Source organism: Furipterus horrens, unplaced genomic scaffold, assembly GCF_987537825.1.
Source record: "Furipterus horrens unplaced genomic scaffold, mFurHor1.1.pri manual_scaffold_2, whole genome shotgun sequence".
NCBI lineage: Eukaryota > Metazoa > Chordata > Mammalia > Chiroptera > Furipteridae > Furipterus > Furipterus horrens.
The window spans coordinates 191,332-313,227 of record NW_028327172.1 but is presented as its reverse complement, the minus strand read 5'-3'; the positions used below and the strand labels follow the sequence as shown (position 1 = coordinate 313,227).

The 121,896-nt window shown below is 63.2% G+C and overlaps 9 protein-coding genes across 14 annotated transcripts; 5 read left to right on the top strand and 4 right to left on the bottom strand.

Annotated features, from left to right (window-relative positions):
• Positions 1-622: 622 nt before the first annotated feature.
• RASSF7 (Ras association domain family member 7) lies at positions 623-4,011 on the bottom strand. Of its 2 annotated transcripts, none has more exons than XM_090292158.1 (6): positions 3,876-4,011; positions 2,202-2,329; positions 1,307-2,019; positions 1,077-1,172; positions 917-998; positions 623-836 (listed from the first exon to the last, which is right to left on the bottom strand). In XM_090292158.1, the coding sequence occupies exons 1-6, from the start codon at positions 3,908-3,910 to the stop codon at positions 808-810; spliced, it is 1,083 nt and encodes a 360-aa protein (XP_090148284.1). In that variant the 5' UTR covers positions 3,911-4,011; the 3' UTR covers positions 623-807. The 2 variants fall into 2 exon arrangements, with proteins under 2 accessions (XP_090148284.1, XP_090148290.1); XM_090292164.1 differs by lacking the exon at positions 3,876-4,011 and adding an exon at positions 2,990-3,126.
• A 1,068-nt stretch (positions 4,012-5,079) lies between these two features.
• LMNTD2 (lamin tail domain containing 2) lies at positions 5,080-9,507 on the top strand. The gene is given in 15 exon segments (XM_090291635.1): positions 5,080-5,411; positions 5,502-5,654; positions 6,030-6,117; positions 6,207-6,362; positions 6,660-6,731; positions 6,808-6,896; positions 7,107-7,168; positions 7,264-7,499; positions 7,722-7,942; positions 8,041-8,254; positions 8,257-8,427; positions 8,504-8,697; positions 8,866-9,086; positions 9,089-9,189; positions 9,313-9,507. Coding segments are annotated over 15 exon segments (2,274 nt in total). The 5' UTR covers positions 5,080-5,247; the 3' UTR covers positions 9,445-9,507.
• Positions 9,508-9,705: 198 nt separating this feature from the next.
• LRRC56 (leucine rich repeat containing 56) lies at positions 9,706-27,297 on the bottom strand. Its single transcript, XM_090292508.1, has 13 exons — positions 27,017-27,297; positions 21,898-21,971; positions 21,423-21,610; positions 20,131-20,218; positions 19,463-19,523; positions 13,929-14,025; positions 13,665-13,859; positions 12,880-13,063; positions 12,316-12,486; positions 12,172-12,236; positions 11,795-11,940; positions 11,452-11,585; positions 9,706-10,333 (listed from the first exon to the last, which is right to left on the bottom strand). Exons 3-13 carry the CDS (start codon positions 21,597-21,599, stop codon positions 10,008-10,010), a joined length of 1,644 nt encoding a protein of 547 aa, XP_090148634.1. The 5' UTR covers positions 21,600-21,610; positions 21,898-21,971; positions 27,017-27,297; the 3' UTR covers positions 9,706-10,007.
• HRAS (HRas proto-oncogene, GTPase) lies at positions 24,981-29,373 on the top strand. 2 transcript variants are annotated; one of them, XM_090292354.1, is made up of 5 exons: positions 24,981-25,002; positions 27,631-27,792; positions 27,970-28,148; positions 28,251-28,410; positions 29,026-29,373. In XM_090292354.1, exons 2-5 carry the CDS (start codon positions 27,682-27,684, stop codon positions 29,143-29,145), a joined length of 570 nt encoding a protein of 189 aa, XP_090148480.1. In that variant the 5' UTR covers positions 24,981-25,002; positions 27,631-27,681; the 3' UTR covers positions 29,146-29,373. The 2 variants fall into 2 exon arrangements, with proteins under 2 accessions (XP_090148480.1, XP_090148485.1); XM_090292359.1 differs by lacking the exon at positions 24,981-25,002 and adding an exon at positions 25,467-25,580.
• Positions 29,374-36,581: 7,208 nt separating this feature from the next.
• On the top strand, positions 36,582-47,576 carry RNH1 (ribonuclease/angiogenin inhibitor 1). 3 transcript variants are annotated; one of them, XM_090292074.1, is made up of 10 exons: positions 36,582-36,718; positions 42,291-42,395; positions 44,027-44,197; positions 44,363-44,533; positions 44,891-45,061; positions 45,139-45,309; positions 45,486-45,656; positions 45,932-46,102; positions 47,032-47,202; positions 47,313-47,576. In XM_090292074.1, the coding sequence occupies exons 2-10, from the start codon at positions 42,310-42,312 to the stop codon at positions 47,398-47,400; spliced, it is 1,371 nt and encodes a 456-aa protein (XP_090148200.1). In that variant the 5' UTR covers positions 36,582-36,718; positions 42,291-42,309; the 3' UTR covers positions 47,401-47,576. The 3 variants fall into 3 exon arrangements, with proteins under 3 accessions (XP_090148200.1, XP_090148192.1, XP_090148208.1); XM_090292066.1 differs by lacking the exon at positions 36,582-36,718 and adding an exon at positions 36,994-37,555; XM_090292082.1 differs by lacking the exon at positions 36,582-36,718 and adding an exon at positions 40,112-40,180.
• Positions 47,577-48,727: 1,151 nt separating this feature from the next.
• On the bottom strand, positions 48,728-74,641 carry PTDSS2 (phosphatidylserine synthase 2). Its single transcript, XM_090292094.1, has 12 exons — positions 74,153-74,641; positions 68,750-68,851; positions 59,708-59,790; positions 56,464-56,531; positions 51,642-51,776; positions 51,245-51,295; positions 50,803-50,916; positions 50,588-50,706; positions 50,101-50,215; positions 49,855-50,000; positions 49,587-49,772; positions 48,728-49,449 (listed from the first exon to the last, which is right to left on the bottom strand). The coding sequence occupies exons 1-12, from the start codon at positions 74,308-74,310 to the stop codon at positions 49,308-49,310; spliced, it is 1,419 nt and encodes a 472-aa protein (XP_090148220.1). The 5' UTR covers positions 74,311-74,641; the 3' UTR covers positions 48,728-49,307.
• Positions 74,642-81,151: 6,510 nt separating this feature from the next.
• On the top strand, positions 81,152-98,466 carry ANO9 (anoctamin 9). 2 transcript variants are annotated; one of them, XM_090292049.1, is made up of 24 exons: positions 81,153-81,269; positions 85,954-86,025; positions 86,113-86,238; positions 86,409-86,554; positions 87,727-87,773; positions 87,895-87,953; positions 88,038-88,111; positions 88,729-88,881; positions 88,985-89,081; positions 89,240-89,300; positions 89,391-89,473; positions 89,819-89,923; positions 90,007-90,171; positions 90,252-90,288; positions 90,517-90,628; positions 95,390-95,447; positions 95,530-95,627; positions 95,746-95,876; positions 96,053-96,205; positions 96,788-96,935; positions 97,481-97,582; positions 97,656-97,749; positions 97,833-97,945; positions 98,021-98,466. In XM_090292049.1, the coding sequence occupies exons 1-24, from the start codon at positions 81,264-81,266 to the stop codon at positions 98,040-98,042; spliced, it is 2,262 nt and encodes a 753-aa protein (XP_090148175.1). In that variant the 5' UTR covers positions 81,153-81,263; the 3' UTR covers positions 98,043-98,466. The 2 variants fall into 2 exon arrangements, with proteins under 2 accessions (XP_090148183.1, XP_090148175.1); XM_090292057.1 differs by lacking the exon at positions 98,021-98,466 and having other exon boundaries at positions 81,152-81,269; positions 88,747-88,881; positions 97,833-97,979.
• A 2,020-nt stretch (positions 98,467-100,486) lies between these two features.
• SIGIRR (single Ig and TIR domain containing) lies at positions 100,487-105,592 on the top strand. The gene is given in 11 exon segments (XM_090292040.1): positions 100,487-101,264; positions 101,837-102,001; positions 102,556-102,754; positions 103,213-103,346; positions 103,436-103,624; positions 103,660-103,884; positions 103,887-104,060; positions 104,410-104,512; positions 104,576-104,726; positions 104,839-105,028; positions 105,295-105,592. Coding segments are annotated over 10 exon segments (1,536 nt in total). The 5' UTR covers positions 100,487-101,264; positions 101,837-101,994; the 3' UTR covers positions 105,459-105,592.
• A 757-nt stretch (positions 105,593-106,349) lies between these two features.
• On the bottom strand, positions 106,350-115,275 carry PKP3 (plakophilin 3). The gene is given in 15 exon segments (XM_090292031.1): positions 106,350-106,738; positions 106,936-107,023; positions 107,098-107,290; positions 107,423-107,576; positions 108,104-108,289; positions 108,403-108,462; positions 108,464-108,574; positions 108,645-108,762; positions 109,253-109,427; positions 109,709-109,913; positions 110,289-110,412; positions 110,502-111,139; positions 111,274-111,353; positions 113,577-113,772; positions 115,118-115,275. Coding segments are annotated over 15 exon segments (2,448 nt in total). The 5' UTR covers positions 115,202-115,275; the 3' UTR covers positions 106,350-106,702.
• Between the last annotated feature and the right edge of the window lie 6,621 nt (positions 115,276-121,896).

Below are 121,896 nucleotides of genomic sequence, written 5' to 3'. Positions count from 1 at the left end.
GTCCTCACATCCAGGAGCCACCCCCGAGTGGGTGGCAGTTCCTGCTGCTGGTGAGGAGCAGGCCAGGTACAACCTAGGTCAGGGCAGAGGCTTCTTCAGGGTCCAGACTGTCCAACTCCCAACACCAGGCTGCAGAGGGGAGCCCCCGAGGGCGGGTGGGCATGGCAGCCTGGAACGTGAGGCCCAGGGAACACCAGCCTCGGACCCAAGTGCCCACTGACTGTGGGCGACTCCTTAAGAGCCCTGGCTGTGGCCAGCTCCTGGCAGCCTGGCGTGCCACCGCCCTCGGGGCCCTGGGTGGAGTCTCAAGTGTCAGACCCCACAGACCCTGCCTATTGCCACCTCAGGACACTCAAGCCACTTCAGGCAGTTTATTGAGGTTTTAGTGTTGCGGTAGGGGAGACAGCATGCACACACGCATGTACACACACACACATACTAAAGGACACCTCCCACACACAAGCACATACCCACAGACTGAACACAGGATCCAGGCATCTCCCGTCCCCAACAAGGAGCTATGGCCTTTGGGGCCTCGCACGCTCTAAGCTGGCTGTGCCCCGAGCTTCTCCAGGGGTCTTGGCAGACTTGGCAAGCACCCGGGTGTGAGTCCTCAGCCTCCCCCTGCCCCTGCAGCAGAAACCCCAGGATTCCACGGTGTTCTGTCTCGGGCCCCGGGCACGGGTCCACTCTGACCGCAGCTCTTCTGCTGTCCAGGCCGGGCTGACCTTGGCTGCCCCCGCGCATGTCCTCAGAGCGCAGGACTGGGCTGGTGGTGGGCATTCACTCAGTCTGGGGCAGATGCTGCTACCTCCAGTCCTGCCTCACCAGGGCGGCTGTGGAGAGGACACAGGCTGAGGGGCTGAGGGGCCTCAGCAGGACCGCATGCCACCCAAAGTCCGGGAGACGGACATACCCTCTGGGCTCAGACTGGACACCAGGGCAGGGCTCCGGGGCGCTCGCGCGAGGGGCTTTCCTTTGGCTGGAGGCATGAGGTCCTGTGGGGAGAGCAGGTGAGCTTGGAGCCGGGCTGGGCCCCCCACGACGCCACCGCCTGCCGCGGGAACCGCTCTGACCTGCGCGCCAGGGGCGGCGCCCGCCTGCTGGATGAACTGCTGCAGGTTGCACTGCCGCAGCTCCCGGTTCAGCTCCTCCAGCTCCTGGGCCTGGGCCTGGGGCACAGCGGACTCTCAGGGCGCGCAGTCACGGGGCTCCAGGGCCTGGTGCGCTCTCCGCAGCCTGACCCTGAGACCAACCCTCAACCCCCACCCCCCACCCCCCAGCGCTGCCAGGGCCGTGAGCTCACCTGCAGGGCACGCTCCGCGGCCTCCAGGGCCTTGCTCACCAGGGCCAGGCTGCCCTGCACCTCCGCGCTCTGCCGCTCCTGGGCAGCCAGGTCCTGGCGCAGGCGCTCGGCGGCAGACGCTGTGGGCGAAGGGGGCCCAGGGGCCTCTGTGGCCAGTTGTAGCTTGGCCTCCAGGGCACGAGCCTGGGCATCCAGGGCCTGCAGCCGGGCGGCGTGCTCCGCAGTGGCCGCGCTCAGCGCCTGCAGCCGCGCCTGCCCCTCCCGCTCCCGCGCCTGCTCCCTCCGCAGCTCCTGCTCCCAGAAGGCCTCCTGGCCCAGCTCGGCCGCGTTCCTCTGCACCCTCTGCTCCAGGCCCTGCAGGTCTTCGCAGCAGCCGGGCATGGGGGCCACAGAGGCCACCGGCTCGGGCAGCGCCACGCTGGAGGCCAGCCTGGGGCCCCCCAGGCTGCAGGTCAGTGCTCTGTGGGACTCCCGGCCCAGTGCTGGTCTTGGCTTTGAGGGGAGGCTGGCGCGGACTGGGCAGCGCTCAGGGGGTGGGCAGCTGTCTGAGGAGGGCCTCCCAGTGAGGCTGGGCCCTGTCCGCCTGAGGACAAACTGGACATCACTGGCAAACTGTCCACAGGTAGCCTGAGCACCCACGGGACACTCCTGGGGCAGCAGCTGCCGTTCCTTCTCTCTGAGACGCTGCACAAGCACGAAACGGCCCGTCTGGCCTGGGGTGGGGGACAGGGGTCAGCCCACATTCCCTCCACCCCGTGTCCACCTAGACTGAGGGGCTGGCGGAAGGCACGAGGTGTCAGCCACCAGCCCCACCCTCCTGGGGGAAGACAGGGCCAGAGGGCCAGGACCCACCCCAGGGCCACCTCTGGTCCTGTCTGTCACCGCGGGGACTCACCTATAGCTTGAGCTAGTGCGATGACCACTTCCTGACAGGTGGTCTGCTCCGAAACCCCACAGACCACTCGCTGGATGCCGTCCACCCAAACCTTCAGCTCCATGGCCGCAGGCCCAGAGAGCATATCCCTGTCGCGCAGGTGAAGGCCACAGGGTCAAGCCCTGCTTGGCCCGCCTCTGCTGCTCCGCCTGGCCTGCCTCTCACCCCCAGAACTGGTTTAGGGCTGCCGCCCTGCGCTCCTGTGCCCAGCCCTACCCGCAGGCCACACATTCCTGGGGTGGGGGTAGCCAGGACCAGCCCCCCAAAGGGGGAAGCAATCCGCCTTCCAGGAGCACTCGGAGGCTTCCCCACCCCACTTCCCAGCCTCCTCTCGCCCCGCCCCACTCCCGGAGAATCATTAACCAGATGCAGTACTTCCTGCACCGCCCCCCCCACCGTCCCCGCCAGTCACCTGGCGCGGAGAGTACTGCTCCTCCCGCGGGGCGCCGTCCCCAGTCACCCAAGGGCGCCGTACACAAACTCGGCAACTCGCTGCCATGGGAACGCACCCTCCCCCGCGACTCACACCGCGGCCCTCCGAACCCACTGAGCCTGGCGCGCAGGCAGCCCCCTCCCACTCCCGCCGATCTCAGCGCCCGCCCGGGAGGCAGCAGTGCCCGCAGCGAAGCGGGTGCAGGTGCGGTGCGACCGCCCACGCACGAACCGGTTCCTGCGCCTCCAAGTTGCCGCTCGTGCCTGCCAGAGGCCGCGCTCGCACTCGGGCGGCTCCGGGACTCGGCGCTGCTCACCTGGGCGCCCGTCGGCTTCCGAGACCGGGACTCGAACCGGTTTCCTCCCAGCGCCTGGACCCTCCACAACCTGCCGCCTCCAGCACGGCGGGAGCGACCCTGTCCACCACCCATTGGCCCGCAGCCCGTGCGCCCAGCCCCGCCCCTAGCACCCCCATTGGCTTCTCGGCGCGCCCAGCCCACCTCGCGCACACGTCCATTGGCCACCTTCTCTGAGCCCCGCCTCTCTCCATTGGCTCCCCATCGCCCCGCCCCCCGGCGGCGCCCAGGTGTGGGCGGGGCTTCGCTGCGCGGAGGGGCGGGTAGTGCTCCGGTGCACTCACGCCAGAAGCCCGCGAACTACGCGGAAGCGCATCCAACCTGGCTGCCCACGGGCGGCGCGTGGGGCAGGTGTCTGACCCCATTCCCGGGCCCACTTCCTCAGAAGTCACCCAGTCTGTTGGGTCTCCCAGTAGGGACGGGGCGCCGGCCTGAGACCCCAGGAGCCCACCAGAGCCCAGAGAGAACCCTGTCCGGTGCGCCCCCAGGTCCCCCGACCCCACTCGTTCAGGGCCCGCGGCGGCAGTCGTCGCCCCCGAGGTCGCCGGGGACTAAGGCCCTGGCCTCTTCGGCGGAGGCTTATTCCCACCACTTCTGTGCCTAGCGGGGCCCAGTGCCCTCCTGAACTGTGCGCTCTGCTCTGCCTGGCCGCTGCGGCTGTCCACGGGAGAACGCAGGCCTCGGGCCCTCAGCCTCAGGGCTCCCTGTGGGGGGCAGAGAGTCGGTGCTGCCCCAGTCAGACTGGGCCAGGGACGATGCCGTGTCCTGCCCATCACAGGAGGCCCCGCAAGAGCGGGGGCTGAAAGTCTGGCCGGGGCTGGTGTGGCTCAGCGGATTGAGTGCAGACCTGAGAACGGGAAGGTCGCCGGTTTGATTCCCCATCAGGGCACCTGCCTGGGTGGGCCAGGCCCCCGGTTGGGGGGGAGGCGCGAGAGGCAACCACACATTGATGTTTCTCTCCTCTTTCTCCCTCCCTTCTCTCTCTAAAAATAAGTAAAATAAAGTGTGAGTCAATGAATGATGAAGAACTGACTGAAGGTAGGATGGGGGGGCAAAGGTTGGAGGGCACTTGTTTGTGGATCAAGTCTGGGGCCTTCCTTTTGCTCCAGGGCAGAGGGAACAGTTGTCATAGTGATGGAAATGTGGGGGGCGGGTGTCCCTGTGGTGGCCCAGGTGGAGGAGATGGGCCGGGGAAGGCAAGGTTTCTGGCTCAGGGTTAGGTAAGTAGGCACTGGGCACTGAGGGCAGAGGCTGTGGAAGGCAGCCAGGTGGGGGTGGGGGTCAGCAAGCCCCTCCCCCATTTCTCAGGGCTCCCCTCTGCTTTCTCTTCCCCCACCTGCCAGCTCAGCCCGGGGGTGGGGAGGGGTCCAGATTCTCAGGAGTGTGGGGTCCTGCTGGCTTGTGGACATACTCACGGGGCAGCAGTGCCCCCAACACCCACTGACCTGTCTCCATGATCAGGCTGGGTGGGGACATGGGAGCCGCCCCCCGCTGGTAGGAATGCTGGGCTGACTGATGGCCATAGCAGGCCCTGCCAGTCACTCTGTGGGCCCCGTGCCTCCAGGGCTTAGCTGGGCAGGAGTTCAACATCTCAGTTTCTCCTTCAGGCTGGATGCACCCCTGGCAGAGGAAGAAGGCAGGCCTGGGGCTCACTCTGAGCCATGCTCTGGGGTCTCCCTGCAGGTTCCTGGTAACAAACAGCCCCTCCCTTTCTGGGTGCTGGTAACCATGGCAATGCTATAGAGCCTTTCTCCCCCCAGGCCTGCCTGAGTTTCAGGTCTGAGGTGAGTGTTGGAGGTAGGGCTGGGGGGACATGGGTATCGTGGGTGAAGGACCAGCACCTCTGGGGACCCTTGCTGTAGGCAGGGGGGCGTACCTCAGATCCTGGAGGGCAAGGATGATGGGGAGGCCACAGGGAATGTACGAAAACCCAGTGACGTGTTATGTGGGGGTGTGGCCTGCTGCTCTGGCCTGCTCAGAAACACACAGATGTGGACACCCATGTGTCCCATAGTCTGGTGTCCTGGGGAGTAGACACACATACGCACACGCATGCGCGTATGTGGGACTCCTTGGAGAGCCAGCTCAGGGGTGCTGTCTGGTCTGTCAGACACATGCACGTGTGAGGGGCCATGTAAGGGGGGCCCGCAGGGTGCCCACACACGGGACACAAGGCAGACAGCCCACCACCCTTCTCAGCTCCTCCAAGAACATCAAATATGGCCCCCAAGCCTTGCCGGAAAGCTGGAGAGGCCAAGGAAGAGGTTCTCTCATCTCTGGGGAACAAAGAGCTGGCCGGTGGCCCCCTGAGTCCTCCAGCTGACCCGGTGGCTCCCAAATGCCTGAAGGACACCAAGGCCAGCTCCACAAGAGTGGACCTGCAGTAAGGAGGGGAGGGAGAGGTGATCAGCCACTTACGCTGGGCCAGTGGGGGGCCGGGCCTGATCGGGAGGCTGGGGCGCTGACCTTGCAGGTCGGCCCCTGAGTCCCTGGACCCTCGCACCCTGCGGCTGCTGTTGGGGCAGCGGGAGCTGGAGATCCAAGCTCTACGGTGTGCCGTCCAGAAGCAGCGGGACGGCCGGCTCCGCTACATCCTGCAGGAGGTGGCTGGGTTTCCATGCCAGAGGTCAGCAGCCAAGAGCTAGTCCCCCAGCCCAACCCAGCCCTGGCCCTGACCGCTGGTTTCTGTGTGACCCCAACCTCAACCACTGAATCCAACCAGACCCCCCGCCCTGACTCTGACCCTGACCTTTGCCTCCAGCCCTAGTCTTTACCTGACTAACCCCTCATCCAGACCGTGAAAGAGCTGATATACTGTAGACCCGCCTGGACCCTAAGCCGGAACGTGGCGCTGAGCTCCACCCGGGTCCCGCTTCCAGCCCAGGCCTCTCAGGGCTTAACTGGCCTGGCCCAGCAGTGCTGTTGGCCCCTGGGCCCCTCCTTCTCCCCTCCTTGCTGCTGACCCAGAGGCAGGGGCCCCTGAGGTCACGCCTTCTCCCAGGGGCTCCCGCAGTCAGGAAAAGCTCCTGCAGACCCAGGTCCAGAAGCTGACTGTGGAGTTGAAAGCGCAGAAGGAACAGGCCCAGCAGGTATGGGGACCTCTGAGTTGGGCAGGGGGTTGGCCCTGGGGGGGGGGTCTTCTCAGACCCCACCCCACCTGTGGGCCCTCCTGGAGCAGGAGAAGGCGCACCTGGAGGAGCAGCTCCTGCGGACCAACGCCTTGCTGCAGCAGCTGAAGGCCGAGCTGCAGGCTTTGCAACGGGCCTGCCTCCAGCGGCTGGCCCGCTCCTCCTGGGCGGGCCGCGTGCTGAGGTCGTCCACTGGTAGCGTGGAGGTGAGCCTGCACCCTGGGCCCACCCTCCTGCCTCCCATGGCCGCTCCCCAGCCCTCCTCAGACTCTCCCACAGCCAGCCAGCGTGCCCAGTCCAGATCTGTGCTTCTGCCGGGGGCTCTGGCGTGCCCCCCCCAGACTACCTCTGGGCCGTGGCCTGGCACAGCGAGGAGCCAGGAGCCCTGGCATCTGGCCCACCTGACAGCCAGCAGGTGTCCGCCTCAGGTGCTGGTGAGGTTGTAGGGCAGAGACGCCCTTCCTCCCCTGTACCTGCCCGCTGGTCCCTGGTCCCTCTTGCAGGTGGTGACTGCAGAGACCCTGATGGACTTCAGTGACTCCTCTGAGAATGACGAGGCCCCACCTGCTCAGGAGGTGAGCACGGACGGGCATTCGTGGCCCTGTAGGTCTGTGGGAGGGGAGGGCCACATGCCCGTTGCTTCCTGGACAGGGTTTCTGCCTGGAGGATGTGGACTGGAACACCATCGCCCACCAGTACCCCAGCGTCTTCGCCAACATCAAGTTGAACTCGGATTACAAGTGATTGCACTGGGAAGGGACTCCCCCGGGACTGCGGGAGGGAAGGCCTGCCTTGGCAGATGTGGGCCAGGGCCCAGTTTCCACCCTCAGGCTCCCCGGACAAGTCCCTTGAACCTTGCCAGCAAGAGTCAGTTCTCTGATCTCTAATAGGGCGGGGCTGCAGGGCAGGGCCCAGGGCCATCGCTGTCCTGCCATGAGCCCTTTTCCCAGCCTGGGTCCCAGGGTCCTGTATCACAGCCTGGGGTGCCTGCCTACCTTGGAGCGGAAGTCGAGTGGCCAGTGAGCAGACGGTGGCCTGCAGGCACCCCTCGGCCAATCAGCCCCACAGGTCCCACTAGACTTGCTGCCTGATGAGTGTGGCTCTGAGTTTCACAGGAGGGAGCAGGGCCTCTGGAGTGCGGAGTGGCGCTCCCAGCCCTTTGTGGGCCCCAGCAACCCTGGGGCGCCAATTCTGACTCTGGCAGCCGCCGACTGGATGAGCGTCTTGGAGAGCAGAAGGTGGCAGGGCACCCGTCGGGGGCGGCAGGCCACATTTCTTTCCAGGACACAGAGTCGCCCTCCAGGAGCTTCAGCGGGGACTTGGAGGCAGAGCCTGAAGGTGGGGTGGGGTGGGTCTCCCTGGTGCTCCCTCCTGCCCCATGGGGCTGTCACACATGCCCAGTGTCCTGAAGGGGGTCCCCCGAGTGCCTGGAGTCCTTGTGGCCCCAAGGAAGGCTGCTGGGGCCTCTCCAGCCTCATCTGTAGGGAGTAGGGCGGTCTTGGAGGCCTCTCTGCTCTGGCTTGAAGCCCTCCAAGTACTATGAGCCACCCCTCCGCTCCCCTTAGCCCTCAGAGTCCAGGATGGGACCCCTGATGCTGTGCCTCTCCCACATGAACCCCCAACTGGTCTCAGAGGTGATGTTCCCAGTTCTCAGGGGTGTATGGGGCTCCCCCTCCCCAGCAGGCCCTCTGGAACAGGACATCTCCCTGGATCTCAGGGAAACTCACTCAGAGGGGCCGGACAAGATGCCAGATTATGACCCCTGGCACTGGGCGCACCCTTGGAGGTTAGGAGGCCTTGAGGAGCGCAGCGCAGTGCGGAGGAGCACAGGGGTTGGCGGGTCTCCCAGCGGGAGGGGACCCTGACCAGCCACTCCCGCCCCAGCAAGGCCAGCTCCTGCCTGAAGATCGTGGCCGTGAACCGCAGCCAGAGGTTCGTCCGCATCCTCAACCAGTCGATGGAGGAGACGGCTGACCTGGGCGGCTTCATTCTGCAGCAGCTGGAGCACAGCTTCCCCGTGTGCATGTACCGCTTCCCTCCCGACACACTGCTGGAGCCGCAGCACCACGTCACGGTGCGCCCCACGCCCCGCAAGCCTGCGCCCCCCGCCCCTCGCCCACGCCCCTCACCTGCGCCCGACGCCCTCCCCAGGTGTGGGGCGAGGGGCCTGGTAGCACCAAGAAGCAGCTGCCCTCGTCCCTGCGCCGGGAGTCTGTCCGCTTCCACTCCAGCCCGAGCTTCGTGACTCTTCTCCTAAACCCCCAGGGCGAGGTCAGTGCGTGTCCCAACCGGGGGGGATGGGGAGGCCTCCCATGGACAGGTGACCGCGCGCCCCTTCCGCCCGCAGGTTTTCAGCAAGTACCAGGCCCCGCACTGCGTGATCCCCACCTCGAGGATCTTTGACAACACCAACTTGTCCATGGACCGCTTCCCGCTCTCAAAGGCACAGCCCGGGACAGACACTCACGGGCAGCAGCGCTCACCGCAACCCCAGCACAACCGTCTCGGGCAAGAGGCCAGAGCCCGGAGCCGGCGGCCGGGGTGGGGACCACGCGCCCCTCGGTCTCTGCCTCCTCCCCAGGTCCCGCTCCTCCCCTGAGAAAACCATCCCTCAGACCGGACAGGACCGTCCCCCACTTCCGCAGGTCCCGCCCTCGCCAGCGCCCCCGGGGTTATTTAGGACTCCCCTCGGACCCCCGACTTCTGCAGGCTCCTCCCCACCAGGCCGCCCCTCTATCGCGGGCTGGCTCAAGCCCTCAGGACCCCTCGCCCCACCAGGACACGGGCCCTGCTGCCGCGCCTGACCACCAGACAGCCCTTTCGCCTGCGAGAGGCGCCCACGCCGCCCGAGCGCTCGGAGACCGACACGCGGGAGCCCCTGCCCGCCATCCCCCGTGAGCGTGCGTGGGGGCGCAGAGGGATGGGGGGACCCGCGGTGTGGGGAGGCCGGCCCGACACCCCGCATCCTTGTCCCACGCAGAGGACGGGCTGGGTCTCCCGGACCGCCGGGTTAGGAGGGAGCACAGGATCCGGGTGAGTGCGCTCGTGGGGGCGCCCGGGGGACGCCCCGCCCCGCCCCTCTTCGCGAGTGCCTCCCCGCCGGCCCTGCCCCTCCCCTGCCCGCCCCGCCCGCCTCTCAGGTCCCGTGCCCCCCAGGTGTGCCGGAAGGCCGTGGACCGGGGCTGCCCGATGGTGGCGCTGTCCGTGCAGAGCATGGCCGAGGGCAAATTCGGTTTCCGCGTCCCCAGCCGCCCGCCCATCACCGCGGACACGTGCAGGCCGGTGTAGGCCCCGCAATAAATACAGGCGCCTGCACTCACTGCCCGGCTCCGGGACGGGGCGCTGGGGGCCGCGCGGCACGAGGAGCAAGTGCTGGAGGCGGGCGGTGTCCGCTGCGGGATTTATTGAACCAACGGCGCCTACGAAGTAAACTGCATTTCTGCACACCCGAGAGCCGAAAATGGTTCTCGTGGTTTCTGGGTACCCTGCCCCAGGTGTTGGTAGGCCAGCCCCCCACCCCCTTCCAGGAGCAAGCGCGGGGCGGGGTCCACGGCGCCCCAGCGGTGGCTGGAGGGCGGCCAGCAAGTGGGCGGGGCCCGCTCAGCCACCCGGCCTGCGCCCCACGGGAGAGGTGGGCAGCTGGGCCCTTGGGCTGACCTGGGCTCTGGCCTGGGTGTCCTCTCTGGTGGCCCCAACCCCCCACTTCTCTGCAGCAACAGGGGCCTCTCCTGTGACAGGCCCACTTCCTACCCCCACAGCAGCCCCAGGGAGCTCTGGGTTCCATGAGGCTGCACAGCCGAGCGGAGTCTGCCCGGAGTCCCAGCCAGGCTGGCAGTGGGTGGGGGCTGACGCTAGGGGTGGGACTGGGCTGGGGTGACAGGCTTCAGGTGCGGCAGGCGCCTCAGGGCTGGGGGTCTGGCTGCCGGGTCTGGTGATGGCTTTGGGCCTGGACATCCTTGGGCTCGAGGACTTGGTCCTGAGGCCAGCTCCAGGGCCCTCAGAGCGGCCACTGCAGCCAGCCCCTGCCCAAGGCCAGGCCCCGAGCCGCTCGGGGCTCGGAGCCGGCGCCCCCAGAGCTGCAGGTTTTTGGACAGCCAGCGGCTGCTGCTTGCATCAGGTGGCATGGGGGCCTTTGGGGGAGAGGGGAGCAGGTTATAGCCTGAGGTCCCAGGAGGCCCTGGAAAGCAAAGAAAGAGCGGGTCACACAAGGGTCCCTCAAGGAATCATCAGGTCGGGGGTCACCACAGGCAGAGCTGCGGCGTCTGCTAGGGCTCCTCCCTTTGCGCCTCACCCCCCAAAGCTGTACCTCTCTGCCCCCTCCCTGTGCTCCCCAGGGAAGCTGTGGCCCCTCAGCATCATCACCTCTGACCCTTGTTTGAGCTGGACCCCCCTCCAGGGAGGCAGAGGCCACAGGGCCTGGGCTCCAGGCTGCGGCGCTGGTCCCATTCCTAACCCTCCGCTACAGGCAAGGCCCGGCACCCACCGCAGGGCTGACCAGGCAGGTGTGGCTGGGTCACCCAGTACCCACCTGGACCCAGCCTGGAATGGGCTGAGTGCCCATTCCATGGTGCCCCTTTTCCCCTCAGTCCCCACCGTCAGTCACCACTCCAGCCACCCCTCCACTAGGTGGCTGGCCTCTGACCCCTCTTGACAAGCCTATTTCAGGGTCTGCCCTCTCTCGCCCCTCCCCCTAGGCACTTGGCCCTGTCCCTTGGTGGGGCGGGCACGGGAGGGTCACTTGGCCAGCCTTCAGCCTATGCTCCTGCTGCTCTTGCCTACCATGCACCCTCCCCAGGCGCACCCCCTCCACCAGCCAAATCAGACTCTTCCTCCAGGAAGCCTCCCTGGGCTTGATCCACTCAGCCGCTGTCCCTCTGAGCCTGTGTCCTGGAGGAGGGCCTCATGGGGCTGGATTCTGTGGCCTGAGCCTGCACAGCCTGTCTGCAGGACAAAGGGTGGCCCCCTCCCTGCCTGGGGCTCCTGCCTGCCACATGGGTCCTGTCCCTCACCAGCATCTTGCTCTGCACCCTGAGAACTGCCCCTGGGCCTGTCCTGCTCCTTGGTCCTGGCCTCTCACTGCCCCTGCCCCTGGCCCTTTGCTGGGCTGCTCTCTGTCACTCGTCCAGCCCTGGTGGCCTCGTGGTCCCATGGGCTCAGGGGAGGGGCACCTGGGATTGTCCCCTCTGTTGTGAGCCCCCCACCCCCAGGAGAGGACCTCTGGTGTCACAGCCCCGCTCAGAGCCCAGGGAGGTGAGGACCCCCTCCCGACCCAGAGTGCAGGGTCTCTCTCAGTACCTGGGGCCAGGCCTGGGGAGCTGGGGGAAGTCTTGCGCTCCGGCCCATCCTCTTGTTCTTCTGGGCCCCTCTGTGAGTCCCAGGTGGCTGCTGCTCCTTCCTGCCCGGAACCCAGGTGCCTGTGGGGGAGGGGCCTGAGAGAGGGGATGGGGAGAGGCTGCAGCCCTGCCCCCCACCTTGGAGCCAATACCAAATGCGTGTGGCTCTGGGATGGTGCCCCAGCCTCAGGTTCCCATGACCAGCTCCTTGGGCCACCTGGGGAGCGGTGACACCTCGGCCAGGGCCCCCTGCCAGACAGGACACACACAGCAGGGCAGGGCTCAGTGTGGGGACAGGCACTCACCACAGAGGCAGCTCCCTCTGCGCATGAGATCTAGCAAATGCCGCTGATAGGTCAAGGCTGTCTGCAGGGTCGGACCCAGGGGTGGAGGCCCTGGCGGCCAGATCTTCCGGCCTATGTGGGGGCAGCTGCTCTGGGGGCACCCTGGCCTGAGGAGAGAAAGGGCTGGTGTAGTGGCGTGGCCTTGGAGGGGGCCGGGTGGGCAGCAGGCTGGGAGGAGAAGGCTTATTCAGCCGTGGAGGGTGTCGGGGAGGGGGTGTGGGGGCTGGCCCACAATGGCTACAGCACAGGACCCGGACGCTGTCCACTTCGGAGGAGAGCCCAGGACGCAGGCGCACTGGCCCGCACTGGGTCCCAGCCCCCGGAAGGGCAGAGCGTACCTGGCACCGGCGCTGCCGCTCCCGCAGGCCTCTAGTGGGGTTTCCGCAGAGGACTTGGCCTGCGCCTGCAGAAGAAGTGGTGGCTGGGCCTGGTGGGGGCTGAGGGGCTGCAGGGCCAGCTTCCTGCTGAGGTGGGTCAGTTACCGTGGGTGAGGTTGCTGGCATCATCCTCTCGTGCTGGGTCCTTGGGAAGCAGACCTTCAGGCAGGGGACCCCCCGGGATCAGGAGGGAGGAGGGCCCAGGCCGGGGAGCCCTGGGCTCAAGCAGGGACAGCTCAGGGCCGAGTCTCCGAACGGGGTCTCCGTGGGGACGCTCTGCCCGAAGGTCAAAATCAGAGGTCACCAAGGACCATGCCAGTTGGCCTGCCCAGGAGCCCCCTAGGACTCTTCCACAGACCAGGGACCCCTGCCACCCAGGTTTCTGACATCCTCTTCCTTTTGGGTGGGGGGTGCCCCAACCAGGAGCAGCTTGCAGGAGGTCCGCCGGCTGGGGCAGGTGTGCAGGTCTTGGGATGCATGCTTAGGGTCGGGAAGGGGCATAACGTGACGCTGACCCTTTCTGCGAGGCCTGGGGGTCAGGGGGGCTGGTGGGAGAGAGCTTTGGTCCTGTGGGGCCATGGGGTAGAGACCGCTCCTGGGGCTCAGAGGGCGAGATAGCCAGGCCAGGGGGGCAGCCCTTGCCAGAGGCCGGGTGGGCGGCTGCCATACCCAGGCTGGGGCGCAGGCCGTGCAGGATGCGGCCCTCTTTGATGGCCTCCTTCACCATGAGCCAGTCCTGGTCCAGCTTCCGGGAGGCTGGCAGGTCAGTTTGCGTGGCTGGCATCTCATCCAGGACCTGCAGCTGGGGGATGAGCTTCCGCACCTCTGTCCTGTAGTTGTAGCCCTGGGGCACCTGCGGGGCAGGGAGGGGTGGCAGGCGTGGGGCTGTGGGCCCTTCAGCCGGCTCTGTTCTGGGGCCCTTTGCCAGACATGCTGTGGGGCACAGCCGGGGAACTGGGTTTGGTGAGGCCGCCCCGCCCTGCCAGGCTGCCTAGGTCCATCCTGGGCACCAGGGACTTCAGGGACGCTGGGCTCTCACCACGTGATCTCACTATCCAGGTTCATGGCCAGGGTACAGCAGTGCCCTCTGGCCTCTGGAGCTGCCCTGAGCTCAGAGCTCCAGCCCAGGTGGCCAGAGGGCCAGAGCAGCAGCTGGCAGGGCAGGTGGTGTGACCATCCGCGTGCAGGGCAGAGCGGGGGGGGGGGGGGTGCGCGCACAGGCCTGTGGGGCTGCGTGGCTCTGGACAGGGCCTGTGTGTGCATGTGTGTGTGAGTGCATGCGTGGTTCCATGTGGCCCTGCGGGGTTTGGTCCTGGCCCGCAGGACGCGGGCACAGCTGCCAGGCCCCCAGGGACACGAGCCGACTAGGTGTGCCGCCGGCCATGGGGGGGCCCGGGGGCCGCAGCCACAGAGCGCCCACCCCCCGCCCGCGGCTGGCTGCGCTCCCCACGCACCTTGTCGGAGGGGCCCGGGCGCAGGCACACCAGGTTGCCCTCCAGGGTGAGCGCCGCCAGCCGCGGGCACAGCTGCAGGTAGCGCACCTGCCCCAGCTCCTCCACGCTGTTGCCCTCCAGGTCCAGCACCTCCAGCCGCTCCAGCAGGCACAGCGGGCTGAGGTCCGTGACGCTGTTGTAGGACACGTACAGCTCCTGGGCGGCACGGGGGCGTCAGCCGGCGTCTGGCGTGGGGCCCCCACGCCCCGGGCGCCAGGGACTCACCTTCAGGGCCGGGAAGGAGCCGATGCCGTCCAGGTCCGCCAGGCCACAGCGCGCCAGCCACAGCACCTGCAGGCGGCCCAGGGAGGTGCCCAGGTCCCTGCAGAGGGCAGGGTGGGGCTCAGTGTGGCCCTGGGGTGGGGGCCGTGTCTGTGGCCCCCGAGGCCCCGCGCCACGCATGGGCCCAGCCACCGCGCACGTCCGGCTGTCGCCCGGTGCAGGAGCAGGCGTGAGTGTGGCTCTCGGCAGCCTCTGGGCTAAGGAGGGAGCTCCCTGCCTTCCCGCTCTGTGCAGCCCCTCCTCCCACCCCTGGAGGGCGAGGGCCTGGCCCAGGAGGTCACCGCACCTGCTGCCGCTGCCGTAGGGGCGGGCCACACAGCCCCTCTGCCAGTGGGCTCAGCCCAGGGTGCTCTCCTTCCCTCTCTGTGCCCAGATGACAACCCACCCCCGGCCCAGCTGCCCCACCCCTGCCAGCAGTCCCTGCCACCGTCCCTCTGCCAGCAGCTCGCCTGCACACCGGCAGGTCGGGGCACTCCATGTTAGGACAAAGATGGGGGGCAGACCTCTGTCCCCGCCCTCTCTGCACCCCCCTCTGCCTGTGGGGTCCTCTAGGCCCGGCTCCCCACGTTTGCTGGGGGGTCAGGGGCTCACGCTGCGTGTCCTTTGATCAGCTTACTGGATGTTACTTGTTGTTTTTATTTTTAATTTTTTAAAAAGATTTTATTTATACATTTTCAGAGAGAGGGGGAGGGAGGGAGAAAGAGAGGGAGAGAAGCATCGACCAAACCTGCCACCCAGGCACGTCCCCTGCCCAGGAATCAAACCGGTGACCTTTCCTCCCGGGATGGTGCCCAGCCCGCTGAGCCACGCAGGCCCAGGCTGGGTGTTACTTCCTTTGCGTTTCCTCGCCTCGCACATTGGCGCTCCTGCTCCCACCCCCCCAGAGGCCCTTCCGTTCTCCCCTTCTCTCTTCTTCTCCCAAGCTCAGCTTGCCTTGGTGGGCTTCCTGGGAGAGGCCCTCCTCTTCCAGTGCTGCCGCTGACGTTTTCCTGTCAGCCCCCAGGTCTAACCCGTGAGGGCGCCACACTGCGCCCTGACCTTTCGTCACAGAACGCCCTGGTGTCGGAGCTGCAGAGAAGGCGCGCGGGCCCTGCGCCTCCTGCGTCATCGTCATCGGGGAGGACTCTCAAAGGTTCCCTGCCCTCCTTGCATGCCTCCGTTTCCTCGGGAATCCTTCACTTCCTCTGTGCTCCCCTCCTTCCCGCTGTGGCTCTCTGATGCTTAAATCGTACTATGACTAGCTTTTGGACTTTCAGATTGGGGGTGAGGGTCTGAAGTGCTGCTTGGAAACACTGAGCTACTTGGGACACCGAGGTGGGGGCTCCCCCTGGGCTTGCTGGGGGCACCCGTGGCTGGAGGTGGCAGCAGACTGTGGGCGACCCCCTGACTGTGCGGCTGGCTGCCGTGTCCCCGTGTGGGAAACGCGTCCCCAGCCTCCAGCCTCAGGACGTGGCGCTGGCTCTCCCCAGGTGAGATGCTGTCTCCTCGCCTCCGCCCGGTGACCCTGGCACCTGGCCTCCACGGCCCCACAGCCTTGCGTTCTGCCTCATTCAGCTCACGGGGGCCCTTGGTGAACCTGCCCCTCGGCCCTCCGGTCTCGGCCGTGGTCCTTGTCTCCCCTCTTAGCCTTCGTCCTCTGGTGCCACGGACGCCATGTTGATCCCGTCTGCGGCCTTAAATGGCTTTCCAGTCACCTCGGAATTGGCTGAAAGGTGCAGCCAGGGGCTCCCTCCAGATTTTGATGTCCCGGACCTGGGATGCACTCACTCGGAGAAGCTGCTGCCTCTGTACTTGCCGCCGTGGGCTGGGCACGAGGCTCTGGCCGTCTCCCCACGGACTGCGCAGGCACCACGTGCCGCAGGCTGAGCGTCCGTGAGACGGGGCGGAGGAAGATGTCGTTTCTTCCCCCTGCGCCCGCTGTCCCCACGTTTCCCTCTGTCTGGACGTCCAGGGACTGTGTCGGGACGTTTTCAGGGCTGGCCATCCGGTGTCATTGTTTTCTTTCTCTCTGCAGATGAAGGTCGTCTTTCGTGTCTGACGAGCTCTCTTTAATCTGCACCCATTCATCCTGTCGTTACTTCAGCTTGTTTCTGCAGAGATGACAACCAGGCCCATGGCAGGCCTCCACTGTCTGCCCTCCGTCCCCGGGCGCCTTTGTAACTCGGCAGGGACACTTTGACCTTGACCTCTGGCTCCCAGCACTGGAGAAAATCAGTCTGCGCTGTTCAAGCCACCAGGGGCGTGGAGCTTTGCTGGCGGCCCCAGGGAAGGAACATGCTCCTTCGGCCCGCCAGTGCTGAGGTGCACTGTGAGGGGGCATGCGCGGGGCCACAAGGTCACCAGGGACACTGGCTGAGTGAGCCCCTCGTGGAAGAGCTAGCAGTGGTGTCTGGGCTGTTCACTGATGCCCACAGCGCACACCAGGGAGCAGACGATTCCCGTGGTTGAGACCAGTCGGATGCAGGTTTCTGTGACTAGTGATGAAATCATTCTGATGACAAACTGTACAGAGGACATTTAAAGACTATTAAAAATAGGAAAGAACACACAGGTGGAGAGCTATACCACAGTCACGGATGTGAGTCCCTTAGCAAATACACTCCCGTTAGCACGTGCATCTTTGTAATTCCAAAACCTCGCGTCATGTGTGGGAGACCCAGCCAACGGGCGGTGAGTATCAAATGCAAGAGCGAGAGTTCCGGGGTGGCCAGATCCGCTTGGGAAAAGAGACAGCAAGATGAGGGAGCCAGACAGTGACAACTGACAGAAAGCCACGCCACTAAATGTGGCGTGGGCGCGGGAGCCGGCCAGCAGGGAGGGACAGCTTGCCAGCATGTGTGCCCGGACACGAGGGCCGGCAGAAAGGCAGGTGACGGTCATCACTGGGCAGGTTGTGCTACCAAACCCAACTCGCTAAACGGCAGAAAATAAAACTGGGTCCCATCCTGGCTGGTGCGGCTCAGTGGACTGAGTGCTGGCCTGCAAACCAAAAGGTCGCAGGTTTGATTCCCAGTCAGGGCACCTGCCTGGGTTGCGGGCCGGGTCCCTAGTTGAGGGCATGTGAGAGGCAACTGATCGATGTTTCTCTTGTGCATTGACGTTTCTCTCCTTCTCTTCCTCCCTTCCTCTCTCTCGAAAAGTAAATAAATAAAATATTAGGAAAAACAGTTTAGAAAGACAAAAACAAAAAACTGGGTCCCGACCTCATGCCATCATCGAAGCTGACCTTGCAGGTAAATTGGATTAAAGACCTGAAATTGAGGGCCCTGTCCAGGTAGCTCAGTTGGTTAGAGCGTCGTCCCAATATGTCAAAGTTGTGGGTTTGGTCCCCGGGCAGGGCACACACAAGAAGCCAGCAGTGAATGCATGAATAGGCAGAACAACAAATTGATGTCTCTCTCTCTCTCTCTTTTTCTGGAAAAATAAAAATAAAAAAGATAAAAGGACTTAAAAAAAATAAAAGACTTGAAATTAAAAACTGAAACCTAAATGAGAGCAGACCTCCCAAATGGCACCCAAAGTACCTGCCAGAATGGACGGATTGGGAGAAAGCAGGACAGAGCGTTACCTGTGAGAGAGGCCGCACAGGCAGAGATAGTGGGAGGAGGAGGGAGAGAGTCAGGCAAAGTCTGAACCACACCAGGCCCTACACAGCACTAGGAACGAACCCGGAGAGGGCAGAGCCCGAGTGGGGAGTGCGGACCCTGCAAGGAGGCCTCCGCCCTCAGTGGGGGAGAAGGGAACGCGACACTGCCATCATGAAAACCGTTGTTATTTTCATCAGCTCCCAAGTTGCTGCCTTAGAGATTGTTGGCGTGGTTTTCCCCACACGCGAGTGCTGGGGCGAGGGGACAGGTCCGGCTGCCGGGCTCTCCCCAGGCCCGGGCTGTTGGGAAAGCAGCCCCTGCGTGCGGGACACTGGCCTGCACACCAGCGCCGTCTGGGGCTGAGTTCTCTCTCTCTCAGCGGCAGCTGGGCCGGCGCCGTGGGTGCCGATCACCGCGGGTGCCGATCGCCGCAGGGCCCTTCCAGTGCCGCCCAAGGCGTTAATGCCGCCTCTCTCACCCGCTGATCGACCAGTGCAATTACTTTCCTTTGACACATTTTTGCTCATGTCATTTGCAAACACCGTCTGCCAGAGCATCGGGACCCAGTAGCAGAAGTTTCCTGAGAGTTCGCTCCGCTTTTGTCAAGGAGCAAAACACGTTTTAACGGCATTTACGGTCTGGTCCGTTTCTCTTGGAGTTGCTGCTTTTTGTTTCTTTTTTTGGAATTGAGGTTTTTGGGGTTTTTTGTTACAAATGGTATAGCATATTTCTTAATTTTATAATATCTTTTACTTCTAGTTTTCACCCTTTCTTTGATGTGCCCTGTATGTTCTTTGGTTGGTCTTTCGGCTGACGTGTGAGCTTCCCGATGACGGAGGGAATGACTTGTGTCTGCGGATAAAACACGGGTCAGAGCGTGGCTTTCGCACGCACTGAAGGCGCGTTTCTGACGCCGTTTTCCAGACGCTTCCTCGCAGGACTTGGTGTCTCGTGGGGCCTGCAGGCCCGGCTCTCGTCCTGTGGCTGCCACGGAGGCCACCAGGCTTCCATCCAGATCTGCACGTGTTTCACTGAATCCGTCTGGACGCGAGTCTGACAAACACCGGTGTCCATGGAAAACCAACAGCCGTGTAAAGGAGGCCGGGCGTGAGCACCTGAGCCGCCTGACACGGCGGTCACTGGGAAGGGCGCGTGGGCGCATCTGGACCCTGGGTTGGCGCCGCCCCGCACGGCCCGCAGCACCAGCAGGACTTCCCTGAAACCCACCTGCTCAGACACCTGAGATGAGTCTGGCGTGACCTCAGCTCTGTTCTTCGCAGCCCCCAGCCCCTCCAGGGAATCAGAAACCACTCGCCTGTCCTGGGCCTTGGATTAGTCTTTTCACTCAGGGAGGTGCTGGTTTGTGTCAGTCCATCACCTCTGTCCCTCAAGGTCATGCCATCTGCTCCACTCACGGCACACCATGGCCACCCGCGTAACCCCCAGTTCCCGCCCTCTTGCTGCAGGGACACCCAAACCCTGAGGCCTTGCTTGGTGTTAGGGCGGCCACCAGAACCCCCACTGCAGGTCGGGGACCCTTTGCTGAAGGTCTGTGGGTGCCTTTTGGCACAAAATGGCAGAGCCTCGGGGACCGCGTCAGCCACACGATCTGGCGTCATGGGCCTGAGCCTGAACACAGACGTCACTGTTACCCCCGGTAGGTGCCTCCCACCCGTCAGGGTGGGTGACATGGGCCAAGTGTGCCGGAACCAGGCAGGAAGGGTGCATCGGGGCCAGCAGCAGACAGCAGGACAGCTGGGGTCTCTCCGGGCTGACCCACCCAGGGGAGACCTCGCCCTGACTGAGCTCGCCCTTCAAGCCCTGCAGGACCCTACCCCTTGTGGGACAGGTCGGCCCTTCCCCACCCCTGCGGTCCCAGAGGGCACTCACCGCACAGAGCCCAGGCGGCTGTCATTCAACTTCAGCTGGCTGAGGCTGGGCAGGTGCGCCCCTGCAGGGCCACAGGGAGGAGGTGGGAGACAGGCCTGCCACTCGCAGCCCCTGCCCCCACCCCCCCGGCCCTTGGCCCCTGCTGCCTGGTGGCCGCTCTGAGGCCCAGAGCGACGTTTCCTTCTGCGCCAGGCGCGAATGAAATGTGCAGGGCAGGGCGCACACCGTGCCCCAAACCAGCAGGGCCACACCAGAGCCCCCGGGCCAACTCCAGGAGTTGTCTTGGAGGAGGGGAGCCAGCTGGCATGGGAGGGGCCCATGAAGCCCGGTCCTGCCCCCAGCCGCCCCCCAAGGCTTGCCAAGGTCACCCAGGGAGCCCAGACCATAACCCCCATCAGTGTAGCACTGGGTACTGGAGCATGGGACTCCCTCCCTGTGTCCCCAGGGCAGGGTTCGGGGCTACAGGCTTCTACGACCACAGGGCACTGGCCTGTGGGGCAGAGTCCCCAATCCTGGAAAGGGGAGTGCAACGTGGGCCTGGGGGGTGCAGAGCAGGCCTGTGAGGTGCAGTGGGCCAAAGGGCAGAGCCTGGCAGGCAGGGCCGGGCCAGCAGACCCCCGCGGTGTGGTCAGGCCCTGCCCGTGCTGGGTGGAAAGCGAGAGGCTCACCAAAGCTGCCCAGGCTGTGCTCACGGGTGTCGACACGCATCTCCAGCACACTCACCAGCCGCAGGTCGGCCGTCTGGGCCAGGGCCCGCTGCCGAGACCAGTGGGGAGTCATCCCAGGGCATGGGACCGTGGCCACCCCCTCCCAGTAACCCTCCGTGTGGCCATTCTTGGTCTGTCCCAGTGTGGCCTGGTGTGGGAGGCCCCTGCTGTGTGGTGCTGGGCAGGTAATGAGCTGCCATGGGGGGGGTCACTGCCCTGCCGGACGCAGCTCTGGATTCTCCCTGGGAGTGACCAAGCTGGACCCAGTCCCACCCTTTCCTGCGGTCTGCGGTGGGGGGCTGCGAAGGACAGGAGCTGAGCCGGTGGGCGGGCCCACTCTGATATGACAGCTCACGCTGACAGCCGCATGCTGGAGGGGGCCCTGGGGAGGTGCAGGCACACAGGCGTGGATGGAGGCCCACGTAAGTGTCACTGAGGGGCCAGTAGGAGGCATGGGAGGGGGCATGGTGGGAGTGCCCGGCCCGCTGCGATGACCAGAGAGCTCAGACCCTTGTCCAAGTTGGTCAGGAAGGTAGGCGGGGACCTCAGGCAGCCCCGTGGGCGTAAGCGTGGGTGCAGCCAGGGAGGGCCTGGGCAGTGGTGGGGTCTGCCCTCACTGCGGCCATTGGTGGACAAGAAGCTGGCCCAGAAGGGAGGTGGGGGGGGCATGCTGGGAGGTGCAGGGCTGCCCAGTGGGGTCGTGGGGGGGGGAACCTGTAGTCTGAAGGCTTTATGGGACACGCTGGCTGAGGGTGGGGGGGGTGACAGTGAAACCGTGTGCTGCTCCTCCCACCCCAGGTTTGGGACAAAGCCTTCACCAGCCGCCCAGAGATGGTCAGGGTGACCCTAGCAGGTCGGGGTTCCATTTATTCCCCACACTGGGCACCTTGCAGGCTGTGTGCCTGGAGGATCTGTCCCCGTCTCCCACTGGAACATCTGCTGCTGGGTAAGGGGCCTCCTCCTGGTTCACAGAGGGGCCCCGAGAGCCCAGCGCACAGTGGGTGCTCAGGGAATGCTTGTGGAATTCCTGCCTAGCCCAGCCCCTCCTGTGGCCTTCTGAATGTCTGGGGGACACCTGTGTCACCAAGCACCTGGGGTCGCCCCGGAGATGGAGCACACACCTGGGACACATCTGTCAAATAGGCAAGGCCAGCAGGGCGGGTCAGAGGGCAGGCTGGACTCCAGCCCAGAACATGACCCCCCATGCAGGCCCCTGCAGCCTGGGTGCCAGCCCCCAGCGTCCCAGCACTCACCAGTCGTGCAGGTGACAGGTGCTCCTCCACCAGCCGCTTGCCCAGGCCTTCCCCATGGCTGTCTGGGTCCTTGCTCTGCGGGCAGGGGTTGTGTAGGCCTTGCCAGCTCAGCTCCCGCACGTGGACCCTGGCTGTGCCCGGCCGAGGGCCCCGGGCCCTGTCCCGGGCCTGGTCCATTCACACCCAGCCTGCTGGGACAGGCAGAGAGCTGCTCCACGGAGCCCTCGACACGTCCCTGCAGTCCTGGGCCGGAGAAGGCTCAGCGGTGCCCTCACCTGCTTCGCTGCCTGGAGGCCTCACTGGCTCACACCCCCGGCCTGGGCAGGGACCCGCCCTGTGTTCCTCCAGGGTCTATGTGAGAGGCGCTGGCTCCAGAGTGCGTTTGCTTAGCTGCCTGCTGTGACCAGCCAGGCCCAGGGTCTCAGACATAAGCTGCCCCCCCCCCCCCCCCCCCCCGTCCACTCAGGCCCCTCACCTGCAGGCAGAAGCCTTTTTCCTCAGTAGGTCAAACATCCGGGCAAGGGGGAGGCATGTAGCCTCAGGCGGTACCTGCAAGAGGAAGTAGGGTTGGCCAGGTCCTGGCCCAGGTCACTGAGCCCGGGGCAGTCAGGCGAGGCCAAGGCCACAGGACCCAGACTCGAGCAGGAGTACAGGTGGCAGGGTCTGGCAGCCTGGGTCCTTTCCACCATCCTGGTGCGAGACTGGCCCAGCTGATGCAGGAGACAGCCAGGGGGTGAGAAGTGCTGGGGCCTGGTTCTCATTCCAGTTCCCGACCCTGGACTCATCTGGGATCTGGGCGGCAGCACCACAAGCCTGCCTGGAATGTCCCGGCCACCGCCATGCATCTTGGGCGGAGGGTCCCTGAGCCCCCGTCCTCCCCCCCGCACTCCCTCACACCCGTCCTGGATTGACCTCCCTAAATGAGACGGGCTGGTCCATAGCCCTCTGTGTTTTATGCCTCACTGTGGAGAGAGCTCCTCACTCCAAGACAGGGGGGCCTTGTGTGGGCAGGATGGCTACCTGCCCAGCCCCGCTGCGCACAGAGGGGCTCCCAGGCACTGGCTCCAGGACCCGGGGTGCCGCATGCCTGCCTGTCCGCCCCTGTGGGCACTCCAGATTCACTGTGGCCACAGACCCCCAGCCTGGCCACGGGAGAGGTCAGCTCGGTTTGACAGGCAGTGGGAGTGCTGGGCCCTGGGACCCGCTGCACAGGTCCCAGGGCCTCAGGACCTTTTCTGGAAGGTGACGGACCCATGGAAGACCCACGAGGTTAAGGCTACACAGCTGAGCCCTGATGTAGTCTCATGAAGTTTCTGGCCGGATTCCTTCTTAAAACTTCCCTCTGTTCCCTGCCCTTCCCCAGCTGCCCTGCCCCACCACTCTGCCCCCGGGAAGATGCTGCCTACCCCACCCAGGCCTGCCAAGTTCAGGCTTTGGGGAGGGCATGGGCTGACCAGGCTCCGTTCCCAGGTGCCTGTGGGCGGCCCTGAGGGAAGAGCAGGAGGTCCCGCCCTGGACGACACCCAGAGCATCTGTCCAGTCTAGTCCAAAAGCCTCGGGGTCCAAGGAGCAGGGTTGTGGCTCCCATCTAGACTCTGCCCTCTCACGTGATGCAGTGGCCCAACGCAGTCCACACTGTTCACGGCCCGGTGTCCACCCTGCCCTGCCTCTCCGTGAGCCCCGAGTGCTGGAAACCTGCAGGCTGCTCCGTCTCCACAGCCCAGGCTCGCGCCGGCCCCGGGCCTAACCCTTCGGTTCTCTGGGTCCCCTCCGCCGCTCCATCCTTCACCACGCGGGGAGAGCCTCTGAAGTTAGGGCCTACTCCCCTCTAAGTTGCCACCATGGAGACCCCCACCCCCACCCCTCGAGTCTGTTTCCTGCCTCCACCTGTCCCCCAGGGGCGGGGTTGGGCGCCCCTCCAGTCCCAGTGACCCGGAGCCTCTTACATCACGGCCAGGGGGTGCAGGCAGGGTCCTCAGGGGACCAGATCTCACACCTGGGGACATCACTGAGTCCTCGCGTCGGGCCCCGGGCCTCGGTTTCCCCTCTGGCACCAGTGAGATCACGAAGCCTGAGGGCGGGGACTCGAAGGCGCACTGGGCTCTCACCTGAGGGCTCCGCCCCAGTGCCCCGGCCCTGCGGGCTCGGCTCTGGGCACCCTCCGCCGCCCGGCGCTCTCCCCCATTCGGGGCTGTTCTTCCGGCCGCGGGGTTGCTGGGCCTGGGCGCCGTGGCAACGGGGGGCAGGCCCTCATTTGAATAATCAAATATTCATAAGCCGCGGAATCGCCGGGCTCCCCCGGGCCGAGCCACACCTCTTAGCAACGGTTGCTATGGCAGGCCGGCGCGCACGGGCCCCCAGCAGGTACAGCCGGGGACGCGCGTGGGCGACACTCGAGCTGGAGTGGAGAGGAGACGCCGTCAGGCCGGCGGGTGGGGCGCAGACCCGCCAGGTGTCAGCACCCTGCGAAGGCGATCCGTGGTGGAGACTCGCACTCGCCTTTCCCGGGTGTGAGGCGCCCGTGAGGGTCGTCCCGCGGGCGGGATTTACCTCCGCCTGCCAGTGTGGCCGATGCCACGTCCGCCGGAAGCGTCGTGGGAAAGGACCCCTTGAGGACAAGGGGGGCGAAGACCTGGATACGTGGAAGGGAGGCCCGATCTGCGCCCACAAGGGACGCCGCCCCTCGCTTTCATTTGTCAGCTTTTACTTAGCGGCCACGCACGTCCGGAGCTATCGGGAGCGACAGGGACCGGTTCCGGCTGCGGCACAGCGCCTGGCGTCGGTGCGCGCGGAGGTCACGGCCTGCAGCAGGGCCAGCTCAGGGGAAGAGCACCGAGCCGTCGCGGGAGGGGGCCTGGTGGCAGCAGCGGGGTGGGGGGCGCTGCGTGAACCTTGAAGTGTACCCAACCTTTCTTGTTAAATAGGATGTTTACGCGTTACTTGGAAATTTTTAAAAATGTTAGAAACATGTCTTGTTGAGGGTTGAAAGGCGCCAGTTTAGTGCACGCTTGTGCTTTGGATGGGGGAGGCTCCACACGCCGATGACAACTTTCAGGTTGGATTTGTGGGGCACCGTTCGTTACTTGGGCCACACGGCGCGCTTCTGCGGGGCCGGACCTCCGGGTCTGGGGGAAGCCGGGCGGGCCGCCAGTCTGTAGGGTCTGCCCAAGCGGCGAGAGGCTGGCGGTAGGGGGTGCGGGGCTGTGCGCCACGTGAGGAGCAAGATCCCAACGTGACTCCCGCGTCCTCGGACTCAGATGCCCCGGCTCAGCCCAGGCGCTCCAGCACCGCCTGCCCCTGGATGCACGGCCGTGCCCCGCCCAGGCGTCCTGGAGCCACCTGCGCGGAAGCGGATGCAGGGCAGCCGGGCCCCCTGCCACTGAGGATCCCAGGCTCCCGGCGCCCGACCCTCGCTCCGGGGGCTCCCTCCGGCCAGAATCCCGGGGAGCACCCGGGTGCCGACCCTGCGTGCTCCGTCCTCCCTGAGGGCTGGTTCTTCCGCTCCGGGCCCAGCGGTGGGCCGGGCGGCGCAGTGACCTCGGAGGCCGCGGACGCGGCAGCAGCTGCGCACGCCGTCGAGGTACCGAAGGGCCCGGCGCCGGGCTCCCGAGCAGCTCTGGGGTCTCGAGTGGGACCTCCAGGATCCGCCCCAGGCCACACCCGGCCGCCGATTCGCTTCTCCGCACGGTCGCTATCTCCCCGGGAGTCCGGCCTGTTTCTGGGAAAGTCCGGGCCCTCCTTCCCGGAGCTGTCGCTCTGCGACGCTTGGCGCGGTGGCCGCACCTCTCCTCCCGCGCCCGCGGCGACAGCCGCCCCCCCCCCCCCCATGGCGGCCCACGCCCTCCTCGCCCTCCACTCCCGGAAGCCCCGCCCCCCGCGGCCTCTGACGGGCCGGCGCTCGGCCAGCCGGAGCGGGGATAGGCGGCCCTTGGACCGGGTCCGGGGCGCACGACCAATGGAAGGCCGCGCCCGGCTAGGGAACGGGCGCGGGGCGGTGCGTGCGCGGGCCCGGGGCAGAGTCCGCCGCCCGCGCTCGCGCCCGCCGCCCGCAGCCGGAGCCGCACCCGCCGCGGACGGAGCCCATGCACCCGGGGAGCCGTGCGCCCCGGCCCCCTCCCCCGCCCGCCCCGGCTCCGGGGACAGTCGCGCCACTGAGCGGTGAGTGAGGCGGGGGGCGGCCGCAGCGGGCGGGGGGCGTTGGAGTCGGGGCGGCGGGGCCGAGCGGTCCGAGGCGGGGAGCCCCAGTCCTCGCGGGGCGCGCGGGGGCGCAGGTGAGCCGCAGGCGGGGCGCTGCGGCTGGGGGCCGGGGGCGCGGGCGGCGGGGGCCCTGGATGTGCCTCGCCCTGGCCAGCTCCGCGGGTTCCGTGTCCCTGGCCCTCTGCTCCTCGGGGTCCCCAAGAGCTCAGGCTGTGTGCGGTGTCCCCTGCGCCGAGGCCCGCCTGTGGCCATGCTCTAGGCGGGGTCTCCCACTCTCCACAGCCCCAGGGACCCCTTCCAAGAGCGCGGGCACGGCGGGCGAGTCTGAGGTTCGGGAAGCCCGCTGTCCTCCCCAGGGCACCCCCTCGTTAAACATCAGAAATTGCAGACACCGCAGCGGGGGCCTTGGCCTCAGGCCCCTTTCCTTTTCCCCACCTGTTCAGGTCTATTTTTATATCATTTTGTTGCAAATAAACAGAATGGTTACCAAGATTGCTATGGTCTCCCTCAAGATTAATTAATAAAACACATCATGTCGGAACAAGTTGGGTATACTTTAAGCTCTTTAATAACTTCCATACTTCTACTGTGTAAAAAGAATGTTTGAATGTTTTCATATGGCTTATTGATCAATTAAGTGCCCACTAACTATAAATAATTAAAATAAACAATAGAGCATGCGATCTGGGCTCAGAGCTTCTCCAACTCTCTTGTGTGTACAGATGTGTAGACACGACTCCCTTGGGGCTCTTGTTAAAAAGCTGAGTATGACGCAGGAGATCTGGGCTGGTCATTCTTTGTGTGCTCCCAGATGATGCTGTTGTCACCGGTGTAGAAACAGTAAAAATGGATCTTGTTTTTCTAGAGCAAAGTTATTTATGAAAGGTTCATGACCCTAAACCCTGGCTGGTTTGGCTCAGTGGATTGAGCGTCGGCCTGCGAGCTAAGTGTCGCTGGTTCGATCTTCCAGTCAGGGCACATCAGAGAAGGAAAACTCTGACTCCAAAAAACCTCCGCTGCCTTGCGGCATACCTCTTCAGGGGAAAGGCTAAGGGAGTAAACCCCGACAGAAAATCCGGAGCCGGAGTCCCTAAGGCGGTTTGACGTTGTAGTCAACACCGGCAACTCCTGCGGCGCACCTGAAGCCAAGCTGTATTGACTCCGTCTTTCCCTTGGACCCTTCAGCTGCGAAGAGAGGGGGGGTCTGCTGCATGGGCAACAGCAGACCCTCCATATCACCCTGCCCAGGCTCTGTAGCTTCAGTAGAAGCTACACCATCGTCTCTCGAGACGGACGGATGCCGACGACGACGACTTCCCGCTCCCACGCCTCCTTCGGGTCCTTTCCTGTTGCTCAGCCTGTAGCTCTGGAACCCTTGGCGCCCCCCGTTTCCTCACCTGCCGTGTTTTCTCCCAACTTCCCATGGCAGGAGACCACGCGCGTTTCCTCTTATTTTAACTCTGTGGGTCTCCTCCCCGCAGCCATGCTGACCCCGCCGTCAGGGGGTTGGGCTCTTCCTCTGCCCGTCACTCTGTGCCGGGAACGGCTCCCGGCGTGCAGTGGGCGCGCAGCAGTACCTGTGAAGCGCACCCACATGCCCGGTGGGGCCTGGAACCGGTTGCGGGCTGACTCCAGCCTGCCTGGGCACGCTGCTCGGCACTCCGCTGTGGCAGGACCTGTTCTCGTGACGGTGGGGGGGGCGGGGGGGCACACTGGCAGCCTCAGCCCCAGGCACCTCCGGTTCAGGCTTTCTGCCTACCCAGCAACTTCTAATTTGAGTGCGTGGTAGAGCGATGCTCTCAGCTGTCAGCCCTGCCTTGGGGGCAGCTTCCTGCCTCCCCTACAGTCGCTAAGTGCAGCTGCAGGTGGGGCCTCTGTCCCACCCCTGAGCTGGGGGTGCCACAGGGGGGCCGTCACGCCGGCCGCCAGCCCTGTTACCCAGTGTTGGGGCCCAGAGCTCAACAGGTCGCCCTGCGCGGCGTGCGCATGGCTGATGGGGCTCCCTCTGCAGGTGGGCCAGGAGACCACCACAGTGCCTGGTGCCGCAGCGCCTTCGGAAGCGATGACGGAGTATAAGCTGGTGGTGGTGGGGGCTGGAGGCGTGGGGAAGAGCGCCCTGACCATCCAGCTCATCCAGAACCACTTCGTGGACGAGTACGACCCCACCATTGAGGTGAGCGGGCGGCTCCTCGTCCCAGCCCCACCTCACAGTGGGCGCGCCTTTTGCCTGCTCTGTGGGAGGGGTTCCCTCCGCGGAGGGCCTGGGAGACTCATGAGGCGCAGGGAGGGGCTGGGGTGCCGACGCCGCGTCCCCGGAGGGCGGGGGTCCCTGAGCAGTGTCCTTCCACAGGACTCCTACCGGAAGCAGGTGGTTATTGACGGGGAGACGTGCCTGCTGGACATCCTGGACACGGCGGGCCAGGAGGAGTACAGCGCCATGCGGGACCAGTACATGCGCACCGGGGAGGGCTTCCTCTGCGTGTTTGCCATCAACAGCACCAAGTCCTTCGAGGACATTCACCAGTACCGGTGAGCTGCCCGCCCCTGCGGGAGCCACGGGTCCTGCCTCCGTGCGCCTGGGGGCGGCCTTGCCTGTAGCGCTCCGGCGGGCTCACAGCTCCCCCCTTGCAGGGAGCAGATCAAGCGGGTGAAGGACTCGGACGACGTGCCCATGGTGCTGGTGGGGAACAAGTGTGACCTGGCTGCGCGCACCGTGGAGTCCCGGCAGGCGCAGGACCTCGCCCGCAGCTATGGCACCCCGTACATCGAGACGTCAGCGAAGACACGCCAGGTGAGCTGGCTGCCGCCCCACAGCGAGCCAGGGCCCCCCCGCCCCCGCCCCCACCAGGGAGCCTCACTCACTGCCCTCTCCCCTGACGCAGGGTAGCCGCTCTGGCTCTGGCTCTGGCTCCAGCTCCGGGACCCCTGGGACCCCGCGGCCCTGTGCACTGTAAGTCTCCCGGGATGGCAGGGCAGCCAGGGAGGCCAGGTCCGGGTGGAACAGCTCTAGGGGGAGGTGGAGGTCCCTGGAGAGAGCTTTCTTGAGCCAGGCCAGAGCGGTGACCCTGGGGCCCCAGGCCCCCTGCCCCCAGAGTGTCCCCCACCCCTTAGTGGGCTTTTGGGGACAAGGGCAGCAGCTAAGAAGGGAGCTGGGCACAGGGTGGTCAAGCTCCGAGCCAGACCTGGGGCTGCCCTACCCTGTGGGGAGCTGCCGAGGAGCAGGAGGCTAAGGGGGGGGACCCCGGGGCAGCGAGGGGAACGAAGCATGGCTCCTTGTTTGTGGATGAGCGTGGGAAAGGGGCTGGGATTTTGCTGGAGCCAGGGGTGGGGGGCCCTAGGTCTCCAGGTCTCCTCCCCTGCTGGGCCCTCAGGCCGAGTCCCCATCTGAGCGGCCCCTTGTTCCCAGGGCGTGGAGGACGCATTCTACACACTGGTGCGCGAGATCCGGCAGCACAAGGTGCGCAAGCTGAGCCCGCCGGACGAGGGCGGCCCTGGCTGCATGAGCTGCAAGTGCCTGCTCTCCTGACGCCCGCAGGCCCTGGAGGTGCCGGACGCTGGGAGGAGGGAGAGGAAGGAAGGAAGTGCCGCCAGAGCCCAGCCAGCCCCGGGCCGGTGGACAGAGCGACCACGGACCTCCCGGGACGCTTTGCACAGACTGTGGTGACCGGAGGCACCCCGGCTGCGCCTCTGCTCACAGCCCCGGCCCGGCCCGCGGGCGCAGGTTCGGTTGCAGTAAATTATTCGGTGGTCTTGACCCTGGCGTCTGGCTGAGCCTGTGGTGTTGGTGTGTGTGGCTTCTCCTGAGACACGGGGGGACCTCAGCTTCCTCCAGCCAACAGCTCCGTCTGTGTCAGGTGGCCACTTGGGGCTCAGGTCCAGCCAACCCTGCTGGCCTCTGCGTGAGAGCGGGTCCGGCCTGCCTGTCCCTTAACCCTTCCACTGGGGTGGCCTGTTGCTCCCAGAGCTGCTCAGGTCACTGACCCACACGGCTCTGAGGCTTGCTCAGGGTGCAGGTGGCCACATACCACGTGGGGGGCCCCTCCTGACTTGGGCCGGAGTCCAGGGCTGACCGGGACCGCAGGGGCTCGGTCCCTCCTCAGGCTGGGGTCAGGCTCAGGGCGCCCTGCTCTCCAGGACCTGTGCCCGGGCCAGGCCAGCGTAAGAGGCAGGGGCGGCTGCTGACTGCCCAGGGCTTTCGAGCACCGTCCGCTCTGCACACGCCCAAGGGTCCAGCTTCCCTGTGGCAGGGGCTTTTCAGGCCTTAGGGCAGAAGAAGTGTCTTGGGACCCAGGGGTTGGCCCAGGCAGGTGTTGAAGGGACGCAGTGTAGTGGCTCACCAAGGGGCCACCTATCTACAGTCTCTGGGTTCACGGAGTGGGGGGGTCACCATTGCTGTGGCTGCAGCCATGCCCTAGAGCTGTCCTGGGTTGGGGGGCAGGCAGGCCAGACACAGAGCCTCAGGCCCCTGGTGCAGGCCACCTCATTCTGCCCCTTTTCAGCCTTGGGGACAGCCTGGTCAGGCTGCTCACATGGGGTGATGGGCCAGGGCAGGTCAGCCCAGCTTCTCTGGGGAGCATCTTGGTGCTGGGAGAGGCCTGGGCACTGAGGCCACCTGCTCCAGGCCTGGGGGCATCACAGGGACTCTGCAGGTCCTGCTGCACGAGAGACTGGGTGAGCCGCTGCCGCAGCCCCGGTGGCTGTGCTGGGGGTGCCTGTGGAGTGCTCATGGCTCCCTGCGTGGCTGCCTGGGCCTGACACCAAACCCTGTCCAGGCTGCTGACCCCGAGGGTCTGCAGCGTCCAGCCTTGTGCCCAGCCCCAGCCCGGTTTCTGAGTCTCTGAGCAGGAGGGGACACACAGGGACCTGAGTGTTCTCCCCACTATTTATTGCCCCAAGAGGGTGAATCTGGAGGGGACCTTGTGCTTGAGCCCCAGGAGCAGGGGGAGGTCGCAGTTCAGAGCTAGGCCACCAAGGCCTGAGGGTGCCTGAGCACCACGCCTTCCAGGGCCCCAGGTGGGGACAGCAGGCCTTCCATGGGTAGCCTCAGGGCCCTAGCGGCCTGGGTGTGCCCATCGGGCCGGGAGAGGCCCTAGTGGGGGGGCTCAGGCTGCCACCTGTCCCCCCATGGCACCTCGAGCGGGCCGCTGCTGTGTTCTGATGTGTGCCACACCTGGGGGAGGGTCTACCTGTGCCCGGGAGTGCCAGGGGCAGTGCCACGGGGATGGGGGAGGCCAGCCAGCAAAGGACCCACCCCGTTCCTGCCCAGCTCCCTCTGGGGCCCTGCGCCCAGGTCACTTCTGTGCACCTTTAGGACAGCGTATGCGTGGCCACTGAGTGTGTGCTTACCCTCCAGGATGTAGGTGTCCCACAGATTCAGGGTGAGCACGAAGGGGGTCATGGGGACAGCAGGTGTGGAAGGGACAGCATGAGCAGTGACCCCAGGGGGGCTTGGGACTCCTCCTCTGGTAGACTGTGCTGGTGGGGACATGGCTCTTGGACAAGTGGCTGCCCCCAAGGCCACCTGGTTCTAAGGGCCAGGTCAGCCTGACCGATGACGTGGGGGGCAGCAGAGCCCCAGAGCCCGGGAGAGGCTACCCCAATGAGGAACCAGACACTGGCTGCCGATTGGGCCCCCGCCTGGTCCCCAGCCCTGGCTGACTGGCCTTCCCTCTGGAGCCATAGTCCCCAGGATGAGTCCTGGCCCCGAACCTCAGCCTCAGAGGCGCTCAAGGTTGGGGCTGAGCAGGGGAGGCTGGCCTGGGCTGCAGGGACAGGGAGCGTCTGTCCTGGGGATGGGTCTCCCTGGGCAGCCTTACCTGGTCAGTGAAGCCCTGGAGGAATCACCCGGCGGTGTCAACGGTGGGCGGTGGACATCTGCTCCTGGTCCTGGCGGAGAGCAGAGGGTACTCAGGGCCTGCCCAGTCCTGGGCCCCTGGGACAGCCCCAGGGTGGGGTGCTGCCAGGCACCTCCACCTTTGGCAGAGCTTTCCCACAGTGAGGTCAGGATGGGCCTGGAACCTCGAGTTTCCAGGATGCCGGAATGAAGGCGCCTGCACGGGCCCCAGCCCCTGACCAACCAAGTCTGTTCCCAGTGAGAGCCGGGCACCGACAGGCGTGCCCGCTGCCCCAAGGCTCCCCACGCTGTGACCCCCCGTGTGCCCATGACCCTGAGGCCTGGGGGGCCAGGCTGTCCCCACGCCACCAACCCCTGGTGATCACTGCTCCCTCCCCCGCCCCGGCTTGCCTTTCCCAGGGTGTCCCCTGAGTGACCACAGGGTCTGGCTGCTCTCACTGAGTGAAGTGCATCTCGGCTCCTCCTGCGCTGAGGGGGCCACGGATCATCCTTTTCACCATCGACTGCTCTGTGCTGCACATTGTCACCACGGCCCTGGCCCTGCGACCGAGCCCCGTGTGTCACCACTGCCCCGTCCCTGCGACCGTGCGTGTCACCACAGACCCACACACACCTTCACATATCAAATAGGCAGCTTTTTAAAAACATTTTTTAAAGATTTTATTTTAAGAAGAGAAGAGGATGAAACAAAGGGGTACAAACACTGATGTGAGAGAGAAACATTGATCGGTTGCCTCTCATAGGTGCCCCAACTGAGGACCAAACCCACAACCCAGGCACATGCCCTGACCGGGAATCGAACCAGCGACCTTCTGCTTTGTGGGAGTACACTCAGCACACTGAACCACGCTGGTCAGGGCAGATAGGCAGCTTTCCTGGACAGACGTGGGTTAGCCCCAAGGTGAACGGATGTGCCCACTGGCCCTTGTGTCCACATTTGCAGACAGGCTCAGCCTCACAGTGGCCCGAGACAGCAGCTGTTGGGGACAATGTTCGGGTGGTGACTCTGGGCTCCGAGGGCTGGTTCAGAGGCCCACTGCACATACTCGGCCATCTGGGGCGGGTGTCACCACCAGTGAGGCCAGCTGGGAGGTACAGGGACCCCCTGTATTATTTCTAACAGCTTCGTGTGAACCTACGTTTTCTCAAGAAGTGGAATTAAGACACAAACTGGGCTCCAGGCTTCAGTCTGTGCTGCCCCCTCACCCCACGGAAATCGCCAGGGCCTGGGTGGGCTGGCCCTTGAGGTGGGGGTGGTCTGTAGCTGCCTAGGCGTCCGTGGGCAGGGTGGAAGGGGAAAGGGCCCCTGCAGGCTGGGTGCTCTGTGACTGCAGCCGCTCCTCAGGGATCTGACCAGTGGGAACGGAGAGCCAGAGCCCTCACAGAGGCCCCGCCCCTTCCCTCTGTCTGTCCACAGCCACGCCACTGTGCTCCCTTCCCGCGCAGACCCTCAGAGAGCTGGTCAGCAGCCAGTTCATCATCTGCCCCCAGACTCACCCCATTCGCCTGGTACTCCTGTCCCCCACCAGAAGGCTCTTGGTCCTCATTGACACTTCCCCCCAGCCCTGCCCCCCACCCTCCCACGGAATGCTGCCAACAGGAGTGTGGGCCTTGCCGTGCCTGGCTCTGCCCCCGTCACCCCAGCCTTCCTATCCCGGGTCCGAGCTGAGGAGCTGTCACGACCCCCATGTGGCCCCCTCTCTGATCTCCCTGGCAGCCACACTGCACCGGCCACCAGAGGACTCTGCCTGTGACACCCAGCCAGGGGCAGCATGGAGCAGACCTGATTTTAGCTACAAAAGCAAGTCTGTGGCATGTTTCTTGCACGTTGGTGTCAATTAACAGCTCCAGCAAGTCCCGTGTCCTGCACGGAAAATCATTTCTCCTTTCTGCTCCCCTCACCGAGAGGGTAGGGCGCGGGCAGACAATGGCCTCCCACTTGCAAAGACACCGAGTCATATCCGTTTCTTAGAAGCACTTCCTGTTGAGCTTCCCAAGGGCTTGGGGTGTGAACCCCAGTACAGGTCACACTTCGAAATCTTGAAAAGAGGGAGGTGGTCCCAGTTTCTGAGACCCAAAAGGCTGAGCACAGTGTTAAGGCAAAAACCCACATGCCTGTCAGGCTGCCACCCAGACAGTGAGGAAGGCGGAGGCTAAGCTGGAGGATTGGGCCCCGCCGGGAGCGCCTACTGATTAGGAGACAGAGGTGTGAGGCCGAGGGGCTGGTCAGAACTGTCTGCGGCCCAGAGCGGCGTGGAGAGGGTGCGTGTCAGGGCCCATGTGAGGGGACGGGTGCCCGTAAGTCCTCCAGGTTGCATCCTGGGAGAGCTACATCCTGAACAAGAGCGAGCAGGAAAGAGACCACTGACTGCAAGGGTTCCCAGGTGGTCTAGCCATTGCTGGTGAGTGTAACCTAGTGGCCTCTGTGACGAGGAGAACGCTGTCCAGGGCACATACGACCTCTGTTCTCCAAGGCTCCATACACGGGGGCGCTGCACTCAGTCAGAAGTACTAGGCTTGCCAGGAAGTGCGATGGATACAAGAGACCCCAAGGAACGCAGACAGCGGAGTCACCAGACAGGACTTGAAAGTAACTACACATAACATACTCAGGAGCCAAAAGACAAGTTAACAAGTGTGGGCAGGGGGAGCCCTGAAAACAAAAACAAGTAAATGAAAATTCTGAAAGATAAAAATAGAGTAAACTTACGAGCTCAGTGGATGGGGTTGACAGGAGATGACATACTAATAAAGGGAATCGGTGACCTAGAGGGCAGTTCAACAGACAGGAACTGGAATGAAACAGAACCAAGGACAGCAGGCCCAGTAAGGAGCGTGACAAACGTGGGGCAGTGAGAGGGCCGAGCATCATACACACGCCTTCATCCAAGGACATGCTTACTGAGTTTAGAGAGCGAGGGACGGGAAGGAGAGAGCGAGGGAGAGAACCATCGATTGGCTGCCTCTGACTAAGCCTGTGACCCAGGCATGTGCCCTGACCAGGAACTGAACCCGCGGCCTGGGATGAAACCCAACCCACTGAGCTGCACCGGCCAGGGCTGGTCGAGCATACTTTGAATTGCAGCTCCAGATGAAGAGCAGAATGAGAATGAGCATCCAAAATACCTCAAGAAAGAAGAGCTCAGAATTCCCCCAAGCTGATAACAGATTATCAAGCTACATGTTCCGGAAGCACTGTGGGCGTTGAGAAGAATAAATACAAGGAAAAACACATGCAGACACAGAAACCGTCCCCCTCACCCGCGGGGTGTACATCCCAAACCCCCCGTGATGCCTGAAGTCACGGATGGACCTGAACCCTCCACAGAGTGCACTTTTTCTGTGCATACGTACCTGTGACAGTTTAATTTATAAGTTAGATGCAGTAAGAAATGAATAACAATAACTAATAGCAAAGTAAAACAATTACAATATACTGCAATAAAAGCTCACATGAGCACGGCCTCTCTCTCTGAGTATCTGGTCTTGTGCCCACTTTTCACGTAAAGGAAGCACTGGACACTCCTCTTCGGCACATCTGAACGTCCAGTGCCACTGGTCTTGCGCATGGACCACCACGGAGTCAGATCAGGGCTCGTAAATGCAGGCGGCACTGTCACTGTTGACCAATCACTGAGATGGCTGAGTGACTGATGGGAAGGAGTGTGTCTAGTGCGGATACGCTGGACAAAGGCATGGCTCCCGTCCTATCCTGGGAGGGACCACGTGGGACGGCAACAGATTCCATCACACTACTTAGAACCGTGTGCAACTGAAAACGTATGAAGTGTTGCCCTGATCGTCGTGGCTCAGTTGGTTGAGTGTCATCCCACAAAACAAAAAGTCGCGGGTTCCATTCCCAGTCAGGGCACGTGCCTGGGTGGTGGGCCAGGTCCCCAGCTGGTGGACTTATGAGAGGCAACCACACCATGATGTTTCTCTCCCTCCCTTCCCCTCTCTCTAAAAATAAATAAATAAAATCTTTAAAAATTTTATGAAGTGTTGATTTCTGGAATTACCCGTTTACTGGTTTCGGAGCGCGACTGAGCACAGGGCAGAAAGCATGGGCAGTGGGGCCGTGGGGACGGGGAGCTGCTGGCTGACAACACGGAGCAGGGCAACAGCAGGTTCACGGGAGTTAGCGTGGAAACTAACACAATAATTAGCACATAATAATATAAGAAGCCAGTCTTGTGTTCCACGTGCTCACCACTGTACACCTGCTTTTGCCCCGCCCTGTAAGGAGGAGCTCTTTAAAGCACCCGGGAACACGTGCCATCTTCAGAGGGGCAACGACAGACAGAAGGCGCAGAAGCCAGAAGACAACGGAATGCCATCCTCAGGGCGCTGACGGAAGTGACTGCAAGCCTGTCATTCTATACCCAGCGTAAGTGTCCTTCAAACCCAGGGGACACACAAAGGTATTTTCAGAGAAACAGGAACGGGCAGGATCCCTCACCAGCAAACTTACACCAAACGCAACCCTCGATTCTCCAGGATTTGTCTGTTCTGCTCAAGGTTGAACCTCTGCACCGGCGACGCAGCGGGGCACAGGTACTAACGCTCACCGGCAATGTCGGAGGAACCAAACATTACCCACCGATCCTTAACGCTGCCTCAACGAAAAACGCTGACGCTTCCTTTCGAGTCTGTCTACCCGTCCATGAACGTCCGTTTGTCTCCGCTCTACGGCGCTGTCAGGGCTCAGCAGAGGACCGTCGTGCAGAATTTTGAGACCTAGACCCGGACTCTGCTCCAAGTCACCAAACCCAGCGCCTGCCCGCCACGCTTCGGTCCCAGCCCGGCCGGAGATGCGAGCTCCAGGCCCCGTCCTCACCACGTCGGGTGTCCGAGGCCCGCCACGGCACGCGCGAGACCCTCCATCCGCCCCAGGTCCCAAAGCAACCCTGTGGGTGGCGGGGATAACAGGCGCCAGCCCCCGCGAGGCCCAGCCCGCCCACGGGACCGCCCACCAGCCACACCCCTCAGCTTGGCCCCGCCCACGAGGCCACACAGAGGCCCCGCCCTCCAGCCCCGCCCCTCACCTTGGCCCCGCCCCACGCGGCCACACAGAGGCTCCGCCCCGCCCACTAGGCCTGGGCCGCACCTCCACTCCACGCCACGCCCCCATTGCGGGCTTGTACCGGGTAGTGAGACCCGTCCCGCCAGGCCCTCCCTGGCCCCTGTCGGAAGAGTGCCGCTCCTTCCCGGTGACAGGCCAGAAACAGTCCGCCGTCGTCTGTAGGTCAGTCACTCCCGCCGTCCCACAACCCGCGGGCCCGTCGGACGGCCAGCCCGGGGTCCGCCCTGACTGGCGCCGGCCTTGGTCGGGCCGCCTGCGGACTCGCGCCAGGCGCTACTGCGGTCGTGCTGCTCGGGCGACGCACGCGCTCGCGGGGGCGGGCCAGGGGGCCGCGGGGCCGACCCAGGCCCGGGGGCGGGGCGGGCGAGGCGGGCTGACGTCAGCGCGCTCCGTGCGTCTTCGCGCGTGCGCGCTGGCCCCGTTTCTGGACACGCTGGGAGTCGGGGCGCGGCGCTTGCGCGACCGGTGTCTCAGTGTTTGGGCCCCAGGGCTGTCGCGGGGTCCGCCGGCATGAACCCCTGGTTCGCTAAGGCTGGGTTAGCCAGGTTTTCTCCCCCAAACTGAGCAATTCTCGACCTTCCTCCCGAAGGAACCGGCCCCCAGGAAGGCCAGCCCTGGCAGAAGACTCCCCCGGGGCGCACCCACAGGGTAGTGGGCCTCGGGCGCGGCCATGTGCCCGTCCGGCAACGCTGCCCTCTTAGGCCACCTGAGGACCTGGGGGGCGCTGGGTCGGCGGCTCCGGTGCGGCAGGGAAGACGTAGCTGGGACGGCACGTCGGCGGGCCGCGGGCCAGGGATGTCGCAAGGACTGGGGAGATGCACAAACTGGGCCCGCACTTGCCGTTACTGGGCGGGCGCCAGCCAGGGTGCCCGCGCGGGTCTGGAGCCACGCGGGCGCGGGGAAAGCCGGGGGCCTTCTGCAGCTGTCGGGGGCGGCAGTGCGGCAGTGCCTTGGAAGGGCCGTGAAACCAGGCAGGCCCCCCTCTAGGATGGTGTCCAGGTAAGAGGTGTCCAAACCTGGAAGGGTTCTGATGCCTTTATCAGAGCCAGACGGACAGTCGCCGGGAATTAAAATCTCAGTGGATTCAGCAAACGCTTCCGACAACGGCAGTTTTGCAGTTTATGTTGCAAATTAGAATAAAAGGAGCAGGTGTAAGGCGGTTACAGGACATTTACCCGCGGTAGGTTAAGGAGGCGGGAGGAAGCAAAGCAGGGAAATCTCTGGATTGGAGAAAGAGTAACCCGGAGAGACACCTGCTGCTTTTAGGTTGGTGGGTGCAGGTGAGCTCATTACCATTTGTCGCGCATGGAGATGGTGTGCGGGGAACAGGATAACCGGGCGGGTTCTGGGGCCTCCTGCTCTGGTGGAGCCTGGAAAGGGGATTCCTCGGACATCTCCGAGGCTGTCCTCTTAGGCGCCCAGAGACGGTAGACAGGCTTGCTTGAGGCCGAGGTGGACTTTCGTCCAGGAGGCCGCAGGCCTGGGACCTGACTGCCGCCATGACCCTCTTAGTTAGGAGTTCTTATGTTCACACCGTCCTGTGCGGTTACTTTCCATCTCTGCATCGGTAGGGCCCCCCATGCAAGCCGCCCCTCAGCTCGTAGGGTTTCGTGTGTGGCCCCCTTCCTGTCCACAGTAGGGAGCAGGAAGATAACGCGTTTCAGAATATGCTGTAAAGCCTGAAAACCTGAGAACAGCCCAGTGTCAGCCTGTAGAGGTTGGTGAATAAACTGAATACCATCAGACGGTGGCACACAATATGGCCTTTAAAAGTTGGGTTGCATACATACAAGGGGGACCCCCCAAAATGAATTTATTCATTAAAAAAATTGTGTATTTGTCCTCACGTGTTTACACTTAAGCCACCTTCCAAGTGCTCTCCACCTGCTGCAGTGCACCTGTCAGGAAGTTTATTCCACTGCCCAGAACAGTTTTGAGCTCTTCAATGTTGGTGCCTTTTAGTGCTCCCGCTGTTTTTTGTTTCACCTCTTCCACATGAGCAAAACGTTTCCCTCTGAGGACTTTTTTTTCATCTGGAGAAACAAAAATAGAGTTGCCCGGGGGAAGATGGGGTGAATAGGGAGGGAGGGGCACAGGGCTCACGCCATTTTTGGTCAAAAACTGCTGAACACTCAGCGTGCTGTGGTCAAGTGTGCTCGTAAATCACTCATCATGAAATGGGTAAATGCTTTCAGAGAGTCTTAAAAAATTCACTGAAGCCGAATGCAGCCTCTCACAACAATGCCATCTGGTGCACTGATACAGATGGGTTCCTGAAACACGTAGTCGAAGCCTGGACTACATGGGGCTTGACCACCAGAGAATAATTGTTCGGTTTTTTTTTTTTTTGCTCCCTTATACCTATTCATGTATGTATATATTCATGTGTACGTATGTACTGATTCTTAAGTGAGAAGTGTCACAGCAGCTGCATAGTGCATTGGTTTCCTGCTGCTGAAACAAACTACCTTCAATTTGTGACTTCACACTTCTGGGGGTCAGAAGTCCAAAATGGGCTGCAGGGGTTCAAATCAAAGTCTCCACAGGGCTGGCTACTTCCAGAGTCCCGGGAGAATCTGCTTCTTGACCTGCCCCCGCTTCTGGAGGCTGCATTCCTCCGCCTTCAAAGCGCTGTCGCCCCCAGGGACTTACCTGGCCCCGCCCCTCACTTAAGCACTCGGGATCACCTTTCTCCTGCAGCACCTCCCCTGGGCACTTTCCACCATCTAAATACTATTTGACTTATAAATTTTATTCCCCACTGGACCTGAGCTCCCTGTGCCCCGCTTTGCTCGCCCATGTACCCCGGGAACAGTGGCTGGCGCACAGCAGGGGTTCGGTAAACGGTGGAACTGATGACGCACGCGCATCCCTGTCGCGGCAAGCATAGGGGACACTTGAATAGGTGACTGCGTCACTCGCTGGAGCTGTGGGCGTCCTCAGAGGCGGCCTGCGCTACGTCTGGCGAGGCACCGCCACGCTTGAAACTTAACAGTGTGACCCCGAGGGTCCTTCCCTGTGGAGAACATTTATAACTAGGAGTGTGGGTGTGTTATACATTATTTAACCCTTTTCCCGCTGCTTGACATTTAGATTGTTTCCAGGTTTGGACAGTTACCAAAGGCCGCATAAGGACACTTTGAAGTGTCGCCTAAGCGCCTGCGTGAATACTTCTCAGGGTGGGTGGGTAGACATGGGTGTGCACGCGTTTCACACAAGCAAAATGGCGCACGCAGGCCTAACGACAGCTACACCCTTGGCACCGTGTCCACAACAAATCGTCCTCAACCACTGCGTCTCCTGTTTCGGAGCACAGACGTGGCTCAGGTGCTTTGTTGCTGCTCCCGGGAAACCCGCGCCGCCCTGGGGCCCTGGGGCCGGGAGGAGGCAGGGACGAACAGGGGGCGGTGGCCTCAGTGGGGTCGGACCCACGAGCTGGCGCGTTCCCTGCCCCCTGCTCTGGGGGCTGGCACGTGGCCCCGCGCGCCCCCGGCCCTAGTGGTCCTGGCCCCGCCCCGCCGCCCGAGGCCCCGCCCCGCCGCCCGAGGCCCCGCCCCCGGCCAGAGCCCTGGCGGAAGCAGTGTCCACTCTAAAGTGGCGGCGGCGGCAGCGGCACAAGGTGAGGTATGAGTTCGAGGGTCCTGGGGCCTCAGCGGGCCGGCCGGGTTGGAGAGGACCTTCCGCGGCGCCCCTGGTGGACCGAGCGAACTAGTGCGGCCCCCGCTGGCGCTTCCTGCGGCCCGAGAAGGGCGCGGCCTGGCGCTGGCATCCTTGTGCGCGTGCCGGCAGAGTGCGGCCTGTCCTCTCGCAGGGACCGCGCAGAACCCCGTGCGGAGCCCCCCGCGCGGGCAGAGGGGGCCTATGGTCCAGGGGCGCCGGCTCTCCGGGCCCGGGACGCGCTGACCCGGTGGACGCACCCCGGGGCGCCGTCCCAGCGAAGGCCCGAGCCCAGCGCAGGCCCCGGAGAGCGGCCTGTGGTCACACTTGGAACCACTGATTAGGGGCGTCGCTCCGCTCCGGGATCCCACCCTTGGGACCCTGGGGAGGAGCCCAGCTGGGGAGCCTGAAAGGTGCTTGTGCTGTTCTAGGTCAGGGGCCTTAACTGGGGGTGACTTTGGGGGACATCAGACGTTTTCATGGGGCCCAACGAAGGGGGCACCCCAATGCTGGTGAAGCCCAGGGGTGTGTCCCTGTCTCTGCTCTTAAGCTCAGACCACCTCAGGTGGGTGGCGCTCCCTGGCGGCGGACTGGCCTCGGGGAGGGGGTCCGGCCTGAAGGCACAGCCCTGGGACTGGAGGCTCCGGTCCCTCCAGGCGGGGAGGGGTGAGAAGCAGCAGCAGCTCTCCCCTCCTGCCAGGTCGGTGGATTCTGGGTCAGGGTTTGGCTGACCACACCCTGGGCTCCGGGCCTGGGCGGTGGGTTCCTGCTTGCTCACTGGCTCTGAGCTGTGGGCTGGCAGCTCTTGGCTCCTCTGTGTGACACCTGGGTGACGTGGCCAGTCGCAGCACCCTCGCCCCGTCTCAGCAGGCCCACGTACTGGGACCTGCTGGTTGTCGGTCAGCAGGAGTGGGACTGGAGCCTTTGCCTGCCCCCCACCCCCACCCCGCTGACTGGGCCCTGAACCAGTGGTGGACTGGGAGGGGGGCCTCCGTCAGCGAGGCTGGGCAGTGCCAGGCTCGGACCAACACCAGTGGGGCGGAGTTCTCAGGACCAGGAAGTGGGGGTTCTGAGTGAGGCACAGTTCTCAGGAGCCCAGGGTTTTGGGGAACCAGGACCTCACGTGGGGCTGAGTCATCCGTTTGGCAGGATCATCCTAAAGGGCAGCTCCAGTCGCATCATTTCCAGGGCTTTCCGTTGCTCTTGAATGAACCCAGACGCCCAGGCACTGCCCCTGCGCAGCTCAGCCACGAGGCTGGCCCCACTGCAGGCCTCAGGCTTCTGGTCCCTTCAGGTTGCGGCTGGTTCCCAGGGAGGTTCAGGGCCTGTGACCTGCTGCCGGAAGCCCTGCTTTTTTCTCAGCCTGCCCCATGGCGGGGCAGGGGCTGTGCCCTGGCTTGTCCCAAGACCCAGGCCCCCAGAAAGGGACCACAGAAGCTGGGCCTGGGGTCCCCACCCCACCTGCTGTGTCCTGTCCTAGGCACCCAAGGTTGGTGCTCCTGGGAGAGCTGTCACCCGACTATAGGCACTTGTCCCTCCCACGCAGCTGCTTCAAGGTGGTGAAGCCTGGGTTCCTGGCATCCGGTGGGGGTAGTTGTCTCTGGCTCTGTGGATGGCCCAGCCCACGTGTCCCTGTTGTTTTCGGAGGGAAAGCTGGCTGAGTTTGCAGAGCGCTGCGCGGACTGCCCGTCCTGTGCTCCCCAGCTGGGTCTCCGTGCTGTGCCCAGGCCCACGGGCACCCCTCCCCAACCCATCCTTGCCCAGGAAAACGAGAGGTGGCGAGCCCCGGTCCCGCCCTCTCCCAGGCAGGACATACCCACAAAAGCAGGTGCAGGAGGCTCTGCTCCCACTGTCTTGTTCAAAAGTTCTGTGGCCCTGGTGGCCTTTGCCAGAGCAGCCAGTGGGTATGCGCTCCCTCTGCCCTCCCCCGTTTTTATTCCTGGAGGCCGAGGTGGGGACAGGTGCGGACAGGTGCAGGTGGGGTGGGGAGCGACTGTGGTGCCCCCTGCTGGGTTTCTCGCTGCGGAAGCACTGAGGGACCGGCCCAGACGCCCTCCTCTTTCTGCCTTCCGCCCAGGAAGCACGAGCCTGTCACCATGAGTCTGGACCTGCACTATGAGCAGCTCAGCGACGTGCGGTGGACGGAGCTCCTGCCCCGGATGCAGCAGAGCCAGCTGGTCAGGTACGTGCCGGGTCCCCGTGGGTGGCGGGCGGGCGGCTGGCCCCACGTGGGCGCTGAAAGCACCCTCCTCATGGACACACAGCGTGCAACTGTAAGATTTTCGCATGGGGGGGCGGGGGGAGATGCTATTCTCGTATTTTCCCCCAAACATTTAAAAGTGTAAGCCCATTCGTGGCTCATGCCTGTGGGCAAGACCTGGCTTAGAGGCTGTGAGGCGGCAGGCGGAGCCGCTGCTGGTGGTCTCTGCCTCGGCCCCTTCCTCAGGGACAGTCCCTCTGCCCGCTTCATGGAGGTGCTGCCGGACCCCGTCCCGGCCTTGCCTGTCTCTCAGCCGTAACTCAGGCCTCACACCACCACCTACGTGCCCCCTTCTTGTCTATGGAACTGGCTTGAGACAGGGTTAGGTTCACAGGAGGGCTGTGGACATGGTTTGGGGGCTCGCTCTGCCCCGCTCCCCCGGAGTCACACCCATCACCTGGGACATTGGTCAAACCGAGGAGCCCCCCACGGCCGCTTTCCCGCTGGGTCCTTCCTTGGCTCAATTAGTGCAGGAACCTGCGTGGCATCCGGCCCCTCCCGTCTGGGACGGTCCCTCTGTTCCTCCTTGTCCTTGGTTGTCAGTCTCTTGGCTCAGCTCTGATCTGGAGAGTCCCTGTGACATCTTCTTGTGGCTGAGTCACACACTTTTGGCAAGAATACACGGAAATAATGATGTGTCCTGCCTGGCATATCGGACTCTGGGGTGTTCGGTCGCGATGGCACATGGTCGCTCCTGACTGTCCCTGTGGCCTCCTGTTCAGGTTGTGTGTCGGCTGGTCTGCAACCTGGAGGATTTTTACCAGAATGAGTAAACAAAAAATTTTTATTAAAAGAAAGCAGCCCGTTTTCCCTGGTGATTGGCAGTCGGCTCGCAGCCCATTTCTGTGGTTTTGCCTTCTGACTGGAGCCTGGTCCTCGGTGGATCTTGTCAGAATGGTCATGACCGGGCCTTCGCCTTACTGGGTTTTTTTTTTTTTTTTTGAGTGTGTACCAACAGTTGACTAATATTTTTTTAAGGGGTTTTAATCCTCACCGGAGGATATGTCTTATTGATTTGAGAGAGAGAGGAAGTGCGGAGGGAGACACTTGCCAGTGGGATTGAACCCGCACCCTAGGCATGTGCCCCGACCCGGAATCGAACCTGCAGCCTTTTGGTGCACAGGATGGCGCTCCAGCCACCTGAGCCCTGGCCAGGGCCCTGACTGGGCTTTCTGACCCCTCCTTGTGCCTTTGCGGGCGTCACCCCCAGCCCCCAGGGCTTGTTTGATGTCCCGCAGACGCAGCGGTCCTGGTCCTGGGGGCATGCCGTCTGGTTTCCCGTGGGCCTTGTTGCTCAGGCTGCTCCCTGGGTGTGACCGTCGAGGGGCTTGCGGACAACGGGAGCTCGACACGCCCACTGTGCCCGCGAGTGCACGCGCCCTGACGTACATCAGCACACACGCCAGCCTCTTCAACCGGAGTGTCACGGGATGACCCACTCACTTTTTTTGTCTCAGTTCTTTAAAACGTCATGGTCATGACCACCCTGCTCTTGGCCCACTGACGGGGTCACGGCCTGCTGGTGACACGGCCGCCTGCGTGTCTGTCCACAGGCTGGTCGACTGTGGCATCACGGGGGGGCGCTGCAAGGACGTGAGCTCTGCGCTCCGGGACAACCGCGCCCTGACCGAGCTCAACCTTTGCTCCAACGAGCTGGGCGACACTGGCACTCGCCTGGTCCTGCAGGGCCTGCAGGGCCCCACCTGCAAGGTCCAGAAGCTCAGGTGAGCCCGTGCGGGCCACACGGCCAGATGTGGGGGGCCTGGGCCGCCCTGACCCCCGGCGAGACTCACCGCCTCTCACAGCCCCCCCGCCCTTGCCCAGGGCCCCACAGCCCCGCACGGACTGGCCGCGTGGCCTCTGTTGACGGCGGGCGTGTGGCCCTGCAGCCTCCAGAACTGCTGCCTGACGGAGGCCAGTGGCGGGCCCCTGTCCGCCGCGCTGCGTGCTGTGCCCTCCCTGTGCGAGCTGGACCTCAGCTACAACACGATCGGGGACGCAGGCCTGCGGCTTCTCTGCGAAGGGCTCCTGGACCCCCAGTGCCGCATCGAGAGGCTGCAGTGAGTGTGCCCCTGCCGGGTCCCCAGGCAGCCTGCTCTCCTGCCTGAGCCGCCCCCATGTTGGCTGCAGGGAGGTGTGAGGAGGGGGCTCTTAGGGACAGATGTTCCCCGTGACTCAGGCTGTGACCCTCTCAAAGGATCTGGCAGCTGGCCGCTGACCCCGTGCCTGCGTGTGGGCGGCCTCGCACGGTGAATGCGCAGATGCGCTCAGCAGTGGCGGGAGGAGGCTGGGTGTTGCGTACCCGGTCCCGGGACTCCAGAGCCTGGGTTCACGAGTGGCCCCCAGGAGGGTCCTCTTGGCCACGGCTGTGCTGTCGTTGCCTGGCAGTGTCTGCCTGACCGCCCGCCTGTCCCCAGGCTGCAGTACTGCGGCCTGACAGCCGCCGGCTGCGAGCACCTGGCCGCAGTGCTCAGGGCCACGCGGAAGCTGAAGGAGCTCGTGGTGAACAGCAACGACATGGGCGAGGCCGGCGTCCGGACCCTGTGCCAGGGCCTGGCGGACTCCGCCTGCCCGCTGGAGTCACTCAAGTAAGCGCGGGGCTGGGTGGGGGCCGCGCGGCGCTCGGTGGGGTCTCCCGGTCCCAACAGTACCTCCTGTGCCCCAGGCTGGAGAGCTGCGGCCTCACCTCGGCCAACTGCCAGGACCTGTGTGGCATCGTGGCCGCCAAGGCCTCGCTGCGTGACCTGGAGCTGGGCGACAACAAGCTGGGGGACGCCGGTCTCGCCGCACTGTGCCCTGGCCTGCTGAGCCCCAGTTCCCAGCTCAAGACCCTGTGGTGAGTCGGGCTCTGGGCAGCTCTGCCTCATGTCGCCGGCCGGCCCTCCCCCTCCCTCCGCGGCGTGGCCATGATCGGGGCGGAGCGGGGTGGGCAGTGTCCATGAATGTCGCTGCACGGGCACTGGGTCGGCATCAGCCCCGGCGGCCCTGCAGTGACATGTCCCCTGCCCGTAGGCTCTGGGAGTGCGGCATTACAGCCAGCGGCTGCAGGGACCTCTGCCGCGTGCTCAGGGCCAAGGAGAGCCTGAGGGAGCTCAGCGTGGCCGGCAACGCCGTGGGGGACGAGGGCCTCCGGCTGCTGTGCGAGAGCCTGCAGGAGCCCGGCTGCCTGCTGGAGTCGTTGTGGTCAGTGCGGCGGGCAGGCGGCCCGGGGGGAGGGAAGACACCCGAGGGGGCCCCGCACGAGGAGGGCCGTGGGGGCCAGGAGCGGTGGCCTGGTGGGGGCAGGGCCGGGGGGGAGGACCAGGACCTGCAGCTGCCCCCGAGGGTGAGAGGCAGGTGAGTTAGTCGCCAAGGTAGAAAGGCACCAAGTTTCCTTGGCGGGTGGGCGGGGGCATGGGGGGACCCCGGCTGCCCGAGGCCTGGGCCACAGTCGCCTCCATGTCTCTTGTGTCCCCCAGGGTGAAGTCCTGCAGCCTCACGGCTGCCTGCTGCCCGCACATCAGCACGATGCTGGCCCAGAACCGGAGCCTCCAGGAGCTGCAGCTGAGCAACAACAAGCTGGGGGACGCGGGGGTCGGGGAGCTGTGCCAGGGCCTCAGCCAGCCGGACGCGGCCCTGCGGGCGCTCTGGTGAGCGTGCGTCCTCGTGCGGGGCAGCACCCGGCCCGTCCCCACAGTCACGGGTCCCGACCCCCCCTCTCGGAGGAGCCCTGGCCCTGCACGTCCCTCCAGTCCGACCGCTCTGTGCTGTCAGCGCCTGAGGCGCAGGTCTGGGCCCGGCTTCTGCCTCCACCGTCCGCTCTGCCATGTCCTGTGGCTACGCTGACGGAACGCCAGACCCTGGGTGGCTTTCACGTCCAACGGGAGCGCTCAGGAGTCCACTGTCCGGGCTCTGCACCTTCCCTGTCTGCTCTCTGCCTCGTGTTCTTCGTTCTCTGTCCTGGCCTCTGCCTCCCTGGTGGCTTCCCTGTGGCCATGGCGCTCGGCTGCCGTGCAGGGCAGGGCGCCTGCCACTCCCCCGTCCCAGCTCAGGGCTCTGTGGCACCCTGGGGGCTCCTCGGACCTTAGCATCACCCTCTGCTGGTGGGAATGAGCGCCAGGCCTGTCCTCCGCCCCCCATGGCCTTTGGAGCCGGGAAGCCTGGGTGTCCTGCAGCGTCCTCTCCCTCGGCCACCACCTCTCCCCACCTGGCCAGTGAGGACGTGAGGGGTGGGTATGTGGCTCGCCTCTCGTTTTCCTCCCATCTCCCAGCACTGCTCCTCCCAGAAGGCCACCAGGTGCCCACCCTGCGCCACAGCATGGTGGAGTCCAGGTCAGCCGGCGACGCTGCCTGGCACAGGGAGCTCTGCGCCCTCCTGTCTGCCCAGTCTGGTCGGGGCCATGGAGACAGAACTGGGGACAGCCCTTGGGGGCTTGATGAGCGTGTTCAGATGTGTTTCAGGGCTTGGGGGGCATGGCATTGCATGCACTCTGCCCCCCACCCCCAGGCCACTCAGCCAGTCAGCAGCAGCCTGGGGGGCGTGCCCTTTGTCCTGACCTCTGCCCTGCCGTCCGTCCAGGCTGGGGGACTGCGAGGTGACCGATGAGGGCTGCAGCAGCCTGGCCTTGCTCCTGCTGGCCAGTCACAGCCTGCAGGAGCTGGACCTCAGCAACAACTGCATGAGCGAGGTGGGCGTCCTGAAGCTGGCGGAGAGCGCCCAGCAGCCCAGCTGCCCCCTGGAGAAGCTGGTGTAAGTGGTGCTGCGGGCGGCGTGGCCGGGGCTGCCCAGCTCAGGCAGACCGGGGAGGGGGCGGGGGGGCCCTGGTCGTGCCCCAGCCGACGCCCTCCCTGTGTCCACAGCCTGTACGACATCTACTGGAGGGAGGAAACAGAAGACCACCTGCGGGCCTTGGAGGAGAAGAAGCCGAGCCTGAAGATAATATGCTGAGCCCTGCAACCCCTGCCCCACCCCTGAAACCACTGGGCCACCCGAGTTCCCCATGGGCTGGGTTGCCCTTGGGGCTCTCCCTCCCAGTGCCTTAGCTTTACTGAAGAGAAACGCTCAAATCGGCTTCTGTGAGAACGTTTGGGACACTTTGTAATTATTAAAGTACTTTTTAAGCACAGGAGTCCTTGTCCTTCCTTGTGATGCTTTTGCCCAGCTGCACAGGAGACCACCAGACTTGGCGGCTCGCACCGTCAGGGCCCCTGCGGCCCTGCAGCCACGCCAGCACAGGGCCTGCCCACACTGGGCGCCGGGATGCACTCTGCCCTCAGAAGCCTGGCTCACCTGTGGCCAGAGGCCTCCGTGTCCCTGGTCAGCAGTTCAAAAGCCCCACGGGGAGCTGCTCGTGGGCCACCTGCAACCTCAGGCCTCCGAACTGCTGACGGAGCCTGCAGCACTCTGTGGGCAAGACGGCAGGCCCCCCTCGGTCTAGCTGGCCTCACCTGGCCTGCACAGGTGACCGGCCCTGACTGGCACAATCAGGAGGAACCCGTGGGTCCCAGCAACCCCAGTTCATTGCTATGAAGTCCTTGGTACCCAAGACCTTGGCTTCTATGACCCCCCCCAACCCCGTGGAAGTGGGGCTCCTTCCAGGAAAGGCAACCCCAGTCTGGGCAGGATTTGTCCAAGGTGAGCCTGGGAGAGCTCAGAGACCAGCAGACTGCCTGGAGGCCAAGCCGGGGCAAGGGGAGCCCAGCCGCCACCCACAGAAGGAGCCGCACTTGCAGGGAGGGAGGTACCAGCACCAGCCGGTGGGGTGGCCCCCTTGGGGTGAGCCGAAAGCACCGGACTCAGTCCCTGCAGTGCTGAGGAGCAAAGCGAGCAGAGTAAGCCTGGGGGCAGCAGGGTGCAGAGGCCCATCACACCACCGGAGCCAGCTGATCCTGGCACCCCAGAAGTGGGGGTGTCCCTACCCAGCATGGGGAGGGGCAGGATGGCTGGGCTCAACGTGACAGGTCCAGACACTCCCCTCTAGGTGTGAAATTCTCCCAAAAAGTTAACAGGAAACAACTTCCACCTAAGGAGAAGGCAGCCCCTCAGGCCAGGGCCCTTCAAGAGGCTGGGGCAGGGGACCCTCAGCCAGTGTGGGGCTTCAGGAACCGGCACTTTCCTCCTTTGTTTGAACTTTCAGGGTCTGTTCCCAGCCACCCCCAACCACAGCCAGCTCCTGCCCTGCCCCCACAAGCCCCAGGGCCACACCCCTCTGAGCAAGGACCCCAGGGAGGCAGGAGGCCGGCACAGTGGGGGCTGGGGCAGTGAGGATGCAAGCTTCAGGTCATTGTCGATTTATTTGTTCTGTTTGCTCATGGAGATGACAATCAACCTGAGGCCAGAGACCCCAGGACCCTTCCTTCCCACTCGGGCACAGGGCCCGGGGGTTTCTGGCGTAGCGCCCGCCTGGAGACCTCTTCCTCCGTCCGCACGCCCACGCGCCTTCCCCGGGCGTGGGCTGGAGGAAGGTGCCGAGAAAGGGCTCAGTGCTGCAGCTTGGATCCCCCCCGTCCCAGCCGTCTCGGGGATCGGTGGACCATGTCAGTAACACGTATGTGGCCGGGGGCAGAGTGGGTCCCAGAGCTTGGTGTGGCCCTGAGGCCGAGCACAGAGAGGGGACCACGGCCCCAGGACAAGTGCCAGCCTGAGCAGCCTCCAGAGCCAGGAGCACAGAGCACACGTGCACACACACACACGCACCACACATGTGTGCATGCCAGCCCCGCTGGGACAGGGCTGCCCCCACGCCCCTCTGGAGCCAGGCTGTGCGCTGGAGCAAGGGAGGCCCGTCCAAGGCTCCTGGTGGGAACCGGGGGACGGGACAGCAGGCCTGGGCCTGGGCAGGCACACGGGGCAGGTCAGTGCAGAGCCGGCGCCGCCTCCCTCGTGGCCTCCACAGGCCCGGACGGGTGCCCGTCCGCGCTATCCGCAGCCTTGCCCGGCTCACCGCTGCTCTGCTGCTTCTGCCGCCGTGTCTCCTTGTACCGCAGGGTGATGTCCCTGGGGGCAGTGGGGGCTGCGTCACCCAGCCGTCTGCAGAGGCCTCCGAGATGGCCCTGCATGGCCAGGCCGGGGAGCATGGGCCCCGCAGGACCCCGGAGCCAGCGACACCCAGCCCGGGAGGTGGGCGCCCTCACCGCAGAAAGAAGCGCCAGACGGTCCAGGTGAGCACAAGCACGGAGCCGAGCGTCCAGCACTGGGCGATGTAGAAGGGCAGGGACAGCGTGAGTGTGTGCGGGTCGTACTTGACCACAATGAGCAGCTCCGTGGCAGTGATGGCGGCCACCAGCCAGGCCTGCTGGCCCAGCTTCTTGTGTGGCTTCCTGCGGGGAAGGGGCACGCGGTGAAGGGCGCCTGCTCCGGCAGCCCTGCCGCCCCCCCGGCCCCCCCCCTCCCCCAGCTCACGGGTCATCCATGAAGTCGTAGATCTCCCGCATCGCCACGCCACCCACGTTCACGAAGAACACCAGCCGCAGCAGCACCAGGTAGTGCTCGGGGGGCAGCCACAGCACGAACTTTAGGTAGAACGTGTTCAGTTCTGCCAACAAAAACTGCCAGACAGAGGCGGGTGGGCGGTGGGCCGGGTGCCCGCGGGGCCGCACATACGTGGGCCCCGTGCCCACTGGGCCACACGCAGGCTGCCAGCCTTACCACCAGGATGATGCCGCACACGGCCAGCCAGCGGCGCAGGCTGGAGGCCGGCTTCCACTCGAAGCGGACCCAGCTGTAGGGTGTGAACTGGAAAGCGATCCTCTTCATCTTGCCCCTGGAGCCGGAGGTGGGGTGGGGGTCAGCAGGGTCCTGGTCGCAGGACCCCCCCAGGTACCACGAGACGGATGGGAAAGGAGACCCCACTCAGCAGTCCCAACAGCTCTTTTCCTGAACTGTTTTTCTCTTAAATGCAAAGTGAGCAGCACAGAGCCTGCAGCTACTTCAGAAGGTGGTCTCTGGGAAGGGCTGTCGGGGTGGCAACACTGGCCAGGGGAAGCACTGCCATCCCGGCCTCTGTGAGGGCCTCGGTGGGGTTCCCGCTGGCAGCCCAGGGTCACATACCAGGTAGAGGTCATAAGAGGCAAAAACCTCGTCCGTCACCCACCCGGCCGGGACCCCCGTGGAGCAGGGCACTTGGGGTACATACTTGTAGGTCGGAATGTTCCAGAGGCCCTGCCACTTGTATGTCTTCAGGGACAGCCACTCGAGGGTCTTCATGCCGCAGTAGATGCCCAGCCCGTTGCAGACCAGCACGTCCATGATCCACTGGGGGCGGGAGGCGGTGCCGTGGGCCCTGCAGCCCCATCCCGCCGTGTCAGGGGCCCCGCGCCCACGCCCCTCCCCAGGGCGCCCCGCACCTACGTGGTCCCACCAGCACTCGCTGAAGTTGGGCAGCTGGTGCTCCAGGCTGTACTCCAGGAACTCGAACATCACGCTGACGACCGTGCACGTCCACCAGTCGCGGATCATCAGGGTCTGCAGCCGGGGGACGCGCACGTGCTGTGTCCGTCGCCTCCCGTCCCGCAGCCTCCACGCGCCACACGCTCCCTCAGGAGCAGGGGGGCACTGGGCAGAGGCCTCGGCGGTCTCTCCGTTGTCCTCACCGGCCACCACATGCCAAGGACAAGTGCATGCGGGGGTCCCCCCCACAGCACCCTCCGGACCGCGGGCTCACTCGGCGCTGCGGCCCCCAGGCCACTGCCATCGCCCAGACCACGGAGCAGCAGCCCGGGAATGATGAGCGCCCCAGACCCCGGGGCGGGCTGCATGCCGGGACCCCCAGCCGCCAGGGAGAGCGCCTCACCTTCAGGTACCAGCCAATGAAGTGTGCAGGCACGAAGCCGTCCAGCTTGTCCTGGGGGTGGGCGAGCACACGCAGGCCTCACGCGTGCCCCTGCCCCGTGCGGCCCCCACCACCCTACCCGGGACCAGGCCCCTGGGGCCTCCCCGCCTGGCGGCCGCACTGCCCAGTACACATCGCTGCGGCCACAGCTCACCCAGCCCCTGGGCCCCTCCGAACAGCGCCAGCCGGACCCCAGGGACGTTCCGAGGCCTTGCGCACACGCATCGGGGCGCGTGTGGATGGCACACCCTAACCCCGAGGACAGCAGGGTGCCCGTGGGGTCCACCCCCACCAAGCGGAAACACCCAGCACGGCGCCCCCCGCCCTGCCCCAGCCCCTCGCGGCGGGCGGCCCTCACCCAGACGTTGTGGAAGGGGTCAGTCTCGTTGTCGGCGTCGTAGATGAGGCAGTTGCCCCCGTAGTCCCTCTCTGGCAGAGGGACCCCCAGCTTCGGGTCAACATACTTCAGGAACTGGCGGCCGTCCTGGACGGTCTGCAAGGCCAGCGCCCTCGTCAGCGGGGCGCGCGCTGCCCCCGAGGCCAGGAACCGCACGGGGGCGGCTCTGTGGCGCTCACCACCCCCCACTGACCCGCAGCCCACGAGCCACCCGTCAGGGCGGGGCACACGGGGGTCCTGGGGACGCTCTGCACCCCCGAAGGACCAGCCGCAGGGCGTCGCTGGTGCGCCACCCGTGGAAGGGGCGGAGGTGGCCCCAGCACCGGGGGGTGGGGGTGGGGGGGTGCTCAGCTCACTGGTCCTGCCGCCCTCTCTCCTGTCACTTGTGCCAGGACAGCCTGCACCAGACCCGCAGACACCCTGCGGCCGTCCATGGTGACAGAGGAGGACGCCCGCACGCCTGTCCTCAGGACCCCGGGCCCCCACCCCTGCCCCGAGTCTGCGGGGGTTGGAGTCACGTGACTAGGCCTGTCCTAGGCTTGGAGTCTCGGGAAGCGTCCCAGCGGTGACGTGACACATCACTGGCTGCCCCGTGCGGTGCCCACACAGGACCCGGGGGCGAGAAGGGCCGTGCCCGCGTCAGCGGCTGGTCCGCAAGTCGGCGGATCTTCGGTTGCTCAGCCCTTGAATGTGGAAACCTGCACACACGGAGGACGCCTCGGTCCGGGCATCCGAAGGCCGACGCCCCCACGGAAGACGGACGGATGGACGGTGACGCTCCCTCCGCAGCAGCCGGCAAGGCCCCGCGCGCGGCCGCCCCTTGCTGACGCGGCCCCGGCAGATGCGCCCCCGCCGCGGGCGGGAGGCGGCCGCAGGGAAGGGGTGCGGGAGAGCGACAGGGCGTTTACAGACAGGCGCGCACGTCCCTGTCCCCGTGCAGTCGGCTGCGGGGCCGCCGGGAGCGAGCCAGCGCCAGGACTCCGGGGAGGACCGGCTGGTCGGGGGTGCGCGCGGTGGGGCGGGCGCTGGGCTGCGTCCGGCGCCAGAAGAGAGGGAAGGGCTCAGAACTACCAGCCGCAGCAGCGTTGCCCCGCGAGCCCGGCGGCCGGAGCGCCGGCCTGTGCACCCAACGGTCGCAGGTGAGACGCCCGGCGGGGCGCGTGCCCGCGCTGTGGCCCCGCCCCCGGTCCGCGCGCGGGAGAGGCGACCAGTCGCTGCTCCCCACCCCCCCAAAACCAATGAGCGCGCCCTCGGTGAGGATCAAAAACAAGGCAGAACCGAGTAAAGCGCGAGGCCGCCCCCAGCAGCGGGCCCCGGGAGGCGCACGGGCCAGGGGGGCGCGCGCCCGACAGCCAGCGCCCGCGCGCCGGGTTACAGCCCCAGCACCGCCCCGCGGGCCCGCAGTCCCGCCCTGAGTCGACGTTCGCGCGCGGCCGAGGGGGGCCCGTCCTGAGCGCCCAGGGAGGGGCAGGACGCCGGAGGGGTCGAGGCGGTGCGGGCAGCGGGGAGCTGTGTTGGCCGTTTGCACCGTCACCCCCGACAATCACGAGAAAAACGCCGGACAAATCCCGAGTAACCCTGATCCCCAACCGGAACACGATGCGCAGGCAACTGCGGAGCACAGCCCGCGGCCAGCGGCGGACCGCCAGCCCCCGGGGAACCGCGCCCCGGGGACGCCGCGCTGGCTCCAGCACGGAAGCGGACCGACGGGCCACGGCACATTCACGGGGGCGCAGACTCGGGGACCCTCTCGCCTGACAGAGAAAAAGCCCTTGGCCAAACCCAACACCCTTCCCTGATAAAAATGGTCAACACACTAGACACCGAGGAGAAGGGCCCCGACGGCCGAGGCTCCTCACAACCGTCCAGGGACCAAACGGGGCACATGTCACCGTCACAGCCCCGACGGGCCTCAGGGGCCCAACCACGAAACGTTCCGGGATCCTGGGCTTTACGGGTGTGGCCCTGAGACGGCAGACACGCACCAAGGGCCCGGGTGGCGGCCCAGCCCACAAACAAAAACAAACACACAAACGCCACGCACGGGCCCAGGTGAGCGGCCCTCAGGCACCCGACGCGGAGGCGCGGCCGCCACCCGAGCCCGCGGGGGCCTCCCTGGAGCCCCGTCCCAGACAATAGGGCAGAGGCCGCAGCCGCGCAACCCCAGCCCCGCAGCTCCGGCCAGGGGGTCGGGCCGGCCCCTCGGCATCCAACTGGAGGTCCTCGGCCGCCTGAGGACGGGCCAATCAGGGGCCGGGGGCGGGGCTTCCGCCCACGCGCGGCTCCCTGGGCTCTCCCCGCGGAGACGCTGATGGTCCCCCCTGGCCGTGCGGTGACAGCCAGCACTGCGTCAGCGTTGGGACCTTGTGCGTTGCCGTGAAAATGCAAAGTGGTGAAGACACTGTGGACACCAGCGTGGAGGTTCCTCAAAAAGCTAAACAGCCCCGGCTGGTGCGGCTCAGCGGACTGAGCGCCGGCCTGTGGACCAAAGAGTCGCCGGTTCGACTCCCAGTCCGGGCGCAGGCCTGGGTTGCGGGCCGGGTCCCCGGTTGGGAGCGCGTGTGAGAGGCAACCACATATGGATGCTTCTATCCCTCTTTTTCTCCCTCCCTTCCCCCCTCTAAAATAAAATACTTTATTAAAAAAAGGCAAAAAGACTTGAACACTTCACCAAGGGGGTGTCTGCACGGCTAAGAAGCGCACGAGAAGCTGGTCGCCATCATCAGCCACTGAGAAACGCAAACCAGAACGGCGACAAGACACAGCCTGACCGGGACGGGACACCTGGAGCTGACGCGCTGCTGCTGGGGCAGCACACCGGGGCCTCTGGGACACAGCGGGCAGAACCGGGAGGCGGGGCACCGCCCACGCGACAAGACACGGCAGCACAGCCCCGGCGCGCAGAGCGGCTCTGCTCACGCAGCCTCAAACCAGAACCATTCCAACGTGTCTCGGCATCTGCCGAAGGGACAGACTGTGGCCCGTCCGTGTCAGGGGGAGCGCTCGGCCACGGAAAGGACTGGAGTGCAGACGACACACACATGGCACGTGTTTCAGACAGCAAAGGCCACACGGTGCTCAGCTGTGTGCACAGGGGACTCTGGAGGAGAACAGTCCCTGGTTGCCAGCCACGGCTGAGGCTGGGGAGGCGGAGTGCCTCTTGGGGTCACCCCAGGGCGCCAGGGAGGTGGTGTGCCTCTTGGGGTCACCCCAGGGTGCCCGTGGGACGGGGCTGTTCTGTGTCCTAATCGTGGTGTTTACACAAATATGAACACGTGTTAAAATTCACAGAACTGTACACCTACCCTAAAAAGTACAATTTACCATATGACCATAAACTACCCAGCCACGCACAGATTCCTGAGACCATGAACGGGAAAGTACTTTGAAATGGAAGATCACCATCAAAATGTGGGTTCGTTAAATTAAGCAAAATGAGGAATATTAACAGAAGAGACATGAGTGGCAACAAATCCTTATCCAGCATTTACCCTGGAGACGTGCTTCTGACCTTCCCCTGACCATCCGGCAGACTCCAGGAGGGAGACAAACACAGGAAGGCACAGCTGGGCAACAGCAGGACCAAACGCCCAGGGGACGGGCCTGGGCCCACCCTGAACACCAGAGCATCGGTCCTGGCGTCAGAGGTGCTTCTCCCCTAGCGTGGGCCCCTCACCCAGATCTGGAAGGCGGCCCACCAGGCGGCCCAGTGGGACCCAGTCCGTCCACTCGGCCTTAGTCGCGGCCCTGCCCACCCACCTGACCCAGAGGCCGTCAGGGCAAGGCCTGCGCAGCACAACCTGCACCCAGGGCTCCAGGCCCGCTGAGCTCCACGCTCAGAACGGCCTGCTGAAGGGTGACGTTCTGGTCACCCCGTGACCCGACCTCCACCCACTTTTGTTGGGGTTCAGCCTTATTGCTGTGGACCTTGAGAAGGACTCCCTGTGGTTAACTGGGCAGAATTCAGGAGCAGAGTCCAGCACCCGTAAGAACAGAGCCTCCCGCACAGACTGGACCTCCAGCCTCCTGGCTGTGCTGCCACCCTCCTGAGCCCACCTCACAAAGGAGCTCCCAGCGTCGTCTTCCGACCGACAGGCGGAGACCTGCCCCGTTCAGCTGGAGCTGAGCAGATACAGCGCGGGGGCTGACACTGACCAATCAGAGCATCTCCATAACCACCAAGCAGAACATGTGAAGCTGACCACTCAGGACAATGCCGTGTGGATCCATCAGACTGCCAATCTGGATTCCTCATTTCCACAGCAGTGGACCAATCAGGAAACTGGGCAAGAACTTTCTCTATAAAAGGCAGCTTTCCCTTTGTGTCCAGGACACCCACTCTCCGTTTCCTCCAAGGCTGCCTTCCCTGGTTTGCAAGCTGTTCACTTGAATAAAAGTTTCTCCTGTCTTCCACACTTCAGATTGCGAACTTTTAATTTTTTATTTTTTAGGATTTTATTTTTAGAGAGAGGGAAGGGAAGGAGAAAGAGAGGGAAAGAGACATCGATGTGCAAGAGATGCACCTATTGGTTGCCTCTCGCAGGCCCCCAAGTGGGGACCTGGCCCGAAACCCAGGCATGTGCCCTGACTGGGATTCAAACCCATAACCCTTTGGTTTGCAGGCTCAGTCCACTGAGCCACACCAGCCAGGGCAGACTGCGGACTTTCGATGACAGCTCTGGAGGGGCTCATGCGCAAAGCCTTCTTGGTCACCTCTCACTTACCTGGGGGCCACGTCATCACTTAAAAGTCCCAGTTTATCCCACCAAGAAGAGCAGCTCACCTGGAAGAGTATGAAGATGAGAAACAGCTCGTAGACCACGCTGACGCACAGCCAGAACCGCCAGTACGCTACAAAGACAGAACGCAGCGTCAGGGAGCCGGGCCCAGGCCCCGGACACACCCGGTGCTCCGGCCCCTCCAGGTCTGGCAGTTTATAAGGCAAGGCCTGACTCAGAAGTGAGCCACGTCTCTCTCAAGGTTTTCCTTCCTCCCCTTCCTCTCCAGTCCTGAAAACTTGACTTCTTCCTTCTCTCGCTGCAGCACAGAACAGAAACAGAGGCAGAAACTCCGCCCCGTGTTTTGACCCCACACAGGCTGTGGGAGTTTTCGGTGGATACCTTTTGTCACATCAGCAAAGTCTTAATTCTAGTATGACAAGTTTTTATCACAAAGGAGTACGAAATTTCATTTTTCTGCATTTAGGAGGATCAACTTTTTCAGGTTCAGGAACCCACTCTGGTCGCCACGACCTGTTTTAAGGAACTCTCTTCAGTTTCGAACAGGACACTTAGGGACTTGTCCCCGTGGTGATCATGTTAACGCTGGAAAGTTGCTGAGAGAGTCGCTCTTAAACGTTCTCAGCGCCAAAACCTAATCACCCGAGGTGATGGAGGCGGTGACGGCCCCGCAGTCCGTGTGCGTACCCAGGTGCCGTCACGCCTCGACCTTGCCGCGTGCTGTGCGTCTGCCAGGACTGCTGCACCCCCACCTTTCACACGCGCCAGCGGGAGGGAAGCTGTTCTCACTGCGGGACGAGGGGTGAGAGTGGAGAGGGAGGCGAGAACTAGCCTAAACTGAGAACGGTGACTTGTCCCTCCCGAGTCTGGATAACCCTGATTGATGAGGGTCCAAGACCCTGCTCTCCCTTTGCTGACGGTGCTGGGGAAATCTCGAGTTCACCGTGCACAGTGGCTGGTGTGGCTCAGCTGGGACGGGTGCGGGGGAGGGTGCCCGCTCCACACCCTCAGGGGCCTGGGCTCCATCTCACCTGCCTGAGGAAAATCAGCCGCGGAGGGCTACTGGGTGGGCAAACGTAGGTTTACAGTTGTGAGCATGCGAAACAGTTTCTTCTGTGTTACCGTTTCCTGTTATTTATTTGTGCTACAAGTGTAAGCCAACTTCTGCCCACCCCGTCTGAAAACCCAGCCCGGCACCGGCAGAAACCACCACCGCCGTGAGTGTTTAGGAAAGTTTGATGACGCAGTTCGGGCTGGGGACATGGGGCTATGGGGGCAGGAAAAACGTGGGAACGCCTCCCTGGCCCTCGGGCTGTATGTAACAGCCACTACAGGAGCTCATGGTGCGGCCTATGGGTGGCTCTCTCCCCTAGGGGCTGCTGCAGGCAGGTGATAGCCCCTGGGGCCTCCCTGCCTGCAGGCGCTGCCCACAGGCTGCAGAGCAAGCCGGAAGGTGACCTTCCCCTGCCACTGCCGGCCGTCCTCGCACACCTGCTGGGGGCAAGCCCCCACACCCGCCCAAACAGAAGGGGGGTGACCTCAGAGTCCCTGTCACGGCTGCCCACCCTGTGGTGCCTACCAGGGTCCCTGACCTGCCCACCCCTCCCCCGAACACCCAGCAGGCCCTCCCCCTACATTTCAACCCAAGAAGGTTGGTCTCCCATCTCCCTGACTCAGTACCCGCCCCCGCCCGCACTCTTACTTTCTTCCCTGACATCCAATCTGGCCTCCCCAACAGCCCTGGTGACGGCCTGGTTTGCTTGGGCTTTGGGAGGGAGCAGGTGAGAACACCAGATCAGAGGGAAGGACGCTATTCCCACGGGCAATGCCGGTTCCCGGGTGGAGCGAGGCCCAGGGGGCAGCAGGGAGCCGCGGCCCGCAGCAGCCCCTCTGTGCAGCCAGGACCCCTTCCTGCTATCACCCTGGGCATGCTGCGCAGGAGCGCTGCCTGACAGGAGAAGCTGGAGGGTGTATGCCCCCACGCCCCCACCCCGCGCCCACAGCACGTCTGGAAGGACCTGCCCCAGGAGAGGCCGCCTGTCCCTCACTGCGCAGCTCAGGGCTTGCACAGAGCCACGGAGCGGAAAGAGGGGCCGCGTGGGGCACACACCGCCCACTGTGCTGCGTCAGCGCCCGGCGCCGCATGGACGCACAGCGTCTTCCATGACCGCCCAGCTTCTGCCGGGCTTCCAGCCAGGCCGTTATCTCACTTCCACCCCCGCCCCCTGGCTGGGGTCCCCGCTGCTCCGAGGCACGTGCTGGCCCTGAGCAGGTGGGGAGGCCCTGCAGCTGGCCGGCGCTCGGGGTGCTCAGAGATGGGCGCCTCGCTGACGGGCATGGCGCTCACTGGGCCGCGGACGCATCCCTTCTGGGGGCCGCTCGGTACTCATCCCGGCTCCACCTCCCAGGACCTGTCAGACGGACCCCCGGAGACGTGCACACAGGTGTGTGTGTGGACATGCGCTACAGCTAAAACTGGAACCCCCGTAACATACAACCACCTAGGACCGGTTAAATTAACTAGTTTGTTCAAAGGTCGGCTAAGCAAGCAGCTGGTAAAAGCCAGCTGCTGAGCGAGAAGCCAGGACGTGCCGTGTGAAGCCCGGGGCGGAAGACGCACCGCGTGGGACCTCTCGCACGGCAGGACTCCAGCCTTCAGAGCGGGGTGGGCGCAGCCGCGCACAAGCACGTCGAGGCTCAGCTGGAGCTGTTTTCTGAGAGTGGCGTTGGGTTTTACGGAACGCCTCTCGTATTTTCAAAAATTTCTACAATAAAGGTTGCACCCACCCTACTGTGAGAAGAAAGGTTCTGCTGCCGAGCTGCGGCCCTTCGGGAGAGCCAAGCACACCCCGCCCCGGCCCGCGCATCCTCCGGCTCCAGGGTCCCGGGGTGGGCAGGACTCCCCTTAACTCTGGGGGTGGGGACAGAGGCAGGACGAGTCGCCGCAGACAGCACTGCAATGGCAGGGCAGACGCCTCACGCCCCAGGCAGAGCACCCGCTGGAGCCCACCCCAACCCCGCCGGACGGCCCTGGGGGACCCTCGTCTGCAAGAGAAGCCCCTGAGGACGATGGGCGGGCAGAGGCAGGAGGTGAACGCACTGCAGGACGGGATGAGGAGCAAGATTGAGGGGGGCTGGGGGGGCAGAGAGGCTGAGGCGCAGGCACACACCACTCGTCCTCCTCCAAGGCCCCGGGGAGGGCAGGACGGGCCCACCAGCAGCAGACTGCACGGCTGTGGACGGCAGAACCGCCACGTGGGGACACACGCAAACAGAAAGGCAAGTTACCTGGATGAGGTCTGGAAAATGGCCCGTCTTTAGCTTGTGTGACTCCAAAACATAAGAAAACCAAAATACTGGCCACGATACCTCTGCAAATAAAGAACAAACAGCCCTTCAGTGTGTGTCAGCGCAGGTCCGAGCCGGCTTCTCTTGGCGGGAGGTGGGAGGGACCCCAGGATGCCCATGCAGTGACAGCCCCGACGCCAGTGGGCAGGGTGGCTGGACGTGGGGCCTGGGGGGCAGAGCTGCGCGACCCGGTGGCAGGAAGGGCTGGCCACCTGGGCATACCCCGCGGGAGAAGCTCCTCTCGGGGGGCCGTGCGCTGTGCCGGGTCAGTACCATGGTGCCTGGGCTTCACGGGTCCATACGCCCGTGGGGCCCCACATGTACGTCCGCCATGAATTTGGTCATTTTCTCCAGCTACTCCGTCTTACGTTAATCTGATTATTAGTCCAGCCAGAAGAACGGAGAGGTGGGAGGAGAATGATCTTTTCTGCCCCCCGTGACCCTGTCTAGCGAGCCAGCCAGGAGCGCTGCTGCAGCCACAGCCGAGGCCGCGCGTGCGGCCGGAAGCAGCGGGAGGGGAGCCCCGCAGCCTCCCGTCTCCTGCTCGGGTCCAGCAGGGTTAAAGGTGGACGGCCGCCCTCCGTCAACACCCGTGAGGCTGGCTCCTTGTGCTGGTGACTTCCCTCCCAGAGACGGTGGGTGATTTCTTTCTGTGCCTCTCGTGTCATTTGTCACAAGAAGGAGGGACACCCATGGAGCCCGGGTGTGGGTCGGGTGCCTCCCAGGTGGGGAACCCCCCACGCAGGGAGCTCGCGGCCCCTCCGGAGCAGCGTCGGCCAAGGCTATGCTGCGGGGAACTCTGAAGACCCGGTGAAGCTTCTCCTCCGTCTCATTCTGCAACCCTGGCTTCGCCTCTGGTCGCCACCCTCTGCAAGGTACACGTAACGGGGCGCACCTGCTGCCCTGTGGGACAACCCAGGGCCCGAGGGTCTCTGCGGCCATGGCAGCCCACCCAGGAGGGAGTCATGAGGAACCCAGACTGTGAGGGGCTGTTGCCTCGACCGCGCTGCTGCTGGCGTTGAAACAATGCCGGGGCCACAGTGAGCCGCTCTGTGGCAGGAGGCACCTCCCGTTTGTGGGAGACTGGAGACCCCGTGGGCACTCCACCATCACAGTGGCTCAGGTGACAAAGGTCTGTGCTGTGTCCACTCCGGGGAGTGAACTTCTGGACCGCGGGCTGCACAGTCCGCGTGGCGTAAGCGTCTGTTCTGGGCCCGGGAGGCGCTCCGGGCGTCTCCGTAGAAGGCTGACTGGCTGAGCGGCCGCTGAGTGACAGATCTGCTGCCACTGGCCACCGGCCCTCTGACCTGGGGGTGTTTCTGAGAGCTTCCCTGTCACCGTAACAGCTGTTCTATTGGTTCCTATAGGAAGACCAAGTGACTAAACAATAAATACAAAGAAACATAACAAATGCAGACAGACAGAGCTGGGGAAGCCTCACTGCCGCCGGCCGTCTCGCTCCCCCCGAGTCTACGGACACTGAGAACCATCAGGTTAACAAGCAGGAGAAAGCGGGCAATGCTGATGGGAGCCAGAGAGCAGACAGAAAGGGCAGCCACGCACCCCACGCAGGGAGGCCAGGGATCTTGTTAAGAGATGGGATCGAGGAGGCAGCTGCAGCTGGGGTCACAACACAGGGGAGCCTGCAGCCAGCGCGAGTGCCTGCCTGAAGGGCCAAGGGGGCCCTACGAGGCCCTGGCACCGTGTCGGGGGCAGGGGGTAATGGAGGCGAAGGCTGACAGGACCAGGGTCCCTGGCCTTTCTACTTAAGCAGCAGGACACAGACCAGGGGAACCTGCAGGACCCACCCGCGACACGGGGATCATGGATGGCGGCCCCGACTCGGCTCCGGGCACAGGAGAGGAGTGGGATCGATACAATTATGAGAACCGGGAAGCTTTCAGCAGGCTTCATGGGAAGAAGTGACGCCATCTGTATCGACAGTTCAATGGGAACAGATGTTGCCTGGCCGGGCGCAAGGTTCCCGCCCAGAATTTAAACCCGAAACCTGCTCACGAAGTCCCAACGGCGCCACAGTGAGGATGTGAGAGCTGAAGCCTGTCAACAGCTCCCCTGGCAGGTCTGCTGTGCAGGACGAGCGCAGGGCTGAAGGGGCAAAGGCACCAGAAACGAGGGGCTGCGGGCAACCCCCGACCTAAGGCCCCCAAGGGGTCCCACTCCGCCCCCTACACCCAAGGCGCGTGCAGAGCCCAGTGAGAAGGGAAACGAGACCTCGTTGTCCCCGACCGCCCCCCGCCAGGGGCAGCTGCTCCCCTGCGCTGGGGCCTGGCCTCAGTCCGTTACCGGGACGGTGGGAAGTGCGGCCTCTGCTCCCTCTTGCCCGCCTCCCCAAAGACCTACTGTGTGTCCCGGCGGAAACTGGGCCAGGTACCCGAGAGGGCCAGCAGCTTCGTGGTCAGACGTTCTGGAAACCGGAAGCTGGAGGCACCTCCGGAAGCCACACCAGACCTGTGGCCAAGGGGGGGGGGCTCCCCAGGGACTGCACGGTACCTGGGCCCAGGTTTGTCGGCAAGAACAGCACGACAGCATTTCCTAAGTAGTTCCCACACAACTGCTGGGAGCAAGTAAGCGAAACAATGTAGGTAGGACAGAGGTTTGGGGGTGAGCTCTTCAGCAGTAATTATATTTGATGTGAACTTAAAAACGGTTCCCTAAATCTCTCTAAAACTTTAAAGTTTTGCTAGCTAAGTGATGGGAATTCATTGAATATCCTATTTCCAAACAAGATAAAACAATGAAACATTAAATACTGAACATAGATTTGCCAACTTTGGCTTCTTACCACAGAGAAATTAATATTTATGTCTCTTAAGAAACATGTCTTGTGCCTCATTGAAAGATCGTTCTATGAAAAAAGTGTATTTCTAGAAATTAATGTACTTATGAATTTACTCATCTAAAGAATACTGATTCCTGCCCTGACTGGCGCGGTGCAGTGGGCTGGATGTCGTCCCGCAAACCGCAAGGTCGCCCGTTCAAGTCCTGCTCAGGGCACGGTCCCCAGTTCGGGGCGTGTGAGAGGCGACTGACACTGATGTTCCTCTCCCTCTCTTCCCCTCTCTAAGAGTAAATAAAAATAAAAATTAAAAAGATACGAATAATAATGGTATTGGAAAAACCATGTATACCAGAAAAGTAGGGTATGTTTTAGCTTAAAAAGAGGTGTGAGAGGTACTTCCGTCCCAGGGCAGGGCAGTGGCTCTGTCCTGAAGAGGTCAGAGGACAAGAGACACAAAGGGACATGGGAAGCCGTCGCGCTCACGGGGAAGAGACACGCACACTCGCTCTGGACACGGCTGGGTGGGCAGCCGTCACCTCGCGTCACTACCGGCACTGCACCAGGACGCGGCGCCTGTCACCTGCTGAGGAGAGCGGCCGTCTGCTGGCTGCTGGGCTTCGTGCCGCCGGGATGACGGGAGAGCACGGACGCCCCCCGCAAGAGGTCACAGCCACCGTTGTTCCCGCAAAGACAGCAGCCACGGAATATGAAGCCTGGGGCCCGTTCTGCTTCCTCCTCAAACCCGGCGCCGGACTCTGTCGCCCGGACGCCTTTGTCCTGTGGCCGCCATCTGCCCGCCATCAGAGTGAGTCACACGGCAGGCGGGCTGCGGGACCCCGACCAGCCCGGCTCTGCGGTGTCTGCGCTCCCTCGTCCTCCCGCTGCACAGAGGCCGGCCGTTCCCACGGCGATGCTCCCTACGGGTCATCAACACGTGCTGGGGCTCTGAGTGTCGCTTCCGGGTGGGCCGACGCCTGCGCCGTGAGAGGCTCTGAGGACACGTGTCTGCACGTGCGGCGGGCCTTCCACAGCCTCCAGTGGCCGGGACACCCGCCCCACTGAGCACAGTGCCCCGGCACAGGGGGACATGCCTGCAGTCCTCCTGGGATGGTCCCCGTCCGTCACCCGTGACCCACAGGCCAGGTCACAAGAATTACGGGAAAGCTGGCTTCCAGCAGAAGAGCTCTTAGCACGAGACAGGATGAGCTGACGGGGAGGATCGCAGCGCTTGTGACTTTTTGCCTAGAACTCTGCTGGCTCTTAAGTTAGCTGTGCCTTCGTGACATGGCACGCCACATCTGTCTTCCCCCCACACAGCGGCTCCAGGACTCGGGCCCTGCCCGCGAGCAGCCACCTCCCCGTCCACGCTGCTGTCCGCTCCAGCTCGGTAGGAATCTGTCCCCCGTGAAGACGGGTTCTGCTACCAGGGTTGGGACTGGAGGTCACACCATCAGACGGGACCGGAGAGCTTTAAGGGACTGCGAGGAAGGCTGACTGACAGGAACCAAGAAGGAGCCGGAGACGCTGGCCGGGCGCCGTGCGGGGGCTCCCAGCAGCCTCGCCAGGGAGAGCACGGCCACCTCCGGCAGGTGCAGGGCATGGAGCCGCTGTGAGGACCCAGATCTACAGACGCTGCAGGCGAAGTCCTTGCCTCGGCGCCTCTGGCCCCGCGATCACGCTCAGCCTGGAGATGCCCCAGAAAAAGGCGGGCAGCACAGACCTCAGCGCCCAGGGCTCAGCACCGGCCCTGCCCCTCCCGTGCCAGCTTCAGGCCGCGTTCCCGGACACGAGGCCACTTGGCTGATAAGCGGCACAAACGAGGTGATGTTAGAGAGGACAGTTATCTCAGCAGCACAGCTCTGCGAGTCGCGTCACCGCAGTTCCGTCCGACCTGTGCCCCGGACTCTCCAAACTAACGCACGCTTCCAGCGGCTCCCCCTTCCCGGGCCTCGGAGTCACTGAGAACTGAAACGCCCCTTCCCCAAAGCTGCGCAAGCCGGACACAGACTTCTGAGGAGCCACCGTGCCGGGACCCTAGGGACAGTCCCGTGCCTCCCTCAGAGAGGGCGCCAGACAGGCCCCGCTCCCCGGAGGCCCTGAGAGGGCGTCCACACGGCCTTCCCCCTGCCCGTCCTCAGAGCCCAGACTCCGGGGACCATCGGTCGCTGTTTCCCCTTCGCCCCTGCAGAGGTGCCTCGTATCAACTACCGGATTCCTGGCACCCGAGGCCGAACCCGGCGAGCCCAGGGCGTCCCCACCTCAGGAAACAAGACACACTGTCTAACTGAGGCACTCTCACGGCCGAGTCTGGCTCACGGGACGTGGAACGATCCACAGACCAAGCTCCGGACCGTGGCACTTCCTGGGGAGTCTCAAAGGCAGGGCGCGAGGGGCTCAAACAGGCGCCCCCAGACGTGCCGCTTCCGCATGGGGAGGATTTTGAGCGGAAGGCCATCAAGGCGCTGTGGACTCACGAGAAACCTTTACCTCTCCCTTGAAAACCTTAAAATCGTGGCCTTGCCCGTTGTAAGAGTTACTAGCAGAAATCACTTTTTGACCCACGATGGGGCAGGGCAAGCAAGCATCTGACTACTGACCGTCTGCTCACCCGGCGATGACCCCGCAAGCCGCCAAGCCTCACGACACCCTCTTCTGGGCACGAACCTGCCACGCGGGCGGGGCTCCCCTACGCACACAGGGAGTCGCCTGGCTGTGTTTCCTGTTCATCTGCTCTGTCTCCCACAGGTTCGAGTTAGACTGGCCAAAAGAACCTAGGAGGGTAGAGGAAGGGTTCTTCCCCTGGACAGTGTCCCAGAGCCTGCTTGTCTGTCACCTACTGAGGACGTCTCGGCTCCTCCAGTTCTTGGCGATCGTGAGCAAAGCTACTGCAAGGACTCGTGTGCGGGTGGCTGTGGACGCACACTTCCAGTCCATCCGGACGGACACCCAGGAGCAGGGCCAGCAGGTCAGGAGGGGAGTGAGGTCCTGCGTGACCCTCACCTGTCTCCAGACCGCTGCCCATCTGCGCTGCCCCCAGCGCGGGGGACGGTCCTGCTCTGCGCACCTTCGCTGGCCTTGGTGTCATGCGTTTCTAACATCTTCTCCAGCGAAGTGTCTGCTCAGACCCTCTGCCCACATCTGAACTGTGCAGTCTGTTTTCCTGTCATGGCATTTTAAGAGTTCTCTGCGTATTTTGGATGAGTCCCTTATCAGATATGTTCTAAGAATATTTCCTAGCAGCCCGTGACTTGTCCTTCCTGGTCTTGATGGGACCATGTGTGCACTCACTCGTATGTGTTTACATAAACATGTGAGTGTCCCAACGTTCCCACCAGGAGACGGGTCACTGCCCCCACGTGACGGAACACTCTGGGCAACGCGTCGGCCGCCGGGACGCACCTGTGGGGGTCATCACCACCGTGCCAAGTGAAAGCAGCCACACGCGTGCCCGCTGGACGGCTCCACGTCACGAGGCTGCACAGTGGGCGGGAGGACCCGCGCCGGCAGATGGGCAGCTGCCGGGCCAGTGGGGAGGGCCGGCTGCGCGGGCCGCAGCGCTCGGGGACGACTCAGCTGGACCTGCGCCAAGCGGCAGGCTGGCCGGTGTGCTGTGGACACGCACTGAGCGGTCACTGCAGCTGGACACGTAGGATATGAGGCTCTACGGCACCCCCAAGAGTGACAGAGCTGTCAGAGCCACAAAGAACAAAGACACACAAGCCAAACAAAAAGCTCAAGGAAAACAATTTTCTAAATTTTTAACATCTTCATTTTTGAGAATAAGCGTAACCTATACATGAAAGCTTGCCCAGGGCATCGAGAGCTCTGAAGTAACAGGAAGCCAGCCCTGCGGCCTCCCAGACCCTGGTGGGGGCAGGGCACTATCCCCAGAGTGCCTCGCACAGCCCAGGTGGAGGTGCTGGCCCCTGCGGGGGTGACCACTTGTCCCCTGCGCTTGGGAGGCACTCTTGCTGGGGCTCACCTTCCTCCTGTGACAATACTTACCAGTGACTTTGGGCCTGCACTTCTGCCCTCACTGCAGCTGCATGGGGATGCCTGCCCAGCTGTGCCACGAATCCTCCACACCAACGTGGAGCGTCAGAAAGGGGTGCACACACACTGCACCCCTGGTCCCTTCCAGGCCCCAGAGAGTCCTGCACAGGATGGAGTCTCCAGTCACAGGCCCGACAGAAAGGTGTCCGAGAAACCACACCAGCACCTCCCCAGTGAGACACGTCCCCTCGCTGAGGTCCGCCGTTCCTCCAAGGAACCTTCCTGCAAAGCCCCCCGTTTTCTCCATAAAATAACCTTCCTCTCCTCTGCTTGGTCCACTTACTAGAGCTTGATTGTCCCCATTTGCAATTCTTTGTTGCTCCCAAATACACCCATTTTTTTTCTGGTGAAATAACTGTTTTATTTTTGAAGTCAACAAATCCAGCTGGAGGAATTCACGGAAAAGATCCAGTTCCACTTGGAAACCCCGCGAGGCAAACGTGGGCTCCTGCCAGCCAACAGCCTGCGTTTCTCCTGCACCCACGGGGACCTGCTGCAGAGAGGCAGTCTGGGGGCCCCGCCTGCCCCCGGCCCATGGGGCTGTGGGCGGACGCCCAGGGCTGGAGTGGCACAGCTGGCTGGGAGGCAGTGTGGGAGAGGGGGCGGGGACCCCGGACAGTGGAGCCGGGACCACAGGTGAGCACGAGGCAGCACAGCCCTGAGTCCGGGCCCCCAGCAGCCGTTTCCACCCAGGAGACAAGCTGGGTGACGAGGCCCGCGGCAGGTGGCCCTCCGGCACCCGCATGGTCAGCAGGCCCAGCACACACCTGGCAGGGAGCCCCTGGGTCTTACTGGGCTGCTGACACCTGCAGAGGGCAGGACAGGGTTCACGCCACACTCCCTGCCAGGTGTTAAGACCTTCCAACGGGGAAGGGTTACAGGCCCCGGCCCCACCCACCAAAGCTGACCGGGGTCCCTGGCACTGCCGAGCCTCGAGTGCCCCCCCAGCCTCTGTCCCCGCCCTAGCGCCAGACCCCCGCTGGCCTCCTCCTACCGTCCCACCAGAGCACGTGGGGCCCAGGCCCCGAGATCAGAAGAGCGACGGGGTCTTGTGGCCCTGGGAGCAGCGGCCTGTCCAGTGTTAGAAAACCCCCAGAATGAGCTGCGAAGCCCGCCTGCCGCCTCACACTGGCTCAGAAGCCACGGGCTCGGGCCACGGGCGCCAACCCGCCCGCCAGCCTTTGTGGGAGATGCTACTGGGAAGACCATCTGCCAGACAGTCGGCCGATATCTTAAAGCCGGTTTAGACGTTAGTATCAATGCAGACGAAGGGTGTTCGCTGATGGGGAGCCTCCCTGGTCACAAAACTGTCCAGCCCCAGCCCCCAGAGCCCCACTCACAGGCCCCACCACTGTGATGTATGACGAGAAACGTGCATTTGGTCCCTGTCCCCCTTTCTGGCAGAGCCCATGAATCCCTTGGGCTGACCGTGACGACAGCACTGAGGGGTCTGCTCTTACGTGAGTGAGGACAGGGGCTCGTCACCCAGAGAACCCACCCCGTGACTGGAGGGGGACCTTCCAGCCCCGCCCCGACCTCAGGGGAGGGCACAGGGGCTGAAGGCCGAGCCCACCGCCAGCGGCCAGCAGTCTCCGTGGGAACCAGGACGGGTCCTGAGAGCTTCTGCGCTGGAAGCAGGCGGGGTGTGGGGACAGTGGCACCAGCGCGGGGCCCCGCGCCACTCGGCTCCGCGGCCGTGCCCAAGCTCCAGTGCGCAAATGCTTCTCTGAGTCCTGAGAGCCACTCTGGCAAATCACCAAATCTGAGGAGGGGTCAGGGAACCTCTGATTTACAGCTGGACATCAGAGCGCAGGGGACGACCTGGACTTGCGACCGATGTCTGGGGGTCGGGAAGGGAAGGCTTGTGGGCCGAGCCCTTCGCCTGCGGGGCCTGATGCTCCTTTGGGTAGAAGGTGCCAGAAGTGGGGAACCCTGCAGGACCCGCACTGGGGGCCAACACCCCTCTCAGACCCCATCGCTGGAGTGGCATTCTGGTCTCTCAGGGGCCCTGGGAGAGGCCGCCCTGGGGGAGGTGCTGGGGCCTCCCAGTCGGCCCAGGGCCCTGGCCTGGCCGCAGAGGGACCCACCCAGCCCTGCTGGCTCTGCATCGAGGCGCGGGGCCTGGTTACCTCTTGGTGTTATAGGCTGTGTCCTGGGGTGTCTCTTCCAGCAGCGTCACGTAGCCAAGCACGCAGGTGAGGATGAAGAGCACAGTCAAGGTGTGCGCGCGCCTGAAACGCAAACACACGGGGCGCTCAGAGCCTGGGGGCGTGGACACCGGGCGGCAGCCAGACCACCAGGAGCGAGGGAAGAACAGAAATGGCAAACAAAGTCTCTGAAGCCCGTGTGGCCACACAGGAGGCTCAGGGCTGCGCACTGTGGCCCGGGAACAACCCCGAACACCGGACACAATGTGAGAGCAGGCGGCACGGTGCAGGCGGGACACACGTAGAGGAAGGCAGGACGGGGACGGGCTACCGAGTGCAGGTGTCAGGACTACATGCCCCGACCCAGACGGCACTGCAGGGGCGCTTCCGCGGGATGTGGCCAAGCAGCGGAGGCACAGGTGCGTCAGCTGCCGGGTCTTGGGGAGCAAGCAGCTCCCACCTGCTGGGGAGGGGGCTCCAGGAGCCACCTAAGCGAAAGCCCTCGGAACTGCACACTGTTGTAAGGTGGTCACCTGACTAAAACAAGACTGCAGAAAGTCACGGGATAACCCCTTGCTGGCTCAGGGCCCCGGCAGGACAGGCCCACACGCCTGCGGGAAGGCTCACCCCAGAGGCCGGGACGGGGAGGAGCAGGGAGCATGACCCCTCAGGCCGATGCGCACGCAACCCCAGCAGGCGGACCGACAGTGTGCTGGGCTCCCAGGGGCGCCTGGCGGGAGGCGTCCACCAGGAGAGCAGACGAGACCGTCCCAGGGCCCCCTCCATGGACGGATGGCCACCCCGCCAGGAGAGTTCTCGTGCCGGGGAGGTGTCTGTGACAAGATAAGACAGGGTCCGAGCGTCCTGGGGGAGAGACGGGACAGCAGGGTCCAGGAGGGACCAGGGCTGCTCAGGGACGCCAGTGCCCACGCATGAGGGGCTTGGGGTGGGCACAGCACGTCCCTGCAGGTGCCCGGCAGCTCTGCGGCCCACCAGCCACAGTTCCACACGAAAGCCTCTGCCCTGTGTCTTTAGCACGACTTCCCACAGACACGGTGGCGCTCCTGGCGCTCCGTCACGCCCAGCCAAGGAGCAGGGCAGCTCTGGCCGGGCCCCTTCCCCCGTCCGCAGACCTGAGGGTTACCCGAAAATACAGACCACCCTTGCCCTTGATGTAATGCTAATGCTGCCACTCAGGCAGCCCCGACAGGCCCTGGGAGACAGAGGTAAGGAACAGGGAGGGTCTGCGCTGCCCTGGCCACGCAGGAAGGGGACAGAGGGTTGAGGGCCCGGAGGAAGGGTGGCGGCACTAGTCTTTCCTTGAGAACTGAACCAAGTGGTCCTGGAGAGCAAGATGCAATCATCTTCAAAAGCCTTCCTGCTCTGCACAGCAAAGAAAACCCTCTGGGAGGCAATGTTTACAAATCATAAAACTGATATGTGGCTAATATACAAAATATATAAAGAATTCATGAAACTCAGTAGCAAAAAAAAAAAAAAAAAAAAATTCCGATTTGAAATGGCAGAAGACTTGAATAGACAGCTTTCCAAAGACAACACTGAGGTGGCCAACACACATGAAAAGATGCTAATAACGATCAGAGAAACTCAAGTCAAAACCACGAGATGCCACCTCACAGCTGCCGGAGCGGCGACCATCAGCAAACCCACACACAGGCGCCGGCGAAGGTGCGGAGCAACGGGGACCCCGGGCGTCCCTGGTGGGTTTGCAGGCCGGCAGCCACTGTGCGAAGCGGAGTGCAAGGCCCTCACAGAAACTAAAATGGACCTTCCTTATGACCCAGCGACTCCACGTCTGGGTATTCCTCTGAAGGAAACAAAAACACTAACCTGGAAACACACGTGCACCTACATGTGCCCAGCAGCCCTGCTTCCGACGGCCCAGAACGCGAGGAGCCTAAGCTTTTCCCCATCAGCAGACAGTCGGACAGAGAAGAGCTGGCTGTGCCCTGGGCACACAGGGACACGCTCCTGGGCCATCGAAAAGGACGAGGTCTGACCATGTCAGCTCCACGGACGGACCGCGCGGGCCCTGTGCTGAGGGGAGTAAGTCAGACTCGACAGACAAGTACCCGCCGACGCGTCTCCTAGCTGGAACCCGGAGCACATCACAGACGCACAGGTAAGAAAACAGACCGGGGGTTGCCGGGGGTGGGGGCGTGGTGGGGCGGGTGCGCAGTGGGTGAGGGGGCAAAGGAAACTAAACAGCTGTTCTCCTGACCGAACATCTCGAACACCCCTGTGTCAGTGCTCTTCGCTGGCAAGCAGCGATGTGCACAAGGTGCCCGGCTGAGCCGTGCGGCTCCGTGGCCGGGCGGCGGGCCAGTCCCCGGCGGGGGACGTGTCAGAGGCACCCACATGTCGCTGTTTCTCTCTCTTTCTCCTTCGCGCCCCCTCTCTCTAAATAACAAATATGTTTTTAAAGTAAAAGGCAGCTCCCTGCAGTCCCGAGCTCCTCCCAGCGTGTTCGCGGTGACAGCACTTTGGCGGAGAAACCGCACGAGCAGCCCGGCTGCACGCGGGCGAAGGCGTGGGTGTGGAAACCGCCGCTGTTACTGGGACGAAGCCGCATCTGTGCCGCGGGGCTCGATCCCCCACGAGGCACCTGCACGAAGACGGGCCCAGGGCCACGCCGGCCACCTGCGCTCCTCCGTGTCTCCTGTGAACTTCAAGGTTCCCGCTTTGACACTTTTCCCTGGAGAAGCCACACAGCACAGCAGGAAAACGGGGATTTTAATATCAGATTTGCCACCCACCATATTTGTGGCCTTCAGCAACCTTACTCATCTTTCAGACCGTTCCCCCATCTCTAAAGTGGGAGTAGAAGTACTAACTCGCAAGGCTGGTGTAGGAAATAAGAGCGTTACTGTAAGTCTGATTACACAGAGGGGCCCTGCCCTGCACAGCGCGTTCCCCTGGCGGCGGCAGCAGGACGTGCGGGAGGCTCTGTAGGCATGCCTGCCCTGCTCCCCCCGGGGCCCGGAGGACAAACCCGCCCTTGGGTCTGGAGGCTAATGGGTAACCCTGGGAAGGTTTGGGTCCTGGGATCCGGGCACAGGACAACAGCGCCCGCAAATCCTGTGGCTTCGGTCACTGGGCAAGGGTGAGCGTGAGAGGACAGCTGGCTCCCTGCCGCAACGCGGGGAAAATACCCGGTTGTCAGCCACTCCTAGAAAGGCCTGCGCTCTGTGCCGAGTGGGCAGGAAGGCGGGCCTGCCAAGAGAAAGCGCGAGGTGTGGCCGGGACGCGAGTGCACAGCCGCGCCTCGGCCAGGACAGGCCAGACCACAAGCCTGTCCCAGGCGTGCGAGCGGCATCGGGGCCGTGACGCTGGCCGCACGACCAGAAAGGTGACAGCTGGGGAGTCCTACCTCCCAGATATGGGCAACGCCAGCAAGCCCCTCCCCCACAGCGACTGAGAAAGGCGTGTTCCGGCACCCAGACATCTGAAGCACCCCCACACCCCGACCGCTCCTGGGAGGGAGACTGTGGGGCAGTGGGTAAGGCGGAGTGCTCGACCAGCCACCCCTGGGTCAGCAGGGGTCTGGGAGCGTGGCAACCCAGCGGTCATTCAACCTACAGGCCACCAGCGCCCCTCCAGGGCAGCAGGTCCCAAAGCACCCCCCAAGCAATTTTCCGACGCCGGCAGACACATCTTCGCGCAGGCCCCTGAGTCTATGGATGCTGCACGTTTCCATGGAGACCAGCACAATCAGTAGAAGAAGCAGGGTCCTTGCCACCTCGGCACCCCGTGGTCCTCGCACCCCCTCCCATGGGCCCGGTTTGTGGAAGCCCACACCCTGTGGCTGACAACTAGTGACACAGGAACCCCAATCCTCCTGTGCGGCCTCCACACCCCATCATGGGCCCCAAAGAATCCAACCTTCTTTGAAAGAAAAACCTCAAAAGCATGGTGTTGAACCATGCAGAAGTTCCTCTGAGTGACCTTGGAACACAAACGCATTTCCAAAATACATATACTTAGCCCTTACGTTAACTTTTCGTAATATTCATTATTTTTTTAAAAGATTCTACTTATTTATTTTTTAGAGGAGGAAAGGGAGAAAGAAAGAAACACTGACTGGTTGCCTCTCACACGCCCCCACCTGGGAACCTGGCCCATAACCCAGGCAGGTGCCCCGACTGGGAATCGAACCGGCAACCTTTCCGTTTGTGGGGACGATACCCCACGTCCCTTCGGTAGACTCTGCGCCTCGTGAGTTCCAGGCTTGTACCACAAGCTTCCTGCTTAGTTCTACAACAGTCCCTGGCACCCAGTAGGGGCCCGGCCACGGTGCTCCGCATCTCCAAGGGTCACCAGCTGGTCTGGGAGAGGGTGGCGCCCTCCTTCCTGCAGCCCGAGCAGGACAGCTGGACCCACATAAAGCATGTCCCCAGGCCCCAGCAGTGCTGGGTCACAGTTTGGGGCCACACCCCTACGGACACCCCACCCCTCTTCCTCCACTGGCTTCTGGGCTCCCAGAGCGCAGCTGGCTGGCACCCACCGGAAGGGACGCCCCAACACCAGCCTTCCTGCACCTGTGTTGAGTCTGGCACAAACCAGGGCCCCACGTGGCCCGGACACACCTCTCCTGAGCTTTGTCCTGTGCAGCGGCCGGCAGGCTATCCACACTCCCTGGCCAGACCTCTGGCAAGTCCCACCGGTCCTCTGAAGGCTGCTGCCACGCGGCACCCCGGGGCTGTGACAGGGCTGTCTCTGCCCTGCGCTCCCGGGCCGAGGCCGTGTCTGCTTTCCCTCCGTTCTCCAGGACTCAGAGGCCAGCAAAGGCTGCCCTTCGGCCCAACAGGGCGGCACCGAGCGCAGAGCACGAAGCATGCTCTCCAGCGCGTGGCATGGACTTTGTAAGCGAGCAAAGGGAACCTCGGGAAGGTGAAGGGCTAGCGCTAGATCAAGGTCACGGAGCCCGCAGGCGGAGCGGCCGTCCTTTCCCGGACCCCAAACACACAAGTGTCAAACCCCAGGGAGCGAGAGCACGCAGTCTGCCAACAGAGGCGCCCGTCGTCCGCCCCCCGACCGCCGGCGAGGCAGGCCCGGGGCAGCCCGACCCGGCACCTGCGCTGGGACGCACACCCCCTCCAGTCCCGGCGGCCAGCGTCGGGCCCGCAGCGCTGCGAGTTCACGTGACGGAGGTCGGGGAACGCCGGGCTCAGGTGCGTGCTGAGCTGAGTCCTCGGGGATACGGGCGACAGGGGCAAAGATGCTGGGGGCCACCGGGGGGCCGGGCCGGGGCACGGCGGCGCGGGTCCCGGAGTCCCTCGGTCACCCCCCTCCGTACCGAGCCCCGAGCGACCTGGCCACGCCCCCCGCGACCCCGGCCGGCCCCGGCCGACGGCTGCCACTCACCAGAAGAAAGTGTTGGTGCCGTCGTCGTAGACCTCGGACTCGGTGCTACGGCGGCCCACGGGCGCGCTGCTCGGCGGCTCCTCCAGCGAGGCCTTGCCCGCGGGTTCAGGGGACCCGGGCCGCTGCCCCCCGGCGCCCCTGCGCTCGCCCCGCCGCATGGCACCTCGGCCCCGAGCCGCTCCGCCCCGCGCCTTGACCTCACGCAACCGGGTCACCGCGAACTCGCCGCGCGCGGCGCTCGCCGGCGGGGTCTCCGGAGAACAGGGGCTGGGGGCGGCTAGGCAAGGGGGCGGTGCATTGTGGGACGTGTAGTCCGTGCTCCTGGGCCGCGGGGCATGCTGGGCTTCGTAGTCTCCGACTTCACTGGTTAGAAGCGGTGCTTGCTGGGAAGGATGCCGCCGGGTCGCTAGGTAACCGGAGCCCGCTGGTGGGGTGCAGTGTCGCTCCAGAGGGGCTTGACGCCGGGGCTCCTCAGACCCAGCTGCCCAGGCGGCCTGAGCTGAGCGCGGCCCGCAACCCCGCCCGCGCTTTCCTGGAGCGCCTTACTAGCGGGCCCCCTACCCCAGCCGCAGGACTCCCCAGCTGTCGCCTTTCTGGTCGTGCGGCCAGCGTCACGGCCCCGATGCCCCTCGCACGCCTGGGACAGGCTTGTGGTCTGGCCTGCCCTGGCCGAGGCGCGGCTGTGCACTCGCGTCCCGGCCACACCTCGTGCTTTCTCTTGGCAGGCCCGCCTTCCTGCCCACTCGGCACAGAGCGCGGGCCTTTCTAGGAGTGGCTGACAACCGGGTATTTTCCACTCGTCGCGGCAGGGAGCCAGCTGTCCTCTCACGCTCACCCTTGCCCAGTGACCGAAGCCACAGGATTTGCGGGCGCTGTTGTCCTGTGCCCGGATCCCAGGACCCAAACCTTCCCGGGGTTACCCATTAGCTGCTAGGAGCCCCAGACTCGGGCCTACAGGGTCATCCGGCGGCCGGCAGTAGTTCTGCAGGATCTCTCGTGAAATTGGCCCATGGGAATAGTGGAGACATTCTTATTTGGGGTGACTCAATTTTTGAATATAGACCGGCAACTCCCCTCGTGGGAAAGTGAAAACGTGCACACAGTCTTGTACCTAGACGTTCAGAGCAGTGTTGGCCTCCAAAATAAAATAGCCAGTCTTGGCTGGTGTGGCTCAGTGGATTGAGTGCTGGCCTATGAACCAAAAAGTCACCGGTTCGATGCCCAGTCAGGACACATGACTGGGTTGCTGGCCAGGTCCCTGGTTGTGGGCTTGTGAGAAGCAGCCACACATCAATGTTTCTCTCCCTCTCTTTCTCCCTCCCTTCCCCTCTAAAAATAAGTAAATAAAATCTTAAAAATATAAAAATAGAGCAGCCAGTTATTTTACCAGCAAAGGGGGTTTATTCAGGAATAGCAGAAAATTGCAATTTGGGACAAGTGTGCTGCAGCAAACACTACAGGCAAGTCCAGCCCTGGCTGGTGTGACTCAGTGGACTGAGCGCCGGCCTGCAGACTGAAAAGTTATGGGTTCAATCCCCAGTCAGGGCGCAGGCCTGGGTTGCGGGCCAGGTCCCCAGTTGGGGGCTTGCGAGAGGCAACACTTGTTCTCTGCCTCTTTTTCTCCTTCCCTTCCCCTCTGTCTAAAATGCAATCTTAAAAATACAAAACCAAACCCCAAACTACAGGCAAGTCCAGTAGACAGAGAGAGGACCTTGCTTCATAGAGAAAAAGGGAGCTGTGAATGGAAGTTCATCGGAGGACAGTGGGAGTTTCAGGGTGGTGGTGGCTGCTCCTTGGCCACGTTGCCACAGTTTCCATGTGCTGGGCTTATCGGGCGAGGAGAAAATCTTCCTCCTGCCGGGGTAGTAGAGCCATATCTTGCTGAGAATTCCGGGTGTCTAGCCCAAAGCGGTAAGCAGGTCATGTCCTTCAACTAATGATGGGGACACGTGATGTGTCTGTCCATGCAATGGGAAGGTGGTGACACCTGCCTTAACATGGGCGGGCTTTGAAAACACGATGCAGAAGCCAGTCACAGAAGACTGCCTAGTGCACACTCTGTTTACATGAAGTGTTCAGAAGAGACAAATCTGTGGAGCAGGAGGTGAGTGAGTGGTCACGGGGGGCTGGGGAGGCGGAACGGGGAGTGACTGCCAAAGGGTCCTGGTTTCTCTTCAGGGCCATGAGCATGTTCGAAAACTGACTGCTGATGGTGGCCCATATCTGTGAATATATGAAAAATTAATGAACTGTACACTCTAAATGGGTAGATTGTATGGTATGTGAATTACACATCAATAAAGCTGTTAAAATACACATGCAAAAGGATGTTTGCGGGGACTTCCCACCACCCAACCAGGCCTGCTGAGCATGGGGTCTGGCTGGGACGGGGCCCTAGGTCTCAGCCCCTGACCCCTCTGTGGAGCCTCTCAGTGGGCTGGGGATCAGCATGCTACCAGGAAACACTGGCTCCCGGGGTGGGAGGAGGGGTGCTCTGGGGCCTTCCAGCGCCTGCTGCTGCCCTCTGCCTGCCCTTGGGCCCACTCCCTGCCCCAGGCCGCAGCGCCATGCCCTAGGGTCGCCAGGGTGATCCAGAGTAGCCTGGCAGCCAGCTTCTCTGTGGCCAGTCTCCAGCGTGTGTGGGACGGAGTGGAGGTGAGGCTGGAGAGGACAGACAGGGCTGGACTTTGGTGTCCACCCTGAAGGTCACAAGGAGTCATGATGAGGTCGGCATCAACCGGCCGGCCGCACTCTGGGAGAACCAGCAGTCCCTGACGCTGGCCTCGCACACACTGACGCGTTGGGACCTGCTTTGTCGGGGGAAGTGACCCACGAGCAAGAAGCGCCCAGAGCAAGCCGGCTCTCGGCCACCAGTCTTTCCAGCAAGCACCCCACAGGCCTGAGTCATCCTCAGGGCCCCTCTGCGCCCACCCCGGCTGGGGGCGCTCAGGTTCCGGGCGCTGACTTGGCGCTGTTGGGATCCGTTTCTGGGTTAGGGTCTTTCTGCCAAACTGCACCCACAGCCCTCCCCCCGAGGCAGGGCGGGGCCTTGGCGACCTCTTCTGGGCGCAGAGGCCGGGCCGGGTGACGTACCGGCCCCCCTGGGGTGTCGGGCACGCCTGGGGCTCGGGTCCAGTCGTCCGGTTGGGGAGGGGCCTGAGTGGGACCGCGCAGGGACAAGGGTCTGTTGAGGGCGGGGCGGGGGCGTGGCCAAGCAGGATCCGGCACGGGGGGCGGGGCCTCCTGTGGGCGTGGCCGGGCGGGCAGGCGTGGGGCAGGAGGGGCGAGCCGGGACCTCTGCTGGGCGCCCTCTGCCCGGCGCGCTGACCACGTGTTAGATTTTTGCCAAGGAGCTCTGGCCATGTGCCAGCGAGAGTTCCCGAGGCTTTGCAAATACCAGCTATTATATATTCACACCCCCTTAAGTCCTACTTTCTTCTCTGGTTTAGAGAGAGGAAGGTTGCTGACCCCCGCGCCCAGTTCCCTCGCGACCCCTGGAGCCCGGAGCCTCTCCCCAGAATGCCCCCCTCCTCCTCCACTCCACAGGGAGCCCTTCACCTGCAGCTTTGCATTTGGGGTCTGACGTCTCCGCCCGCGCCCTGTCCTGACCACTACCCTTCACCCTCGCTGCAGCTCTGTACTCCCCTGCCCTTCGGACGCGCGGCGGAGCCGAGTCCACTGCAAGATTGGACACTGGCCACGGAGAGTTGCGTGGTCATCTGGTTTATGGCTCAGGTGGTCGGGCGACAGGTGAGAGGAGTTAGCACAGGGTTTTGAGGACGTCCCCCGCGACTTGCAGGGCGGGTGGTGGGGGAGACCTGCCCACACAGCGGGACTCAGGGGTCCCCGCCTGGAGAAGGGTGCAGAGACCCTGACCTTCCTCAGCAGAGGAGATGACCGCCAGAAGCCGGAGGGCGCCAGAGCGAGGCAGGGGCTTCAAAGGTGTCTGATTCTGGCCTTACTCAGGGACGCTAGGTCAGGCTCACGTGGACATGACCTGGCCTCAGGTCCCAAGGTTTCCTTAGGCCTGCAGGAGACCTTCACGGTGATAAACAGTGGACATATTGGTGAAAAAGCTTTCTAAATGTATCCGGAAGGGAACCCTGCGGATCCATGAGGGAACAGTGCCTGCTGCTTCCCCTGCTGGGGTTGTTTGTAAAGGTGAGTGTTTACAAAAGACTCCACCCACCATGGGCACACCTGCCGTCTGGGAGGCTTCACAAGGCTGAGGGAGGGATTGGGGACAGCAGAGCTGCCAAATCAGCCAGGACAGCTCTCTGCTTCCTCAGACAGAAAGCAGGAATGGTGAGAATTTAAGGCTGGAGCGCGCAGTAGGGAGCCAGAGTGTCTCTGGGGTGAGGAACTTAGGGGCCGGGCCCCCTCAACCTGATGCCACCCTGATGCCACCCTGATGTGACAGGCATGGACCAGCTTCCTGCAGACCTGAGGAGCAGAGGCCCAGTTGGGAGAGGGTTCTCCCTTGCAGGGGTCTGCTGGCAAAGAAGTGGCGGGGTGGGGGGGGCATGCCGGTCACTGGGCTTTGGAGGACGGGGGGGGTGGGGGGGTGGCTTGCTCCTGCCTGTGGCATTTCACCTGGGGCACTGCTGGAGGCTTGGTCACCCTGACCTCCTCCGCAGGTGGCCACTGCCCCCAGTGGAAGGGTCTGAGGTGCCCTGGGGAAACGGAAGGGGAGGCTGCCTCCTGCCCTTGGGGCCTCAGAGGGGAGCCCACAGGTGGGCAGGGCTCTCTGCAGTGGGAGGAGGAGGAAGGGGAGCAGGGTCCAGGGTCCATGGGAAAGAGCTAGAGACCCACCTGAGCCTTGACCAAAGTTCTCTGCCTGAGACAAGGCAGGTCAGCCCTGCCAATGGCCGGGACAGCCGGGGCCACACTGCCTTTGTGGGGCTGCCCAGGGCCCTGTGGCTTCTTCACAGGACACATGCGAGATAATGAAGTCCATGTAATAATAAACTTTATAAAGGTGATGTGTTTGCTGTAGAAAATGTGAAAAAATCAAACTAAAGGCAGAAAAGCATCATGTCAGCATTCACAGTTCACATCACTAAGCAAACACGAAGAGCCAAGTTTAAATCCACTCCTCCAGCACGGTGGTGCATTTCAACTCAGCTGAGATAAAAGTGTGCACATGTTCGCCATCAGTGTTTCTTCCTGTGTGCTCATGAACTCTCTGAAAGCACGCTTTTCACTGGCTGCTTACTCAGCAGAAGAACAGACCACGTTGCCAGAGGGCGGTTCACAGCCTTTGCCTCCCAGGACATATTTATCCGCATTTTCATTATTTTGAACTTCTTTTCCCTTAGGGCAGTTTACAAAAAGTTAAATGAATGGACCAAAGTGTAAACAATTTTAAGGCTTTTAATTCTCGCCACTGAGTTGCTTTTCGAAAGGGCTCGTCCTGTTTTCTCTCCTGGTGGGACTACAGGAGACCTGCCCTTTCTTCCATCCTTCCCCTGAGGGGCCAGGCTCTTGAGCCCCCCGGGATGCCCCAAGCCAGAGAGGCTGACTTTGCCCGGAGAGGCCACGGGCGCTGACCCTGGGAAGGCGGGAGTGAGGAGAAGCACTGACGGTGCCGCAGTAGGGTTGGGAACGCTGCATAAGGACATCGAGAAAGGGCAGCGGCATAGACTCTTGGAGCTGAGGCAGTGGGGCCGGTGGGTTGTTTCAGCAGAATGAAAGCAGACGCATACAGGTTGGGCTGGAGACCAGAGGGAGCCGGAGAGGCCAGGAGCTGGTGTGTAACATGGACCTTGAGTTTGGAGCAAGGTTCAAAATCCTCGTGCTTCCTGAATGCAAACTCGGTGCGGGAGGCCCTCGGGCCTGTGGCAAAGACTGTGGGTGCCCCTGTGCCTTCTTCCTTCTACCTCGGGGAAAGGGGACCCATTTCCCAGGCTTCCTTGCTCTAAGGCACGGTCAGGTGACTCATCCCGTGAGGGGAGTGCCTCTCCTTCACTCCTCCCGTTCTCTGCCCCCTCGAGTGTGGACGTGATGCCTGGAGGTGGAGCAGCCATCCGGAGCCGTGTGGCTGCACCCACACTTCAGGTGGCAAAGCGACAGTCAGTAAGGAGTCCTGGACAGGGTACCTGCAGACACTCCTCTCAGCCACCAGTCACAATGCATTGTGGGTGTGCCATCAGAGCGGTACAGGCTCTCTGCTGCCCCATCCCTCCCCTGCCTCTGCCACATCACAGAACTCAGTCCTGGGCCTGGCTGCTGTCACAGCCGGCATGGGTCCTCCAAGCAGAAATGTGGGTGGGGCCAGGTCATCCCTGGGGTAACCCAGAGCAAACGTGTCAACCCTGGGTCTGAACCGCAAGGCCACACAGGCTGCACGCGTATGGGCCCAGCCCCAGGACACCATGGGACCCTGTGGAACTCTGAGTGCTCCCTGCTCCTTCCAGCTGCCCCCAGGCTGTTCAGTGTCTCCAGGTGTCCTCAGATTTCAGAGCCGGGGTGCCCAGCCTCCCCACCCGGGGCAGCGGGCTGCCCAGTGCCTTCCCCAGTTGCTACCAGGCCCCCAGAGGGCAGCCCCGCATTCTCAGGACCCCAAGGGCTCCTCTGCCCCCCAGCTGGCTTCCACAGAGCAGGGGCTCAGGGTGGGAGACCCGGTTGCTCTCGGGGGACTGTCTCACCCTCCATCCTCCATCCTCTGTGTCCAGTTTCTCCTCTAGGGGCATCAATTCTGGATTGGGCGGGGGGGCGGGGGGGTTGGGTGCTGGAGGGGACCTGGGAAAGATAAGAAAGATAAGTTCTGGGATCAGGAAGAGTGAAGGGGAGAGCGCCACTGGGGCATTGGGGAGCACACCCGTAGGGAGGGGTGTCAATTTAACTCCATCTTACAGGGGAAAACCCCTCCTCCGCAGGTGAGGGTGAAGGGACTTGGAGAGGGGTGTGCCCGGGGCGCGCCGCTGGCTCCTCCCCACTGCCGCGGACGGGGTGCAGGGACCAACCAGGAGGAGGCGGCGGCAGGAGGAAGAGGAGGGAGGAGGCAGGTGAGTCCCACGCGGAAGTCAGGTACCTGCCCGGCTACACTGCGGTGCCGCTGGCGCAAGAGGCCTCCGCTGGCGGGACTCCGGCACACGGCGGGGCTGCCGACATGCAGGTGAGTCGGCGCTGCGTGGGGTTCGCACCTGCGACCCCTCCAGCCAGGGGTCGCACCTGGAAAGTGCCCGCGGGGTCCCTGGAACCCAGGCTGAGGTGCTAGAAGTGAGCTGGAGAGGCCTGGGTGGGGCTTGGCTTTCCATCCTGGGGGCGGGACAGAGGAGGACAGCAGCCCGGGATTCTGGTGACTCCGGGGTGGGGGTCTCAGTGGGTGGGGCCTGGATGGGCAGGCATGTCCACCCCCAGCCCCTGAGTCAGGGTGAGAACCCCCAGAGTGAGCAGCGCAGCCCTGCCCCTTGTACCCGAGGCAGGGGTGGGGGGCCCCCAGGGTGGGCTAACCTTGGCTTGGGGAGGCCCAGGGTAGTCAGCTGGGCCCTTTCCGCACCCCGGGGGTCCTGCCCCAGGCAGAGTGGAAGCAGCTGAGGGCTACTGGCTTCTGATCCTGGTGAGCAGAGCAGGCCGCTACGAGGGGCCCGGGCAGTGGGCAGGAGAACATCATGGGAAGAGAAGCCTTCTTCCCTCAGACCAGGAAGGGGGTGCAGGGCAGGGCTAGCACCTGGGCGTCTGGGAGGAGACCTGTGCACGGTGGAGAGTGAAACCAGCCTCCCACGGGGCCACCCAGGGCTCTCCCAGGTGTGGGCCAAGGGGTGGCCGGCAACTCCACCTCGGCGGCGGGGGTGCCTCCTCGGCCCTTCCAGAATGCACTCTGGCCCCCGGCATACCCTCGGCCTGACCCCGGGGCCCCTGCTGGCTCCTTCCTCTCATGCCAGTCAAGTCAGGTTGGTGTGTGGGGGTGGAGGAGAGGCTCGGGTCTGGCTCAGGCTGGGTGGGGAGGCAGCACCTGGCCTGCTGAGGTGAGAGGAGCCGCCCCTTGAAGGACAGGTGCAGGTGCAGGTGCAGACAGTTGGCCTCAGCCCCCAGGTGGGAGCGGGCCTGCGCCTCCCCTGCTCAAGCCCCTCCCAGGGCTCCCTGCTGCCCCCAGTGGGTGCCCAAGCTCCCGAGCCACCTGAGCCATCCCCCGTGGTCTGGCTTCTGCCAGCCCCCCAGCTTCACCTCCCAGCAGCTCCCTCTTTGCTCTTTATGCTTCTGAAGTACTCAGGACCAAGTCCCCAGAGGGGAGTGACTGCTGGGTCTCAGCAGCACCGAGGGCCACATTGCTAGGAGTTGTGAATTCCAAGTCCTTGGAGGTGCTGAGTGCTGAACCCCTGGGAGTACTGAGTTCTGAGTCCTTGAGGTGCTGAGTCTTCAGAGGTGCTGAGCACCGAGTCTCTAGGAGTACTGAGTACTTAGCAGTGCTGAGCGCTGAGTCCTTGGGAGTACTGGGTACCGAGTCCTCAAAGGTGCTGAGTGCTGAGTCCCTGGACACTGGTTGCATGCTGCTCCTCAGGGACTGTCCACACACCTTTCCCTCTCCCAGGAGCTGCTCCCATTTTTTTGCCTCCTGTCAACCTCTTGCCCTACAGGGCCAAGCTCCAGGCTACCCACCCTGCCCAGTAGGTGCCCCTGCGGACCCCTGTGGCCACTTACACTGCCCGTGAGAGCTGCACACAGGGTCGGCCACTCCGTCAGTGAGTGTCTGGGATGGATGGGTGGATGGATAGCAAGCACTGGACAGATGACATACAGACAGGCAGCTGCAGGGATGGAGGTGGGGCGGCTGCCACCCTGCTTCAGAGGCTGAGCAGGCAGAGCCAGTGAGACATTTGCTCAGGAAGGGCGGTCGGAGGACATGTGGCTGCACCAGCCAGGGTAGCAGACACTTTGGTGGGGCAGGAGTGTCCCCTTGCTGAATGATGACACTGCACTGTGCTTTTGAGGCTATGCTAGGAGGGCCTGGGGGTGAGATGAGACCCTCAGGAATAGTGAGGGGAGCCCCTCGGATATCTGGGGGCAGCTGCAGCGATGTCGCAGGCGTGGGCTCCAGGCAGCCCCCTGGGCCAGGCGAGGTGGTGGTCACTTCGCAAAGCCGTGTCCCTGGTCCTGCCAGCAACCTAGAGCCAGAGTGCAAGGGAAGGACAGAGGAAGCTTTGCCAGCCCTGACCCTTGGTGTCCTGGCCGTGGGCAGGCAGGGTCTCCCGGAGCTGCAGAGTCTCTGGGAGTTTCCTCATCAGGAGCCATGGGTGAGCCTACAGGGGTGGGGGCTGGAAGGCCAGACAAGACCCGTTGGGGCCCTAGCGCCAGGTGTCCAGAGTCCATGAACCAGATGCTGGTGACACACTCATCCCCATCCCGTCTGATTGAGACACAGGTGCTTCAGCCCTGCTCCTTCTGGAATATCTGCCTGTGAAAGGCAGGTTTCTCCTCTGGTCCAAGACGGGGGAGCAGTTTCAGGTCCTGAAAGCCACGCCTGAGTGCAGGTGTCTGTGGGCCACTGGAGGGCGGGCAGGGGGTGCCCAGGAGCCGAGAGGGAAGGGAGACCAGGCAGGAGGAGCGCTGATGCTGTGAGAAAGGGAGACAGAGGGCCGGGGGGGCCCCGTGGCCCACAGGGGCGACAGTCTCAGCGCCTGGCCGGCATGAGCCCCATCCCCGTGGGGCCACCGCGTCTGATGCCTCAGCGCCTGCGCTTCCATGGTTCCCGGGCTCCTATGGCTGAGCATGGCACGTAAACAAGTTTTATTACTATAAGTATGTCCCATGGAAACCATTGGGACATACTTACATGAAAAGGGACTTTGTTTACCTGAAATTCAAATGTGATTGGTAATCCTGGGGGCAGACTGGCTGGAGCAGTCCAGGCAGGCTTTCTGGAAGGGGCGTGCTTGAGCTAGGGAGGAATGTGGTTGGAAAAGGGGCAGGCTAGCTGGCCAGGGACAAGCTGTGCCAAAGTGCTGGCCGTGGGCGACTGGAGCAGGTGTGAGAGCTGCAGCCAGAAGAGGGACCGGGCACCCCCTCCCCCAGGGGCAGGAGGCCCAGGTAGAAGTCCAGGGCTCACGGGGGCCATGGTGGAGTGGGAGGTGCCCAGACCTGCCAGCAGCTGGCATGAGGCGGGTCCCTCAGATTGCCCCCTGAACCCTATGCCTGGGATGCAGCACGTTCCTGTCCCTCTGGGATCCTTGGCCTCCCTGGGGACGCCCCTGGGGTTCCTGTTCCCTTGAGCTCACAGTTGTTCCGTCCTGTGCTGGGTGACAGGATGCTTGCTGTGTGGCTCAAAGCCCCTGGGGACGACACCTTCATTGGCAGGTGGGAGGAGGTGGCCGACCTCACCTGAGGGCGTATAGTGTTGGTGTCCCCTGGCTTTCAGCTCCAAAGCCAGGGTCCTCTCCCTGCCTGTTGACCCACAGCTCTCCCTGTGTGACCTGCTCTGACTGTCTGCCTTGTCCCCCACCCCTCAGCCACCTGCTGCCCCCAGCGGAGCGGCCCCGGGTCACTTTGCCTCGGCCTCAGAACCTGCTCACTGGGAGTAAAGGCCCCAGACCCCGCCCACCTGCTCTTCCTGCGTGCGCAGGTTTGGCACGCCTGTCCGTGTTATAGGGTAATAAATACAGAGCGGGGCGCCCCCTGTCCTGTGCCCCGCTTCCCCCAAAGTCGCGCTCAGCGCCTGGGACATTGGTCAAAGAGAGGAGCCCCTCACTGCCTCTTTCCTGCTGGGTCCTTTCCTGTCCCAGTCGGTGCGGGATCCCGCGTGGCATCGGGCTCCCCCCGTCTGGGACGGTCCCTCTGTCCCTCCTTGTCCTCGGCTCAGCTCAACTCTGCTGATCCCCCCTGAAACAGGAGACGAGACTACAGTTTTTAGGGAGGGGACCGCACATTATCACATCAGGGTCCCTCACATCTAGGTGACATCACATGACCTTGACCCCAGTGGCCTGGGTGTGTGTCTTTCTTTGTGGGTCACTGAGTGCAGCCCACACACAACAGGGGGGGACTGAGCTGCACCTCCGGGTTCCTGCTGCCACAGTAGCTAACGGGGGCGCGGCCGTGCATATGTCACCTCCTCCTGAGGCTCTGCCCTCTGACGGCAGCGTCTGTGTGTCTGTCCCGGACGCTCCCGCAGGTTCTCATCAGTTAGTGTTACTGATCTTGGTACCATGTCAGCTTTGTCCCCAGCGCCCTGTGTGAGGCAGTGGCCTATTCGGTCTCGGGTGTGGGGACAGCACTGTCCACCCGCCAGTGGGAATGTGGGTTATCTCCACCACGTCGTTGGGACGTTTGCTACTGTGGACACCCTGTCCGTGTCTCCAGGCGTGGTCGGGCCAGGCCGTAGGACGATCAATTTTGTTTTTCAAATTCACGTGCCCGAGTGGGCCCCAGAGGCACATGCGGGGGTTCTGTTGACTGGCACTGTCAGCCCCTTAAAATGTCTGTGACTGAGTGGGCAAAAGGTGGCACCTCCTGGTCACCTGACCTGCATTCCCCGATCTGCCCACGTATCTGGCATACCTGTGTCCTCACCTGGGCGTGTGCCTCTTGTCTGCGGAATCCCTGTCTGCATCTCTGGGCTGTCTGCTGCTTCTTCGGACTTCAGGAGCTCTGTCTCTGTTTGCACACAAGCCTCTGCTGGTTGCTCGCCTCGCAGCCCCAGGGCCAGGCCTTCCCTGACACTCAGCACCCTTTGACCCACCCCGGGCCCCCTCCTTGTGGACTTGTTTTCCTGCCCTGGGCCCCAGCTTTATGATTTAAGCCTCTCTGTGCCCAAGAGACACTGTACTGTGGCAATAAGTGCAACCCTTCTGTCCCCGCTCCAGCGTGCAGAACATTTCCGGGTCCTGATGGGGACTGAAGGGGACAGCTTACCGCTGATGGAGATGACTCCCAAGGTGCGTCTCTGCTCAGACCCTCCCGGGCTCAGCCCCTCTCACTCTCCCATGCCCAGCCAGGCCCTGGCTCATACCCCACTCCTGCAGACAGACCCCTCTGACCAGCCGGACTACGTCCTTGTGGCGGATCATCGCACCCAGCGAGACCCCAGCAAGGCCGAGAGGCAGAAACAGTTCCTGAAGGACCTGGAGGGCAAGGGTTTTCATTGCCAGGTGGGCCGGCACAGTGGGTAGGGGTCACGGGTGCCGAGCGGGTCCTGGGGGAGGGTCTGGAGAGGTGGCCTGTGGTCTTGTGCCCGAGGTGATGGGGCCAGGCCAGTGGCCACGGACAGAGTGGGGCAGGGTTCCGAGGTAGAACAGAGCCCCACACGGCCTGCACCCAGGTGAAGGAGGACAAGGAGAAGGTGTTCTTTGGGATCAAAGCTGACAGCGGGATCTTCAGTCTGTACCGCACACTCCTCATGGAGCCCAAGACTCCAGCCCCCAGAGCGGAGCCAGACGGGCCGACTGACATCCCCGCCACCACCAGGTGAGGGGGCGGCCCAGAGCGGGGCCAGGAGGGTCCTTGCCTACCATGCCCACGCCTGCCCCAGGGGGGAGGGGCTCCCAGGGGCCGCCTCAGGGCTCTGTGCCCGTTTGCACACCTGTGAAAAGGGATAACGACAGTTCTCACCTCGTGGAGGGTTCTGAAAGTGACGTGGGACTGAAAGGGTGCACAGGATTCAGAGAGGCTCTGAGAGGACCCTCTCAGGCATCCCCGCTGGCTCAGAACGCAGAGGCGGGTCCCCACCTCTCCACCCCAGATCCAGTGCCCCTCCCTGGACATCTGTCCCCAGCCTTCCAGGAACCGAGCTCCTCCTCCCTCTCCCAGCACCGGCTCCTCCCTGCTGGCCCTCCAGCTTTAGAAGCTGGCCCACCCGCCTTCCCCACACCCCTCCTGGGTCACCTTCCCGACTCATCCCAGGCCCTCCCGTGCTCGGGGGGCCCTGTCAGTGGAGACTGGCAAAGGACACGCCAAGCATGTGTACACGAGGCCACGGAGGGGGCTCCTGGGGACGCAGGAGGGCAGGCCTGTCTCGGGAGGGAGCACAGGGAGGACGACACAGCCTGACGGGGCCTGGGAGGAGCGAGCGGGGCCAGTGCCCTGGGATGTCCAGGGACCATGTCTCCTAGGAGGATGCTCGGGAGGAGTGTGGCTCTGTAGTTAGATGCTCAGTCGTGCCATTTCCTAGCTCTGCGGCCTTGGGAAATCACTCAACCTCTCTGAGCCTCAGTCTCCACATGGGCACAATGGTTCCCAGGAGTGTAAAGTGGATTCCTGTACACACACACACACACAAATAAAATAAAAATAAAAAATAAGATTCGTGTGCATAAAAGCACAGGATGTGCTCCAGACACATGGGGGCTGCAGAGGAGGGATGGGAGGTGGTGTGGGGTCAGGCCGGGCTTCTGGGGTCCTGGAAGGAGGACTGCTCCTGAGAGAGCCCCGTCCTGGAGCCGAGACCTGGCTGCACCTGGGAGGATGTACGGAGCTCAAGGATGGGCTCCTGGGTGAGTCCTGGGTGTGGCCTCTGGTCGGGCAGTGAGGCAGGCAGGCTGGGGCCTCCACCAGGACAGTACGGGGCTCTGCACCCGGCCAGACGGGGACGGGGCCCCCTGAGATACACGGTGCCGTCCTGACGCTGCTCTGTGTTCCAGGATCCGCGTCGTGGACTTCATCCTGAACTGCAAGACAGCCACTGGCGGTGAGGGTGGCGTGGGAGGTGGCCCGAGCAGGGGCCCTCCAGGGGGGCGTGGAGGTGGGGGAACATGGCAGGGCCCCCTCACCTCACTCCTCTCTGACCGGACACTCCCTGTGACCTTTAGACACGTTCCATGATTTGATAAAGGACGGGGTCTTCGAGACCAGGTTTCCCCTGCACAAGGTAAGAGGCAGGCTTGCTTGGATCGGGTCTGACCTGAGGCAGGACCCCAGGCAGGAAGTTCTCACTGTCAGTCACTCGTGCCAGGGAGAGGAAGACCTGAAGAGGAAATGGGCCCGGTGGAGAAACATGTTCCGAGAGCAGCCCATCGATGACATCAGGTAACACTGACCCCAACGAGTCACCTGTGTCCCCTTCACAGACCCGCCTGTGTGCGGCAGACACCTGTGCCCCTCAAAGACACACCTGTGCACCCACAGATACCCCTGTGCTCCCCACAGACACCTGTGCCCCCCGCAGACACCCCTGTGCCCCCCACAGACACCTGTGCCCCCCGCAGACACACCTGTGCCCCCCGCAGACACCTGTGCCCCCCGCAGACACACCTGTGCCCCCCGCAGACACCTGTGCACCCCCCGCAGACACCTGTGCCCCCCGCAGACACCTGTGCACCCCCCACAGACACCTGTGCCCCCCGCAGACACCTGTGCACCCCCCGCAGACACCTGTGCCCCCCGCAGACACCTGTGCACCCCCCGCAGACACACCTGTGCCCCCCGCAGACACCTGTGCACCCCCCGCAGACACCTGTGCCCCCTGCAGACACCTGTGCACCCCCCGCAGACACCCCTATACCTATAGCAAACGCGTCTGTGCGCCCCACTTACACATACTGAAGTGGTCAGTACAGACTCTCCTCGCTCCCCACATGGTGTGCCCCACCCAGGCACGGGCTCGTGCCATCACCTGCCCCCGCCCGTGGCGTGGCCCTGACAAGGGGCAGCTGTGTCCGCAGGAACTACTTCGGTGAGAAGGTGACCCTGTACTTCGCCTGGCTCGGCTGGTACACCTACATGCTGGTGCCGGCCACCGTGGTCGGCCTCATCACCTTCCTGAGCGGCTTCTCCCTGTTCAACGTCAGCCAGATCAGGTGGCGCGGGGCGGCGGGGCGAGGGGCGCCGGTGGGGCGGGGGCGGGGTCGGCAAGGGGCGGGGCGTCAGGGAAGAGCCCACCAGCCCTGCCTGCACTCCCAGCAAGGAGATCTGTGAGGCCCACGACATCTTCATGTGCCCACGCGGCGACGGCAGCCGCAGGTACCAGCGCCTCTCGGACTCCTGCACCTTTGCTAAGGTTTGCCGCGGGGGCGGGGTCCGCGCCAGACCCGCTGGCCCTGCGGGAGGGCCGTCCTGGCCTCCCCTCGCCCCCGCAGAGCTGGCTGCCCCTGGGTGGGGAGGTGATGGAGGGACGGCATGGCCAGCCCCAGCCAGCCCCTCGTGCCCTCTCCCCAGCTCACCCACCTCTTTGACAATGACGGCACCGTGGTGTTTGCCATCTTCATGGCTCTGTGGGGTGAGTTGCTGTGGGCACCTGGGGGGGCCAGCCCTAGCTGCAGGGCCGCTGCGAGGACACATGTGACACCCCTCTTCACTCCCACTGCAGCCACCGTGTTCCTGGAGTTCTGGAAGCGGCATCGAGCCCGTGTGGTCCTGCACTGGGACCTGTACGGGTGGGATGAGGACCAGGTGAGGTGGGGCCCCGTGACCCAGGCAGGGCTGTCTCTTCCCAGTGCCCGGTGTGGCCCAAACATGGTTCTGCCAAGTCCGAGGTGTGTGTCCCTGTGTCCGAGCATGTGTCCCACTTCTGAGGCGTGTGTCCCATGTCTGAGGTGTGTGTCCCTGTGTCCGAGTTGTGTGTCCCGTGTCTGAGTTGTGTGTCCCAGCATCTGAGGCATGTATCTCATGTCCAAGGTGTGTGTCCCATGCCTGAGGTATGTGTCCCACCTCCAAGGTGTGTCCCATGTCTGAGGCATGTGCCCCACATCCGAGGCACGTGTCTCGTGTCCGAGGCCTGTCTGGCGCCCTCCCCAGGAAGAAGTAGCGCTTGAGCTCATTAACCGCCCAGACTACCAGCTCCGGCCACACCAGCACTCCTACCTGAGAAGCACCATCATCCTCATCCTGACCCTGTTCATGGTGCGCTCGGGGAGCCTGTGGTGGACTGGCCGCCAGGCTGGTGACTGTCCCCCAAGCCCACCTTCCTGGCCACCCCCCTGCAGATCTGTGTCATGATTGGTGTGGCCCACGTCCTGGTGGTCTACCGCGTCCTGGCCTCTTCCAGCTTCAGCAGCTCGGCCTTGCCCTTCCTGGAAGAGCAGGTGACCACGGCTGTGGTGGTGACCGGGGCCCTGGTGCACTATGTCACCATCCTCATCATGACCAAGGTGAGTCGGGGTCAGAGGAGGGTGGGGAAGGGGGTCTCCCCTGAGGCCCAAAGTGAGCCCTCCCATCTCCCCTCCTACAGATCAACAAGTATGTGGCCCTGAAGCTTTGTGACTTTGGTGAGAGCAGGGGCCCCAAGCCCCTCCCTGGTTTCTGGGGAGACCTGGGAGTGGACATGGGTGGGGGTGGCGCCTCCCTGCGGTCTCCATCGCCTCTCTCACCCGAGGGCAGGAGCTCACACCTGGGAGACCGGTGAGGGTTCAGGTGTCCTTGAGTGTCAGAAGAGGGACTGGCCAGGCCTGGGACTGGCACGGAGCCGGCAAGGGACAGCCCTCATGTTCCTCCAGAGAAGCCCAGGACCTTCTCGGAGCGAGAGAGCAAGTTCACCTTCAAGTTCTTCACTCTGCAGTTATTCGCCCACTTCTCCTCGTTGGTCTACATCGCCTTCATCCTGGGCAGGTGAGGGCCGCCGTCTGCCTCGCCTCCCTTAGAAAGGGGAATGCCTGCTGTTTCCTTTTTCTAAGATTTCATTTATTTACTTTTAGGGTGACGGGAAGGGAGGGAGAAAGAAAGGGAGAGGAACATCCATGTGTGGCTGCCTCTCACACGCCCCCAACTGGGGACCCGGCCTGTAACACAGGCCTGTGTCCTGACTGGGATTGAACCGGCGACCTTTCGGTTCACAGGTCAGAGCTCCATCCACTGAGCCACACCAGCCAGGAATGCTCCATTTAATTTTTAAAATAATTCACTCTCAGAACAAGACGAAATCCATCATAGACATGTGTGGAGGAGCCCACAGCTAACCCCTAACCCTGCTGTTGCTTCCCCCTCGGTGACCCCGTCACCGTCTGTGGGTCTCACTGGACTTTTACACACTTACCCGCACACACGTGGACATAAGTGCTTCTGTCCTGGAAATAACTATCGCTTCTGGCACCGGGGTCCTGCAGGGAGCTGTGTCAGGGGTCTTCATGGGTGGGAAGGCCTGTGAGAGTTCTTTGTGGGGTACCGGCACCCATTTTGCCGTGTCAGTGGGTGCACGTGTGACTTACTCCCGGTTTTGAGCTTTACAAAGAAAGCTGCGATGGGCACCCCCTGTAGCACATGCGTGTCCCCATGCCTCACGTGTCAGCTTCTGCACCCGTGGTCTTCAATTGATGGGCAAAGGCTTTTCACTTTTAAAAAAGCTATTAGTGAGCATCTGGCATCTTTGCTTATTAGGTGAGAATTTTACAAACATCATTGTATGAGCTGGAGAGCATTGCGCTGTCCCCAAGCGGCACAGTGAAAGCCACCGACAGTGTGGCGGGACGCACGGCCCTTTCTGGGCGACGGCCCTTGTGGCCCGCCGATGGCGGCCCTCGCTCTGTGCCTGTGGACGGGTCTGCGGACCCACTGGCGTCAGGATTCCGCCGATGGCCTCGTGGAATGCGTCAGTGATCATCACCTCAAAGAACTTATACGTGGGGTCTTCAGCAACCCAGTGAGGACGCAGGACTCAGAGCCCCCAGTGGCGCCCGGCTTGCTCCTCTGCACCAGACTGAGGGTGCCAAGCAAACGTTAGCCGGTTAAGGCCACGAGGGACAGGCCTGCCGTAGGTGCACCCTTAGGAACAGGGTGCTTGTGGCCACCACGGAGCCCATGCGTCCTATATGTGACAGGACCTTGCTTGGTCTTGCAGCCCAGCCTGCAGCTTTATTGGGCGGGGGGTTGGGGGGGGGCTTGGTGCGGTGCAGAGAGCGGGCGGTACTGGCGGAGGCACCCCGAGAAAGGGGCGCATCACATCGACTGCCTCCTCCTCCGTAGCCCCTGGGGCGCCTGTGAGCGCCCACCTTGGCTCACCTGAAGGCTGCAGCCAGACCTCTTTCCAGATACTTCTTCTTCCCCCTTTTCTCTTCTTTTCTGCACCCCTGCAGACATGCACTGACCATTGCCTTTCGCTTCCTACGCATCGTTCCCACCGTCCGAGCGCTGCTGCTGGTCATAGCATCCGGCCGAGGGCTTCTCTTTCACTTGACTCCAGCGGTTTCTTAAAATCATGGCACGGTTCACTTTGCTTCCCGTTTGACCACGTCGTTACCGCACGGGGCTCTTTATTTTTTCCTGTGGTTTCTAGTTGCCTTTCTTTGCCTTCATTCCTCACCACACGAAGCTTCACAGCCTCTCGCCACCCTCCTGTCCACGGCCTGGGGTCCCTCTCCCCTCAGACAGCCTCCCTGGGCACCAAGCACCCTCCTTCACAGGTGGCGGCTCTCTGAGCCCCCCCGTATCACTGTGCCCCTGGACCTCCACCCCTGTGCTCCTGGGCTGGGACTGCCACTTCTGGGATTCCCAAGTTTTCTTCTCTCTTGGTCTTGGTGCTCGTTTACCTAAGGACGTGAGCTCCCGAGTCCTCGTGTGTCTGGAGATGCCCTGATTGTACACACTTGTGCAGATTTGATGTGACCGGGGTGGAAATCTAGCTTCAGCATGATCTCCCTTCTAGAACATCAGGAGGCATTGCTCCATTTTCTTTGGACGTGCAAAATGGATGCTGAGGAATGCGCAGAACATCTGATTTTTGTTCCTTCCTAGTTGACTGAGTTCTTCTCCTTCTGGAAGTTTGGAAACTTGCCTTTAAACTGTGGAACAGCCCTGGCTGATGTGGCTCAGTGGATTGAGTGCTGACCGGTGAACCAAAGAGTTGCTGGTTCGATTCCCAGTCAGGGCACAGGCCTGGGGTGCAGGCCGGATCCCCAGTTGGGGGCGCACAAGCGGCAACGCACATGGCTATTTCTCTCCCTCTCTCCTTCCCTTCCCCTCTCTCTAAAAGTAAATAAGTACAATAAAAAATAAACTGGGAACAATTTAGGGCTGGGTCTTTTCTTCATGCTGCTCAGTTGCTGGGTCCTCCCTACCCCTAACTCCACCCAATTCTGTTTAGGCTCACTACATTTAGTTCTTAAGCTTTTCTTGGTTAAACAATTCTTTCCGCTCTGCTCTGCCTTTACGGAACTCCCGGTCTTCCTGGGTGTCTTACCTTTTCTCTCACACATTCCGTCTGGCTTTAGAGTCAACTTCTGAAGAGATTTCCTTCTCTCTCTCTTTTTTTCTTAATTACAGCTGACATTTCCTCCCCTTTGTCTTTTTGCCCTTCTATTTAACAATGGATTTTAATTTCCAGGAGTTCTTGTTCCTGTCACCTTCATAGCTCCCTTTTCTTGTTTTTAGAGAGGGAGTGTTCCTTGGGGGTATCAGTGGGTCCCCCCCGCCCCCATTTAAGTTCTCTTCGGTCCCTAGGATCTCCTGCTCCCTAAGGGCTCGTCCGCCTGTGTCTTCACCCCAGTTCTTGTCTTGCGCACAGCTGGTCCTCCTGTGACCGAGAGGTGCGGCTTCCCCTGCGTGGGAACGGGTGCGGGGCTGACGTACTTCTTCTTGGCAGACAGGACGGTGTTTGCGGTGACTGCTGCCACTGCGCAGTCACGTGTGCTAGGTGCTTTGCCTTCGACGCCGGTCTGCACAGCGGCTGTACTGGGCGGGGACTCTCTCCTCCTTTCACCGATGAGCTGACCAGGTTCCAGAGAGGTTAAGAAACTACCTGTGGGTCACACAGTCAGGAGGCGGATCATCTGGTTCTCTTCACACTCTGCCTCTTTGCATGTAGGGTCTCGGGAAGGGGGGTGGAAGCTTGTCCAGCCGCTCACATTGTTCCAAAGGCAATGCTTCCTGTGTCGTGAGGTTTGCCTGTACGGCTCTTTATGGAGTTGTTTTTTCAGGCTGTGCTCAAAAAGGCCACCCCACCAAGATTAGGACCATGTTCAGTGGTGATTTACTTGCGATGTATGGCTTCAGCGTTTTAAACATTCAAGCCGTTGAGGCATAAGCTGTTTGCTGTGCCGACGGGCCAGAAGAGGGAAGAACGTTTTGGTGTTTCCAGATGGCCAGGACCTCACTGGTGGCCCGTGTTCTGCTTTTTTAAAATTACTTTTGACATTATTTTGTGTGTTTTGTGCTTTACTGCCAGATGGGCCAGCGTTCCTTACTCTTCTACCTTGCTTTTCGTTTTTCACAGTTATTTACATGGTTTTTATCCTAGGTGTACTTCAGAATCGTTTTTGACAAACTTTGTCAGCGTTCTGTGGGATTTAGCTGCAGATTGCAGGAAGATTCTGCACTATTTTTGGGGGACCCAACATGGATTCAGTTTCGACTGCTGCCATAACAGAGGACCACAGCTTCGTTGCTTTAAGCAACAGGAGTTCAGTGCCCACAGTGGGCTGCAGCGGCTCCAATCAAGGTGCTGCAGGGCTGGTTCTGTCTGAAAGCCCCAGGGAGCACGTCTTCTGTGGTCTTCAGCTTCCAGAGGCCACCTGAACCCCTGGGTCCTGGCCCCTTCCTCCTCTACCTGCAAAGCCAGGGGCTTTGGGCACCCCCTGCTAATCCTGGGCAGCCACCCCATTTAAAGGTCGGCTGATAGCAACCTTCATGCCAACTTCTGAGTGAGAGGACAGTTACAGGCTGCAGGGATGAGGACATGAAGGTCTTTGAGGGGCATCATTCTGTCTGTCACAAAATACAACCTGGGTTTTCCGATCGGAGAGCAGGTTTTCTCTTTTGAGTCTTCCGTTGGTGTTCTTGCGTAGTTTTACAGTCTTCTTCAGGTGGAGCCCACAGCTGTGTGAATTTCTCTGTCATAATTCTACAGCCTTGGCTGGTGTCTGGGCAGACACCTCTTGCTATGGCTCCCCCTGGCTGTGTGACGTCCAGGGAAGCAGGTGAGCTGCGGTCAGCTGTGTTCCCTCTGAGCGCCTGTCCGTTGATTTATCCAGCCTTCCAGCTGGTCTATTTCGGTTGTCCCTGTAACTTTATACTCTTCCAGAACTGTGCTAAATAATCGTGGTCACAAACTGGAGTGGGCAGCATGAGCCGGACCTTTGGCGTGATATCATTTGCACTGTTGTGGAAAGCAGGCGATTTGAACACAGTGACCCTGTGCGCAGTTTCCGTGGGGGGAGCCAAGGGCCCTCCTAACAGGTCTCGGCGAGAGCACATGTCTGTCTCAGCATAACCTCCTGTGCACGTGTGTCCATGTGTGTGGCCTGTTTGGGTGTGAGCCTCTGCTCACCTGCAGGGCGGGTTCCTTTTCTTCCTCGTCACTGTCCCCATGGCCCCTCTGTCCTGCCGCACCCCTGCCTGGCCAGAGGCAAGCTGCTGCCCTCAGCCTCTTTGTCCTCCTAGGATCAACGGTCCTCCTGGGAACTCTGTGCGCCTGGCAGGCTTGTGGAAGCTGGAGGAGGTCAGTCGGTCCCGAGTGCCCTGCCGCCCTGCCCCTGCGCGGCCTCCCCCTGGGCCTGATCCCTGCCCCTGCCTGCCCGCAGTGCCATCTCAGCGGCTGCATGATGGACCTGTTCGTGCAGATGGCCATCATCATGGGCCTGAAACAGACGCTCAGCAACTGCGTGGAGTACCTGGGCCCGTGAGGACCCTCCTCCCCGGGGCCCCATCCTCCTCCTGGCTCCCAGAGCCAGCCCTCCCAGGGGCCCCTCGATCCCGGCACCTGCGCCTGACCCCCACCTGGTTCTGGTCACCCCCAGGTGGCTGGCTCTCAAGTTTCGCTGGATGCGCAGCCAGGAGTCCCCTGACCCTGAGCTGAGATGCTGGCAACGCAACTACCGCATGAACCCGGTCAACACCTTCAGCCTGTTTGACGAGTTCATGGAGATGAGTGCGTGGGCATGGGCGTGGCTGGGGGCGGGGCGTTGGCGGGGCTGGTCTGGGATGTGGCTGGGGGCGTGGCTGGGGCACGGGTGTGGGCTGGGGGGCTGGGGGCTGGGGCTGGGATGGGAAGAAGTGGGGAGGGGCGCTGGAACTGGAGCTCAGGGTGACACCACCGCCCCCCAGTGATGCAGTACGGCTTCACCACCATCTTCGTGGCCGCCTTCCCGCTCGCCCCCCTGCTCGCGCTCTTCAGTAACGTCGTGGAGATCCGCCTGGACGCCATCAAGATGGTCAGGCTGCAGCGGCGTCTGGTGCCACGCAAGACCAAGGACATCGGTCAGGGGTCCAACGGGACTGCTGTGCAGGACGGGGCGCCCAGCCTGGGGGCAGGGGTGGCACAGGGGTCTGGGGCCACGCTAATGCCCTTGCCCCCACAGACAGTCCCCCAGGGCTTCCTGGGTTGGAAAAGATGGGGGTCGGGCCTGGGAGGGGGTGGCTGGGGCTGGCATGCACTTTGCAGGTCCCTCCCTCGTGCCCTGGGATCTGGCTGAAGGGCTTGCAGCCCCCTTTGGGGGCTGAGGCAGAGAAGCTGGATTCCGAACAGAGGACAGATGGGTGGAGGGGCCCAGCAGCTGGGGGCAGGGACTGAGGGTGGTGTCCTCAGCCTCACGGAGACGGCAGCTGTCAGGGATGAACAGAGAGCAAGGGGGTCAGGAGGTCGGAGGCTGGCCTGCATCGGCCTTGGACCAGGTCCTCATCAGTGGCTGGGTCGCGTGGCCATTCGCAGAGCTGTGACAAGGCTCTGGGACCATCCGGCTCTCATCCTTGGGGGGTGGACAGGTGGAGGTGGGGGGGGGGGCTGTACCCGTGGTCGCGGCGTGAGGAGCCAGACAACCTCACAGCACTGCTGTGCCCCAGGGACCTGGCTGCAGGTGCTGGAGACCATCGGGGTGCTGGCGGTCATTGCCAATGGGATGGTCATCGCCTTCACGTCCGAGTTCATCCCCAGGGTGGTGTACAAGTACCGCCACGGCCCATGCCAACAGGATCCCCACACTTCTGCTGAGTAAGGGCTGCCACACAGCCCTTGTGGGGGCCTCTACCTGTCCAGGGACCCCTGGGAAACTGGCCCACCCGCAGCCCGGCCAGGGGCCCCGAGGAAGGGCTCGGTGCTGCCAGTAGCAACTCCCGCGTGGACCTTGGGCCCCAGGCAGGAGCCAGGACTGCAGACTGGAACCCCAGAGGGCGGCGAGGCTCAGAGCCAGCTGTGTCCTGAGCAGGCCCTGAGCACCTGCTCCTCCCAAGTCAGACCCTGGGCGGCCTGCTCCGGCATACAGGGCCGGGCAGTGTCCTCACCCAGCCCTCCAGCCTTCCAGGGGGTCCCACCCTGAGGCTCCCCTCAGCCCTAGGCAGGGGAGGTGGCTGGTGGTGTCCCTAAGCCGCTTCAGCCTCACCCCGTGGCCACTCTTCCACACAGGGGAATGGAGGAGGGGGTCTGCGCTGTGCCCCACCCTGACAGATGGCCCTGCCAGACAGGAATTAGCTCCAGGGAAGCACCCCAGAGGCCTGAAGGGGCCACACCTGCAGCCCACCACTTCCCTCTCCCCACAGCTGCCTCACTGGCTATATCAACCACAGTCTGTCCGTGTTCCACACCAAGGACTTCAAGGACCCAGGCGGGACCCCGGGCTCAGAGAACATCACTGAATGCAGGTTTGGACCTGCCCCGCACCACGAGTGCCCTCTGAACTCCTGACCCCTGACCTTAGGTCTTTCCCCACCCCAGGTACCGGGACTACCGCAACGCTCAGGACTACAACTTCTCAGAACAGTTCTGGTTCCTCCTGGCCATCCGCCTGGCCTTCCTCATCCTCTTTGAGGTGGGCCAGAACTGGGGGGCTCCTCCCTAGGCCCCAGCCCAGTCTGCTTGACCTCCCTGCTCAGCCCCTGCCCTTGTCCCCAGCACGTGGCCTTGTGCATCAAGCTGGTGGCAGCCTGGTTCGTGCCCGATGTCCCTCACTCGGTGAAGAACAGGGTTCTGGAAGACAAGTACCAGATGCTTCGGGAGAAGATGGGGTACGGGGGGCTGAGGTAGTGGTGTGGGCCGGGCCTAGACCCTGCAACCCCCACCAACTCCACTCTTCCCTCCAGCACCAAAAGCACGGATGTGTGAGGGACCCAGAGCTGTTGCTGGCACCAGGAGCAGAGCCGCAGAGCTGCCGCGGCCACCTCCCACCCCTACCCATGGCTGTTTGGGGGGGTGCTCATGTATATATGGAGGGGTGTCCTGGGAGGCCTGTGAATATGGGGCATCAGTGAGCAGCACACATACCTGCTCCATCTGTTAGGGCTCAGGCTTGGCACAACCCTGACCTGAACTCTGGGTGACCACTGCCACCCACACAACTGTAGAAGGGTGTCCTTATACCGTCACAACATCACAACACAGGAAAACCAGCCTTTCCTGGGCCTCCCTCTGACTCCTGGACCCCAGCACCATCCTGACTGGTGAGAGGGCCCTGACCCAACTCTCGTGCCCTGCCCCCCGCTGCCCCCCAGCCAGCAGAACTTTTGATAATAAAACCTCTTTGTGTCGACTTTTGGGCCTCTGGTGGGTTGTGTCTGCTCTCAGGGCTAGATGGGGAAAGGTCTGAACGTGGTAGCCTCCTGGCCTTCCACCTCTGGGTATCCACGGCTTCCACATGAGAAGCGCCTGAGGCCCTACTGTCCCTGCACATGGGATTTCTGGGCTGGAGTCAAGGCAGGCTTCCTGGAGGAAGAAGAACTGGGGAGGAGGAGCAGAACCACAAAAGGTGCCCCTGGGGATGATGGAATCTCCAAGGAGTCCCTCTTGGGCTCCAAGACTCTCCAGGCTGGTTTGGCCTTTGCCCCAGGCCTGGCTGGGGGGCTCCCGACTCTCAGGAGCTGAGCGCCTGACGGCCTTGAACGCCAGCCTTGGGCGCAAAGCGGATACTTGGGTACGCCCTCAGCCCTGGGTGTTGGGCGGGGCTGCACCTGTTGCGGCCGCTGGGGCTGTCGCCGCTGCGCACCTGCCCCAGGTGAGCCGCCCCGCCCCCGCGGTCGCTCTCTCGCCCCAGGTCCTAGCAGCAGATGAGTGGCAGTCACGGTTCAGAGTCACGGGGGTGAGTGGAGGTCGCTGACTCCCAGAAGTCAGGACCAGGCCTGGTGCTTGGTGGGGCGGAGGCCTCTTGCCCCAGGAGTCTCTGGGCGGGAGCGGTCCCGCAGGAAGTAGCTCGGAGCCGGCCTGGCTGCCCGCGTCGCCCGGAAGCCCGAGCCCGTCCGCTTACTGGCCGCTTGGGCCTTCCCGCTGCTCCCGACGCAAGCAGTGGCTTCCTCGTGACCTTTGCGCAGGAGAGGGAGGGGGAGCGCGAGACGTGCGGGGACACCAACCAACGCCCCAAGCCCGGATCCTAGACCAGAGGTCCCCAGGCTGGAGGCAAGGTCGAGAAACGTGCAGGGGCCACGGTGCACCAGTCGCCCGGCAGAGCTACCGCCATCTGTGCGCTCCGAGCCGCCGCCAGCGCTCCCCCGCCCTCCGTGCGCGCCCCCGACCGCCTGATCCGAGCACTTGGAGGGTGGGGGTACTAGGTCTGGTCCACACCCAGGGAAGGCGGATCGCGGGATGTGGGGTGTGTGGCGAGAGAGAACCTGGCATCGTGGGCTCAGGAGAGCAGGACGGAGCCCCTAGACCTGCGAGGCCACAGCTTCCTGCGCACGTTCTTCCCTTCAGGAGAGACGTCCGGGGGCGCAGCATGAGCGCGGCACAGAGTCCCCCTGCGCGTCCTAGATGAGAGGGAGACGCTAGGAAGCTATGGGGTACTGAGCAGCAAAGCCGGCGGAAGGGCGGGGGCCAGGCCGTCTGGAGGCTGGGGCAGCACCCCACTGGGCAGGCCTTGAGGGCGGAGGAGCCCGGGCTTTCTAAGAACCGTGGATGTGGGCCAACGGTGCAGGGGGCGGGCTTGGATTCGGAAGTGCTGTTCCGGAGATGCCCAAGGCCATGTGGGTTTTCCTGCTCCCCTTGAGGTGAGGGTGGGCGTTAGCAGAGGAGGGGGCAGCCGGGCGCAGCTGGGAGCTGGTGGCACAGACGGGCACACAGATCAGCGGACAGTCTGGCAGACGCTTTGTGAGGCAGCGAGGCTGGTTGGGGACAGGAGGAGAGCCCGGCTCTGCTTCCGGCCTGTGCTCCAGGGCAGGTCACTGACTAGCGGCTGTAACTGCTGGGGGCTTGGCTGTGTCTGCAGCCTCCCGGCCAGGGCCATGGGCACCTGGAGGAGAGAGGCTAGAAGCAGCAGGTCCCTCCAGCAGGCCGAGGCTCAGTTCTGTGGGACCCTCACCCAAGGTTCTTGAGGGCCACCGTGGGGTCGGCAGGGCTGGGGTCAGTGCAGGGGGTTGGAAAGCTGATGCTGTGCTGAAGATGCTCCACTGCTGGCCCCGTGTGGGTGAGGGTGGGGACAGGGGCCCCTTTCTGTGGACATCAGTTCCACCCACCTGTTGCTGGGCCCTGAGTCCCAGATCAGTGTGGGGGCAGAGCTGGTGGTGGCAACTGGGAAAGCTGGCTGCCCCCCAACCTGGGCTCAGAGCTGGGAGGCTCTGAGAGGCTCTCTGGTCACTCCTTCCCTGGAAAAGGGGCGCTAGCCTCACATCCCAGCCTGGATACCCCAGCCCACCTGCAGCTGCTCACTGTTTGGGGTCTACACCTGGGAGGTGGACAGGGAGGGTACAAAAGATCCCTGATCAAGGCCTCATTATTGGCAGGAGTTTCCATAGCGCCCCGCCCCCCTTACTCCAGCAGGTCAGAGGTTAGAGACATGTGGGTCTGCTCACCTGGGGCGGGTGGAGAGAGGACATGGAAACTCCCCCACTTCCTTGGGGTGGCATCATGTGAGGTCTCCAGGGAGCAGGTCACACTGCACAGTCAGCCCTCCTCATGTGCGTGCAGGGTAGCCCTGACTGGGGGTCTCCTTGCTGGAGCCCCTCACACTGCGCTGGGCCCCAGCCTCTGCAGGCTCCCCCCACAGCTCAGTGCCTGGTGGGCTGGGCGGGCCCGGAGGAAGGAGCCCTTGACTCAGACTCACAGGAAGAGCAGGGGCAGGCGGAGCTGCGAGAACCACCAACTGCCCGCCGCCCGGAGGGGGTGGGTGCCTGGGTGGGGTTTAGGTTTAGGAGAGGATGTGACTGCCAGGCCAGGAAGCTGCGGAAAAGTCCTGATTAAAACACAAACGAAAGCCAGGTCCTCACCGTTTAGCGATGGGTCCAGAGCAGCTGTGGGACTTCGGGCTGGGCCGGGGGCCCAGCTGAGCAGAATTTGCTCCCAAGTGAAGGTCAATGACCTCCATGACCTACATCCCCTGCCGGAGAAAAGAGCCGGAACCAGGTGACTTGGTGCCCTCCCACCGCGGCCTGCTGCTCTGCGTCAGCCTGAGTCCTCGTCCTCCCGTGCTGGCTCGGCCTGAGGCCTGTGCGCGGAGCCAGGCCTGGCTCAGGGGAGGCCCGCAGCATGTGCAGGACATTGGCCTGGAAGAGTGAGGGACCATGGGACGCTGGGCGTGTGCGAGAGTGGGTGTGTGGCTCTGTGTGGGGCGGGGCTGTTTCACGTCGGTGCCCTGTGTGCCCGCTGTGTGCACCGGAGTGTTGGAGGTGTGGGGGCTTAATGCAGGTGTGTGTGGGGAGGGGTGCGAGGGGGAGGCTGTGAAGGAGAGGCCACCTCTGGGCCTCGTGAGGGTGCCAGAGGGCATGGGCCCGTTCTCCCACCCTGGGCCATGGCGGTGGCCCTGGGCCAGGGGACGGTCCATCGAGGGACCCTCCCGGCCTCGTGTCAGGGGCTCGGAGAAACCTTATTTTGGTGTCTGGTGCTCCACTGGCATCCAAGAGGCAGCAGGTGCTGTTTGTGGCCAAAGTTACATGTTAACTCACCCTGTTCTTGTTTAACTTGCTCTTTGTGGACAGCAGCAGCCTCTGACCCATCCTGGTGCCCTGACTGACTCACCACAAAGACAGAGAGGGAGTCCCGCCCAGCCCCTGGGGTCCCGTCTGCTCAGCTGAGGAGCCCATTCAGTCCGGGGTGGCACCGTGCCCAACCTGCCCGAGGAGGGCCCGGGCAGACCATGGCAGGTAGACGGTCAGAGAAGGGTGGGCATGAGTCCCGCTCTCCCCTCCTGCACCTCACTGGCTCCAGGCTGCCATGCAGCCCACCCTCTGCTTGCCCTCCTCCAGGCTGGTAGGGGTGGGCGCTGCCAGGGGGCTGTGGGGGTGGGGCGGGGAGAGGTGGGCTGTGGGGGACTGTCTTCTTTGACTCCTGCTAGTGCTCATTAGCCCAGTTTACAGAAGAGAAAGTTCTGGTCTCAGGGAGGTGGGAAGGTTTGCCCCGGAGCAGCAGAGGATCCTGGAAGCCAGGCTCCTCTCCCAGGCAGAAGGTGCCCATGCTGATGGCAGCTCCCCTAGGAGGGGGCAGGGCTGAGGCTGCACTGCCGGGCCCTTCACCCGGGGCTCATGTCCTGTGTGGATGGGCAGCCAGACGCTGGGCCCTGTGATTCATGGGACTCAGGGATGGACACGGTGTGGCCACCAAGCAACTGGCCGCCTCTTTTTCCTGCCACAGACCATCTGTGGGCAGTGGGAGCCAGGTGTCCTGAGCACAGCTGACCTGCTGGGTCATCTTTCTGCAGGTGTCTGCGGCAGGCCCCCTGACTTCCTCTCCCCTTCTGGAGCCCAGGTCCTGACACCTGCCCAGGGCAGTGTGGTCACTCTGAACTGCACAGCCTGGGTGGTCTCTTCACCCCATTGTCTTCTGCCCTCAGTCCAGTGGCTAAAAGATGGGCTGCTGCTGGGCAATGGGAGCCATTATGACCTTCATGAGGACTCCTGGTAAGAGACCACCCTGGGTATACCTATGGCGAGTGGCCTCTCTGCCCTATATTCTGGTCTATAGACACCTGGACATGGGCCGGGGAGTGACTTCTTAGATGTGGCATGGGCAGAGTGCCACACTGGACCCAGACTGAGAGTCAGTGACCGAAGGGACAGATGGCCCCTGTAGATACTTTCTACGCCACTGTCCAGAGCCATGGGTGCCAGCAGTCTTAAGGCCTGAGTGAGGCACTGGGCATTGGGCCAAGCCTGGGGTCAGAAGACCCCCTGAACCCAGACCCAGACCCAGGATTAGGGTGATTGTCACTAAATAGACTCACACCCTCCCCAGGTTCTGCCACTTCTCTCAGCTTATGGCCTGAGGGCTGCCCAGGAAGCCCAAGCTGCAGCCTCTCAGGGTGAATTCCAGACAGGTAGGCTCTGGGGTGTCCACTGAGGCTCTCAGGTCTCCCCAGGGTCAAGGCCAACTCGTCAGAGGTGCTTGTGTCCAGTGTCCTGGGGGTCAACCTGACCAGTGCTGAGGACTACGGGGCCTTCACCTGCTCTGTTGGCAATGTCAGCTCCTTCTCCTTCACTCTCCGGAGAGCTGGTGAGGGGGATTCAGGGGTACGGGGCAGGAGGGGGGCCTGAACCTCTGGGTGAGGGGTGCAGCGGCTCAGGCTGCAGCTCTGTCCCCAGGCCCGGCAGGCCACCTGGCCGGGGTGCTGGCCTCACTGCTGGTGCTGCTGCTCCTGCTTCTGGCGGCCTTGCTGTATGTGAAGTGCCGGCTCAACGTGCAACTCTGGTACCAGGACGCGTATGGGGAGGTGGAGGTGAACGGTGAGTGGGAGGGTGGCTGGGGCGGGGTCAGCAGCAAGGCCTCCCCAGGCTCCCTCTGGGTAGGGGGGTCGCCGCCCAGCAAGCGGGGGAGGCTCTGGAGGTGGGGGATAAGGACGCAGCAGCCCTGGAGGCTCGGATGAGCACAGATTCCAGGAGGGTCGGCAGAGGGGGGCTAGGCAGCCTGTCTCCTGGTTCGAGGGCTCCCCTCAGAATTCTGTATTGGGGAGGGGTCGGCGGTGCGGGGCTGGGCCCTGTGCGCATGGAGGGACCCCTGTGGGATGGCACCTGGAAGGGGCGGCGGGGCCTGGAAAGGGCTGTTCTGACCCGCCCCCGTCTGCAGACGGGAAGCTCTACGACGCCTACGTCTCCTACAGCGACAGCCCCGAAGATCGGAAGTTCGTGAACTTCATCCTGAAGCCGCAGCTGGAGCGGCGTCGGGGCTACAAGCTCTTCCTGGACGACCGCGACCTCCTGCCGCGGGCAGGTATAGAGGCGCGGCACTCAGTCTCGGGGCCCCGCCCCCGCGCTGCGCCCCGCCCCCCGCTCTAGCCTCGGCCCCGCCCCCGCGCTGAGCCCCGCCCCCCGCTCTAGCCTCGGCCCCGCCCCCGCGCTGCGCCCGCCCCCCGCTCTAGCCTCGGCCCCGCCCCCGCGCTGCGCCCCGCCCCCCGCTCTAGCCTCGGCCCCGCCCCCGCGCTGAGCCCCGCCCCCCGCTCTAGCCTCGGCCCCGCCCCCGCGCTGCGCCCCGCCCCCCGCTCTAGCCTCGGCCCCGCCCCCTCCCGCCTCGGACCCTGACCCCGCAGGCAGGCAGGGCCCAGCCTACCGCCTTTTCACAGAGCCCTCCGCCGACCTCCTGGTGAACCTGAGCCGCTGCCGGCGCCTCATCGTGGTCCTGTCGGACGCCTTCCTGGGGCGCGCCTGGTGCAGCCACAGTTTCCGGTAGGTGTCGTGCTCGGCGGGGGCGGGGCCCCGCTGCGACCTGCTGACACCCCGCCCCCGCAGGGAGGGCCTGTGTCGGCTGCTGGAGCTCACGCGCAGACCCATCTTCATCACCTTCGAGGGCCAGCGGCATGACCCCGCGCACCCTGCGCTGCTCCTGCTGCGCCAGCACCGCCACCTGGTGACCCTGCTGCGCTGGAGGCCCGGCTCCGTGGTGCGGAGGGTGGCGCGGGCTCCGGGTGGGTGGGGCTCCAGGGGCCCGAGCTTTCAGTGCGCCCCCCGCGTGAGGAGCGCACGCGCGCTCAGTGCCCCACCTTGGTCCCCAGACGCCTTCCTCCGATTTTTGGAAAGAGCTACAGTTGGCGCTGCCGCGGAAGATGCAGTACCGAGCAAGGGAGGGAGACCCCCAGACCCGGCTGCAGGACGACAAGGACCCCATGCTGATTGTGCGAGGCCGTGTTTCGGAGGGTCGGACCCTGGACCCCGAGCTGGACCCCGACCCCGAGGGGGACCTGGGTATGCGCACCGAGCCCCACGCCTGAGCCTGAGAAGCTCAGCCTGGGGTGAAAGGGCCCGCGAGCCCCGAAAGGGGCCCAGGTGGTGGGGACTCCTCCTTGCTGTCTGTGGATGGGCTTGACTCCCCCCAGAACCCCTTCACCCACAGCTTCTTCCCCAGAGGCTCTTGGGCTTCCAGGGCCTCAAATGTTACCACCCAGGAGGGTGAGCAGGGGGGGCGGCAGGGGCTGAGCCCAGCTTCAGGTCTGGCGGTGTCCCCTCCCCAGGTGTCCGAGGCCCTGTCTTTGGGCAGCCACCAGCTCCACCGCCTGCAAGCGGGGTCTCGCTGGGAGAGGCGCGGGGCAGCGAGGTGGACGTCTCGGACCTCGGCTCCCGCAACTACAGCGCCCGCACAGACTTCTACTGCCTGGTGTCTGAGGAAGACATGTAGCTGGCCTCTCACTCCCGATGGAGCCACAGGACGCCGGGGGCAGCCGGGAGTAGGACCTCGCGCCCTGCCTGTTGGTGGCCCTGGGACCCTGGGACCCTCCTTGTGCCAGAAAAATAAAGTCTCTTTGGACCCTGCCTGGGCCTCCCCTGCCCTCTCTGTGGCAGGAAGGGGTACACAGTGCCCTGGGCGGGCACCACTCACTTCTGTCTCAGGCTCTCCAGGGCACTCGACCCTCCCTCTTTTCATCCTGATGGCCACTCTGTCACCAGACCTGGCTGTCCACCCCAGCCCTCCTGCTCTCCGTCCTCCTCCGTGCTGAGCAGGTCTCTTGCCATAGCCTCCTTGTGTCCTCTGCTAGGGGGCAGCACCGATGCCCCCCAGCCCCCCTCTGATCTACACAGGTGCTGGGGAGTCGGGCCCCTTAGACGCTCCAGGTTCTGAGCTTTGCAAAAGAAGCCCTTTGTTGTAAAAATAACAGTGGGAGCTTCACAGCCAAGGGGCCTGGCTCAATGAGATGGGGGAGGGGTCCCAGAACCGACTGGGTCCCCAGCCTCAGAGGGACAGCCTGAGAGCCCCTGGTCAGGCACCCCATGTCCAGAGGGCAGGGCAAGGAGAGGTGTTGGGGGCCTTTGCCACCAGAGCAGGACAGTACCAAAGTCAGGACTGGTCGCTGCTCTGTGTCTGAAGCCCCCAGTGCTGCTGCACCTGTGCCCCAGGGGGTGCTGAGGCCGCTGCCCCATGCCCCACCTCCTCTGCTCCTGGCCATCTCTCCTCACTGGACACTCCCTCCTCCCTGACCTGTGTGTGAGCCCAGGGGATGGCATGGTTGTACCTGGGGACACTGGAGTACCCCGGGGTCAGACCAGCCAAAGAAGCAAGCAGGACTGTGGCTGCTTTCTTCACGACCACCTTTATTGTTTCCCAGGGTGGGCTGTCCTGAGGCCACCACGGCCAGCGCCACCTCTGCCAGTGTGACCTGGTCACCGCCCACACACCAGAGCAGCCTCAAGCCCTGCCCCACTCCCTGCCCTGCAGAAGCCAAGTCCCCAGCTGTGAGCCCCCCCGCCCCCACCCCCCGTCTTCTCCCTGGTGGCCCAGGCCTTTCCGAGTCACATGTGGGGCTGCCGTGAGCGCCCCGGGGCCGCCAGCCTTCTCCTCCAGGCCGGCCGGCAAGCAGCGCAGCACCGGGCCCGTCCTGCTGAGGCTGGGCCGAGTCGCGTTCTTCTCCTCTGGGAAGCCCTCGCCTAGGGACCCAGGAAGTCTTCCTTTCGATAACCCTTCTGCAGTTGGGTGGGGGGCGGGGGTGAGGGGGCGAGTGAGAGGGTGCCGGCCGCCCTGCATCCGCCTCTCCCCCCGGGGTGCTGCTGTGGCCCCCTCTCCCTGGGTCTCTTGCTCCACCCTGGTTGGCCAGTCCCTCCCATGTGCTGTCCCCAGGCTGACTGCTGTGGCCCAGCCTGCCCCAATGGTGGGAACATACCGCCCGGAAGTCTCGGTGGAGCTTGCTGTACTGCCACAGATTGGCCAGGAGGCTGGAGGCCGCGCGGGAGGCCTTCTCACTGTCCGGGCTGGGGGTCGAGGGCAGGGGTCAGCAGGGAACAAGCAAAGCCCAAAGGCGGGGTGGAGGGTGGGGGGCCCTCACCTGTCGCGCTTCTTCTTGATGAAGACCAGCTTGCGGAGCCCGTCGAAGTATAGCAGGTCTCGGGCGGCGACGGGACTGGCCACCACCAGGTTGTTGAGCACAGCAATGATGTTCACCAGCACATCGGCCGGGGGCGCCTTCTCGCCCACGCTGCCTGGCAGCTTCTCGATCAGGTGACTCACCACCTTGGTGGCTGCGGGAGGCCAGGAGGTCAGTGTGCGCCCCACGCCCAGCCCCAGGGAGCCGGCGAGGAGCCGGCCCGGCCGGGCTGGGCAGCGATAAAGACCACAGCCCGGGGCGAGCCCTGTGCCCCACGCCGACTCACACATCTCATCCTTATTCCTGGCGTTCCGAGACAGGTTCCGGATGAGGCCGGTCAGCGAGCGCAGCTGGTGGTGGTCGGCCGTGCGGACGCGGTCCAGCAGCGGGTTCAGGATGCGCTCCTGCTCCAGGGCCAGGCGGCTGAGCACGCCCGCCCACTGACGGAGGACGAGGGGCCAGTGAGAGCAGGGGAAGACACCAGCGCCCCCTCTGCCTCCTCACGGGCCACTGGGAGGAAACTGAGGCGGGACTGGGTCCTCTTGACCTCTGCACCCCAGCCAGGACCTCACCAAGCGCGACTCCAGTCAGGCCGCTGTCAGCTTGGACCTCCTGGCCCCTCCCCTCAGACTCTGCAGAACCTGAAAGCTCATGGCCCCCAGGCCAGTCCCATCTGGGACACCGACCTCACACTCCTGCGCCCCTCAGATGTCCCCTCATTCTTGTCCCTGCTGCCCAGCTCTGAGGCTGTCACTCTCCTGCCTCTTTCCTCTCTCCCTCTGACATTCTGGCCTGTCCACAAGTTTGCGTTTGTCCCGCTGTCCCTCTCCCAACAGACGGTAAGCTCCCTGAGAGCAGGGTCCCACCCCCCATATCCCCCAAGCCCCCTGCATGTCCCCTGCATGTCCCCTGCAGGTGGCCAGCTGTGAGTCCCATCAGGCCCGGACAGGGCTCCATGGCCCCTCACCCTGCGGTCGCCGGCGGTGATGTTCTGCAGGGCCCCAGCGGCCGCCTCGGTCGTGTGCCGGTTGAGCTCACAGCGCTGCAGGAGGCGGTTGTATAGGCCCACGATCTGGGGGCTCCACAGCCACTCCAGGCCCTTGGGGTCCTTAGACACCTCGGCAAACGTGAGCGTGTCGGCCGTGAGGGGCAGCTGGGTGGGAAGGTGCAGAGGGTCAGCTGGGGTCAGCCAGGGCCAGCCGGGGCCAGCCGGGGTCAGCGGGGCTCAGCCGGGCCCCCCTCCCGCCCGCCAGAGCCCCAGCCCACCTCTCGGAGCCGCCGGCTCTGTGGCGTGAAGCAGCCCACCACCTCGCCGGGCGGCGCCCCCCGCCATGTCCCTGCGGCCCCGGCCCTCCAGGCGCTGCAAGGCTGACGGTGGCATCTCGTCGTACAGGCGGTAGGACAGGTTCCTCAGCACGCACACGGCGTTCTCCACGCTCTGCAGTGGGCACACTGTGGTCAGAACGGGCCGCAGCCCCCCCGCCCCCTCGGCACGGGCCGCCCCTCACCTTGTCCTCGCACTTGCCCACGTCCAGGGCCTGGTTGGTGTAGGTGACCAGGGCATCCACCAGCCCGTGACACTCACGCATCTTTTGGCGAGTGGCCTGGGAGGCTGAGCTGAGGTTCCTGTGGAGGGAGGCAGATCAGAGACCCCACGGGGACCCCGGGAAGGGCCCACCCCCACAGGGACCTGAACCCAAGGGCTTGCAAGTCCTTTGGGCACCTCCTGCTCCAAGTCCCTCCGGGTCACTGCTGGCCCAGGTGCCACTACACAACCATCCCATCCACCCCCCTCGAGGCATCCAGAAGGGGTGACGAATGTTAGATCAAGTCCCTGATTTAATGACACCTGAGCCTGCAGCCTCAGTCTACTGACATCACACCGGCAGCCACAGCCGCACCGGGCAGCCTGCTCCACTCCTGCCTCAGCACCCAGGCCTTGCGTGGTCTGCCTGCTTCCAGCCCCCTGGTTGTCCCTGCCTCACCGTCAGGCCTCCCGGGCCCCCACCCGCTCCCCATGGCCGCTGCCTCAGCCTCTCCCAGCCAGTTGTCCCCCCACCCGCTGCTGCCCCCCGCTGGTGATGCCCCTGCCCAGTGCCGCCCCCGCCCGGGGCACCTGAGGAAGCCTGTGGCGTTGTAGAAGATCTCGGACTCAGAGGCATTCTGCTGGATGAGGGGGGGGCCCCCAGCCCCCGAGAGGGGGCTCAGCACCAGGTCTGTGAGCTGCTCCAGCGTGTCTCGGGCCAGGCGGTCCTTCAGGTGGTCGCTGGAGGACAGGTTCCACAGGATCCCTGGGGCAGGTGGGGCCGAAGTTGTGGTCAGAGACAGCCCAGCGGGCCCCCGAGCTCTTCCTCGGGTGGTGGGAGGGAGCTCCTAGCACTCCCCAGGGTCCCACCCAAGAGCCCCACTGGGGACAGCCGGGGTGGCAGCAGGCCCTGGGGACATGGCCCTGGGCACGGGAGGCCTGCCACAAGGGTGGTCAGTGGACCAAAGAAAGAGATGGCGCAGGGAGGGCACGCAGAGACGGAACAGAAAAGGGGCCGCGGGGCGGGGCAGCGAGGGCAGCGGGCACCGGTGACGTTCTTGCGCAGTTCATCGTCCTGCTCACGCAGCGTCCGCAGCAGCTCGAAGACGCCGCTCTCCTCCACCAGGGCCAGCTTGCCGTCCGCGTTGTCGTAGATGAGGTTGCGCATGGCGCCTGTGGCGTGACGCTGCACCTCCTGGTTGGCGTGGTTGAAGAGCTTCACGAGCCGAGGCACGGCGTGAAGGCTGAGGGCCTGCAGGCACAGGCGTGCAGTGTTAGCACGCGTGTGCACCCTGTGCAGGTGTGCAATGGTGTGTGGAGGCACGCGGGTGCGCAGGTGTGTGCAGAGGCGTGATGTGTAGAGACTGTGCGGGCATTGGCAGTTGTATGCAGGTGTGTGCAGAGGTGTGCAGGTGTGTGTAGGTTGTATAGGTGTGTGGAGGTGTGGAGATGGATGCAGGTATGTACAGGTGTGCGCAAAGGTGTGCACATCACCCCCTCCAGCTTCTCCTCTGCTGAGGAGTCTCTGGGCAGGAGGAAGGCTGCCCAGTCTGCTGGGAGGTCAGAGAGGGGCTCAGGGACCAGAGGTCAGTGAGGCGGGGTCAGCGGGGGGTCACCGGGTGGCCACCTGCTTCTTAGCCGCGGCATCGCTGTAGCACTTGTGCTGGATGTAGGCTGCTCCCAGCACCTGCAGGTTCGGGTCTGAGGCCATGAGGTACTTAACTGCCGATGGCAAGTCAATGTCGTTGAAGCTGCAGAGACAGGGGTCAAGGGTCAGGCTGGCCCTGAGGACGGCCAGGGCCGTGGCAGCAGCCCCCTCCCCACGCACGGCCCAGCTCACCCGCTGCTGAGCCTCTGCAGAGTGCGCTGGCCGCCGTAGCTGTCCAGGCCCCGCATGTCCGGCAGGTGGCCGGCCTCACCCAGGCTGAGGCTGAGGCTGCGGACGGAGGGTGCTCGGGCCACAGGCTCCAGCACGGCCCCTGGCATGGCCCCCGCCCCCGCGCGGCTGCGGTGGCTGCTCTGGAACCGCTGCAGGGTCCGCATGGCAGGGGCGCGGATAGTCCGGCTGGGCGGTGGCCCCTCCGCCGCCTCAGGCCAGTCCAGGCCCCCCGCCCGACTGGAGCTGGAGCTGGCCTGGCGCTCGTAGGCAAAGGCCCGGTAGGCGTTGGCGGCTGCGGGCTCCATCTGCTCTGACATCAGGCTGCCATGGTCGTCCAGGCCCCCGGCCCCCAGCCGCAGCGAGCGGAGGGACAGGGTGTCGTAGTCCACCCGGCTGCCCCCTCCACTGCCGCGCTCGTGGAAGGACACTGGCCGGGCGAATATGGGTGGGGTGGGCTGGGCTCCTCCGTACCCGGCAGCCCCGAAGGCACTGCCCCCGTTGTGGGCAGAGCTCAGCCTCCGGCTGCTGCTCAGGTCCACGGCTGAGCGGGAGGACCAGGCCCCCGGGCTATAGGCGGGCTTGGCAATGGGCCGGAAGGTCTGTGGGAAGGATGGGGAGGGCAGTGAGTGGGGGCCGGGGCTCTCCCTGGCCCTGGCAACCACAGCCTCCCCAAGAGCCTTTCCCTTGTGAGAACAGAGCCCAGTCTCCCCAGGCTGGAGCGGTCGTCACTCACCGATGCGCTGTCCCCACTCAGGCCCTGGGAACGGGAGCTGAAGCCCGCCTGCAGGGTGTGGTACTGGCCCCATGGCACACCTGCGCACAGGGACAGTGGTAGGTTGGTAGGGCCGGAAGGCAAAGCGCTGGCCTGCCTCCTGGACCCTGGGACCGAGGGCAGGGGGTGCGGGACAGGTGCCTCGGCCCTGGTCCCCGCCATCGCCTCATCTGTCTCCTCTCCCACAGCCTCCGTCTCCTCCAGCTGTGCGGGGGGACAGATGTGCTCACCCAGATGACCTCCCAGCCCCTCGAGCAGCACGCTGGGGACGCCAGCCTCAGCTCTCCAATCTCTGCCAAAGCACAGTGCCTGGCCTCCTCCTCCAAGGAGCCACATGGCCTCCTGTGAGCCCGTCCCGGGCTGTGGTCACACAAGGTGAAGTTTTGCTCGCTGACGGTGTCCCTGGACCCACCTGTCCTGAGGGGCGGTCCCCACCCCACCTGGCAGAGCCACACCCACGCCATCCAGCCACTCACAAACTGTGGGCGCTGGCGCCAGCCCGACTCCAAGGTGAGTGGACAGACTGGTGGGTGGGTGGAGGGCAGAGGGCGGAGGGTGGAGAGATGGGAGACGGATTGTGGTGAAGATGGGTGGATGGACAGACAGACAGACGGGAGGGTGGCAACATCGCTAAGGTGAAAGGATGGCGGGCTGGAGGGATGGTGAGCAGGCGACTGGGTGGATGCAGGTGGACAGGTGGGTGGATGGACAGATGGTGGGAGCAAACCAAGGCAGAGCAGTGGGACAGACTGGGGAGGGCAGGTTCTTTGGACAGGGATGGGCTGCCTGGGGATCCATGTCTGCCAGGGTCCCTGCTGGGGCCATCCTTGTGGGGAGAGTCCCTTCTCCTGAGAAGACTCAGGTTGGGGTGAAAGCAAGGGGCCTTGTCCCCCAGCCTCTGTCGCAGACCTGCCCTGGTTAATGAGGCTTCTAGGCAGGGGCTATTAACCTCAGCCTGGGGACCTTACCCCCACCCCAAATTATAATCTTCCTGCCCCTAATTGGCAGGGCAGCTGGGGTGCTAATTAACCCTTCCCTGTTCCACCCTCCACCCCGTGACCCCTGGGCGCCAACCAGGCCACCAGAGAGGCTAAGGCCTGGGCGTGGGGCATGGGGTGAGGACCCAGAAACCCAGGCTGCTCTGCACCCCTATGCTGGCTGACCTTCATGGGAGCCACTGAGGCCAAGGTCTCTGCCCCTGACATCCTGGGGCTTCACCTCGCTGACCTTGGTCCCTGGGGCTGTGGCTTGGTGAGGGAGGAAATGGCATTAAGTCATGCACACACTCACACAGGATGTACATACGTGCACATAACCACACAAGAGGCCCACACGTGCGTACACACTCTCAACCACACAGAATACACATGTGTGCACATACAGTCACACCTACACAGGGTGCATGCATGTGCGCACACTCACATTCAAACAGCACACACTCGTGTGTGCAGTCACAGGATGCACATGCGCACGCGCAGACTAACACACAGCATGCACGTGCATGCACACTCGCATTCATGCAGCACACACACACGTGTACGCAGATGCCTGCATGCACACAGCACGCACACGCACACTGGTGGAGCCAAGATTCCTGCTCAGGGCAGTCTGCCTGGGACTGAGGGCCCCCCCACCTGCTGTTCTCACGGGGAGTATCTGGGTCACTCCAATGGGGCCTCCCCTGCAATTCCGCAGGGGACCCTGGTCAGACAGACAGGCGGGTGGCACTTGTCCAGGATCCCCAGACCTGCCCTCACATTTCTGTCTGCGGGTTCCTGTGAGGCGTGGGGGTGGGGAGGGGCCCTGGAGCCAGGGCGTCTGTCTTCCTGGGACTGATGTGTGTCCCTGCCTGTCTCTGGCACCGTGTGTGAGCCTGTCACACGGGATGGGACGTGTGTATGTTCCAGGGTTGCCCCCAGAGATGGGTCTGGCTGGCCTGCCATGTGCCAGGTGCCAGTCATCTCATCAACCCCCACAGGGGCCCAGGGCCGAGGGGGCAGGTGGGCCCGGCCAGACCCGGCCAGGAGGACCCCTGGTCCCTGTGGGGTGGTGGGAAGCCCCGCCCACGGCTGCTCCCACACCCTTTTGGGCGGGGTGGGTGACTCAGTGCAGGCCCTGGTGAGTCAGGGAGCTGAACCCTGGAGCCAGCCGCATCGAGGCCTCTGGCCTGGCACCACCACACCTGCCGGGGCCGCCTCTGCCTGCCTCGCCACGGCTGTCACTGCCACCGCCGCCCGGCACCCCCCCTGCGGGCGCCCACCTACCTCTGGCTGCCCCGGCAACCCCGTCGAGCTCGGCCGTCCCGTTGTGCCTCGGCTGCTGGCCCAGCTGGAGGAGGCGGGCGCGGACCTGCTCCTGAACCCGGGCGGCGCGCAGCCTCTCGGCCTCCGGCCCCTCTGCGCCCCGGCGGTCCAGCTGCAGGTCTGAAGGCAGCGCCAGGGAGCACACGCCAGCCTCGGGCTGCAGGGCCGACAGCAGGAAGTTACCGTCCTGCATGGCGGCAGGCGCGCGGGGCTGGGCCCGCCTGGCCCGGGCCACTGTGGACGCCTCCAGCCCGTCCTGTCTTCAGGTCTCAGGTCTCGTCCGGAGCGGCCTGGTCCCTGAAGTTCCCTCCCCACTGGCCTCACCAAGAGCCGCCCGGAGACAGACGCCCGCCCAGCCCAGAGCTCGACTGGGGGCGGGGACACCTGGGCCAGGTGGAAGGGAGGGGCCGCCGCCTGCTTAAGGTGGAATTTGGGCGGAAGAACAGGCCCAGCGTGGCCCACGTCCCGGCTTGGCCACCCCATCCTTAGGCCCATGCCAGGACAGGGCCACAGGGTCTGGGCCCAGATTTGCTCCCTGTCCATAAAGGCCTCAGCAGGTCCCTGGCAGGGGGCCCCTACTGTGCCTAGGGAGCCCCTGGGACCCAGCCAGGAGGCTGAGGCGGGCCTAGACAGGGGCTGAACATCAAAAAAAAGTCACCATCAGGAGTCAGCGGTCAGAGCGAAGGGTCAGGGTTGAGGATAAAGGGATTAAGGTGGAGCTTCAGGGTGGAGCAGGCTCTTGTCACCGTCCTTGTCCTCTGTGCCTGCGAGACTGCAGAAGCTCACTCCCTAGGGCAAGACCCTCCAGACCTCTGTCCCCAGGTGCTGGAAGCGGCTTCCAGCTCCCCCCCCCCCAACACCTCTGCAGAGGCCTCCAGGGCTGCTGGCTGGGCCTCCCTGGTGCCCCTCCCGGCCCCTGCCAGGGTGAGAAGCCATTCCCAGCATGTGAGTCAGGGCTGTGATGGGACTCCAGGCGGGGCCACCCTACTCGGAAGGGCCTCTCCCAGCTGCTGGGCAGGCCTGGGTGCGAGGAGCCCAGGAGTCCTGTCCCAGGACTCAGGTGTCACAGTGGGGGGAGTGGGCCCAGGGAGTCTCCCCAAGCCCCTTACCTGGCTAGACCAGCAGCTGCAAGGCCTCCTGGGTAGGCCTGGCGTGGGTCCAGGAGAGGCCCCTGGTTGACTGAGTGGGAATGAGGGGCGGGGGGCCTCGTGTACCTTTTGGGGTCCCCTTGCAGAGCCCTGTGTGTCTCTCTCCCTCGAGCCTGCCTCTGCCCTCAGCCCTCTCTCCAATAGTTGTCCCCCACCCCCCAGACATCTGCCTCGCTGTGCAGTCAGTCCTGGCAGGGGTGAGGTTCCAGATGGGAGTGGTGGTGGTGGGGGGGGGCAGTGGCCTGGTCAGGAGGATGGGGCAGTGTAGTGGGCTTAGGGGTCCCTGGAAAGGTCAACATAAAGCTGGGGTGGGGCCTCTGGGCGGGAGGAGAAGGTGCAAGAAGGTAGACCTACCCTGTAGGTGGTCGGGACACTGCTGGGCTCGGGGCTCATCCCAGAAGCTGCTACCACCACCAGCCGAGGGGTCCTGGGCTCCATCCCTGGCCCCGTGAGCTTGTCCAGGGAGGCGTCTCACTGCGGGACGGAGCTGTGGGGGTACCGAAGGGCGGGGTGGGAACGCCCGCACACCCAGCTCATCAGACCGGTTGCTTCCCTGGGAGATGTGTCTTGTGTGGAAAAATCCCGGGAGACAAGTTTGTGCGGCGCAGAGCGTGCCTGGAGTACACGCCTGGACAGGGACAGGCCCGCCCGTTGCTGGGGGTCTGCCTGGGCCCACCTGGGCCCTCGGAGGCCAGGCCCGGAACACGGCTGGGACAGGCTGCAGGCAGGGATCTGACAGGCCAGTGGGGAGGCCCTGGGTGGACGGGACTTTGGTGGGGTCGCAGCCATGGGAGGGAGAGGAGGCACCCGGCTGGGGGTGGCTCAGTTTTCAGGGCCAGTTCTGTGAAACTTTCCTCTCTTCTTGGCAAGGAGGGTCATGGGTGTCCAAAGCAAGCTGGGACCCCTCCCCAGCATGGACCTCGCACCTCTGTGGCTCAGTGCCCCAGGAAAGCCTGGGGTCTCAGGCTCACTTTCTCTAATTACTGCAGGGCTGGTGGGACCGGCCCTGCTCTCAACCTCAGGCTAGAGCCCATCTGATCCCTGGAGAGCTCTTTGTCAGTCTTCCTCTCCCAGGATCCAGTGCGAGGGGAGGGAGCACTGGGAAGAATCATGGTGGGCTTCCTGGAGGAGGTGGGCTTGTGGCAGAGGGAGGAGGATTTACCCCAAGATCTTAGAAGACAGCCAGTAGAGCCTAGGGCCCGCTGTTCGGCAGAGCCTGGGGACCTGCATTTAACCCCTCCAGGTGCTTCTGGCACATCAGCAGGGTGAGAACCTGGAACCTGGGAGCCTCGAACGGTGAGTGATCAACTCTCTTACTGGGGTGGTGCATGGCTGGGGACTGGGGACAGCCTGAACTCTGCCCAGGGGTGGCCCAAGGGGAACAGATTAGCATTTACACCCCTTCATCTGACAAGGCAGAATGGATGGGCTGGGTCACCTAATGGAAGAGGGGACCCTCAGGCGGCTGTCACAGGCGTTTCTGGAAGAGGAGTTGGGGAAAAGAACAGGGGTTCAGGATGAGGGGCCTCAGAGCCATGAGCCGGAATGGAGTGAGGGTAGAAGGAAGACCCACTGGAGCAGGCTCTGGTAACCTGGAGGTGGGGGCGGGACCCAGCGAGTAACCCTTCCTCCCTCTCCCGTTCCTGCCGTTGGGAGCCTGGAGGGGTTATGGGGAGCCGAAGATGGGAAGACATTAACAGCAAAGCAGTATTCAAAGCAAAATTCAGGAGCGCGCAGGCGCACGGAGAAGTCAAGTCGACGCGGTGCGGGCCTGCGGGGGCGGGGCAGCCGCGCGAGTTGCCGGACGAGTGTGGGGCGCAGCTCTCCCATGAGGCCCCCAGAGGCGCGGCACTTGCTCCTCTCAGCTCCAGCCAGGGGCGTCCGGGGCGCTTCGGGACGCGCCCAAGCTCGCAAATCTTCCAACATCCCGCGGTCTAGGCTCTCCCTGAAAGGCCAGCCCTGTCCCCGCCTTCTCCAGGGAGCCTGCCTGGATTTTCGCCTGGGCTCTGCCCCTAAGCCTCGGTGACCCTGGGCGGGTCACAGGGGACCTGGCCTCCTCTGTGCCCCCACCACCCGCCATGCGCCTTTGGCGTGGAAGGCGCCTGAAGGTTACTGGTCCCAGTCACCCCAGGGTCGGGTTGGCACCTTTCATCGACACCCCCACCCCCACCTACCCACCCGCCCCTCCTTCTGAGCTCTTCCTGGGCACCGGGCACTTTTCTGGGACAGGTGTGTGTGACCGCGACCGTCTGCTGGGGTACCGGGGGCTCAGACAGTGAACGGACAGTGGCCCACAAGCAATGAAGCTTGTCGGGGTGCGGCGGGAGCCGAAGCCTGTGAGACCCTATCACGGCGCCCTAGGCAGCGCCCCGGAGCGGATCCCTGCAGGACCTGGACAGGAACAGGGTGGCTGGAGCCACACTGGGTGGGGGCGGTCGGAGGGGCAGTGGGCGCTCTTCGGCAGGGGCGTGGCTGTCAGATTTGCATGTCGGGAGAGCACCAGTCTTTGCAGGGAGAGGGAGTTAAAGGAAGCAGGGAGAGGGGAGGGGAGGTGGTGGCCTGGGCCCGGAAGAGGGGTCAGGCAGCTTGGAGACAGTCACTGCCTCCCCTCCCCCAGCAGCGAGTCCCCGTCCCTGGGGGCAGAGCCCACGCTGCCCCGTCGTCAGAGCCCCGACAGAAACAGAAACAGGGATTCACAGCGCCCATTACGCAGGGCGGCCCACGCGCTGGCAGGGCGCTAAAACTTGTCACACTGCTTAGTCCTCACAGAACCCTCAGGAAGGCGAAGCTGTGCCCGCCTCTTCTTTACAGATGGGGAGACCGAGGCCCCTGAAGGCTGAACACGTTCCCAGAAGTTACAGTACAAGCCGGGGGCCGCAGAGAGATCTCCAACCCTGCGTGAGAGCAGCCCAGGAGCCGTCTCAGGGGCCAGCGCTGGCTGCTGGGCAGAGGCCTTGGCAGAGCCCCTGCAGAGCCCCGGGCCCCCAGCCAGGCCTGGGCTGGCTCCTCCACTGGGGCTCGGGGATTTGTGCCACGGCTGCCGTGGGTGGTTTGGCTTCAGTCCCGTTTAAACTGGCTTCCTGCTACCGTGAACCCTTCCCCCAGCCGGCAGCTCTGGGCGGGCGCATGAGCTCCTGGGGGACGGGCTTGAAGACTCTGATTTGGCATCAGGGTCCAGTTTGGGGGCTGGTGCTTTCTCTCCCTCAGGACCTGGCAGGCATTTTGCTGACTCCTCACGGTGGGGAAATCAGAGCTTGTTGTGACCAGGCCATTACCCACACCGCCCACCGCCCACAGGGTCTTTAACTCTGGAGCCCAGTGATGTCACCTGCCTGCGTTTGGGGTAATTCTTTGGTACGAGTGTTCCAAATGATACATTCTGGCCTGCGTTTATTTCGACAATGTTTTCTTCTGCTGTATCATTTACTATAGTATTTTTCCTCTTCCATTCCTCTCTCGTCTTCTAGCTGGTCTGTGTCCCGATACCTCTGTCTTCTCAGGGATCACTTCTGGCTCCTCTTTTCCATCCCATGTGTGTGCTTTTCTCAGACCTGTCCTCCGTTCCCCGCCGGTGTTCAGCAAGGGCTGTTCTTATTTGTGAAATTGCTGAAGTGGCTTTTAGTTCTGTAAAGGTTTCGTTCTTGTTTTTTATTTTCCCCCAAGTCTTGTCAGATAATTTCCATGTTCTTTGTTTTTATCATTGGTTTTTAAGAAGACTTGGTTTTTCAAGACCAATTTTAGGTTCACCGCAAAGTTAAGAGGAAGGTACAGAATTGCCCTGCCCCCCCCACGCACAGCCGCCCCCATACCAACAACGCCCACCAGAGGGCGCATTTGTTGCTATGGGTGAACCTACACTGATACATCATCACCACCCAGAGCGCACAGTGCACGTTAGGGCTTAGTCTTGGTGTTGCACATTCCATAGGTTTGGGCAAGGTTTCTACCTGCTCACCTGCTCGTCCCTCCCCCACCCCCACCCCGGCAACCGTGGACCTTTCCATGTCCCCACATTCTGCCTCTTCCAGTGTCGTGGAGGTGGTGTCGTGCCCGCCGAGGCCTTTCAGATCAGCTTCCCTCCCTCGGGATCAGGCCCTGACGTTTCCTCCACGCTTTTCATGACCTGGCAGCTCGTTTCGTTTTAGCTCCGCATGGGGAGTCCCCAGTCTGGATGGACCGCGGCTGATCCGTCCATCACCTCCTGAAGGACGTCTTGGTTCCTTCCAGGTGTAACATACGAAGAAGCTGCTGTAAACATCTGCGAGCAGGGTTTTGAGTGGGTGTGGGCGTAAGTTTCCAGCTCCTCTGGGTAAACACCTCGGAGCCCAACGGCCGGTCCTACGGCAGGAGGGTGCTCGGTTTTCTAAGAAACCACTGAGCTGTCTTCCGAAGTTGCTGCCCTGGCCGCACTCCCAGCAGCCGTGGGTGAGACTCCGTGGCTGCCCCGTGTCCCCCAGCACCTGGCGGTGCCCGGGCTCTGGATGTCAGTCATTCCCGTGAGTGTGCAGTGGCGTCTCCGTGTTTTCGTTAGCACTTCCCTGATGGCATGAGATGCGGAGTGTCTCCTCGTGTGCTTACTCGCTGTATCTGTATCATTTCTAGGAAGGCCTTTGGCCTGTTTTTAATTGGGTTATTACTTGTTTTCTAACTAAAAATGTTGAACTGTAAGAGTTATTTTTGTATTTTGGGTAACAGTCTATTATCAGATGCGTCCTTTGCAAATACGTTCTCCCCCGTGTGACTTGTCTCCTCTTTCTCTTGACTGTCTTTGCGGAGCAAAGGTTTTTCATTTTGTGAAGTCCGGCTTATCAATCTTTTTTCATGGATCGTTGCCAAACCCAGAGTGGTCTCGATTTTCTCCTGTGTTATCTTCTAGAAGTCTTATAGTCTTGTGTTTTCCATTTAGGCCAGTGATCCCTTTTGGGTTACTTACTGGGAAGGGTGTAAGATCTGAGTCTAGATGAGTTTTTTTCCATGTGAATGTCAGGCTGTTCCAGCACCATTTGCTGAAAAGACGGACCATCTTTGCTCCATTGTACGTATGGCTTGGCTCCGTTATCAAAGGTCAGGCGACCATATCTGTGCGGGGCTATTTCTGGCCTCTGTGTTCTGTCCCGTGGATCTGTGTGTCTGTTCTTTGCCCAGCACTGCGCCGTCCTGATTCCTGGAGCTGCGCGGCCAGCCTTGGAGCCGGGGAGCGTCCGTCCTCCGGCTTGGTTCTTCTCCTTCAACACTGAGTTGGCTAATCTGGGTCTTTGCCTCCAGAGAAACGTCAGGATCAGTTTGTCGATAACTTGCTGGGATTTGCTTGGCTTGCATTGAATCTGTAGATCAAGCTGGGAGGAACTGACCTCTTGGCAATGCAGAGCGTCCCCGTCCGTGAGCATGGGACACCTTATTTAGTTCTTCATTCCGTGCATCAGAGCTTTATAGTTTCCCTCATACAGGGCTTGTTCAGGTTTTGTCAGATTTATGCCTAAGTATTTCGCTTTTATGGGGATAATGTAAGTGCTACTGTGTTTTAAACTTCAAGTTCTGATTGCTCATTGCTGGCCCGTGGGAAAACACGGGGTTTTGTGTGCTAACCTGGTTCCCTGCGATTGAGCCACAATCGATTGGTTCGCAGGGCTTTTTCTTCCTCCCAAGCCTTTTGGGTTCTCTACGTAGATAATCATGTCATCTGCAGACAGTTTTATTTCTTCCTTCCCAATCTGCAGACCTTCGGTTTACGTGGCCCGCACGTCTAACCACCTCCCCTCCCCCGTCGCATGCTTGGTGGCTCTCAGCCCAACCTTCCGGTCTTTGCTGAGATGTCAGCTTCTCAGGCTCGCTTGCTCCCACCGCTGTTTGCACGCACGCTCGCGGTCTCCTTCCAGGCTTTGTTTCCCTGCCTCGCAGCCACCCCCACCCCCGCGGGGACGCTCCGCCTCTTTGGCGGCGGCTCCAGCGCCCCCGCCCCTGGACGGTAAGCTCTCCTGGGGCAGGGACTTCCGTCTGCTTTGTTACTGCTTTGTCCTCCGTGCCTGGCACACAGTGGGTGCTCATGAAATAGCTGTGTAAATGAGTTAATAAACAAATACATAAGTAAATTACAGTGTTTGTATAACCCAGATTGCGTGGAATTCCATCTGACACTTTCTTATGCTTCCTGAGGTAATGAGTTTTCTGATGTGTATGCTTTACCTGATTGCAGATTACATTTTTCTTATTTAAAAAAATTATTTATTTTATTTTATTTTTGTAAAGATTTTATTTATTTACTTATTTTCAGAGAGAGAGGAAGAGAGGGAGAAAGAGAGAGAGAGAAACATCCATGAGTGGTTGCCTCTCACATGCCCCCAACTGGGGGCCACAACCCAGGCCTGTGTCCTGACTGGGAATTGAACTGGTGACTCTTTGGTTCAAAGGCCAGCGCTCAATCCACTGAGCCACACCAGCCAGGACTAAAGTTTTTTAATTTAAATTTAAAATGTCAGTTACAGGTGACTTCCAATATGATTAGTTTCAGGTGCATAACAGTGGTTAGACATTTCTATAACTTACCAAGTTCTCCCCCCATAAGGCTGGTCCTTCCCTGGCCCCACACATAGTTATTACAATGTGACCGTGTTCCCTGGGCCAGACTTTGCATCCCTAAGACTGCTCTGTAACCACCAATTTCCGTGTCTTAGTCCCCCTCAGCCCCAATTTTCACGCAGCTCTCCGCCCCCCTCCCCACCCGGCAGCCACCAGTCTGCTCTCTGTGACTATGCGCTTGCTTCCATTTGCTTGTTCATTACTTTTGTCCTTTGGATCCTGTCCGTGACTCGTACAACATCGGCCTGCCTGCCTGACTTATTCCTCTGAGCTCAATACCCTTTAGGTCCCTCGCTGTTGGTGCAGATGGGCAGCTGCCGTTCTTTTCACGGGCGAGCAACATTCCGCTGTACACATGCTCGGAATCTTGACCCAACAGCTTGACAATTGTACATAACGCTGCAGGGACCACAGGGGTGCGTATGTCTTCTCAAACAAGTGTTTTGGATTTCTTTGAATAAATACCCATAAGTGGAATTGCTGGGTCATATGGTAGTTCTATTTTTAATTTTCCTTTCCACAGAGGCTGCACCAGTCTGCATTCCTAGCAACAGTGC

What these genes read in the sequence shown, in the direction of transcription:
- LRRC56 (XM_090292508.1), bottom strand. Translation starts at nt 21,599, where the DNA reads ATGGACCAGGCCCGGGACAGGGCCCGGGGCCCTCGGCCGGGCACAGCC. An exon ending in GCCCGGGCCCCTCCGACAAG is followed by an intron (nt 13,064 to 13,664) that starts GTGCGTGGGGAG and finishes CCTGCCCCGCAG; the next exon opens with GTGCCCCAGGGCTACAACTA. An exon ending in TGCCAGCAACCTCACCCACG is followed by an intron (nt 12,237 to 12,315) that starts GTAACTGACCCA and finishes CTTCTTCTGCAG; the next exon opens with GCGCAGGCCAAGTCCTCTGC.
- PTDSS2 (XM_090292094.1), bottom strand. Translation starts at nt 74,310, where the DNA reads ATGCGGCGGGGCGAGCGCAGGGGCGCCGGGGGGCAGCGGCCCGGGTCC. An exon ending in TCATCTTCATACTCTTCCAG is followed by an intron (nt 51,777 to 56,463) that starts GTGAGCTGCTCT and finishes CTGGCCTTGCAG; the next exon opens with ACCGTCCAGGACGGCCGCCA. An exon ending in TCATTGGCTGGTACCTGAAG is followed by an intron (nt 50,917 to 51,244) that starts GTGAGGCGCTCT and finishes CCCCGGCTGCAG; the next exon opens with ACCCTGATGATCCGCGACTG.
- RNH1 (XM_090292066.1), top strand. Translation starts at nt 37,227, where the DNA reads ATGTGCCCGTCCGGCAACGCTGCCCTCTTAGGCCACCTGAGGACCTGG. An exon ending in TGCAAGGTCCAGAAGCTCAG is followed by an intron (nt 44,198 to 44,362) that starts GTGAGCCCGTGC and finishes GTGGCCCTGCAG; the next exon opens with CCTCCAGAACTGCTGCCTGA. An exon ending in TGCCCGCTGGAGTCACTCAA is followed by an intron (nt 45,062 to 45,138) that starts GTAAGCGCGGGG and finishes CCTGTGCCCCAG; the next exon opens with GCTGGAGAGCTGCGGCCTCA.
- RASSF7 (XM_090292158.1), bottom strand. Translation starts at nt 3,910, where the DNA reads ATGGGGAATCAAACCGGCGACCTTCCCGTTCTCAG. An exon ending in CCGCGGAGCGTGCCCTGCAG is followed by an intron (nt 1,173 to 1,306) that starts GTGAGCTCACGG and finishes GCTGTGCCCCAG; the next exon opens with GCCCAGGCCCAGGAGCTGGA. An exon ending in GCGCCGCCCCTGGCGCGCAG is followed by an intron (nt 999 to 1,076) that starts GTCAGAGCGGTT and finishes CTCTCCCCACAG; the next exon opens with GACCTCATGCCTCCAGCCAA.
- HRAS (XM_090292354.1), top strand. Translation starts at nt 27,682, where the DNA reads ATGACGGAGTATAAGCTGGTGGTGGTGGGGGCTGGAGGCGTGGGGAAG. An exon ending in GAGGACATTCACCAGTACCG is followed by an intron (nt 28,149 to 28,250) that starts GTGAGCTGCCCG and finishes CCCCCCTTGCAG; the next exon opens with GGAGCAGATCAAGCGGGTGA. An exon ending in CGTCAGCGAAGACACGCCAG is followed by an intron (nt 28,411 to 29,025) that starts GTGAGCTGGCTG and finishes CCTTGTTCCCAG; the next exon opens with GGCGTGGAGGACGCATTCTA.
- ANO9 (XM_090292049.1), top strand. An exon ending in GACATCCCCGCCACCACCAG is followed by an intron (nt 86,555 to 87,726) that starts GTGAGGGGGCGG and finishes TCTGTGTTCCAG; the next exon opens with GATCCGCGTCGTGGACTTCA. An exon ending in ACGGGTGGGATGAGGACCAG is followed by an intron (nt 89,474 to 89,818) that starts GTGAGGTGGGGC and finishes CGCCCTCCCCAG; the next exon opens with GAAGAAGTAGCGCTTGAGCT.